We start from the raw sequence: 127717 nt of genomic DNA, 5'->3' as shown, positions 1-127717 counted from the left end.
GGCAAGAGCTGTGGGGAAGGCAGCACTCTCGTTTCATTATTCCTTGCTAGCAGGAGAACAGAATACATTGTTTTTAATGCTCAAATCTGTCATTTGAGGAAAAAAAGCATACAAGTCCTCCTTCCTAAGCCAGCTCTCCATTACTTATTTGTGTAAGTACATGTGTTCATCTAGCAGCCCACGATGTTCTCATGGTCAAGTCCTCAGAAAATCCTGCACAGCAATTTAGGGCCTGCAGGGTATAATAAAGGGAGCCCAAGGTGATGGTTTGGAATGAGACTGTAAGGCAGCAACATCATCTGCCATTTAGCTTCCATGAAACCTCACTCTCAAGGTGCCTTTGAGTTTGATTTGGGCTCCCCAGTGGGAAGATGACCTCCATTTGGGTGTTTAAACAGGTGCCGTGGCAGGTTGCCCTAGTCTTCCTCTAGGAGCCACTTTTCTGGTCAAAAGGTAATCATTGCTTTGCTTCTATACTTAGACTGTGCTTAGGACAAATGGGAAGAATACTCCATTATCCTTGCCAGGTATCAGTTCAGGCTGGTTTGGCATCTATGACCTTTAAATATAGAATTGAATCTTGTTTGTCCTCAAAGGACAGCTCAAGAATCCCAGTCCTCCCTGCCAGTGGTCCTCATCGGTCCTTTTGTATGGACCCACGTCTCAGGCTCCTAGAAGGGATACACAGGAAATATAATTTCCATTTCACAGATGATTTAAGTTTGTATGCTCAATTACTGGGAGAGCCTAGACTTACATACAAGTCTAGTGAAGCCTGACTCTCATTATATAGTAATATCATCTGTCATAAACCAGAAATTGAGCTTATAGAGACTCCACATAGGGCAGGTAGTGAGGAAAATAAGAGGAGATATTGCAACCACTAGTTAGACTTTGGCCCTTTGGTATGCCCTGCTTTTCTTAATTTCATCTCATTTTGTAGTTTGTGGAAGTGAATGAGAGAATAGAAAAGGAGGAAGTTTATTTACTTGATCAACATGAGCAAGTAAGCAAGCAAGATGAGGCACATATTCTAGATGAGGCACTATGGCCTCTAAGGGATTAATATCTAGTGGAGGATGTTCGATACAGTCATCATAATTATGGTGCCATCCTGAAGCTGCAACTACTAAAGTATTCCAAAGATGATAATGATAGTGATGGTGGTGGTGGTGATAACAATGATGGTGATGATGTTGGTGATAGTGGTGGTGGTGATGATAGTGGTGTTGACGATGGTGATGATGATGGTTGTGTTGGTGATGGTGACAAGCGGTGGTGGTGTTCATGATGCTGATGCTGATGACCGTGATGATGGTTGTATTGGTGATGGTGGTGGTGATAGTGGTGGTGATGGTGGTGTTCATGATAATGGTGATGATGAAGATGATGATGATGATGATGATGATGATGACAGTGATGATCATGATGATGTGGGGTGGTGGTGATGATGATAATGATAGTGATGATGATGATGATGGTGACGGTGGTGGTGGTGATGATTGTGGTGTTGATATGATGATGGTGGTGATGAAAATGACGATGAGAGAGAAAAAAAGAGGGAGAGAAGTAGATGGTCAGAAAGAGAAATAGAGAATTTCCACTTGCAGAGATTTGAACATTTTCATGAAGAAAGTGGCACTGAGATCAAGCCTTAAGGATTGGTAAGTCTATGAGGGAGAAAAACTATTTTGAGGAAGAAAAAAATCTAATTTGTTGATGCTAAGGAATTCAAAGGAATTGATGTTCTTAAAGAGGAAGAATCAAAAGATCAATGTAAGGTAATACAACCAATCTACACAGGCATTAGAACATGGGGTCTTTGATGCCAGGCTGAGGAGTCTGTTGGCCTTGTAAATCCAGGAAAAGTTTTCACATCAGTGTATCTGTTTGGGGAGGTGAGTACAATGGACTGGAGGAGGGAAAGATGACTATGCGGGAGATCACACACTAGGTTCCTCTTTTAGTTGTTGACCTATCAGAGATGGATCAGTGAGTGTGAAGGAAAGTGAGCTGATGTCAGAAAGGTTTTATTAAAGATGAGGAATGTTGAATACACACCAAAAAGCAGAGAAGAGGACTGGAGAAAAGTTTATAAGCTTATCCAGAAGTGTGTCTCCTCACATTGGATATAAGGTCTCATTAATTTCTCCTACTGCTACTCCCTTCCAAATGTGTGCCAGCTGGAAGTTGTAGGGGCTGGGAATGCACAGCCACAGCCACTACAGTGTGCAGGGCCAGAGAGGGAAAAGCCTGGGGAGATAAGCCAGGAGAGGAGAAGGTGGCTAGTGTAAAAGAATTTTCTCTCATGTGGGAAAATTAACACAAAAAATCCATTATGTTTGATTCCAAAAACTGAGTATGTGCCAATAGTGAAACAAATATGGCTTTTAGGGTAACATTACCATTTGAGAGTGAAATTTCTTTTATTTACTCTTTTATATTTAAGCTTCTTATCTGAGTAATATAAACTAGATCATTATCCTTCTTCACAATTAACTAGGCATATATGACACTTCAGTCTTTTATTGATTATTTTCCACTTCTCTGATTTTCATTTTGTTGTCAAAATGAACATTATGTGGGGTACATAATTATACTGGACTGTTATTGAGGGAAATTGCCAGATCTTCTTCAAGTAATTTCAAAGCTAATAAGGTTATCATATTTTTACTTTGAAAGCAGGTGGCATGCAGTTTTGTGGAAAAGTCAAGATTCCATTAATAGATCAGGAAAAATCCTGGATTCATGCAATTCTTTTCTCTAAGGAAAAGTATTTTTCAGACTTTATGAATCCTTCTGCCATCTCAGTGAGGATTGTGTAAGCAAGGATTTTCTGTGTTTACAAATGGGGCAGTTAAGGCACTGAGTGATTAGGGTGTGACTTTACTAAAAAAATAATGAATTTCTCAGTGCAACTTGGAAATTATATTTTATTTCTCATTTATGCCAAGTCCCATAGCCTTAGAAACAGGGACAGGTGTGAAGAATGTTCACATTTAGTTGGCTACATAATTCACTAGAGGGAGTGAATTTTCCATTCCTAATGGTATGCAACAGAGACTGGGAAGCTGGTATGTACTCATTTCTGAGCCACCATCTCTCACTTCGCCTAAGCCTGCCCTGGTGTCTTCTATGTGTTTCTCTTCTGAGAATTTCTTCAAAGTTAGAGAAAGAGTTTCTTTGCCTTTCCTCTCCCCTATGTACATTCCATCTGTAAACAGAAACAAATAAGTCAAACAAAGGACATTTAACTTGTTAAATTTAGCTATTTTTTGCTGCAGGACTGCCTACTTAAAGATTTTTTTTAACCCTAGTCAATGATAAGTTGTTACTGAAATCCAAAACCCAATTGATCTAAATCTCATGAGGTTGATGCCCTAGACTACCAGGAACTCTGACAACAAAATTTGTGTTCTGTTATTGCCTTGGAGAGGACACTGTTCTGTTTGTATGTTCAGTGAGATTGAATTAATATGGGCTCCTAGGGAACCTCATCAAGCACCCAAAATATCACTGTTTGTTGCCATCCATTTGATAGCTTGCCGGCAAATTTTCAAGCCAATTCAGATAAATTGAATGAAATCTTAAAGTATTGTTTTGTGAGATTGTCACCAAAGGTGGCCAGTGGTCAAAAACAATGAGTGAGTTAATCAGAAATTTTTATTCATAAACCCCTTAAACTATTTCTCAAACTTAGACTATGGTGAAAGTGATAGTGTTGTACTTTTGTCCTCCATATTAAGTCTGTATCTTATTTGAAATGAGAATTTATTTCAATAGGTTATGTTTTTCAGAAAACGATATTTCTTATATTTTTGATGAATTAACATAATTCCTCCAATTTTGTAACATCTTATTTAAAGTTCACTTTTTTCTGTCCCTTCTATCATTCAAAACTTTAGAAATATAATTTAAAAATATCAATAATTTGGAAAGGTCTCTCCTGTACCCAAGGTGTTGTCACGTCCACTCTTTCCTATTTGCATTATATTTCCTTATTGGAGGATTTCACAGCTCCTTTCTTTATTCTTCGTTTATAATTACAATCTTAATCCTCTCTCCCTATGTAGTATGTTTAAATTTTCCTTTCTTTTTATACGATTTTGGAATTCAGTTTAGCACATGGTGACTTGCACAAAATCCTGGGTATGCCCAAGAGCAACAGCCCTTCCGTGTTCTTCCCCATCTCTAGTCCTGTCCTTAAAAATACACATATGGATGTCATCCTCCTTGTCCTACATTGGGAAAGAGAATAAATCACCTATGTTCATATATTAAATATCAACTTCACTTTATTTATCATTATCCTCCATTTGGTTAAAGTCTCTATCAGTAAACACTTATGTATCAGTTTATTCTTTTAACCTAGTGAGAATTCTTTGGTTCTCTGTAGCAAAAGGTAACTCATCCAAGACTACATAATTTCACAGGAATGATGGATGGAGACCAAATCTTAGAAATAGGTAGACCTCGTGCACCCCTATGAGCTGGGTGTCAAGATCCATAACAATACTCTTTTGCAGGAGCATCCTATTCTTGAAAGCCCTGGGTGAGCTGGAACCTGGGTGACCTGGTCCCTCTACTGGAGTTGGATTTCATGAAAAGAACTCTCTGTTGACTGACCTTGGGTCATGAACCTACTCCTCTGGCTGAGATGGTGAGCCCCTCCCATTATAGTCCTATCAAACTGAACCAATGGGGAGGAATTCTTCATTCACAGGGATGTTATTAGGAAGTGAAAATTGATATTAGGTGGTCAAAAACAACTACCACTGGACTAAGTATCTCCAAACAGAAGCCTCATTTCCATTTTGGGGAAATTTGTGAGATCTTGGATATTCAGAATTATTCTGTACAGTGTCCTTATGCCTTAGAGAAGCCCTGGGAATGTTTGTTTAAGATTTTATTTATTTACTCATCAGAGACACATAGAGAGAGGCAGAGACATAGGCAGAGGGAGAAGCAGGTTCTTCCTCTTATGGGGAGCCCGATGCAGGACTTGATCCCAGGACTCTGGAATCATGATCTGAGCCAAAGGCATACGCTCAACCACTGAGGCACCCAGGCAACCTGAAGTCCTGGGATCTAAGAAAATAATGGGGGCTTTGAGGATACATGAATGAAAAGGAGAGGCACAGGTGTCTAGTCACTGTTCTCAGTACAGATCCCTAAGGGCTTTGTGTGGGTAAAGGTGGCGTGGAGACCACTGTCTCTCACCAAGTATTGGATTCTGTACAGAGCTGGACTCAGCAATATGGTGCCATGTGTGATTCGGCAAAGTCCTAAATTCCTCGATCTTCAAGTTGGTGAGGTCAGGTGAATGCACAGAGACCGTAGTTTATTGCAGAAGTCAATCCACTAGTTGTCAATGGTATTAATTACTCAGAAGTTGTAGGATTAGAAAACAGCTTCCCATTATCAAAAGGTAGCTAGTTCATTCTGAAGGATTTGGATGCTGGATCGTTAGATTATATTGTTTTTGTTTGTTTGTTTTCACTATGAAGAAGTTACACAGTCCAAAAAGCTACTGATAAAATTTTGATTCTAAGCTATATTTTTCTCATATTTAATCTACAGTAAATAATTTATTATATAAATATTCATTAAGCAATGGCTGTGCTCATTTTACAAACACTTTTGCTTTTAAAAGTTAGCTTGTATAAACATAATTGAAGCATATGAAAAAAAACAGAAAGAGGGATTCAGACAAAAGAAAGTGTATCTGCAGCTGTATTTTTTTTCTTATGTTGGACCTGATGCTCAGAGGAAGCAACTTTAACTGTCTGGGCGGTTCTTCTTCTACTACTACTACTACTACTTCTTCTACTTCTTCTTCTTCTTCTTCTTCTTTCTTCTTTTTCTAAAGATTTTATTTATTTACTTATTTTTTTGAGAGAGAGAAAGGGGGAGCAGGACTGGAGGAAGAAACAATCTCCAGCAGATTCAGCGCTGAGCACTGAGCCCCACACACATCTCCCTGTGGGGCTGGATCTCATAATTGGACTTGAGCCAATCCAAGCACCAGGCACTTAACTGACTGAGCCACCCAGAAGCCTTAGTTCTGGTTCTTCTGATCATCATTTCCACCTTTGTAATAAAATAAAAGCAGCACATTTTGCTGCTTTTTCATTCTACAATTCAGACTTCTTGTTCTGGTAAATGAGGATTTGCCTCCTTTATCATACCACCATCCTAGCTCCCCTTCCTTATTCTAACAGAGTTACACAACTAGTTTTGAGATTTTTCTCATTGATTATTGCATAACTTTGAGTAATTTAATAATTCTATTATCTCTGATTCTGTCAAATTGTTTCAGGCTCTCCTAAATTCCTCCTAGCAGTTTACTACTATTGTCCATAATATTTCCTCCAGCTCATCTCTCTTTTTTCCACTTGTAGACTTTTGACCTAATATTTTTATGTTGTCAAGTTGAAAATATCCACATTCTATAATTCACATGGAAGTTTTCCATCATTATCTAGAGATTATTCCTAATATAAATTGATATAAAGTGTTTGCATTATTTAACTATTTCAGAGTCTAGCTGAAAATGTGCTTTAATTACATTTATTATATGTAATACCTAATTTCCATTTTTAGTTCTTGTACAATTTGAATTTATCACAGCCTCCATGTTTTCAATTCTGTATTCCCAGCAGGCATTCTACTAACTCACTCTTGTTTCTTGTTCTCTCTGGAAGGTTTCACCTACCCTTTCTCTGATCTGGGCTTATTTCTCCCTGGAACAGCTGCTTGGCTTTCCCTGGTTGGTGCCAATATTTCTTGGGTTCTAAGTTTTCTTTATCTTGGTTCATTTCAGTTTTTTGCTTCAGTGCATCCTTAAGTAACTTTTTAGGAAAAAGTGTATGTAAGGTAAAATATCTGAATCCTTGCATGTCTGAAAATTTATTTTTCCCTTCCCATTGAAAAGGAAGAAGTCCCATCAGCTGGTGGCAGGCCTGGTAACAGTGAGGCTCTCTGGTAACATAAACAATTTTGCAGAACACAGACATCAAACAAAGTAACTCTGTGACCATCATGAAACAGACTGAAAACACAGGATCTAAAGGGACAAGCTATACTTGTGGTGGACATATTATAATGTAAACACTTATCAAATTACTAATATTATTACCTGAACGTAACATAACACTGTGTGTCAAGTATACCCCCCAAAATCAATAAAATAAAAATTTTAAATTAAAAAAAAAATAAAGTCACTCTGTAATCATGTCTGGGAACATAAAAAAACAAGAACATGGAGCCAGCCATACAAATGTCCAGCCTCTTCTCTCTTCTCTCCTAGCTCATATGAATGACTGTTGCTTTCATATCAAATAAGTTTTAGACCTAACTGTTCATTTCTCCTGGCTTCTAGCTGAGAATTAGTAAGGTACCTAATCATAGGACCTCCTGACAGCACCTAATCAAAGCAAATCCCACTTCTTTGCATTCTTTCCAACACCACTCACCACAAGCCTAAATCCTAAAATGAAACTGTCCTGACACCTACTTACAGAGATGTCCATGCTTCCCTGTGGGGTGAGGCTTTCCCTTCGTAAATAAGAATCAATAAACTCAATCTTATTCAATTACAGGTGAGTTCCTGATGGTTTTTTGATTGGTGGGCATTGACATTTGTTATTTATAATTTGTCCAGATATACAATTTTAGGCTTAAATTCTCCTTGTCTCCAAATTTTGGAAGTATTGCTTACTGTCTATTAGCCTCAGTCATTCTGATGAAAAGTCTGGTGCCAGTCTACTTTTTGTTCTTTTGTAAATGATGTATATTCGGTTTCTCTGAAAGCTTTAGGGGAAAATATAACATTAGGTAATACTTAGTGAGTACTCATCATGTTTCAGACATTAAACAATGCATTCTTCATGCCTTAGCTTATTTAATCCTCACAAAAGCCAAACGAGAGAGCTACTACCTGAGGTTAATATAAATGAAGCAACTGGCTCAAGGTCACACTGCTAGTTAGTGGCAGAGCTGGACCTCAGCCCAGATCTGTCCTACTCTTAATCCCTAAGGCTGCACAATTATGCTAATGATACTTCAGGATTCTCTCATGAGCATTCTGCATAAAGTGAAAAATTTGAAACTTCTGATTAAAATCAGGATTTGAGATTACATATGGCTTTTATTGGCAGGCAATTCCCAATTTACAAATGGGCTTAGCTTTAAAACTTCTTCATCTTTACTGAATGTAATACAACCTTGAGGAAAAGAAAGTCAGCACCAGGTCCAAAGAGACTAGAATAAGATGAACTTCTACACACACACACACACACACACACACACACACACACGTTGGAACAATTCTGAAACATGACATTCCTGACTAGCATAGGGGACCAGATAAGAAATTTGCATTACAAAAACCTGGAAATGTCATTTAGAAAGATTTAAGAACTTCTGTGTTTCTCTCTCTCTCTCTCTCTCTATTGGTATTTGAAATGCAAATATTTAGTTATAACAAATAAGATTGCAAAGCTATCAAAGAAATCAATGTTGATAACTTACAATTAAAATATAAGGGATCCACGTAACTGAAGGTGGAGTAGGACAATGTCTTCCAGAACTGCATCCTTGATGAAATCCTTGCATCTGAAGCTCTCATCAAGGTCTCCACACCATCTGTTAGATCATACTCAAACTGAAAAGCTATTCAGCTCTCATGAAAGTCTTAACAACCTTAGTTGTTTTCACATTCCAAGTTTCTTGTCTTGATTCTAGTTTTCTGGGTATTCATGGAAAAGGAAGAGCAAGAGATCAGGGCCAGTTTTGGTGACTCGATATTGCCACCATTTTTAGTGAGAAGAAGGTGCCCAAAGCACTCAGAGTTTGAAGATGGAATGACTTTCCAGAAGAGATGAATAGTGCTATATGGTGGCTTTCCTGTGGCCAAACAGGAAGAATATAGGTTTGGAATATGAGTCATGGCACAAAGAACATGGAACCACTCATTGGCTTAGAGCACAGCTCATCTCTTAAGAGTCATTTGTTAGAAACTGTAGAGCAATTATTCCTTCTTATCACTTCTCGTCTCTGAGGGGCTCTTTCAATGATATGATAACTCTTGTTGGTCTCCACTGTTGCAGAAGAGTGTGTGTGTGTGTGTGTGTGTGTGTGTGCACATGTGCCCGTGCATGCAGTAGAAGTGAAGGTGAGGATCAGGCATTTTTTTTTTGAGCATGGATTTGCCAAGTTCCCTAATGACTGTGGAGGCTCAGCTTCAATACTAATAAAGCTAGCTATTTCTGCTAATTCTCAACAGAGTGTACACAGTGATTAGTAAAACAAAGTTACAAACTCTGGCAACCATTAGTGGCTGGACAATTGACCTCCAATTACATAACACACACTTTAGTAAGGATACCAAGTTGCTGGAGAAGTCAAGGAAAAAGAGAGTGGAAAGCCCGAATGCCACACCATTCTCTTGTAGGCGGAAAAACAAGAATTTCCCCCTTTCCCTGACCACCCCCCGCCCCGAAGTGGGTGGAGGGAAGCATCCTTATTATCATGTCTACTAGGTCTTTTAGGTCTCTGTGTTTGCAGGTTTTCTTTTGCTCTCCTGAAGGCATCTTGTGAGGCAGAAGAGAGAAAACAGTTTCTTTGAGAGCCAAGTCTCTGGATATTCCTAATGTGATACAGCTCAATTTTAGTAGCAGTTTCTGATGCAATATGATTAGAGCTGAGTATATTTAGATCCAGTGGCCCAGTCATCCCCTCCAGCAATTTAGTGGTGCCAGAGAGAGAAAGAAATAAAGAGAAGGAATAGGAATCAGTTCTTGGGAGAGGAAAATTCTCTTTAGTTTCTGCTGACAAAAATGCTGATATGCCCAAAAGGAACAAACAAAACAAAAAAGAACAACAGGCACAAAGCTGCATATCCTACTATTGATTAAACTTCAGACTTTTTCTATTTTTATCTGCTATTATCAACATGACTTCTCTTGACTAAAATCACAACAAAAAAAGACAACAACAATAAAAAAACTGACAAAATGTGAAATATTCCATGCTCTCAAGGGATACTTAAGCCTTTTTGCAAAATCAAAAAATAATTGTTATTGCTCTGAATGAATTTATATAAGCTAAAATATCACCCCAATATTTATTTCTGTTGTTGATGCCCAACAGTCAAGGTGAAGAGACAGTTACTTCATTATGTGCTATGCATCAAGATTACTGTTAGCAAAAGATGGTTTAGTTTGGTCAATTTTTGGCTGAACTAATGGTATGTGATTTTTCACAAATTCCTGGAAAACTTTTTTGGATTTAACTGTGAGCCAAGATAAGATGCCACCAGTAATCTTCCTTCACTGTCTTTATATAATTTCCCTTTTTGATGTGGATGATTTATAACAAACTACTACTAGTAGAGTAGTAAGGTGTTCAATGTCAGGTTCAGGAAAATCAGCTGTTAACAGATCATTTCTGAGGTCAAAATCAAGCTTTGCTACAAAGTAGCTGTCTGACCACACTCTTAATTTTCATTATCTTCAAAGCAGGGATGTTAATTGTATTTGACTCATGGGGTTATTGTGGAAGTTTGGTGAGGTTATATAATGTGGTCAAATTGTGTCTGATGTGAATTAAATGCCAAACAAGGGAACTGAGGTTCACTCCCAATTGGAGTGAGTGAACTCTAGATCCAATACGCAGAACCAGTTGAGACTTCACTCTGGGCTTAAATAAATTCAGATTTTATGAACTCTCAACCTTAGTGAAACCTACAGCAGAACCTCGATGCAGCCCATATCTCTGGGTAATTAACAGTGGAGGCTCTGGAAAGCCAACCATTTCCTAAACCTGGGGTCTAAATCATGGTGTTCTGGGTGCCTGGGTGGCTCAGTTGGTTAAGTGTGTGCCTTCAGCTCAGGTCATGATCTTAGCATCCTGAGATGGAGTCCTGCATCAGGCTTCCTGCTCAGCAGGGAATCTGATTCTTCTTTTTTCTTTGCCCCTCTCCCCTCCCTCTGCTCATGCTCTCTCTCTCAAATTAATAAATACAATCTTTAAAAAAAAATTAAACATAGTGCCCTAACCTATAAAACTTTTCTTTCTGAACAGAGATTCCTATTTTACTAGGGAGATTGAAGTTTTTCCAAGGTCTTCTCATATTTAAAATGTGACTGACATTCTATTAATAACAAACACAATAGCAACAACAGTAACTCCCATATACATCCAAGGAATTGAAGAAGTCTTTGTGGGCTGTGGCTCTAGCTATGGCAGCTGGTTGCAGAATGAGCCACTGAAATACCTCAATGACTATAGACAATCTTCTTTGTGTTTGATTTTCTTCCCCAGGTTAAATCTTTTGCAGGTTTCCCAAATTCCATGTCTCTAGGTAGTGCGGGGTGACTTCAAGATGTGAAGGCCCAACACACAGTAAGTACCTATTAAATATTCGTTATAACCTTGAACTTTTGTGAATCTTTTCATGTCTTCCTACAAGAGAATTTCCAATCTCACATAACATATCACCATATCACCCTACAGAAATCCCCCTTTATGCTGTATTGAAATCTCCCTTTACTACTGTTCAATCCTTGCTATAAAATATTATTCCAGTCTGCCAGCAAATCCCTGACTGTTGTGCTTCCGCAAAACCCAGAAGGTTTAGACATGAGGACATGTAAAACTACTGGTAACATGATTTTCTACAAATCATTAGAAGTCTGAGAGGTTTTGCCTCAGTGATTAGAATTCACTGGAAGCAGACAAGATAAAAGTACATTTGCAAGTAACAAAAACTCCTAAATATTGCAGAGTGTGAAAAGCATTGTCTTTTATAGATGGGGTTGGAATCTAGGCATTGCAGTAAGAGTGCCTTCTTGCCACCGAGTGAAACCTATAAGAAAAAATTGGATTTCATTGAAGGATGAGGTGTTCCAAACACTCATTGCTTCAGTCTCACTTGAAAAACAGCTCCCTCAGTGCTCAGAGATATATTAATATCCCTCCGCTGTCAGTTCCTTAGGTTGCATCTAGGCCAAGAATGAAATTCACTGGAAGTTGTAAGTAACAGAGAATCTTTGTCATAAATGCCAGAAAATTATTATGGGGAAAAGTTACATTTCATCAGCATTTTTCAAAGGTTGTTTTTTTCATATTTTTTCCACTAACATGAAAAGAACTTCATTTCTAGACTGCAGTAAGTCATGTGCCCCGGCTGGGTGTTGAGCGAAAAAGTTTACAAAAATCTTGGAACTTTGTACCTGGAGGTAACTTCCGAATGATTTGAGATTTAGGGATGTCATATACTAACAGACTATGATTTTATGGCTTTGGGGGTTTACATTGCTTTGTCACACTTCAAGTAGTGATGCCTTTCAAAATGTGTCCAGAATTGTGATGTTTATATTTCCATGAGTAAACATCTGCAAGGGATACAGTCTGCTTCTTTTTTCCCCCCAAATTCTCAATTGCTCCTGATACTTGTGTAGCATTTTCTTGCTATCTTTAGTTGTCACATTCTACATTGTATTTGCACTAAATGCATCTGGGGGAAGAAAGTGACAGAAAGTGAGTAAGGACTTACACAATCTTTAACAATGTTAAGCTTATTGATTTAAATATGACAGAGTCAGAAAAGGCTGTGTTCTCATTGTAAAACTGACCCTGTTGTTCATGTGTTTCTACATTAAGGCAGTCAAGTTAATATTAAATTTGGTACTTTAGAAATAATGGAGGAGAATGGATTCATGACTATGATTTAGGTTATAACTTAATTCTTACAAGTCTCATTTACTCCTGAAGTGTAATGAAGAAGGCAATCATTTATAATACAGTTTTAGGAAGGCTTGTATAATTGTGTAGGAATGTGAGTGTGGGTATGCAGATGAGTACTTATTCTGGCAACACAAAGTAAGCGTAATCCAGTTGTCCTGATATGAGCTTTGTCCTTCACTTTGGGAAGGAAAGTGACCATGTCCTCCCAAAAATTTGGTTAAAATCTTTGCATATGGGATCCCTGGGTGGCGCAGCGGTTTAGCGCCTGCCTTTGGCCCAGGGCGTGATCCTGGAGACCCTGGATCGAATCCCACGTCGGGCTCCCGGTGCATGGAGCCTGCTTCTCCCTCTGCCTATGTCTCTGCCTCTCTCTCTCTCTCTCTCTCTGTGACTATCATAAATAAATAAAAAAAAAAATTAAAAAAAAATCTTTGCATATGATTTTATCAAACGGTAACAACAATTCAACAACTCAAGTTGGACTCATTAAATGTTGTATCTGAAAAGAGAGTTCTACAATATACCTAGGAAACAAAAATATTTTATTAGTAAATATTAATACTTTGTTAATCACTATTAAGACCTACTGACACCATGTGTGTTACGTAGATTAAGTTACCTACCATTTATTGTTTTTTCTTATCACTATCAGGTGACTCAGTTCTGCTTTTCCCAGCTGGAGAATTCAAGGTCACCTTACAGTTCAGTAAAACTTGTTGATTCTTTCTTCTTAAGATTTTTCTACCTAAATTCTTTTCTTCCCAGGAGCACCTGGGTGCTCAGTGGTTGAGTATCTGCCTTCGGCTCAGGGCCTAATCCCAGGGTCCTGGGATTGAGTCCCACATCAGTTTCCCCACAGGAAGCCTGCTTCTCCCTGTGCCTATGTCTCTGCCTCTCTTTTTGTCTCTCATTAATAAGTAAATAAAATCTTAAACAAATTCTTTTCTTTCCATTTCTATTATTATTATCTAGGGTTCTTTTTTAAGATTTATTTATTTATTTTGGAGAGAGAGCCCAAGCAGGAGGGGCAGAAGGAGAGGGAGAGAGAATCTTGAGTGGACTCCACACTGAACACAGAGCTTATGCCAGACTCCATCCCAGGACCCTGAGATCACAACCTGAGCTGAAACTAATAGTCCAGCACTTAACTGACTGTGCCACCCAGGTGCCACTTACTGTCTAGGTTTTTGATACCTCAATCCATGACTATTTTGTAACCTTCCATCTGATTTCCACAACTCTGGCCCTTTTTCTAATCTATTCTCTAAAATTATGTGTAGTCAAATTCATCTTCCTGAAAGGCTGCATCCATTATAATACTCTTGGCAAACAATAGATAAGAGCCAAATCTCTTCAGTGACTTCTTATGCCTGGAGGATAAAGTTCAGATTTCTCCAAAGTTCTGTCAAAATATACCCATGTTGATTTTTATACCTTATCCCTTTGGGTCATGAACTCTCTAATCAATCCAGACAGATGTGCTCACTCATTCCCCATTTTGTCTAGCATATCAAAATTTGTAGGTCTTTACCTGTTTCCTGTCCTCTGGTTTCATCAAACAATTATCAGGATGTTCTGCGGGGCTTGTTCCTAGAGGGGCCAAGGAACCATTACCGATAGCACAGAGAATAAATGAGATTTTTTTTAAAATAAAAGCATAAAGGAAGAAGGAACATCATTTCCTGTACAAAGAGGCTGAAGTTGTGGTGCACTCAGGAAGAAATGGTGACCAATCAGCTGAACGAATACAGAGACTTACCAGACAAAGAACACACAGAGCAAAGCTAGGAGCTATTAGTTTTCTAGGGCTGTCTTAAACAAGATGCCACAAACTGAGTGGCTTAAACAACAGAAATTTATTGTCTCATAGTTCTAGAAGCTAGAAGTCCAAGGTCAAGTTGTCAGCAGACTGTGTTCCTTCTGAGGCCAGTGAGGGAAGGGTCTGTCCTGGGCCTCTCCCCTTGACTTGTAAATGTTTGTTTCTCTATGTCTCTTCACATTGTCTTCTCTCTATGCATGTCTGTTTCTCTTACCAAATGTCTACTTTTCTAGGACTCCAATCATCTTAGTTTGGAGCCTATCCTAATTATCTCATCTTAACTTGATCATCTCTATAAAAACTCTCTCTCCAAATTAGGTCATATTCTGTGGTATGTGGGGGAAATATGTCATGAATTAAAACTGATAGATAGATAAAGGGTTGCCTTGCTTACCCTAAACAACTTATATGTTTTGTTTTGTTTTGTTTGTCATTTTAACCTCTTATCTTCCATGCTGATTTATGATAACAACCATTGTTGCAAATGGCAATTACTTTAGACATTTTCTGCTTCTGGAAATTTAACCAAAATAGCTTACATCACTTTGTTTTCCAGAGCAATGGAAGTAGACAAGCCCTGAATATTGGACATGGAGATGGAGATAGAGGGAGTACTTCTAGGATCCTGATGAGTGGTATTCTTGGCCTACCTTGCAGCCACAAACAGCTGCATATGTGTAATGCAGATGTATAATATGGAGGAAATGGGGCAGGAAGAGTATCCACCCATGCTTACCATGAACATCACTTTTTACTGCTTGGGGTAATATAAATATCATTCTTGCTACTGATTTTCTTTTCACAGATACACAAAGTGGAAAAAGGGAGGTCCTGAAAACATAGTGAATCAGGTTATAGGCATAACCTGACTGGATAAAACATATAATAGGATGGAATATTCCAAGGCTGTGCCAAACCTCTAGAAATTCTATAGTTTGAAAATAGTGATAATAAAATATATCACTACAAAATGGTGATAATAAAATATGTAAACACTATGTTAAGTGCTATATAATACCATCTTGAAAACAAAACTTGGCAGTGGTAGGGGAGAGAGTAGATTATTTTATTGCTTCATAACAACCACAAATTTAGTATTTTAAAATAATACCCATTTATTATTTCACATTTTCTGTAGATCAGAAAGTTTGTCACTACACTGATGGAGGTCTTCTGGTCAGAGTCTTACTAGCCTAGAAAATCAAGGTTTCCTTTGGGCTGTGTTCTCATCCAGAGATCAGGGTGCATTCTGAGGTTATGTGGGTTTTTGGCAGAATGTGATTCCTTGTGGCTGTCGGACTGAGGTTTCTGTTCTCTTGCTGGTTGTTGGCCAAGGATGGCTCTCAGTTTCTAAGAGTTGCCCTCAGGTCTTAGCCATCTGACGTTTTCAAAACACAGTAGCTTCCATCTTCAAAGCAGTAAGAGAATCTCTCTAGCCTGCTGTGACTAAGTCTTGGTATAGTGTAACATAATCGTGGGAGTGACTATCTATCATGTTCATAGGTTCTGCCCATGTTCAAGGGGAGAGAATTATCATACATATCATAACCAATGTGTACAATGGTTGGTGGAATATTGAGGGACAACTTAAAATTCTGTGTACCATAAGAGTTTATAAAAGGAAATATTGAGATGTCATTAAAAGACCAGATTAACAAAACAGCATGAGATATTGTTTTCTAAACTCCCTCCATATACCAAAATATTTTGGGGGGCCTAAATACTATAAATCCTTGAAAGCTATATGGTATTGTGAGAGGAGAGGGTTGAGAGTACCTGAAGGCAGAAGGAAAGTGAAAAATAGGTGTAATTATGGGCATAATTAAAATTCCCCTTTCTCTTCTAATTTACATTTTCTTTTTGCATCTGCCATTCAAGGGCTGGCCCTGAATTTTTCCAATAATAACATTTCTGTAGAAGTTTAATTTTAAATAGAAAAAATTGGGTGAAGTATGGAGAAATGAGACATGATATGAAGTACCCCCCTGCAGGTGCCTTCTCTAAAGACATGGCCCTAGAGCCACATCAGCAGAGCACCATTTACTCCATCCCTGGCAGTGCATACTTCTGACTGTCTTGAGATTATATTCTTTCTTTCCAAGTAAATAGCAAAGTCAGTTTCATATGAAGATAGAACAAGAAAAATCCCCCCCTCTTCCCCAGGAGTAGGTTTAGTTGTATATGTCCTGCTGATGAGGAAGATAGTCATTTTCTGGAGATGAATTCTACACTATAACTATGTTCCGTGGCATTCTGTGTAGTGGGACCACTTCTAATTCCAGTAGGGTTGTTTTTCTGAGATCTACCCTGAAAAGTCTAGATGAAGCAGCTATGTTCATCTTCAAGTGTGAAGGATTTTCCTGTTTTATTTTCTCTCCGAGTAATGACAAATGCCTAATGTCCATAGCCTCCCACCTCATTAACATCCTATTTTCATTTTCCCTTAAATTAGTTCACCTGGTGGTTACTGCCAGCTTAGGTAGGTTTTCCTCCCCCTATGCTCACACACACACACACACACACACACACACACACACACACACACACCAAACCCCGGGTATTCCTGGCCTGTCACTTTCATGTTACCTGCCCACCAAAAGGTGTCCTAACACTTCTCATCCCCCAGGGGTCACACTCCACTTTCCAAAGGCTCTAATAAATTCACCTCCAATGAAATTCAGCTTTTTAAGTTATAACAGATGAAGATACAGGCGCTGATGTCTGCCAAGAAATAAGTTCCTCCATTAAATGAGGTAATGTGTCCAGTTTTGTGGTGAAATTCATTATTATTGGGCTAAAGAGACTCTCTTTAAGTATGATTTCATTGTCTGAAAATATGAAATGATTTCTTCTTAAGAAATGCAAAAAGTTTGAGATTTACACGTATTTTCAAACCCTCAGATGTGGTATGTGGTTGACTGGCATTCCTGTTTGCTATATTAAGAGCATTTTAGCTCGAAAAGATTAGTGACGATGTAAATGTAAAATATCTTAACAGCAGTATATATTTATGTATATTGGCTTGAATTTGGTCTTTTACTGGTCTAAATACCTATTTTCTTTGTTGCTCCAGCAGTGACACTGTTTTGGTCACCTGTTCATGTGTAACAAACCATGCTACTAAAATGGAAGAAGCAACTTAAGTCACTTAAAACAATAACAATGTTTACTTTGCTGGTGAGTCTGTAATTTGGACAGGGTTTGACCGGGACAGTTTGTTTCTGTCTCTTTGGGCATCGGCAGGGATGGCTCACCGGCTGGGGGTTGGAATCATGTGAAGTTTGATTCACTTTGCATTTCAGGTACCTGGATTGGGAAGCCTCAACTCGGGGCTGGAACAGCTAGGAGTCCCCAGGCATCTGTGTGAATGTGGTCTTTCCACAGGGATTTTCTAGCATGGTTGCATCAGCGTACTGCACATCTTGTCACCTTGGGCCACTGGGTGCATGTCCAAAGGGAGAGAGAGACAGACAGAGACAGAGGAAGCTGTATGGCCATTCACCACGTAGCCTGGGCAGCCCTAAGGCATTGCTTCTGCCACATTCTCTGTTGATCCAGGTACAAGAGTGGGGGAGGGGATGGGAGGAGGCTTCACATCTCCGTGGGAGAGTGGCAAGTGTGCCTGGAAATATCATTGTGACCATTTTTGTGAAATCCGATCAGCCAGTCTCATTATTGGATTTAGGCAGGTGTGAAAATAGAAAGCTCCTGAAGGAGAGGATTAGAGGTGAGGACTGGAATGCAAGTCACAAGCTGAGAAATGGCATGGGCGTGAATTCGTGGGAAGTATGCTGAATTCAGAGTCCAAAGATCTGAGTATGAAGCGCAGTTCCATAACATACTCAATGTGAGACCATAAGTTACCAAACCTCAATGAGCCTGGGGTTTCCCATCTACGAGGTAATAAGGATTACTGCTCAGCACTGATATAGAGATAAACTCATGCACACAGGAAAGTGGCTATTAGAGTATAAAGTACTACAAAAAGGTTAGCATAATCCAAATGTCAGACATTTGATATCGCTAGTCTTCCAGAATTTGAGGGAAATGCTTGTCTGAAAATATTTGAAAAGTGTCTTAAGTTCTGTGCAGTAAAAAGCTGGCAAACCGGCTTGAGACTGCTGTCCCAGGAAAGGCCACGTATCCTGCCTGGCAGGAGTCTGGTAACTGGGGGAATGCCGAATCCTGAGGCCCTCTAGCAAAGCACTGGACCTCGGCAGTCCACCTGTGTATCCTGACAAAAGCACCTAGCCCACAGTTACTGAGAATTCAATTTGTATTTTCTGCCTGGACTGCCCTTTTGTCGATTTATTTTATTTTTTTTTATCCAAAGGAGACCCAGCTGTAAAATGGAGCTCTGTGCTCTTTTAATTATTCCTATACAGCACCCACCATCAGAAGGCAGTGGTGGAACAGACCTTTTCTAAAGGCTACAGACAATGAGGGAGGATTACTGCTGTCAAAAGTACAGAAGAAACAGAAGTAAAACCAATGAATCACCGAAGTAATAATTAGTAAAAGTGTACTGTGCACAAATCCAAAAAATAGTTTGCAAACTGGGAGAACTCAAACCAAAACATGGAATGAGGCTCGGGAGGGGTATGTTATTGTAGCACAGCCTATAAAGTAGAAAGGCAGTGACTATTTATTCTTCGCAGGGATTGGTTATAAAACAATTTTCTTAAATGACAGGGACTTGGTCAGGGTTACCTCATGTTAACCTTGGGAAACAGTCGAAATTTTGCTCCTGATTTCCAGAGGCAGAAGCAAGAAATGACCCAGGTCAAGTTAGTCTTGCAAAATAAGCTAAATTAAGCTTTGTTTGTATGACTAAACTGGTTTTGTCTGCTCAGGGAATTGTCAAGGCTGGTCTCCATTTGTTTTTGATTTTAACACTATGCACCCCAGCACACGGCTTCACATGTGCTGTCAGACATCCCAGATCTTAAGAGTCTTTCAGTCAAACGTTCTTCACAGACATTACCTTGTAGCGCCCCCAACCCCTACCCTCCAGTCCCCTAATTAGGTGTGCGGTGCGCCCTAGCTTCCCTGGGGACCACAGCGAGGGCCACACACTGGTATACCACCAACATAGCTAACCGAGACAGGTTTTCCTAAACAAAAGTTGAAGTAAGGATTTTATTATTTCTCCTACTGCACCGATTTGTGGTGTTTCTCTTAGCAGGTTTTTATGATTTACCTATTGGTATTCTAGATCTATGAATTTTTCACAATGACGTGAACTCGTAGCGGGTAATGGTTATTAATATCACCTGGTGTACATAGCCCCTGCTCTTTTCCCGCCTTTTCTTGTAACTTGCGGTCACTTCCATCACTTGAGAGAGTGTGAGAGTCAGTCCTGCTGTGAGCTGACGGGGATCTCTGAGCATTTAGATCCAGGGAGCTGGAATAGTTTGTGATGGATTTAGAGTTAGGAGACCATGTCTATAGAATCCAAGCAAAGAAAGCTATAATGAATTACACAGAGTTTCTCTTTTTCATTTGAAGAAGCCTTGAGGAGCAGGAACTTTTTTTTCTATTACCCTCTTGTTTTCCATATCAGAATTTTGACCTACCTTTGGCCAGAATTCACAATGCCTTTCTGTCCTGCATTCTGGTCTTCCTACTTTCTTTGTCTTTATTCTACTCATTTCTTGATTCTACCCCCTAGAGTGCAGAGTGAAGGCGGAACCCTTGTTTGTTGAACTCCTGTTGTATATTGGGCATTATTCCAGGCACTGTGTTTGTGTCACTTCGTTTAATGTCCAACAGCCCAAGAAAAATGGATATTATCCCCCATGTTACATAGATGGGAACCAAGATTGGGAAATTAATAAATGTGGTCATCACCATGTTTGGAGGGGGACAGAGGGATTTAAGCTTCAAGGCTTCTGGACTCTAGAGTACCTACTCTTTCCACAAATCCATGCTGAGAGGAAAGGACACAGAATAGTCTTTTTTTTTTTCTTTTAAAATTAAGTATGATTAATCAATATCGTGAGATATTCTCATCTACAAATCAGAGCAGCTCTTTTTCCTTTAAAAATGATCCTTGCACAGGTTTTCATAAGGTGTTAAATCTCCATTTGGGGTTTTATTTTCTGTGTGAGAAATTCAAGTCTCATGCATTAATGAACATTTTCCTCCACTGCACTTATGTTCAATTGGGGCAATTAACTCATCAGGACATGACTTGTTGCCTATAATGTTGGCACTGTCTCTACCATGGGTGTTACCGGTGTGCTCAGCCTTCTCACAGAAGTGCTGAATTTGGCTCAGGTATTTTTAGCCTATTTTCGGATGTTTTTCCAACTGTTTACTGTGGTAAGGTGGGAAAACAGATTCACAGTTCAGAATGAGCCTTTTGGAAATAACAAACCCGATGCTTCCCTTTGTAGTGTGTAAAAATATTCTTGGAATATGCCTCGGAGGAGGGTTGCAGAGCAGGGGAAACCATCCTGCCTTCTGCCAAAGTTCTTTCACCTGCTTTTGCCAGGCTGAGGCCTGGGTAGAAGGGAGAAGCTTAGTCTTTGAGAGAGTTCTGCTTCCTGACTCTGGAACTAGACAAATGAATTACATGAGCTGTATAAAATTATCTACTTAAGCTGGGGAAATGGTAAGACAAAGCAGTGGCTCCTGACAGATCTGGGGGGTCTGAGTCTGGCAGGGGTAGGCCAATGGTGCTAAGCAGACAGGGAGAAGGGCAGGGATGATGATGCCAGAACAGATCCTCACTCATAGGTCATATTGTCTTGTGTCTGGGTCAGCTTCCATCACTTGAAAGAGTATGAGAATCAGCCCTTCTGATTTTTATTTGTGCAAGCTGATGGGGATCTCTGAGAATTTAAATACAGGGAGTTGGAATAGTTTGTGATGGATTTGGAATTAGGAGGCCAATATTTATACCTTCTTTTATTATGCTCTTGGCAAGTCATCCAACATAGGAATCTCATCAATAAAATGGAGACCGTCTCAATGCCTACTGACACTTGACAGAGCTTTGTTATCTGTATGTGCCATGCAAGGGTTGCTGTTGTTATCACAGATGTTGTTTTTCTGCTTGACTACAGAGCTTCTGTTCCACCAAGTGGACTTTGCCTGCCCTGATTCTTTAAGGCTCTGGTAGGGAGAAGGCCTTGCGGGCATTCTGAATAAATAGCTATCACCATGAACACCCACATTGAGAATATTCCCTGGGGTCTAGACAATTTCAAGTCTGATTCTCAATTAGAGACGTGAGAACTCCATGGAGAGTTTATAAGACCATTACTAACCTCATTTAGAGGCTCCAAACATACACGTCACCAGTTCAGTACCCCATGGAGAGAGAAGTGAAACTGACAACAGATTTCAGAAAATCAATGACAGCTTCTTAAGGCAAAATTGTTTTCCTAATAAATTGGCATTGCTTAAGACCATCTGATGACAGCTATGGGAAATTCCCAGGGCTCATGAATTCGCTGATTTATGCACTGGCTTCTGAAAACAACCCAGCTCAGGTGTTTTCTAGATTTCAGAACCATTCCCTTCTAGTGTTCACTATTTGAAATAATTTGGTAGGGTGCTAAAATCAAACCACTCTTTGGCTTTCAGGTGAAACTTGATGACATTTGAGTTTAATGAACGAGAACACAGGCTTTGGGATTTAACTGACCTAGAATTCCTGGTCCCCAATTATAAATTGTAGTCCTTAAGTAGACTGACTACTTAATCTCCTGGATGAATTAAAGTCAGAGTGGCTGTTGTAACAAATACATGCTAGAGACTCACAGTAGGAGTTTATTTCTCATTTACATAAAATAAAAAAAGTTATTTTCTCACCCCTGGTGTCTTTCCCCCAAGAGGCAGTGAAGAACCCAGGCTCCTTCCATCTTGCAACTCTTTCATCTCCACCCTATACTTTTTGAGGTTGCCACGGCAGAGGAAAAGTACAGGGATGGCACATGGTGGGTTTTAGTGGGCCAAGCCTGGAAGTAGAATAATCTTCGACTCGTTCATTCCACTCGACTCAGTAACGTGGCCATACTTGGGTATAAGGGCGGCTACACATCTAGTGTCTAGTTATGTGCCCAGGAACAGAGGAGATAGGTTTAGTAATTTAGTGAAAGAGAAAGATGAAAAGGAACTGCCTCACAAGAGTTAGGGGAACTATACATGATAATGTATGAGAATGTGGTACATTGTTAATGCCCAATAAATATACGATTAGCATAATGATAATTCCAACTCAGATTTTTTAATATAAAAAACTTTAAACACTAGAGTCTAGATTGAAATCCCTCATAATTTTCTAGTTGCCATAGGTGAATATTAACATTTTGTGGGTAGTAATTCTAAAGTAATAAGAGAAGCTTGACTTTTTAGGCATACCATATGCCAGATAGTATGTTAACACTGACATGCATTTTCTCATTTAATCTTATAAGAACTTTTCGAGGTAGGCATAATATGATTATACTCTTTCATAAGAAGAAGGTTAGAGAGATTAAAAGGCTTATCCAGAGCCACTCAGGTAGGAAGTGATAGGGTTGTGCATCAGTGCTCACATTGCTAACCGCTAGACCAGACGGCCTCCCCTATGCTCAGAGGAAATGAGCTCATTTTATAACTGAGTCATCTCAAAACCAGGGATATATTAAGTCCATCATAATTTTCCACAAACATTTCTCACATGGATTCAAAGCAGAAAGCAGATATAGGCTTTAGTTTCTAGAAATCTATGAACAACAATGACATGGTCAGAAACACAGTATTGAGAATGTACTTCAAACAAATGAATCATATATATCTGGGAGAATACTTTTTTGATAAAATAATTATGTCTCTCCCTACCCTACCACCCCCCTTTACTCCTTTCTTTTGTCCTAATCCCAGCAGGTAGTTGGTTCTTCTTTTCTTTAGAGATTTTATTTATTTATTCATGAGAGAGAGAGAGAGAGAGAGAGAGAGAGAGAGAGGCAGAGACATAGGCGAGGGAGAAGCAGGCTCCATGCGTGGGACTCGATCCAGGGTCTCCGGGATCACACCCTGAGCCAAAGACAGATGCTCAACCACTGAGCCACCCAGGCGTCCCACAGACAGTTGTTTCTATTTGACTGCCTTAGCTCAGAGTTGAGGCAAGATAGAATTCAGAAATAGAATCATAGTGTGTTAGGCTCTTCTGCTTCAGAAGCAGGTAAGGTCTTAGTTAACCTAAATGAAGATAGATAAAATGTTCTTGGTGAATAATAGAAAGAGGGTAGTGTCCTACTAGGACTAGAAAAAAAAACCTGCTGGTGTTTGAAAGAGGAGATGGGAGCAGGTGATGAGGAAAGGGAGCTTGATGGTTTCCCAAGGAACGGAACCCTGGGTTCTGTTTTCTAGGTAGATTCTGGGGAGGCAATTAGAATGATAGATTGTGAGGAGGTCCAGGCAGAAAAGACCACGGAGAGCTTCACGTGGATTTCTTCTGTCCCAGGCTTGGTATAGAAATGATATACTGGAATACTTTTCTAACTCTAACATAATGATCCCCCCGAGGATCAGGTTAAAATACAGACTCTTGTTCAGTAGATTCAAAGTGGAGTCTGGGATTCTGCATTTCTACCAAGCTCCTGGGTAATACCAAAACTGCACACTTAGAATGGCAATGGCATAGAGCATTACTGGATTTGGATGGCAGGAATGAGACCCCCAGAAGTTGTGTGTGAGCTGAATCATCCTCTGCAGACTTCAAACGTCATCTGAGCAAGTACCACCCATCACCCACCTCATCCAAGAGTGCAGCAAAAATTACCTTACCCTTTTTTCACTCTTCCCTTTGTCAGCAGTCAGCACCTCAACCAGTGACATCCCACAGAGGTTAAGGCATTAGAATCCCAAGGTTTTGCTCTATTCTTACAGGATGTATCCCATATGGACACCATTAAGGCATCTTTTTCTTTTTTTTTTTTTTTTACAACCATTAAGGCATCCTATGATACTCTTAAACTCAAGCAAAGGAACACAGAGCCTTGGAAACCCAGTGAGATGGTCATGACAGAGAAGTCCTCACACTCATACTTGTGAATCCATCCCCAAACCACAGTAGTTAATATGTTCTTAATGAACAACGAGAATAAAACATTGGCTCTGGAGCTCAACAAACCACAGTTTGCATTATGGCTTTACCAACTCGCTAGGAAAATTAAAGATATTCCTTAAAAATATCTTACAGGGGACCGATTATAAGTCTTCCTTCTCCATCAGTGATTGATTAGTGACTTATTGTACTTCTGCCTTTAGGCCATTTATCTGTAAAACAAATTCATTTTTGATTTTAAATGGTTCAAAGCCAAGGCTATTTCTCTTAGTTGTTTTGATCTCAAAGGAAGTGATAACTTGATATCAAGGCTTTCTTATGATTCAGATTTAAACAAATCAGATTTAGAGAAAGACAATAAATAATGTTTCTGGAAGCTCTGGAACCAATTTCCTCTATCTTGATCCTTCTCTGTTTCTGGTCATGAAGCATTTTGTTCAGGAAATTCTGTCACATTTGTTTTAGGGAAGGTAAACCTTGCTATAGATACATAATCACTGGCATTTAAAAATATTTAATAATTCTTTGATTACATAATTAGGTTAAAAGGGTAGCTGTGGGATTAGAGCAACAACCAAGATGGCCATAGTGGAAGGAAACACCCAGTGTTTCTGAAGAAGTACTACCACGCCTCCCTTTCTAAGGGAGTAGAAGGCACTTGCAACAACAAAATTAGTGACAAGGCAAAATAAACTTTCCTATGCTGAACTAGAGATGGAAGCACTTTACATATTTTCCTTTATGACAGAAGCAGCTGTATCAACAACTAGTGCTGAGTGATGGTAATCATCACTCGAGAAAGCCAGGGGCATAGTTTTATGAAAAAGGGATGAGAAAGACATCCCTGGGAGAACAGAGAAAGGAGAATGTGTGCCCAAACTCAGAAACTGGACTTAGCATCAGAGACAATAAGCAAGTTTGCTTGACACGAATGATGCGTTCAGATGAGAATAAGTGATGAGGAAGCCCAACTGAGAATGGATGGGTTCATAGGCAGATTTCTCATCATTATTAAGAATTTGAATAAGCAAGGAATTATTGAAGTCTCCTGCAGGTGTTTAGGCAGAGAAGCAGTATCACTGCAATATATTTAAGGAAGATGGTTTCTGTGGTAGTGTGCAACATAGATTGATGAAGGTAGAGATATCAGGTTTTTGTGGTAGACCAAAAAGCAAAGTGATTACCATCTTTGCCGCCATTTTGTCTTTAAAGCTAAAATGATTATGCCTGAGATGTGTTTCAGGCATAAACCTTCCTTGGATTAGTTATTGGGTATGAAAAGCAGATAGGGCTTTCTCAGCCATCATGTAAAATCAGTACTTTATTGTTTAAGAAGTGATGGAGAGAATATACCCTTCAGTGAGGGTTATAGGAGGAATAGGAGGGGAGCCATTCGACCTGTGACGGATCACAAAACTGATGTGCTTGAGAGGTGGAATCTGGCCTATTTACAGGTTTTGTTTGCATAGCACAGTGTTGAATTAAATTCAGTGACTAAAGTCAATCCACCAGAGACCCCACTACTCTTGTCTTATGTGTAGCGATATAACAGCATCATTTTACCTACCTGGACTCAAAATGCATTTAAATTGTGACCTCTGTCAAGTATATTCTTTGAGGTCCTGTTTCTGCAGTTTTACAATGCTGTGCTTCTAAATGGCAGCAGACTTACAAAACTTGCCTTTGCCTTTCATCCTGTGGCAGCATGGTTACACAGCTCCCACACACAGATCTTGCAATTATGCAAACTTTCGGGAGTCAAAAAATAATGTTTTTCTATCAGTGTGTGGGTAACAGGAAGAACATGAGGATTCTCTTGAAATGCAAGCTAGAAAGGAAGAGGCAGAAAGTAATAAATCTTTTTTTAAAAATGATTTTGTTTATTTATTCATGAGAGACACAGAGAGAGAGAGAGGCAGAGACACAGGCAGAGGGAGAAGCAGGCCCCCTGTGGGGAGCCCAATGCGGGACTGGATCCCAGGACCCCAGGATCATGCCTTGAGCCAAAGGCAGATGTTCAACCACTGAGCCACCCAGGTCCCCCAGAAATCAATAAATCTTTGGCCATGAGGTTTTAGTCAAAAGCAATTTTTAAAGAAAATCCGTTCCAGTAAACAGAGTGACATGAGGAAAGGTAGAATCAGAGGACATGATCGGATATGGTTTTAGTGAGAAAGGGGTCACATACATGACCGGCTATGGTGTTTGGAGGTCTCTCCAGCAAACTCAGTAAGTGGCTGGAGGAGAAACCTAATGTTCAGGAGAGGGCGAAATCACAATTTTTTCTTTCGTGTTGGCTCAAATCTTTCAATTTTATGGTCCTGTCTTGCTCAATTGAAATGACGGGGAGGAAGCTGCCGAATGGCTTATAAAATCTGGAAGATATGAAGACTCTTAGCCAGATTGAGGAAAGGTACAGAGCAAACCAACATGAATGTGTAGCCGACTCAAAAAATATTTCTGGCCAATCAAAGGAACATGGCCAGCATTTTCTCTTGGAGCAAAATAAAGTTTTAAAAAGGCTTAATTTGTTAAAATACATCTTCACTGGAAGGAGTCTTGAATGGGTAGTGTGTGCATCCTTTCTTTATAATCAGTAAAAGAGTACCTTTTTTTTTTTTTTTTTTTTTTCTAAAAAAGCAAGTCTAAAAGCCACTATTTGCTTTCAGATAAAACCCTGGAACATCCTTAAGTGGATTTTGTAGAGTTTAAGCACTGCCTTCCCTTTGTACTACATTACTGGCTATTGCATGGGATTTGAATCCTTTATTTTAACCATTGCTTTTGTTATCAAGGGTACAGAGTGAAACCACATTTCATAATATCAGGCTCTATCTGCCGGGACTCTGCAGCTTCAGAAATCTGGGTTGGTACGAGGAAACCTGTGTTCAAAAGAGTATAATTATTTTGTACCAAGGCAAGAAGATGGGAGTACACAATGTAATCAAAATTCTTTCAAAGTACCCTATTTAGATGCTCAACTTTCTAATACTCTAAATGCTTAAGTATTACAGCTTCAGTATTGCCTAAGGATCAAGGAAATTTTATGGGGAGTCAAATTATAGCTTTCTTTCTAGGACAACACACGCACAATTTAGCCAAGAAGAAAGGGGGAATGCATGAGAACTTTCATTTGAAGATGATTTTAGATGATAGCATCTTAATTTGTGGATCTTGTACACTCTTATTTTGAAATAAAATCAACACATATTGAGTACCTACAATATATCCAATACCATGATTAGTGTTTTGGCTTATACAGTGTAATTATTCTCTCCATGTCCTGGAGGGTAGATATCACTGGGAGCATTCTCATTTTAAAGATGAAAAATACTGATGCAAAAGGAATTTGCTGAAGTTTACACAGTTAACAAGTGGCAGAATGGGAATTTCAACTCCAACACTGATATTTATTCTGCGACATACAGAGATACCATTGTTCAAAATGTTTGTATTTTGGGAGAATTTTGTAGCATTTTTAAATAGTTGAATAATTTCAGTGTACTAGATTTCTAACAGCTTTACTAGTTTTTCCAGTTGTGTATGCTTGTGTGTGTGTGCACCAGTATTGCAGAGTTTGGGGAATATACTGTTTTGTTTCACAAAACATTCACTATTTTTGGGAAACATTTTCTTAATTGTCATCTACCCCCGACTTAAGTGTGGGAGCTGGATAAATGAGATACCTTCTAAATTCAAGTAAGGTATCCTCTTTTATTTCCAAATGGAATGTAACCTCTGTAGTCTGCCTCATGTACTATTGCAAAAGCTTTCTGACTAGTTTATTTACATCTCTTTTTTTCCTAATGCAGTTTGAATGCTGCCATATTAATATTTATAAAGCTGTGTTGTTTGAATTTTCCTCCTTACTCAAAAATTTTAGTGACAAAAAAAAATCCCACATGAGAGTTCCAGCTTTCCTCGATTTCCGTACCTACTTAAAGAGATTTTTGTCTTTTCTTGTTTAGTTCCTTGTTCTTCATCCTCTAAGGAAAGAAATCTCAACTTGGCCTTGAGGAGAGCATCTACGTGAGATGATGAAGCCACCCTCATTGTTTTCACTAACTTCTAAATAGAAATAGAAATCATAGATATTTATACATCAAATTAGATAATTGTGTATCATATTTTAGTTGGTGCTGATATCTTAAAACATCACTTAAGCTAATCACCACTTTGTACATGGTAGCTATTAATCCTATCACTAGATCTTGTTATTTAATGTATGGATAAAAGACATATTTTACTATAATGTAGCATTAAAAAATTATTTTGCAATGTTTCAATATATTTGGTTTCCTTTGTAGTCCAATGCATTTGATTTTAGGCATTTAGAAAGACTTTGTTGAGATAAGGTCCGTTATGAGACTGCTGTGAGTTCAACTGCATAAAAACAGTTATAAGCTCCTGCTATAAAGAGAATCCAATCTTTTCTAGGGTCTCCAAGACTACATCAAACAGAATGGAGGGGGAAGCACAGGAAATGGGAAGGAGGGAGAAGAGGGGAGGAAAGTAGGAAGGTGAAGGGGATAAATAGCCAATGTGGTATGCATCGGGGTGAAGTGGAGGATGAAAGGGGGTTAATATGGAAGGTAAGAAAATAGGAGAGGGAAGGAAAGAGGATTTTTATAATTGGTTTTATTATAAATGGGATCCCTTTTAATATTCCTAGGAAAATAGAGAAAGGAAGAATTTCTTTAATTTTGGTTTGCTTATTTCTGAACTGCTCTTCTTTTCCTGACTCTATTCAAAATTGTATGATGATGGCATTGCAGTTATACCTTTAATGGAGTGCCAATGAAGTTCTTCAGAGAACATTCAAGTTGATTGACCTGAACCCCAAATTGTGCCAGCCTTCCATAATTATATTCATTCAGTTCCCACAATGGGTCCTCTGTTTGGGTCAAGCAAGCTACATCTTTTCCTCTCCCTTGACCATCCTCAAACATATTTTAAGGATGTACCTCTGATCTTTCTAGATTTTCTACCCAAATTGTCTTTTTTCATTGCTTTATACATTCTTCCCAAGGACACAGGCCCAGCTCTTCTCCCCCCATAAAAACTTCCACAGTGATTACAGACCTAGTCTTAATCTGGAAAGGACCAAATAGTGAATATTTTAGGTGCCTAAACAAGTCTCTGTAGCAACCACTCACCTCTGCCCATCTCTCACAAAAATATCCATGGAAAATATGCAAATAGATGAGTGTGGCTGTGTTCTAATAAAGTTTTATTTATAAAACCAGGTGGTGGGTGCACCAGGATGGCTCAGTGGATGAACATCTGCTTTTGGCTCAGGTCGTGATCCCAGCGTCCTGGGATGGAGCCCCACATCTGGATCCTCGTAGGGAGCCTGCTTCTCTCTCTGCCTATGTCTCTGCCTCTTTCTCCGTGTCTCTTACAAGTAAATAAATAAAATCTTTAAAAACAACAACAACAACAACAACAGGTGGTGGGCCAGGTTTGGCCTACAGGTGATAGTTTGCTGACCTTGGCTCCAGATGGTCATGATTTCTTCCTTTCTCTGAACTCTGTTAACAACTATTTTAATAACTTCCCATTTGGTTCTAGTTTACAGCCTCTTAAACTCTTAGTTATATTTCTCTACTAGAAGCTTTTCCAGAGATTAATTTGACACTGCAGATCCTATTGTTGAAGAAAGAAATTAATAACGTATTGCATGTCAGTGAGATAGAATATGTTAGATGTACATGTTTGTATAAATATTTCTAGTCCCCTGTGTCTGTCAATAATGCAGCTTCAATTACATGTAATTGCCAATTTAGGCAAAACAATCCCCTAACAAGAAACATTTTTTAAAGCTTTTAAAACATGCTGATATTATTGACTTGCACCTCAGAGAAGAGTTAACAACCTTTTTTCCTGCAATGAATTTTTTCCTGATCTTACCTGATTGAAAAACTCATTAAAGTTAAATTATTTGTTTCACTATTATGTTTTAGTGAATTTTACGGGATGGCTTATTAGAGTTGTCATAAATGCTGTTATTTTCCAGAAAGATGGAGTTTAGAATTAAAAAGCCTAAATCTGAGACCCAGCTTCATCAGTTAACTTTGCGATGTTAGGTGATCGTTTCATATTTCGGATCTGTACTTTATTTTCCATAATGACAGGACAATATATGTATTTACTATCTTAAAACAGACAATCAATGTGAAAGTGCTTTGTAATGGGTAAAATAATATAGATATCACATATTGTTGATGATACTATTATAGCATTGGGGATTCTTTCCTTCAGTGTATTTTTTTAAGAACTAGGCCTAGAATAGAGGTAAGGAAAGTGCTAGGTCCATTGGTTTGGCATTCTGGCCACACCTGGTCCAGAGCCCAAGTGAAAGGAACTTGTTGAAGATAAATGAAAAAAATCAAGGTCAAATCAAGAACCCTCCCCTTGCCCCTGAATATTTATTTTCATTTTTTAATTTTTTTATTTTTATTTTTATTTTTTGAATATTTAGATAGACTTAAGAGAGTGAGAAAACCAACCATAGTCTATGACAGTACCTAAGTGGGTCTAGATTAGGCAGGCTTGATGGGAAATATTACACTAGAAATATGGAAAAGATGTACTTGACTGTTGGGTAGAGAACTTGAACTGATTCAGGAGAACCATTCTGAGAGCAATCAGAAAACCTGAAAACAGGACTCAACTCTGGCAGGAATAAAGGATGGGGGGCCAACCATAGGTAGAAAAAAATTAATCCCAGAACCAGGCTTTTCTGGTGCATCAAATTTGTAGAGGGCAATCTTGGATGGGCAAAACCTGGTCAGAAGCCCATTATTTGATGATGTGGGAGGCTGCAGCTTGATTCTTCCATGTTTGGATAGAGATGGTATGGTTTAGAGGAGAGAGTGGAGCTCTGGAGCCAGACACTTTGTTTGAATCTCAGATTTGTCCCTTTATTATCTGTGTGATGACAATTTTTCCTAGACTTCCTGCTTTTCATCTGTAGGATACTGTGAAAAAGTACCTAATTCAGGGCCTGGCATGCAGATTGCAGGAAATAAATACTAGTTCTCTTTAAGACAATCTGCATCTGGATTTAAGATACTAAAATATTATTTCCAAGTAACTTTCTGGTTTTATGAATGTTCCTCAGATTTTTTTAGACCGGCGTGTCATTTTTGAGCAGACTTCAAGTGGCTAGCTGAGTATTATGGGTAGCTAGGAGGAATTAGATGGAATAAGAACATTTAGATTTTAGAAAGGTTTTATTTTTAAAAAAATTTTTGTCTTTAATTATAGCTTGAACAAGACTGATTTCCTGTTTTAGATAGGTACACCTACTGGAAAATGTGTTAATTTATGCATATCAACTGCAATATATCAAATTTTCTTCACACACTTCACATAATGGCTTTGCTGTGGAAGCCATTTTCTGAATTCAATGTAAATTGAAAATTTGAAAGCCCAGTGTGAGTATTCTTGTTATGCAACAATTTTCCATCTGTTAACTTAGAGTTATATACAGAAATTTCCTTTCCATTTTTCTTTTTTTTTTTGTCTCCTAGACACTGACTATAAATAGACTTATTAGGATTAACTTCTATATTCATTTCCTGAAGTTTCTGAAGTTTATTTCCTCTGTGGCATTCTCTTACATTCCTTGAGCTGAATTATTAAGTGAAAACTTATTAGGTTATTTGCTTACAAGCATCTCTGTGTGATATTTTCATGTTTTGAAGCAGATAGGTTGTTTCATCTGTAACAATGTATGTAGGTAGAAATGTTAAGTCAGTATATTATTATGTTTTGTCACTATGTATTAATCAGACTCTGAATTGTTTTAGAGGACAATAATAGTTCTTGCTAATTTGTTTTTTTCATTTTAAAAAATATTTTTATTTATATATTTGAGAAAGAGTATGAGAGAGAGAGAGTTGCGGAGAGGCAGCATGAACAGGAGAGAGAGAGAGAGTGTGGGGGAGAGGGAGAGGCAGCCTCCCCACTGAACAGGGAGCCCAGCACGAGGCTGGATCCCAGGACTACAGGGTCATGACCTGAGCCAAGGGCAAACAACCTACTGAGTCACCTAGGTGCCCCAGCTCTTGCATTTTAAACAGAATGGTAATTAATTAGAGACTATTACGAAGCTCAGAGAACCATGGAGAGATCTGGAGAAACAGGTCCTAAGGTTTCAGGAGCAATATTAGAACCTCACTTGTAATCTCGGTAGTGATTGTTGCTGCCACTGCCAACCTCAAAACAATGACACTACTCCAGAAAAACTGTTGCCTGGCTGCCTGCTTTTAGTAGCTCAGCAGGTACATCTGGTTGATGTAATATATGGCACATGTCTTCACCTTAAGTGTAAAGAAAACTAGAAAATATTTTTTCTTAAAATTTTAACTCGAGAGGGTAGGATTCAAATTATAGGAACTTATAAAAAGTATGGGGAGACAAAGTTTTTGAGAGAGCTTTGAATGACATTAGTTCACTGTACTCTGCTTGGTCTTCTCAGTGACAGTGGAGAACACTCTTTTAAAAGTTCTTTTGAGGGGCAGCCCCGGTAGCCCAGCGGTTTAGTGCCACCTTCAGCCCAGGGTGTGATCCTGGAGACCTGGGATCGAGTCTCACGTCAGGTTCCCTGTGTGGAGCCTGCTTCTCCCTCTGCCTGTGTCTCTGCCTCTCTCTCTCTCTCTCTCTCTCTCTCTCTCTGTCTCTAATGAATAAGTAAATAAAATCCTTTCTTCTTTAAAGTTCTTTTGAAAGACAAAAAACTCTTACTTCTATTATTTTATTTCCATTTTAGGACTCATGAACACTGTTTATGTAAACATGTACAGAATTGAATTTCTCATTCTTTTTTTTAAAGATTTCATTTACTTATTCATGAGAGACACACATAGAGAGGTGGAGACATAGGCAGAGGGAGAAGCAGGCTCCCTGTAGAGTGCCTGATGTGGGACTCAATCTCAAGACCCCAGGGTCATGACCTGAGTTGATGGCAGACACTCAACCACTGAGCCACCTAGGCATCCTGAATTTCTCCTTCTTGCCTGCACATCACCCAACTAGTCCCTCATCATTGCTCCTTCTGACAGTAGATGGTGTCATTACTCATTGAGCCATTCTTGCTTTCTCTTTCTCACCCTTCCATCCATCACAAAGTCTTACTGGTTCAAATTTTGAAATATGTATCAAATGTATTCACTTCTGTTCAACTGAGCTGTCACAACCCTTGCCCAATTCAACATTATCTCTTTCAGACTACTGCACTAGTTTCTTAATTATCTCCCTTCATTCCCTTATTTTATTAAGATTAACCCTTCACCAGAGAAGATGCTATATACTTCACATCCCCCATACTTTTCCATATAGTACCTTTTAAATTATATTTTTCTATACTTTTAATTTAATAATTATTTTTGTAGGTTATAAAATGTGTGTCTTTCCCACCAGATTGTAAGCTTCTTTTTTTTTAAAGATTTTATTTATTTATTTATGAGAGAGAGAGAGAGAGACAGAGAGAAAGAGGCAGAGACAGGCAGAGGGAGAAGCAGGCTCCATGCTGGGAGCCTGATGTGGGACTCGATCTGGGACTCCAGGATCATGCTCCAGGCCAAAGGCAGGCGCTAAACCACTGAGCCACCCAGGAATCCCCCAGATTGTAAGCTTCTTGAGAACAGGTGCTATGATTGTTCATTGATTGGCTTCTTAAATACCACACAGACACCTAATAAATCTGGTTTAAAATGTATGAGATTAAGATTACATACCACTTTGGAGAGATTACATCAATTTTTCTGAGTCTTCTCTCCATGTCTTGGAAAGTCTTAAAAAATCTTTATGCAATGCTGAATCATCTGAGAAGAGAACACTGTTTTTTAATTTAATTTTATTTTTTTACTTGAAAATTGTTTTTTTTTATGAATTTATTTTTTATGGGTGTTCAATTTGCCAACATACAGAATAACACCCAGTGCTCATCCCGTCAAGTGCCCACCTCAGTGCCCATCACCCAGTCACCCCCACCCCCCGCCCACCTCTCCTTCCACCACCCCTATTCATTTCCCAGAGTTAGGAGTCTTTCATGTTCTGTCTCCCTTTCTGATATTTCCACTCATTTTTTCTCCTTTCCCCTTTATTCCCTTTCACTATTTTTTATATTCCCCAAATGAATGAGCCCATATAATGTTTGTTCTATCCGACTGACTTATTTCACTCAGCATAATACCCTCCAGTTCCATCCATGTCGAAGCAAACGGTGGGTATGTGTCGTTTCTAATGGCTGAGTAATATTCCATTGTGTACATAGACCACAGCTTCTTTATCCATTCATCTTTTGATGGACACCGAGGCTCCTTCCACAGTTTGGCTATTGTGGACATTGCTGCTAGAAACATCGGGGTGCAGGGAGAACACTACTTTTTAATATAAATGTCTGTCTTTAAGCAAGTAACGAGGAAGAAAAGTTATTCATTCTAGTCAGACCAGCATATGTTTTTTGTTCATGAATGTGCCTCCATGATTACTTAAACCAGAGTTACCTACCGTTTTATTCTCTTTTTTTTTTTGTTTACACATTGAGTATTTACTATGTGTCCAAAGCTAGGGATGAATATGTAATCTCACTTTGCTCACAACCTACTGGAATACCTTTAACAACCACTTTATAGGATTATCTAATACATAATCTATTTCTAATAAAGAATAAATAAAAGACTTTATAATGGAGTAGTTAATTTTGCTGGCACAAACTAGGAAAAATGTAAAGAAAAAAGATATTTCAGACGGGGGTAATAGAAGTTGTACAAGTACGAGAACTCCATTGAGTAAATGTGGTTGTGTCTCCTAATTAATAACAGACAATTTAAAAAAAAGATACCAGATATTCCTTTAGGCCAGATGAAGAATAGTTTGAACACTCTGCATTGTAGTGTAGTCCTACAGAGAATTTTCTTCTAATAGCAATTGGTTCTGTGCTTTGGGTTAGTTTTCCATTAGTGTTGACAGTTTGATATTTCTCTGTCCATTCTTGCTGACCACATTCCCTTTATGATAGTCTATAGAAATATTAACTGGTTGGGCAAGAGGAAGATGCCATCTGCAGTCATTAAACACAAGTTGCCTTCTTTGGGCAAGACCTCTCCCCACTCCTCAGCCTCTTCAGGGACACACATTATAAGTCTCCATTTAAGACCAGAACAATATGGAGTCATTTTAATCTTGTTTCCTTTTCTTCTCAAATCAATTACTAGCACTTGTCCATAGGAAAAACACCATAGAGTTAGATTGACCCCAGTAGAAATCCTGGGTTGGCTACTTCTGACTAATAATGTTACTTATTTCTCTCAGATGATTTCCTCAACCAGAGAGTGAAATGGGATTACTTCCTTACACAGTTGGCATCATGATCCTAGGAAACTGCACAAACAAAAAGTGGCAGTTGGTGCACAATTTTTATGTTCGCATTTCCCTTTACTTTTATAGTAATGCATTTGTAATTGAAGCAATCCATGTGATAAACTAACCCTATCCTAAAGCTATTGCTACTACCCATTAGATTAAGACATTCTTGGTGGCCCTTTAACACTTACCACAACTTCAGTAATCTTATGTTAATTTGACCTCTGAAATCCAGGGGGTAGTGACCTGACAACCATAGTCTTAGGTCCCTGCGGACACCCGATTTTTCAATCAGGAACATGAACTCTAAATCAAGAGATTAAGTCAACTTTATGTTCCTCCACCGGGCTGCAGACATGTGGCTTATGTGAAATAGATGCTGAATTCCTGTTAAAAAATAACTTTTATATACCCATCTTCCTTCTCCAACCCTAAGCAGGTGACAGCCTGTGGCTGGGAATTGCTATAAGGCACCAACTCTCTCCAATACAATGAACGTGTGAAAAAAAATGAAGGAAGGTTGTGTTTATTCTCATCAGCACTTATGCCAGCAGATTACTCTCTCCTTTCTTCCCTACACTGTGTCTCTCCCCATCTTCCCTTCTGTATTTAAGAGGAATGAAAGCAAGACTCTGCCGATTTCTTTTGAGTTTGATTATTCTGACTGCTAGGCACCTGCTTTCTGCTTCTCCTTTTGGGTAGAAAGCATTAAGCCTCTCTTCCATTTGCTTTAAGATGCTTTAACAGTCATGTCAGTAGGATGTAATTAAAAAAGACAAGAACAGCAGGGAAAATGCCAGACAATTACTGGGAGACAGTGGGTAAAAACAAGGTAGAGACAAACTAGTTTGTATCAAAAGGAATTCTGATTACCGCCATAGTTATTATTGGTATTTAACATTTACTGAGCACCAACATGGCGTTACACACTGTACAGAACATAGAATTAGACCCTTTTCTAGCCAGAAAGTATATTTAAAGAGCTGTGAGCTACTTCCAAAGCTGCTAGTCACAGACGATATTCTCTTGTGAGGAGGATTGGAGATTTGAGTTTTTAAAAGGAAATAAATGAGATAATAGAGTAAAAAATGCTTTTAGTGAGCACCCAATACAGATTAGTTATACTAAGGGGGAAGGGAGGCCAATAATTCACAACAGCATTGGGTCTCCAAGTGGAGGTGCTGGCCTCCTTCTTATATAAAAAGCTGAATTCTTCAAAATGTGCCTTCCTTTCATGAAAATGCCCTGCAAAATACTGTGCTAGTTTTTCCTGAGAAAATGTTGAATCCTCTTTCAAAGCGCTCAAACAATGTTACCAAATGTAAATATTTAACCCTAGATAGGCCAGATAATTTTGGAAGTCTCTTGACTTGGCAAAAGTGTATCTTTTTTTCTCTCTGTGGATCCTATACCTGGAAGAGTATCTGGAAAATAATAGGTGGTGATAGAATGAGTTAGGAATAAATAAATGAAAATATTTTTAAATAATCGAACTAATCAAAAACTTGTGTTCTAAATGTTCCACACGGAAAGCTATTTAAAACACATACACATTTTAGCCAGCCATACCAAGCCTCGATAGTGCCATGAAATGTGATACATGCATGTGGGAGTGATATGACATGTGAGAGCCAAGAAATCTTCTTTCTGTTATGTTTGCTATTAACCCCACTCTTGTTTAAATCTGGTTAGTTTGCATTTATCTGGTTACTTTGAGACATGAACTCATTCTTATAAGTGTATTTTCAGACAAATAAAACTCTCTAAAGTCTTGAAACTATTTTGGATGGCTATCTTTCCAAAATATGTATATATTGCCTTTCTTTCAGAGGCACAGCATATTCTGTTCAGTTTTGATCTGCACATTCTTGGAGAAATGTTGGAAAATTGGAGCAGATTTAGAAAATAACTTTCCACAAGCTTCACAGCCCAGGCCACAGATCCTGAGCTTGTTACCTTCCCAGCCTGCAACTCTGAGACACTGAAAATTCAAAATTCCAATCTGGTATTCCAGGTGGTTTATAGGATGTTTGTCTAGGTAAGAAGATAGAATGTATTTTATTTAATGAGGGTTTTTTTTAAAAGAAAACTTGATTTATATATTTTAAATAATTTTGGCTCTGTCAATATTCTTGTCCTAGAATCTGCAAAAGATAGGCTAGGCCTGTACTTGTCAACATGAGCTATCCTCAAAACAACAGAGAAGAAAAGAGTGTGATTATAAACTCCGTCATTACAAGTGACCTTCTTTCTCTCCATTTCCTTTAGTAAGTCAACAGTGACTGAAAAAACTGGAGATTAACCTAGCACAGATGTTATTCTTTATACTGGACATACTCGTACTTAAACGGAACTCACGAATACTACAATGTCTGATTCTCTGGAGTATTTTCTGTTGGCTATGATAGCATAACTTTTGGACAATAATCATTAAGAAAGGCAAGTCTTAGAAAAAACAATTTGTCAGGGTGAAATCTGTATTACTGTAAATCATGAAGATTTCTGAGAATATTTGCCAGTTATTTTTTAAGTTAAACTTGGATATCTATGATTGCTATTCCCTTAAAAACAGGATAAATTGACTAGTTTCTTTCTCTGCTCGTCCATAAATATGAAGAGGTAGTTGGGGCACTAAGGTGGCTCAGTTTGTTAAGTGTCCAACTCTTGATTTTGGCTCAGATCATGATCTCAGGGTCGTGGGATAGAGCCTCTCATCAGGCTCTGCACTGAGCTGGAGCCTGCTTAAGATTCTCTCCTTCTCCCTCTCCCTCTGAGCCTCCCTGCTCCTCTCTCTCAATCTCTGTCTCTCACTAAAAATAAAAATAAAATAAAAAATTAAGAGATAGCTCTGATTTTGTAAGCTAATTAAGTAGATAGAAGTGAATGCCTAGAGTGGTTTTTATGTCATATTTTTCCCGGAGTTCCACCCTGCATTTGCTTCCCACACTCACTGAAGCACTCACTGTTAGTCAAATATAAACATAGATTATGGAAAGAAAAACTGCATCTTTCTCCCATTCAATGGCTCAGCTGAATGATATGTGCTCTTTAAAGAGTCCTCAAACTTAAATTCAGGCCCCACAATCCACTACTTTAATCAGAAGTCCCTCTCAAAATGGAGGGCCGACTTTCCCAATTGGTTTTCTGAAGCTGAGTCATAGGTGAGGTTCCTCTTTTGCAAATTGGAAACTTTCAAAACCAAGTGTTGTTCCCAAGTGACTCCCGTTACTTTTCAACAACACCTTCTTGGATTATTATTTGCCAATGATGTAATATTATGGGACAGAAAATATACTGCTTTGAATACAGTTTGGTGGAGATTAAACATTTTCTAATGAACTGTAAAGTAAACACTTAGGACGGGAATTGGAAGAACAATTTTCACAGAAAATGAAAATGTGTGAAAATTATTTTTACTGCATTAGTTCCCACTCCTCCAGTATTTTGAATATTTGCCAAACTGTGTGAATAATTAGTCTGGTTTTAAAAGCCAAATATGTTCATTCGGTTGTGTGTGAGAAATAAATTTATTTTGCATTGCTTATTTCTTCTTATATTCTTACACAAAGTAAACATTGCCCAACTGGCTGGAATACTGTTATGTGATCTACCATGAGGTGGTCCTAGACTCATAGGATCATAGATTATGCTTAGCTTTTCAATCCCTAACAAAGCTGAGAATCACAGGTGGTAGATTTAAAAAAAAAAAAAGCCAATTTAAAAGAAACTCTGCATTTGATACAAGTGGGGGCACACAGGGATTTTTTTTCCCTTGCTTTGACAAACATGGAAGTACTATTGGTTTTAGACTCACACCTACGATTATTACAAAGGTCATTTGGAAGTCCCAGGCATTACTATTGACTGTCCCATTATCATATTGTGCTCACTTGTGAACTGTTTAGTATTCTTTCAGTTAGATTACAAAACTGAGCACTCCTATAGGGCAGCTATAAGGTATACTTGTCCATGATTGATTCTCAAAGAAGCCTGTTCAACATAGCAAAAAAACCCAAAAGAGCAAAAATCCTGAGTGCTCCCATGGTCCACGTTCTGAGCATGCACACTTTCCATTTACTTGCCCATAGTTTTCATTCAGCCATGAAAATGAGCTTTGAAATAAGGAATTCTTTTACAGGGTCAGCCACGTAATTTTAATCAAGAGACTTCAGAGGCAAGAATGACCTTACACTCCTTTTTTTTTTTTTTTTCCTTCAGATAATTCTATGTTGGAAATAAATTTTAGGAAAACATAAAGCAAATGTAGTACAAGGATGGAACTTGAAAGGTGAAAAGGATGATTGTGTTATCATCGAAAGTAATATGCTCTGATTTAGAGATTGATGTGAGATTCAAAGATCAGTGCTATGTTTTGGATATAATGGTGTTAGAACAGGCCAGACCTGTGCTTATAACTGGTTCTGTGCTTGAACCCTAGTGTCTTCAGTATGCACAATAATATGTATGTAATAACACTAACCAGGCAGATTTACTCCCAGGATTAAATGAAATAAGGTCCAGTACCCAGGATAAACTAGTTGCTCAGCAAGCAAATGTTTTTTTTTTTTTTTCATTTATATTGAAAGTAGTGATAAAGAAAACAAACCCATTTTCTTTATCAAAAAGAAAAATTGGAATTGGAATTTATTCCAAAATTGGAATAAATCTCTTCCCCCTAAATCTAAGAAGGCTGTTTATACTGATTCAGAATAAATAGAAAATATCTATTATATCTCTGATGAGACCATCATATTTCCATGTTTAGACCATTACAGGTAGTCTCATGGGAGGGCAATCCACTTTGAGATTCAGTTTAGTTACAAGTTATTTCTGTGGATATTTTAATCTTTTACGTTGTTAATCATCTCTGTAGACTGAGAGCCTGTTGGAAATTTATTATCATAATGGATGTGCTTTGCTTATTCTGGCATTCTGGGGCAGTTTTAGTGAACAATGAAATTTTGGAAATCATGAAAATTATAAAATATAGATAAACTGGAGCTGCAGTGAGTAAACTTTAATAACAATCTGAGCAACAGCCTGCAAACCAAGCTTGAAATCCTGTCATAGAGCAAAGGACATGAACTCTAGCTCTCATTTTCTTTGTAACTCAGCCAAAAGCATTATTTGTGATTCTCATGTGAGTAAGTGCATCACTGTGACCTTTACTAGCTTCGCATTTGACAACATCTTTCATGTTTATCTTTTTTTTCCTTCGATATTGGTGTATCTTCCATATATCTTCCCCTTCAGAGTCTTCCCTATCCATGAATAGCCTTAATTTTCCTTTCTGCATCTAGCTCCACCAACTCTTCTCTTCCATTGTCATCTATGAAAGCCCATTTCACTGTGTGATCAGCAAGTCCTTGAAGTCGGGGGTTGAGATTTTAGATTCCATGGTAAATATCCTGTTTCATCCAGCAATAGTCTATTACATTGAACTCTAGAAGGGAAAAGATTGACTAATATTCACATCCTAACTCTCTATAGGATTATTTACTGGTGGTTATCTCAATATCTTTTAAATACACAGAGAGGACTGGATGACATAATCAAAGCTATCTTGCCATTATCCTCTCAAGGAGTTGATGATGGAGGGCCTAGAAGAATAAAAGCACTACTCTAGCAAATCACAAAATATCTGCCCGACATTTATTTTCATGCAACATGTTCATAAATATATTTCTAGAAAAGGCAAAGCTCTAGGCCTTTTCGCACCTCTAGATGCTTTTCTGGTCTTGGTGAATACTCAACTTCTCTAAATTTTGGTTGATTGTTAGAATTATTAGCATGAGAAGCACAAACTTGCTAATGACTTCCCTGTGATCACACAGAACAAGGCAGAAGGTGTTAGGAATAGAACTGAGGACTCTTGATGTTTCGTTTCTTGCACTAATTATTAAGCACATCTCCTTCCTCTCTATTAGCTGTACAAAAGGTGTCGCTGGTAAACCATATGTTTATCAGGCAGAAAATGTGCAGCATGGTCTCTCTCCTCACTGTCAGTGAGCACAGCATTTAAAAAGCACAGTTTTGGAACAGTAGAGATTCAGAATGCCATGAGGCTGTTGCAGCTACACCAGGCTCAGAGCCCCGGAGGTGGAAGAGAGGCAACTGCTATGGTTATGTGAGCTTCCTAACCAGCACAAGCCAATACTTCACCACCTGTCTGGTGGTGAATCCTACAGAAATAAGGATTGACCTGGACATGCAGATAATTTAAAAATATGTATATTTTCATGATTGATTTTATAAAGCTGTCACCCATTTCCCATTCATCTCATCCCTTTAAGCTAAAATAAAATACTTGTGGCAGCAAGGCTGTGAAAAGCCAGTGATTATAGGCTACTTTAACAATAATGCCCCAGTTAGAGTCTGGTGGTTTGTTAGAACAGGGAACACCCTCAGCTTTGCTTTGAGCTATTAATTAACCAACCGGTCATTAACTGCAGCTAACAATTGATTTAGAAGGAATTATTGCTTAAATAACAGGAGGTATTTAAGAGGAAAATAAATTAAAACAAAGAACTGCTGGATCCTGAGAAAAAAATAGGAGTTCTTGAAATATAGAGAATAGTTGCAAGGGCTCTGTAATTATCAAGTGATAAACAGTCATTGAGAAGCACATTCCTTTATGTTTTTCCAGAAATAGTGACACTGTCTTATAATCAAGGACCCCACTGTCTTTACTAATTGAATGATCCAAAATGAACGATGCTATGAAAAGCATAACTGAAGTAGTAAATTGTCATTTTAGTGGATACCAAAACACTTACATGAATCACAACCACACTGTCTTGGTGATGTATTATGAAAGTTTAGTTTAGACACAAAATTTTGAAGTAAACAAAACAGCAGCGTATCTATCGCCCATTAGCTGAATCACATGGTGCCATTCCTGTATGACTTCAAGGACATTGTTTCCACCCTCTATCTGTCCTTTGCCTAGTTTATTTTAAAGGCAATAGTGTCTCTTGATAATTCTCCTGTTCCTATTACCTTGAGAATCAGGTTTACAAGGGTTATTAGTTTTGATACAAAGCAGCAATGAGAAAACTAAGAGGAACCAAAGAAACTACAGAAATTTTGCAATTTTGAGTGAATGATTTCCCCTTTCACTAAAGTCAGCTTTAAGAATTACTGTAACCAATAATGTGGTTTGCATGGCACCATGTTAATTGAAACCTGTGCATACTGGAACCGAGGCCCCACTCCACGCAATTCTGGAATGCAGTATCGGTTAACATAGTATGGTGTAGAGCAAGGGCTACCTATAGTGAAAGAGACTTGAGAACTTGAGATTCCTTAACAGACTGACTTAGAATTAGCATTATTAAATGCATAAAAGAATAAAATATAGAAATATAACAAAATTTCATTAATAGAGTCTATTTTAAAAATTGTTTTTCTTCCATCACAAACTCTTCGAATATTGAAGTCAATGATAAGAAATATGAAAGTAAATAAAAATAACTTATTTATTTATTATTAGGATGCTTCTTGATTTGACTATGACTTTTCTTTTCTTTTCTTTTTTTGTCAGAGAGAGAGAGCATAAGGAAAGGGCAGAGGGAAAAGGAGAGAATCCCAAGCAGGCTTCATGCTGAACAAGAAGCCTGCCACAGGCCTTGATCTCATGACCCTGAGACCATGACAGGAGCTGAAATCAAGAGTCAGATGATTAACTGACTGAGCCACCAAGGTACCCCTTGACCATGACTTACTATGTTACTCTTTGTTTTTTCCATTTCATCAATTTCTCATTGTTTGTTGGAGGATATGGCTTCCACGGTTGTGATGGTTAATTTTATGTGTCAACTTGGGCACTGATTTTAAATGAGATTAATGTTAAAAGGGTGAACTTGGGTACCTGAGTAGGACAGTGGTTGAATGTCTGCCTTTGGCTCAGGTTGTGATTCCAGAGTCCTGGGTTGGAGTCCAGCATCAGGCTCCTGGTAGGGAGCTTGCTTCTCCCTCTGCCTATGTCTCTGCCTGCCTCTCTGTGTCTCTCATGAATAAATAAATAAAATCTTAAAAAAATAAAAATAAAATGGTGAACTTTCGGTAAAGCAGATTGCCATCCACAATGTGGGTGGGCCTCATATAGTCAGTTGAAGGCCTGAATAAAACAAAAGACCAACCTCCCTGAGCAAGAGGGACTTCTTCAGCAGACTGTCTTCAAACTTACCCTGTACCATTGACTCTCCTGGGTCTCTAGCCTGCCAGTCTACATCCCTCTGTCTCATATATATATCAGTTTTAGCACATTTATAGATTCCATGTGGCCATCAGCACATGTGGCCTATTCTTATAAAGAATAGGTTTGGTACTCCAAAAAACTACCTCAGCCTGCTCCTTTGCGGTTACACTCCAAGCTCTTTTCCATTCCAAACCCCTGACAATGAGCGATCTGTTCTCTAGTAAGGTCAATATTGTTTTTGGCTTTTTAAGTATGTTACATTAATGAAATCACACAGTATATAACCTTTTGATACTGGCTCCCTTACTTAGGATAATGCCTTACAATTTCAACTAAGTTGCTGCATATACATCAATAGTTTGTTCCTTTTTATTGTTGAGTAGTATTCCTAAGTCTGCCTATGGTCTTTTTATATACAAGAAATGTATTTGTCTACATGTTTATTGATATGTATTGAGATTTTAAAATAGATACATTTTCTGTGATGCTTTTTAAAAAATATCCATAACATGTTATGAAAAGCATATTATTTTGACATAAGAGTTATAAGTATGGCCCAGCTTATTTATTAAAAAAATCATATTTTGAATTTTCTCTTTTACACAGTCTATAATTTATTTATCTTATCTTGTTATTACTATCTAGTTAAGGTTATCAAATTAACAAATCTGTTCTCTTTATGTTTTACCACTGTTTTTATTCTAGTAGCCTCTTTATCTCTACACACATTTTCTTTTTCTTCTTTTTTTAAAAAGATTTTATTTATTCATGAGAGACACACAGAGAGAGGCAGAGACAAAGGGAAAGGGAGAAGCAGACTCCCTGGAGGGAGCCTGATGTGGGACTCGATCCCAGGACCCCAGGATCATGACCTGAGCCAAAGGAAGAGGGTTAACCACTGAGCCACCCAGGTGCCCCTACACATATTTCCATATACTTGTTTTGTATTATGTAGGTGTCTGGTGTACATGTCTGTACCCTTATTTGTTGAAACACATGTTATTTAATTATAATAACACTGAAATATATTTTATCTTGTAGACCATTTTCCTTTTATTTCTCCTTAGCTGTGATATTGTTTAGGATTTTTAAGTGTGTGTATTATTGAGTCATGATGTTTGGAATAAAATGTGAGAGGTTTATAGACTAAGACTAGCAGGTACACTCATGTATAGTCGACACACTAATATTACATTAGTTGCAAGTGTATAACCTAATGATTCAAAATCTCTATACATTATTCTGTGCTTACTACAAGTGTAGCTACCATCTGTCACAATACAATGCTATTCTAACATCACTGACTATATTTCCTATGCTGTGTCTATTATTCCTGTGACTTACTCATTCCATAACTGGAAGTCTGTATCTCCCACTCCTTTTCTACCATTTTGCCCAGGCCCCTACTTCCTTCCCTCTGGAAACCATCAGTTTGTTCTTTGTGTATAGGTCTGATTCTGCTTTTTGTTTCATTCATACGTGGAATCTAAAAAAACAAATAAATGAATAAACAAACAAAAGGCAGAATCAGACCTATAAATAGATAACATACAAATTTTATTTCGATGTATGAAAGAAGTAATTTTTTTAAAATATAGGACATTAATTCAGATAGTTTTACTTTAAACTTTATGCCTGTAGCTACTTAAATACCACTTGCTTTGCCTTCTCAAGACATTACAGCCTCTTGGTTTGACTAGATAATTTCTAACTTCCCTTCATATTCAGAGAATTTAGAATATCCAATTATGCACATGAATTTTCTTTTCATCCATGTTCTATTAGTCAGTTTAGGGTACATTATGTTGCAGTAATAGCCCCTAAGTCTTAGTGACTTTTAATGATAGGATTATTTCTTGTTCATGTTACATGACCATTATGAGTCAGTTTGATGCCTTCAAACTGTCTTCATTTGGAGACTGAGGATGAAAGAGAAACATCAACCTAGGATATGAAGGTCTTGCCATACAGAAAAAAGAACAATGTTGGACCAAATGATGTTTCTTAAACCATTTTTTGAAAGTGTTTCATGTTAGTTCCACTCACATTTCATTAATTAAAATAACTGTGTATTTAAGTATGAAGTTTGATCCTCATAAGAGGAAGGGTCAGCAAATATATTTGAGTAATGATACATTTTACCATATATGGCTCACACGTATTATTTCATTTTTATTATTTTGTTATTTTAACGATGAACGTATATGGAGGTTATATTTTATGACCATATATTGACTGATTATGTGTTAGGCACTGTTTTAAGTATTTCATATCATGTTTATCTTCTTTAACTGAACCATCAAAACAACCATAAGAGATAGCTAACATTTACAACGGTTAAGAATTTGCAATAAAATCAATTTCATCTTAACAAATTTTATATAATCCTAGCCCACAGACTATCAGTAAACTTCTGATGTAGCTATTTTTCACAGTTTACTTTTTAATTGCTTTTTTTCTTAGGGAGAGAGAGCATGCATGAATCTGGGGTTCAGGTGAGGGGAAGAGGGAGAAGGAGAGAGAAAAAATCCCGAGCAGTCTCCATGCCCAACACAGAGCCCCAAGTGGGACTTGATCTCAGGAACCTGAGTTCATGACCTGAGCTGAAATCAAGAGTTGATTAACTGATTGAGCCATGTAGGCACCTGTAGTCAAAGGTTTACTTTTTAATTGTAAGCTTGTGAAAGTGCCTAGGCAACTTATCAAATACACTGCAGAGAAACGTCACATGCAATTAGTTACTTCATAGAGTTTTTTTTTTTCTTTTTAATTTCTCTACAGTGCTAAGAGTGTCTTAAAGAGAGAAATCATCTTTGAATGTCTATTGTAGCTGGTCCTATCCTTCCTGTCGATATCTTCTCTGCATGCCTATCTGAGCATCTCCAACAGCCAATAGTGCTGGCTGTTTCTCTGGTGACCAGAGTCTGCCAGTCTACATGCTAGATAGGCTAACAAGTGCCCAGAAGGTAGCACCTCCCAGGAACAGTGACCTTGCCCCTTTGTTGGAGTGACTCCGAGAAATGCTGGCTCTCAGAGTTCCTTGTGGGATTGGGCTCTGATGCTCAGAACAGTATTCTGCACAATAACCCTTTTTATTGGCTTCCTTTCTTCCCTATTTCACTTTCCCATGCCCTTAGTGATGCTTTCTGGAATCACTCAAATGAACTCAAAGTATTTACACTCATATCCTTATCTCAGGATCCACTTTTGGGGGGAACTCAATCTAAGATGCTTATCATGTGGATTAAGGCCTGGAAAGTATTATGTCCTTAGTGAATGTCGATAATAACAGTCAAAAGAAGCAGAAAAGAAATTATCTTCGTGAAAAATATTGCCCAATGGAAACATGTAAAGTCAGTTTTTAAATTTAATATTTCTTTCAGTGTTTCTAACCAAATAATCTTCTTATAATTTAACATATAAAAATGTTAGCATCTCTTATATTTTCATATTTCTGATAGCTTCTCACACCTGCTATCCTTAGTCTATCAACCTCTCACATTTTATTCCAAATTTTAAAGTCCTACAAAGGAACATTCCATGAAAATTAAAAATAATAACAACAGTAGTCAATATTTATGGTTTGCTCTGTGCTGTCTTAAGTGCTTCACATGTATTAATTCATTTAAGCACCATAACAAATCCAGGGGTATGGTATTATTATTTATCCATCAGTTGGTTGATTAGGAAACACACAAAGAAAACAAAATTATTATATTTGGATGATAAACTTGAATATTTAGAAACCTAAAAGAACACTCTTCAAAACTAATAGAATTAATAAAGTAGTTTAATAACAGAGTCAGAAAAATACTTCAGGAGACAAGAGGATCAGACAAGATTTATCACTTCCCCGCCTCATAGGTTCTTTTATAACCTATCCAAGGACAACCCCTACCTATGACTACAAACAACTGGGCCAGGAAGCACATAGTCTGATGTCAAATAGGAAGGCCTTCTTTGAGAATTTAAGCCAAGAGACATGGAGAGTGGTTCAATTTGTGGCTGGAATGAGGATCATGTCAAGCCAAAGCTGGAACCTTATCAAACCAAATCCAACCACAAGCTAGACATTATCATGATGAGCAGAAACTATGAGGAAGCAGAGAAAGCCAACTAACTAGTAAAGAGGAGAGACATTTGAGTTGAGCAGACACTTGGCCTGAGATCCAACTAAAAGGACATATCTGTACCAAGAACTTAGGGCCAAAAATTCCAGGAGGGATGACATCAAGTACAAAGATGCAGAGGCTGAGCAAACTTAGTAAAGATGAGGCATAGAAAAAAGGGTAGAGGGTAGGATCTGTGTGAGCTTAGGGAGGGTGATCCCAGATAAGGGCAGTGGGGTAGCAGCCAAGCGGAGTGGGGGCTGGAGGGCTGTGGTGAGAGATTTGAATTCCTTTATTGGGAAGCCCAGCCCAGCTCTGTTCTGCCTCCCTTTGAAGCTGTTCCCATTGGCCTCGTTGAATGGAATCTCACCTTCTTAAGAACATTCACAGGCATACACCTCTAGCAATTGGCATATAAAACCCTGAATTGCAGATTTTCCTTTTACATGGTTTATCTTCCCAAAGATGTTTAGTCTTAGAAATCAGGAGCCATGAATCTTTATATGGTTTAGAGACAGTAGTGAGCTGGGATGGACGTCAGTGTACCATATATATTTGTTGACTCAACGAAAGGGACACTAATGACATATTCCCTACCAGTGGCCAGAGTTTCTTACTAGGTTTTCTCCATAGAAGTTCTATGGCACAGTATGTGGCATGAAACTGTTCACTAAGGCTCTCCTTGTCAAATTGGTTTATCAGTAAAACTGATGATCAGGAGCCAATAACATCTTTTTTGTTAGGGTTTTGTATATTTGAGTAGCTGGGAAATGAGGAGTATCATTTTATAAATCTAGGAAAAATTACACAGCCTTTTAAGTAACATTTACTGAACCCCTACCACAGGGAAGTATTGTGTTTATTGTTTTACAAGCATTTCTTGGTTAATCTTCAAGCACCCTATGAAAGCACATCTAGTATGTGGCAAAATCAGTCAACCGGGAGGGTCAGTTAAATCTGAGTTCATAATTTAACCAGCAGACTAAAGTTGTTCTAGGTTGCTAGGTTGCCTGGATGGAAGAGAGAGAGATTTCCCTTTTACTTTTGTTCTTAAATTAATTATACATCTAGCACATTCTCCCTGTTGTAGGATTACCTTATATATGGGTAGGATTTTGACTTTTCTCTAATGTTCATGAGGCCAAAGGATTCAAACGTGTAGAAATGAATTCATCCAGCAGTCTTGCTCTTCCTATGGTACCTTCCCAATCTTCAATTTTTTTTTTCTAGCAGTGATTAGTTTTTACAAGTGGAGTATACTTTTAGCAAAAGAAACTTTTCTGTTAAACCTGTATTTATAAGAAAGTACATGGAAAATATGTCACATTTTTCTATTGAAGAAGAAAAATTATCCATTAAGAAGTCTTCTGAAACCTTTGACAATAAGCATTTTTGCCCATATTTAAGGTTTATATCAAATATTTGAAAATTTGAAAAACATTGGATTAACGATAATTAAAATTTTATCTGAATGGGTGGCATCATAATGTGTCAACTTCTTTTTTGTCTTTGAAAACTATTAACTGGTAAACAGGATTTACAGGAACACTGCAGGTTTAACAGTTGTGATTATATGAATAATAAAAACAATATCAACTAAGAATAATTTCTTTGGAACTTTTTCCAAGTTAGAACCAGCTCCATCAAATTGCAATTATTCTTAGCTACATTCTATCATAAAGACCTGTGATTTCAAATAGAACCTTTTTTTCAGCCTTAAACCTTCAGGATGTGATATAATTGGAGAAGGACTCAGCTGTGTGGCTGTAGTTGGCTGTGGATGGTGCTCAGAAAGCTTTAAGTCTGTTTTTCAAGGACCATCACCCACAACATGCTAGAAACCTCAGTTTTATCCAGCAGAAAATTAAATAAAATAATTAAATTAAATAAAAGAATACTTCTTTATGTTAAAACAAACATCGATATATGATGGAATAGAAAGTGAAAGTGACACTCATTAAAAAAATTGAACACAGGACTTCAAAATATGTTAGGTTGAAATGACGGGATTCAGATTTCAATTCTTTCTGTCATTTGAAAAATAATCGACCTCATTTAAGACCCAGTGTTAACCAGTCTGATATGATTTGAATCTCGGTTTTGCTATTTCCTGACTGTGTGCCTTGGGCAAATTATTTAACCTCTCTGAATCTCAGTTGCCTCTTCTATAAAATGGGGATGATACTGCCTCAGAGGTTCGCATGAGTAAATATTTGTAAATTGCTAAGAACTGTCCCTGGCACTAGTGAGTGCTAGATAAGTGTCTGATAATTGAATTACAAGAAATTAAGTCGGAAACACAGCAGTAAGTTTTGAGAAAATTTAACTGCTATCAACATGAGGAGGATTGGCTCTGAGAATAACTGGATAATACACCCAAGACCCATTTCTGCTGCTCCCATGTTGCTTTCCTTTCTCTTCCTCAACTGGGAAATTATCTGTGACTATAGTCACCCTCACCGAGCATGTGAGGGCATCTTTTGATTTTAAATCCTTTGTTCTTTCAATTGTCCCACATATTCCCAAGGATATAGACATGTCTCAGAGCATTCTTAAATTTCTATGTGTCTATAAATCACCTGAAGATATTGCTAAAATACAGATTCTGATTCAGGAAAACTATGCTAGGGTTTTTGATTCTGCAATTTCCGATAAGCTCCTAGGTAACGCCTCTGGTGCTAGTTTTAGGATCACACTCTGAGTGGCAATGTCCAGCAGTGTCCTGGTATATTTTACCATCTACAAAAAAAAATATCCAGCATAATTTAAAATATGTGCTTCTACTTTGGGTCCCAGACCCATATAAAGTGTCTCATATAGTATTGTGGCCAAGAGATCTCTTCTGCTCTTAAATATCTCATGACTATGAGGAAAATGACCGGAATACAACAATGACATTTTAAATGATTGCCCATCTGCTCCTTTTCTGGTGCTGGGAGGTGAGCAGAGAATTTTAAAAACCTCCCCCACCCAATTTGATTTCCTCCATGAACATTTGACAATGGAATTTTCAGAGAAGGTGTGTTCCATAGTTCTAGGCAGAGACTCTTCCCTGGATCCAGCAACATATGGCAGGCCTGTGGGTGGCACTGTAAGCAGGTAGGGAAAACTGTGATTTTCTGGCAGCGAGGCACAGGCTTTTGACAATCTGAGTTAGGCCCTCAGTAGTAGCAGCAGGAGAAGGGATGGGGTCAGGAGGAGAGATGGAACAGGAACCCCTTTCCATGGGCTATGCCAGCATTTTGGGGCTCAAATTAACAGCACAGTTCCAGGGGAAATATTCACAAATATTCTTACCTGTGGGAGACTCACAGAAGGCTCCTTCCATCCTCTCCACTCCTCCCAGAATTCTGTGAAAACATATCAACAATGTTATGAGGGTAACGAACTCATAAAACAATCATTGGTTTTTCAACTTTTAAGGTTCCACTCAGTAACTGGCTCATTGGATGTTTGTCAGGTAATCAACTGCCTAAAAATTCTTCCCAGGGAAAAGTTTCCATTTTTCCTTTTTTTTGAAAATATCTTTTTTAGAGCAGTTTTAGGTTTATAATAAAATTGGGAGGAAGGTACAGAGATTTTCTATATACCCCCTGCCCCCCAACCACACATAGCCTCCCCTCCTATCAGCATCACTCACTAGAGTGATGCATTTTTTTTTAAAATCAAGGATGAACCTACATTGATGCATTGGAGCCACTCAAAGTTCATAGGTTACCTGGGGGCTCACTCTTGGTGTTGTACGTTCTATAGGTTTGACATAGATACATCAGGTATAATGATGTGGATACTTCATGCACTGCCCTAAAAGTACCCCCCTACCAATCCCTCACAACCACTGATCTTTTATTGTGTCTGTAGTTTTGCCTTTTCCAGAATGTCATACAGTTGGAATTATACAGTATGTTGCTTTTTCAGATTGCCTTCTTTCATTTCATAAGATGTACTTAAGTTTCTTCCATGTCCTTTCATCATCTGATCTCTTATTTCCTACTAAACAGTATAGGAAACATTTTCTTCTAGGAAAAAATTCACCTTGAAAATGCTAGTTTACTTCAAATGCTTAAATATTTGAGGACTATAAGGAAATATTTTTAGAAAAAGTGGAGGTACAAAAATAAAATACAGATTCAGAAAACATGTATCAGGGAATTAGAACCTTCTATGCACCAGAAAAACTGTACTGCACCTAACATAATATTTTTTCCTGATTTTGAGGCTTTTGGGGCCTTCCCAGAGTGGCTGCATCCCAGGAGGAATAATGAACATGCTGCTCTGCTTTATATGTAGGTATCCCAGGCTACCAAGCATCTACGTCCAGCAAGTGCCATCTGCTGCTCCTGGCAGTAACCAAGGCCACAGGTGGAACAGGTGGAAGTCCTCCTTCAACTCCTCAGCTCCCGGGGCTCACCCAGCTGGGTGTTTGCACAGGTGGCTCTGTCACAGCCTGCTGTCCTGTACCCTGGATTCGGGACAAGTCCTGGGAAAATTTGCTTCATACCTTACCATCTTTGACCACTTGCTCTGATTACTGTCATGGCTTTGAAATGATCTAACATGTCATCCAAAGTGCAAAAGCCCATTCTTAAACAAGATCAGAGAACTCACAACCCCAAATCCTTTGTTACTTTATATCAATCTGGGTGTCAGGACTTTCTCATTCTTGGATTAGTTTCTTGGAACCATACAATTTCCCCTTTAATTCTTTTCGTTCTCCTTTCTTCCACCTTTCCCATCTGCACTCCTCTACTCTGAGACCCACTTCACCATTAAATCATTTGCCAGGGGAATAATTTCTCATGTACCTCTCAAGGCTTCAGACTTGGTGTTCATAAAATGAGGATAATAATTATCCTGAGGGACAATGTCACTGAAATCACTTTGAAAATGGTTAAATGTTCAATTATCAATTTTTACTGTTAAATAAGGAAATAGCAAACAAAATCTAAGAACCCCAGTAATTCCACAACCTTCTAAGAGAAGTTGGACTCTAAAATTGCTAGAGCTACATGTACCCTTTCATTGATGATGAACATTCTGGAACAATTATATTTTCTTTGATTTGCTCTTTACCTACCTTCTTGCTTTTCTGTTTATCCTTCTCTTTCCTCTCCCTTTTCCCATTTTTCCTAACCATCTCTCTTTCCAATTTCTTGCTTTTCTTTCTTCTCAGAATAAGCATGGAGAGGATTGTGATTGGCTTGAAGCAAGATTTCTGTGACTGAATGTGTTAAGGGTAGATTAAAGTGGTCCAAGACAATCGTATCTTATGCCTCTATAATGGCAGTCCTTAGCACAGCTTGCCAAGTATTTCAGGTTCTTCGTGTTTTGAAAACACAGTAAGATTATATTTCCTAGACAGCTTGTAATTGAGTGGGACCATGTGACTAGTTCTGGCCAATGAGGTATGAGCAGACAACATATATGTCATTTCCAGGCTGGCACAGCCAGTTGTTGATATAAAACTCTCCAGAACTGTATCTTTCTGGTACAGCAACTGAAAATGTTGGAGATGATACCTATGTTATCAGCCTGAGCCCATGAATGATTACAAGTAACAGCTCTTAAGAGACCTGTGGTGAATGTATAATCACGAGGAAGAAAGAAACCTTACTTTTTAAGACAGATTTTGAAGATTTTTTAGTAAAGTAGGAATTAGACTTTCCTGATGTCTAAAAGGAAACTTCCACTGAATAGTAAACTTCTCCAGAGAAGAGAAGAAAGGAAAGAAGGGAACTGTTTTTACTTTGAGGTTATTGTGTGCCCCTGCTAGGTGCTTTCATAACAACACATTACATTATTATTAAACTGACCCAAAGAATTCAAATTATAGCTACTTCAGTATTTTAAAGAATTGTAATACTACATATCCATGAGCATCTTTTAACACAATAATTTTTAAGCCATAGGTAACTAAGATAATAAATAACTTCAGTGGAAAACCTAGATTTTAACAAAGGTTAAAATGGCCATAATGTGAATCTCAAGAGAGAATGTGAAAGTAAATGGTTATCATTTATTCATTCAAACATCTGCTTATTTGATCAAATATTTATTAAGCACCTACTTGATTAGGTATCGTGTTAGATGCTAACAAACAGTAACCACCTTAGATAAATCCTTTACAGTAACTGGAGCCACTTTCCATTTATTATCTCACTAACCTCATAAAAGCAAAATGTTCATTCAATTTTGAAGATGAAGATGAAGATGAGAAACAGGAATCAACTTGATCAAGCTCACTCAGGTAGGTAGTAATAGAACCAAGATTTAACCCCTATTTTCACACAAAGTCAATCTTAAATATTTGATAGTTATAGAAAAAGACTATTGGGGAAAAGTTCAAAATGGAAATGTACTTATAAAATGTATCATTATCTGTATGCTGAAGAAAGGAATTTTTACCCTAAGCAATGGATGCCTTAGCTCGTAGACCTCTGAAATTGTAGACAACCCTTAGAAGATCCTGAAAGTAGTCAATGACCTAAAAAACATTCAGAAAAATCCCTCTACAATTATATTCTTCTTAGACTAGCTAAGAGACGATAGAAATCCATTTTCAACATTTTATTTTCCATTAATTTCAGCATTATTGAGGAAATAGTCATTATATTTACTTTCTTCTTTTTGTATTTGTAAAATAAAAAGATAGAAAAATATAAAGCAAGTCAAAACTTATTTGGAATTTTTTTCTGTATTTTACTAATGACAAAACTGGAGGGGCACTCTTGCTTCAATATTCTGGTTTGTAGAAATATGGAATAGCAGAGATGGAAGAGAAAATAAGAAGTCATCTGAACCTCCACTTTGTTTAGAGATGTATAAACTGACTCTCAGTCAAGGACCAATGGCTTCGCTGTGGGACTGGGACCAGAACTCAAACCTGCAGTCCCCCACCATTGATCAGTCACACTGGAATCCATTTGAAGAAAAATGAATTCACTCTCCCTTCAATTTTGATTCAAATGGTATATCACTACATTTCAAAACATCTTACTAGACATATCAGTAGATTAGAATGTGATAATTTAGGCGCTTGAGTCATTTAAAAAGTGTTCTATTCACAGCAGGAAAATTAGAATGTTGAGATGTAACATTAGCACAACAGAAGTTACCACAGCGAAAACAAAACCTTCTGCCCTGTGTCATGAGCTACCATCTAGCTGAGGTAAAATATGTGTCAAAATTCTTCTCAGTACATATTGATAAACACAAAATTAATTTACACATATAATTGGCATTGGGATTTACTTTACATATTTTATTTTCCTCTCTTTTCTACAAACTAATGACATTGAAACTGATACAGTACCCTGAAAGGAACTGAGAGCCAAAGCACATATCAAGAGCCCTGAAGTGTAGGTCTACCTCAGCTCATTGAGTTGTTGGTTATGACCTCTTGGGCCACTTCTCTGAATCTTGGTTCCCTTGTTTTTAAAATGGAGATATTGGACTCCATTCTCCAGGATGCCTTCAAGCTCTAGCATTCTTCAAAGGCTTATTGGTCAAGCTACTGGCAGGGTTCAAAATTGGTCACCAGTTAGTTCAAGAAGAGGCTGCTGTAAGTGGCTTACTTTCAGATTTTGGGCAAACAAAGGATGAGGGGGTACCCAGGCATTAGCAATAGTGGAAAGCTTTTACCAGCCTTATGTTTGAAGGAAGGAGGTAAAGAAATAGATACCAGAGCTTAAGGAGCCCTTGGACTCTGGATGAAGGGCTACTAGCACCAGGCTCTGGTTGATGTGTTTTGAGAAGGATATGCTGCCAGAAACACAGCCTCAAAACAAGGAGGAGTCAGGGAAGAATTAATCTGATGACCTTTCTTTCCTCCAGCTTTCTAGTATCCTATCCCTCAATGGCCAAAGCCAATTAGAAGCAAGAAGCTTGGTGAAGCTGGGGTCAGCCTGGCTGACCTCTGACCCCAAAGGTCAGCCAACCAGGGCAAGCCCAGGGACGTGAAGGATGAAGAAGGATGTCGGTAGTGGGGGGAGTGGAACTACACAAATTCTGATATCAAATAAGCTTTTATCATCAATTTCTTCTCTTTACTTGAAATTCAGATAAATCTTAATGAAATGTTTTCTTGGATCTCTTTTTGTGTTGACCATTGCATTCCTTCAAAAACACCTCAATAAGAACAAAAAGTAAGTACTCACGAAGGCATAATTCAACTCTTTTTATTTCATTTCTTTTTTACTAGCGTTACTTCATTTTGTTCCTTCTGTTATCTAGCTCACTAGTGAAGTCTTTTCCCTCCTGATATAGTTCACAAAGCCTTGGTTTTTACATACCTTTTATTTTATAGTTTTTTATTTTTTAAAAGATTTTATTTATTTATTTGTTAGAGATACACACATGGAGAGAAAGAGACATAGGCAGAGGGAGAAGCAGGCTCCCTATGGGGAGCCGGGTGCAGGACTCAATCCCTGGACCCCAGGATCATACCCTGAGCTGAAGGCAGATGCTCAACCCCTGAGCCACCCAGGCATCCCTATATGCCTTTTAAATTCCACTCTGCTCATAATCCAGGCACCTTTTCTAAAATCCTCTGTAAAACCAATATGTTAAAAAAAAAATCACGTCCCCTATTAGGGGGAGGAATAAATGACATTCTTAAATTTAAATAGTTGTATAAACAGCAAAGATGGATGCAGTTCACTCTGATCAGATAATAAGTTTGTCAGGTTGCACATGTATTCTGGAACTGGGATGATGTGTCAAATCTCACACCATGCATTTTGTGTGCACCAGTAGGTGGCATGCATAAATACCGTGCAGCACAGCACCCATCTGCGTGGGATCCCTTCTACTGAAAGTCCCTGCAGGGAGCAACCCTGGCTCCCATAAAGTCAGGTTTTGCAAAGAATTGCATTTATCTTTTACTTTGATTCAACTCCCTGCAAAAGTTTCTCTAGGATACAGTGTCACTCTTACCAGGTCAAATAAGCCAGGTGGGGTGCCATTGAAGAAAATCTAGCTTTGAATGTGAGCCAAAAAAAATCAAAGTGGAAACATAAATGTCAGAGGACTAGAGAGCAAATGCCAGGTGTCCCCCTAGTTATCACTAACATCAATATTTCAAGTGCAGTGGTTTTATCCAAGCTCACACAAGATAGAGAAGCCATTGTCAATAACCTAAATACTAATACAGAGCAAATGTCATCTTGTCCCTAGATCAGCTCCAGAGAGGTATAGACAACAGGAATAACTTTTTTGTTGTACAGTTTTGGAGGGGGAATAGGGACTATCATCAATGAGTTGTGGAGACAAATGGAATTTGTACTCTCAGAAAGTGAAGGGTGGAGATCTACTTTTAATAAATCTTAACTGAGGTTGGCTTTTGGAATTATGCAATTGATGCATAATTCTGGTTTCCCCCAGTGATGAGAGACAGCCAGCTTATTGTACATGAAACTCATGATTTCCTCATGCTCTATGAGATACAGGCTTGGAACCTGTGACTCAGGAAAGTGGTGGTATTTGTGGCCTCCATAGTTAGTATGCTACATACACTTGCTCTTTTTCTCACACAGGATGCCCATTGTCCTTTGAGTAATATTAGAAGAATGATTCCTTTGGGTATTTTTTAAAACAGCTTCTGCATTTTAAAAATTCTCTTTTGGAATGCCTGAGTGGCTCAGTTGGTTAAATGTCTGCCTTTGGCTCAGGTCATGATCTCAGGTTCTGGGATTGAGCCTCACATCAGGCTCTCTGCTCAGTGGCGACTCTGTTTCTCCCTCTTCCTCTCCCTCTGTGGTCTTTCTCGCTCTCACTCTCTCTCAAATAGATAAATTAACTAAAATTTTTGAAAATTCTCTTTTGAAATGGAAACTGAGCTATTTAGATATTCTTTTTGTCCTCTATCTGCTTGTCTAAGCAATTGTCAATAGCACACTGTCCTGGAGGTGGGCCATTCAATCAAAGAACAATTGGGGAGAAAGAAGTCAATCTGTAGTTTTAAATAAGGATATTCTAATTCCAACTCTGAGATGAATAAGCAGGCAATCATGGAGTGTGATATCCCTCCAGCTGAAAGAGTGCAGTCTTATACTGTAGAAGGTACTCTCTATTTCTGTTGGTTAAGCCTCCTTCTTCCATCTCCCTGTTTTTGCAAGAACAAATAGGGGAATAGATTTCTCCTCTAGATCCTGTGTGTGTGTGTGTGTGTGTGTGGTGTGTGTGTGTGTGTGTGTGTGTGTGTGTAGTAAGGGTGTGGGGAGGAAAGAGAGAGACATTGGAGATTGAAGGACTGGTATTTGGATGAGGTTAATGACAGTGGTCAGAAAGGAAAGAGTTAAACTTTTGAAAATCCTCCATCAGTAGAAAGGATAAAAAAATCAATGGAATAAAACTATTTTTTTTTTTTTTATAAAAGAAAGAAGGTCAAGTTGTGGAAAAAACAAAATGGAGGCATTTTTACTAAATATTAGATTTTTGAGTTTTGAAACAATCTAGTAAACAAAACAATGGAAAGAAATAAGAAAATGGAATATAAAAAAGTAAATTTTTGACAGCCTTTTCTAGTCAAAATTTTATAACAACAGAAGTTCTATAAGCTCCCTGAGGACACAGAGAGATAGCCTGGATATTTTTAGGATTGGATTATTTATGTCTATTTATTAAAAATACATTATGGCATTTAAATTTAATGAATACAAAACAGTAGTCATAAATACCAGAGGAAAGAGTTAGGTTAATTTGGGGACCTAAAGGGATAATTTTATTTGGGTCATAAAACCCAAATGGTAGGTCCTAGTGGTGTTTCTAAGAGGGTATTTAAGAAAATCACAGACTCTACAGAGGCTATCTTTTCTCTGACCCTGAGAGTACTTTCATTTAAATGACAAAATGTCTTATTGTGGAACGTGACTGTTAAGATCAATTACGTGACCCATATAAGAAAAAAATATATTTTCCTGTATGTGAACCAGTTTTCTAGCTAAGTATATTTTCATGTCTACATAATCATATCTGTGTGTGTCAAGCTACACAATTTTCCCTTGGCAGCTTGAAACCGTTTGGAATATTTTGGAAATTATATAACTAATTGTTCATAATTTGATATCTAGGTTGTTGAGTGTTTCTAGGCTGAAGGGTAACCTTTCAGATCCAAAGAGAAAAATATCTGGTCAGATATGTTTACTTTAATAAGATAAACAGGCTTGCCATTAGCCTCTGTGGTACCATTTGTTAATTAAGAAAAGACTCCCTGTCCCCTCACCCCCCCGGTTTAGGTGTAGCTGCAAGCCACAGCTTGGCTCCTGAGCATGGGTGGATTTCAGCCCCCACTCACCCCTGCAGCCTGGCACTGTATTACAATACACAAACTTTGCAACAGTATGTCAGAGCTCTGAATATTAAGATGTTAAATGGCTGGCACTGGAATAAGGCTACAAGAGATTTTGCATGCATTTTTATCTCGCAACCAGTATTCTTGGTAAATTGATAATCAGTCTCAGATACCTGAATCACCCTACAGATGAGTAAGAGAAGAGGGAAGGTGTTCTCAGTCTTTTCTACAAAGTGGAATCTCCTCTATTGTTCTTCACTCATAAGGCTTTGTTTTGAGATAATCAGTTCAACAAAGTAATTGAACTCCTTAAGTAACTATTTGTTTGCATATTTTGATCTTTGAGTCAAGCTAATGTAACGACCAACAGAGCTTCTGATTAGCATATGACGAGTATTGTCATATTGGGTCGGTATGATTTTTAGTTTAGAAAAAATAAACATCCTTTTATTTAATCCATGTGTCTATTCCCCACATAAATGCATGATTTTCACATGACTTTTGCTTTTTATATTTATTTGTGTACTCTGAGGGTTTGAAACTCTAAATTAGGAATAACTACTCCAAACTATGTCATGAGCTATCTGTTCTTAAATTTATTCTGTTCTCATTATTGATAGTCCTGAGCTATAATGTAGGAAGAATTCAAAGGGCAAAATTATGGGTATAGAATAGTTAAGAAGTGAGAATCTCTCTAACTCTTTTATTGATTTTCCAATGTCTGAAGATATGAGAGATTCTGGCTAAAACTTTCCATTTTGCTTTAATTTTTCTGACATGAAGCATTTTAAGTATATGCCAAAAAGTAGATAGATATTAAGTAAGCCTTGCCTTTCCTTGCCTGACAAAGGAAAAAAAAAACTGTTCATCGTCTTTGGTTAGGTTTTATAAATTGGAAGGTATGAATAATTAGAGTTCCAGTGCATTATACTAAAGTCATCAGGACCTTGAATGAGTTGACTAGATTTAAAGGAAGGGAAATGAATCCCTAAGGAAAATTTGGGAAGGAGGGTATGAAATAAACTGACTGTGAATAGGAATAATGTTTCATTTATGCAAACTCCTTTTAAAAATCATATATAAACCTAGAAGAAAATATTTTAGAAATATGTGCATGTGTTGTAGGAAAAAATATGTATATGGTGGTATTGGGCCTTTGTCTTAAATAGAAAACAAACGTCAATATGTTTTAAGGTTTTTTTTTCCTAAGGAAAGACCTGGATAATATATGTCAGTGATTTTTTTTTTAATATATGTCAGTGATTAATCATATTTTCGTCTTTTTTATTTAGGACAGATAATGCAAAAATGTTTGAGCAGATGCTGTTGGTACTCAGCAGATCTCCTTAGATCTGTCTGACTCTTTCTATGTGCCCATTCCCTGGCTTCAGTGTGTTGGCCCCTGGAAGCTTAGACCTCAATTCTCTTTGGAGGACTGCCCTTGGGCTATTGGTGCCATGGTGACTGCATGCACAACCAGCCAGCATCCCTCCCTAAAGGTTCACAGGTCCCCGATGATGATGCTCATTAAGGACAGACAGACACAGGTTTTGAAGGCTCGGCAAACTTGCCTTATGTTGGGGTAAATATGGGGGTAGAATTTAGATTCCAGAGCTCTACAGGATGAGACTGGTTTGGGGTTTTGCCTGAAGTCGCGCCCTCACTTGTCTTCTGTCTTGCCCTCCTCATCTCCTTTCTTCACAGGTTTCTCTCAGGAGCCCTTCTGTATTGAATTCTCACGTCATTGTCTTCTTCTGGTGAAGCTGACCCATGACAATATTCAAATATTATTGAGGTAAAAAAATGTTCACATGCATGTGAAGGTTTAATACATCTTGGATGCCATGATAATTTCAAGATAAGATAAAATAATGATGGTGTTTCCTCACCATCCTTCAGCAAGGACTGGGAATCATGACCAATGTCTGGAAAAGCATAAACAAAGCTAACTTTTCCCCAACTAGAACCACAGGAAATGGTGGTAGTTTTTGATTATAAAAATACCAATGTATCGGTGGCTATATTAATCTATAGAGGCATCAATGATCAATATGGTGAAATTGAGTAATTATAGAAATGGAAGATCAAAAGAACCAGTCAGGGACCTTATGTTTCCTAAAAGAGAATGTAATACTACTGGTAGTGGATGCATAGTGAGGCTGAGTATTTATTTATGTCTGAAAGTGACTGAACTGGAGGTGACATTGGTTCCTGTCCTGGCTTAGCATCTTACTTTAAATTTTTGAAGAAATCATTATGTTCCTTCTCTAGACCTCAGTTTATTCATCGTGCACTAACTTTGGTGGTTTCAACTGAGCATTTTATTTGATTTCATTTTCTCTCCTTTCTTAGTATATCTGTTATATTTCTTTTCTTTTCTTTTTTCACTTTTTAAGTAATTGCCATAGAGTTTGCAATATACATTTACAGCTAATCCAAGTTCCCTTTCAAATAGCCCTATGCGACTTCACTGGTAGTGTTTCATTTAATAGCAAAATCATTCTAATTTCTCTCACCCATTCTTTGTATATATATATTTTTAAGATTTTATTTACTTATTCATGAAAGGCACACACAGAGAGGCAGAGACATAGGCAGAGGGAGAAGCAGGCTCCCCGAGGGGAGCCTGATGTGGGACTCAATTCCAGGACCCCGGAACCACAACCTGAGCCAAAGGCAGATGCTCAACCACTGAACCGCCCAGGCACCCCACCGTGTATCATTGCTGTCATTTTAGCTTATATGTAAGCAGACAGAAGCATATGTGATATATACATAAGCATACATAATCTAACTGTTGATGCTATTATTTTGCACAAACTGCTACGTGCTAGATCAATTAAGAATAAGAAAAAGTTCTTATCTTACCTTCACTTCCTCCTTCGTTAATGCTCTTCATTACTTTTTATAAATCCAAATATCTGACTTATTTTCTTTCAAAAGAATTTAACATTTCTTAGAAGGCAGGGCTACTGGCAACAAATTCCCTCAATTTTTGTCCGAGAAAGTCCTAGTTTCTCCATCACTTTTGAATGATAATTTTTCAGGGTGTAGAGTTCCAGGTTAAGGTGTATTTTTTTTTCTCATTCTGTCAACACTTCAAACATTTTACTTCACTCTCTTCTTGCTTGTCTGGTTTCTGAGGGGAAGTCAGATGGAATTCTTATCTTTCTTCCTCTATAGGAAAGATTTCCTCTGACTTCTTTCAGTATTTTTTTCTTTATGTTTTATTTTTCTGGAGTTGGGAAATGATATGCCTAGGTGTAATTTGTTTCCCCCATTTATCCTGCTTGGTATTCTTTGAGCTTCTTTAATCTATGATTTGGTGTCTGACATTAATTTGTGAACATTTTCAGTCATTATTGTTTCAAATATTTATTTCCGTTTCTCTGTTGATTATTTTTCTGGCATTCTCATTACATATATGTTACACCTTTTGTAGCAGTGCCACTATTATTGGATATTCTTTTCTGTTTTTTTTTCAGTCTTTTTTTCATGTTGCTTTTTGGTTTTAAGGAATTCTACTGATACATCCTGTAGCTCAGAGATTCTTTCTTCAGCCATGTCCAATTTAGCTACTAAACTTTTCCAAGCATTCTTTATTTCCTTTACAGTGAGTGTGTGTATATTTTATTTCTAGCCTTTATTTTTGGTTCTTTTTTAGGATTTCTATCTCTCTGTTTACATTGCCCATCTATTTTTGTAAGCTTTCCACTTATTCCTTAAATTATTAATCTAATCACTTTAAATGAACAATTTGATATGATACCAACATCCTTGCTAAGTCTGGATCTGATGCTTATTCTCTCTTCAAGTTGTGCTCTTCTCATTTTGGTATGCCTTGTAATTTTTTTCTTGATACGTAGACATGGCATACCTGACACTGGTTCCTGTGATATTTTTCAGTGGTCAGTCTCTGAGATAGTAAGCTATGCTTTCCTGTAGTCGTCTGTTTGTCTCTCTATTCTTGGAGATAGCAGTTTGCCCTGTGGCCTCCCCTTTCTTATGGATCCAAAAAGAGTTGTTCTGTTCAGCTTTTTACTTGTTGTTAGGATGGAGGAGTGACTTCTTCTAAGCTTCTTACATGCAAAACTGGCCTCTCCTTGCACTGAATGATTAAGTTCCTTCTAATTTTAGTTTTGTGATTGATACTGTTTGCATGGTCATAAACAGCCCCCTAACAAAAAGTCATATGTGAAGCTTCAGAATCTGGATATCTTAAATCTCAGTCAGTTACTAGTTAGTTATATATACTTCTCTGTATATCAGAGTGCAGAGGGACACTTGCTAGAACATCAGTGAATGAACTTCCAAAATGAAGGAAGTTGGTGGAGTATTGACTAGCTGGGAAAAAAGACACCTGATATCTTACCTGTGAAATCCAGCAGAATTTCATGGGTTGGTCTTATTTTTCCCGGGAAAAATTTCTGTTGCAGACTGCCTCTGTTGCAGATTAGATCCTTGGAAGATTAGCATGGACACAATAGAAGGGGAAAACATTACTCTCAAAGAAAAGAGAAAGAAACAAGAAAGAAAATACTAATACTAATATTGTTTCATTTGGGAGGAAACACATTCTCAAGCCTTAGGAGTCCTGTTTTTCCCAGTCTGTGATCACCATGGGAAAGTCGAGGGAATTCAAGTTCCCTGAAGTTCAGTTTATAAGAGAAGTATACCCTATTGTGGCCCTTAAAGATTAATTTTGATATTATGCATCAATTCCACGAATGCTCACATATATCATACAAGTGGGCTGGAGCCATTAAAATATTGAATATATCTTCAAAGTGCCAATGACCGTGCTGACCTGAGTCACCTTGGGTGTTAAGCTAATGGTTTGTGGGATCCTTAAAACACCATCATCCAGGATGCCTGGGTGGCTTGACAGTTGGGCGTCTCCTTTCAGCTGAGGGTGTGATCCCAGAGTCCTAGGATCGAGTCCCACACTGGGCTCCCTGCATTGAGTCTGCTTCTTTCTCTGCCCATGTCTCTGCCTCTCTCTCTCTCTGTCTCTCATGAGTGAATGAATGAATGAATAAATAAATAAATGTTTAAAAAACAAAAAACAAAACACCCTCATCCTTGTTCTTTTACCTCATTCTTCTTCCTTTTAGAACAGGAGTATGGTCAGGTAAAGTCATCCTGAAAAACAGACTTTCAGAAAGATTATGAGAAATTCTCTTTATATTATTAAAGTGTTTACAGTCAGAAATACTTTACCAAAACTACAAATCATTAATACTTCCCAAGGATATAAAATAACTCCTAATATTAGGATTTCAGGGATAGGGGCACCTGGGTGGTTCAGTCAGTTAAGTGTCTAACTCAATTTCAGCTCAGGTCATGATCTCGGGGTCATGAGATTGAGCCTCACATCTGGCTCCAATCTCAGCACAGAGTCTGCTTGAGATTCTCTTTCTTCCTCTCTCTCTCTCTCTGCCCCTCTCCCTGCTATAAATAAATAAATAAATAAATAAATAAATAAATAAATAAATAAAATCTTTTAATAAAAGGATTTCAGAAGTATTTGGAAATTCAGTCCTATTTTTGTACCAATTTTTTATTTAATTTTTAAAATAAGTGTTTATATGGTATAAAATTTTTGAAATATAAAATGAAATTTTCTCTTCTGCTCCTGTTCACCCAAAATATCTTTGTGAAGATAACTCATCTTACAAATTTCTTGTTATTTTTCAGAGCTATTTTATATAAGCAAAGATTTGTTTGTGTGTTTTGCGTACTGTTAGATACTTTTCTTTTTTCATTTAATAATGTAAATTAGAGAGTATTCCATATTACTGCTGAAGATCTTTTTTTTTATTTTAGATATAGTTCAATACCCCATGCTCTCTATCCCTCTTCCTTTAAAAAAATAGAACTAATTATCATCTTTGTTTATTGTTTATGATACCAAACTAGAATGTTAACTATATGACTAAATATTTTCAATGATTTTATTTACTGCACACATCTCCAATGCCTAGTACAATGCCTGGCACATAGGAGACATACTATAAATATTTAAATTTGTTTGATGAATGAATATATTAGATTTTACAGCATAATCTACTATATTGTATGTATTTAACAAAGTTTATTTAGTCAGTCTCTTATTAATAGGCATTTAAGTTATGTCCAACTTTTGCATTATAAGCGCTATTGCCACAAAAATTCTGTTAGTACATCAGTTAAGCCATGAGCCAGTGTATCTATAGGAAAATTCCTAAAAGCAAAGTTGCAGCTCAAAGGATGTAGGAATTTTAAATTTTGATTGATAGTGCCAAATTATTCTCTGCAAGTATGATGATATATACATCTATCACTAATATATGTATGTATAAGTAAAATTGTGCTAGTTTATTTAAAGGAAAATAAAATTTATATTGATTGACATTTAAGTGAATGCATGGTGCTTTCCTCCACTAGGAAAGTAAGCTGGACACTTAGCTTTATATAAAATTAAATATCTTTTCTTTGGTTTCAAAGAATAGTAACTATACAGAAGTCTAAAACAAATGTTAATTTGTTGTCGTTTAAGATTTCACATCTTCAATTCCTAAATTAAAAATTATGATTTAAAAATAAATGGGGCAGCCCGAGTGGCTCAACGGTTTAGCACTGCCTTGGGCCCAGGGCCTAATTCTGGAGACTGGGGATCAAGTCACACGTCAGGCTCCCTGCATGGAGCCTCCTTCTCCCTCTGCCTGTGTCTTTGCCACCGCCCCCCCCCCCCGTGTCTCTCATGAATAAATAAATAAAATATTTAAAAAAATAAATGCATTGTGTGCCTTTCAACAGTAAAATAATATTTAAAAAGTTGAGCCAAAGAAAATTAACTATTTTGGTTATTAATTATAATCATTAATAAAAAATGTAAAAACTCAAACTTTCTTCTGCATTTCACTATTCTTTATGAAACACTTCAGAGTTCAGTGTACTCTATATTAAACTGGGAATATATTTTTTACCTCATCTCTATTCATCATCCTGAAAATGAAGTTTAATGTTAGAGCTATTAAACCATAACAAGAGGGGAGATTCAAATCTTATAAGCAGTGATGCAAAGGGAGAAGACAAGATATGTTATGTGCAAAGGCATATCTTTTACCAAAGCAGTTTGTTTAGTTTGAATTAAGTAGATTAAAATATTTAATGAAGTTTCAAAGAGGAAATAAGATTACAAATCTTCATTAAGATATTATTACTCAAAGAAGAAATTTGATGATAATATTCTGTTTCCTTTTTCCTATATCCCCCAAAAGGAAATAAACCTGTTTTTACCTTGGATACAGGGAGCAAATATATTTTTCTCTTTATAAGTCATGTTGGAAATGTATAGATGGAAAACCAAGCATAGGTGCTCATAATGCTCCAAATAGCGATATTTCCTTTCAAACAGCATACCATCAGGCTGCCTAAAAAAAGAAAGCAATTTTTGCTTGGGATACAAGCAATGAACATGGGAAATGGTTACAAAGAGAACTCAGAACTGGTTTGAAGCCTACTGATTCAACATATGAAAACAAGTGTTTAGCGTGAAGACTTGTTGCATAAGGAAATGCCAGTATTTATTTTTGGAAATGTCAGGGAATTTAAAAGAAACTTCAGTCTCATTTTTTTTAAAGATTTTATTTATTTATTCATGAGAGACACAGAGAGAAAGGCAGAAACACAGGCAGAGGGAGAAGCAGGCTCCCCACAAGGGAGCCTGATGTGGGACTCGACCCCGGATTTGGGATCATGCCCTGAGCCAAAGGCTGGCACTCAACTGCTGAGCCACCGAGGTGTTCCTCAATCTCAATTTTTAAAAAGAGTTTAATAAACTTCAATAAAGGAAAACTTCTCCTATTGGTTGATTGAGTTCTTGAAGATTTTAAGTTAGTATAATGTGTCTTCTTTAGAGATAGGATTTCCCAAATATGGGCCAAAAGCAAGAATTGTGGTAGGACTAGCTGTACCCTAAAAGTCCAGGATCTGATAAGCCAAGAGATTTTTCAAGGGTCAAAAAGCAAATATAAAATATAAATTTTGGTACATATTCAAATAGGTGAGCCAATGGATGATTAGTATCAGAGGTGGTGGATCTAGAATGACATGTCGAGGTCCACAAAGCTATTGGACATGAGAGAGATGTAGTAGTTTTAGAGGAAACTGGTCTCAGATGTTAACTAAGGTGGAGAGGCAAGGTCACTGATCAGAACAAGGCAAGGCTTCATTTGAAGCGAAATGGCATGACAGGCAAAGATTTTTAGAAGGACAGTGCAGCACATCAAATATGAATAAAAGGTAACTTTAGCAAAACTATTTCCCATCCCGCACAGGTGTTTTATTTCTATTGTTGTTGTCCCTCCTATAGGCCACATTTCCCCCTTCTCTTGTTCTACCCTCTTGCATCACTAGAAAGGGCCATGATGTCTGTTTGGGTATCAGACCCAACTTTGCCACAGGTTACCTATCTTGTGATTCCATTCAAGGCCTACCCAGGCTAAATGGTGATTCTTTGAATACTGGAGTCTAACTGAACCCTGGACTTGGCACTGGATTATCTTCTTTTGACTCACTCTTGTCTATTGGCTGTTGGTGTAGACAGCTCATGACATCTCATTTTGGGGGGACTCTATACACTCATAATTTCTCTCATGGGCTCACTCCCTGAACTCCCCCCCCCCCCATATACCCCCTCTCCCAAATCTGGAGAGTACCTTTCCATTGACATACCCACAGATAAAAATTTACAATCATTCAGATTCTGGGGAAATAGGAGCAGGACTCAATTTTGTATAGTCCAACATTGGTAAATGTCGATGATAATAGCAGTGGCTCAGAAACTAGGTGCTGGGTGCTTTTCACAGCTTTTCTAATTTATTTCTCACAAATGCTCCAGTGTATTAAATATATAACTCCAACTTTAAGGAACAGGAAAATGAGATAACTTGCCCAAAGCCAATAGGTAGCAATCCAGATTGCAAACCAGGCAGTCCGTCTCCAGGGTTCACAATTTTTAACAGGCACTGGATCACAGCTATAGCAAGAAAACACTGAATTTCACACTGATAACTTACTTAGTAACCTAGATTTCTAAAATTAATTTTAGAGGAAACAGGATTGGTTTCAGAATTCTGGATATGCTAAACCTTCAGCTACAGCTAGATAGAGTTAACCTTAGACTTAGCCCAGCTAAGCCTCCAGATTTTTGCTGACTAGGAACAATAAGAAGGCCTCCAGTCAATTTACCAGAAGCTTTTACTGTATGTAGCAGTGAGCAGAAAAAAAAATCTTACTGGTTTCATCAGAAGATAGTATGTCAGAGGATGGCTAGATACTCACCGATCCTACCTACTCTTCTTGGACACATAGAAAGGTCACATTTTACAGCCTCTTTGGTGGTTAGGTTGGGGCTATATGACTGGGTTCTGGACAATTCAATGAGAATGAAAGTGATGTAGTATGCCTACAAGTGTGGCCTCTCAAACAACTTGCATGATCTTTATGCATGCTTTGTCTTCTTTTTTTTTTAATTTTTATTTATTTATGATAGTCACAGAGAGAGAGAGAGAGGCAGAGACACAGGCAGAGGGAGAAGCAGGCTCCATGCACCGGGAGCCCGACGTGGGATTCGATCCAGGGTCTCCAGGATCACGCCCTGGGCCAAAGGCAGGCGCCAAACTGCTGCGCCACCCAGGGATCCCTTTGTCTTCTTTTATATGACTAGAAAAGAAGAACTCTAAAATGACCCAAAGACACAATGGAATAATGCTATTTTCTGAATCATTCTCTCAAGCTTTTTAGGAGAGGGCTGGACCTATGTGGAACTGTGTCAAGAACAAATAATAAACTTTTAAAAAATTTATTTTGCAAATGTTAAGCCACTGAGATTAGGGTTATTCGTTATAATAGCTAATGTTAATTTGCCCTAACTAAAGATCTCAGGCACTTCCTTGATGCAAAGAAGCAGTGTAACTCCTTGTAGAAACCAGCCCCCATCTGGCCACTTTCTTTTTGGTTCTTGGGTACACTGGTGCTTAACAGCTTGAGAGGCACTGGGAGGACAGGAAAGCCACTGTGTTAAAACCCAAACAATTAAGCAGAGAATCCCCTTTCTGCTTTGTTCTCACCAGACCCATCTCCCAGGAATTGGACCTTCTTCCTATTCTGTCCTGCATTATTTCTGAACAGAATTATGAAAATAACCATGCTCAGCACATTACTGAACATGTCATCTTACTGCACGCAAAGCTATGGCATGATCAGATCTTGGATCAAAACTCCCCTTCCTCCCTGCATCTTGGTTAGAGTACTTATATCTCTTATTGATCATGCTTGAAGACCCAATTGATCCAGGATATCCAGTGGCAGAAGAGCTGAATAAGAATACTTGTGGCGAGCACTTTACACCCCAAGGTATTATGGGCATTATGTTGTATGTCAGTGTACCTAAAAAAACAAACTCAGCAACCAGTGGTTAGGTCATAATGTCTTATGGATTGAGACATAAACTCCGAGTCTGAGGCTGGGGGGTACCAATAACTTCTCTTACATCCATGGAATACCCTGGGAAATAATATGCAGCTGGCAGGAAGTTTAGCAATTAGATGGGATGAACATAAAACTGTTAAGGGAAAAAGAAGAAAACCAACTGTCCAGCCTAATGAAGCAAATCTATCCTCAGGTCTTCAGAGTATTGCAAGTGTCACATTTAGATTGTTCCCACATCTGAAGGTGTCAAGAGTTTAGCAAAGCTACTCATGGTATTGCTTCCTCAGTATCCATTTTGTTTGATCAAATAGCCTGTGGGGGCTTTACCCCGACACTAGCCCCTCATGCGTGTGCATGCCCTAGATTAGAGCCTGCAGAGTCACAAGCAAATGTAAGTTCCTGACATGACTCCCCCAACTGCCCTTGTGCGCAACAGTTTCCCCAGCCTTCCAGTACCTTACATAAGACCCTGCAGGGTTGACCCAAACCCCATTCCTTTGGTTTAAATTGAGCAATTTCTCCCTAGCCTGGGATATCCAAAGCATTCCACCAGTGGACTCCAGTACAGGCTTGTGCCTCAGGATCTGCATCTCCCTGTACCCTGCCTTGATCTCTCTGTGTGGTGTACAGTGTACTTTCTCTAGGACCTATGAGTAACAAACTTTTCTACTTCAATTATTTCAATTTCTCTTATGGTCTGTTGCTGAACCCTGGCTTGCCATCTGGCACCCTGTGCTCCACTTAACAAATGTTAATTTAACAAAGCCATAACAGAAGGTCAGCTGTACTAAGATAAGAGAGAGAGGTAGAGAGAAGGAGTGAGAGAGAGATTAAAATAAGCCACGAAGTGCCCTGTAAAAAAAAATTTAGTTTCTGTTCTTTAGTATATTTTTAAGATGATTTATTCCCAATGGAAAGAAAACAAGCTATTTTCTTTTAGTCACAAAGGATAAAAGGTTATCTATGTCTAAATTTAGGAATGAATCCGAGTCAGTTGTGTGATGTAAGTCCTCTCCCAGGCAAAGAAGCGGCTATAAGTGGAATAAAGAGTGTATTTCCTTATTCTAATATTAGAATTGACAATAGGGTCAACAGAGTCTTGTAGGGCAGGAACTCAGTAAACAGGAGATGTGTTGTCTATGCTTAATCGTATTAAGAAAGAGACATTTTGTGGCATAAAGAACATAGTAAGTTGGAACTTTAAGAAACAATGAAGTCAAGGTTTAAAGAAGGCAACGCAAGGACTAAACTCTTTAATTAGCCATCATGCTTTAAGCTGGAGCATTTATACTAGAGATCCAGAAGTGCAGACCTGACGTTTGCTTTGTTCTTTGTGACATGTTGACAGGTGTCCTTGGAAGGGCACATTTGAAATATCACAAATGCAGATGTGATCAGCAAGTTTGAGGGTTTTATTGATTTACTATTAATATCTTGTTTTTTACTATCTCAGTTTTAGCTACCAAGGAACAGATTTACTTACTCTTTATGACTATTAATGTTTACATGCACATTGAGCATATAGAAATACCATCTACATCATTCTATGAATATATTACATCTATCAATCATGGTAGACATTTAAATTGTCTTAAGACATTTACTATTACAATCTCATAATGGACATTGCGACGCATATTTCTTTGTGCACATGTATACAGTTAATTTTAGTATTTAGTATTTAATTTAGTATTTACTAGAATTAATTTTAGTATGCAGTATAATAATCTAATTTTACTTATTTATATTTTTCATATGGACAATCAGTTGTCCTAGCACCCTTTATAAAGTAGCTTATCCAGCCCCTATTAATTTCATAGCTTATTTTACACATACTACATTTCCCTATTCACTTGTGTTTATTTTTGGGTTTTCTATAGTATTTTATCAGTTTTCTTTGTTTACCACTATGCCAAGATCACGTTATCTTAAGTGCTATAGTCAGTGAGGAAGCTTCTAAAGTGCTCCTTTGTCAAAGATCAGTTGACCATATTTGTGTGGCTCTGCTCTAGGCCCCCTATTTTGTTCTATTGATCTATTTGTCTATTCTCTTACCAATATCACACTGTCTTGATTAGTAGCTTTATAGGAAGACTTGAAGTCATTTAGTGTTAGCATTCTAACTTTGTTAGAAAATACTAACTTTTCATTTAATATTGTGTCAGTTATCCTGAATATTTTGCTTCTCCATATAAACATTAGTCAGTTTGTCAATATATATAAAATAACTTGTGGGGATTTTGGTTAGAATTGCATTGCATTTAAAGATTAAGTTAGGAAGAACTAAGATCTTGAAAATATTGAGTCCTTCTTTCCATGAACATGGAATATGTTTCTACTTATTTAGTTCTCTGATTTCTTTTATCAGGGTTCTGTAGTTTCCCTCATATAGATCTTGTATATATTTTGTTAAATTTATACCTGGTTATTTTATTTTTTGAGTGCTAATGTAAGTGTTTTTGTGTTTTTAATTTCAAATTGCTGGCATATATGGGAAGGCAATTAATTTTTATAGATTAATCTTATGTCCCGGAACCTTGCTGTATCCATGTGTTCATTTCAGGTGGGTTTTTTGTTTTGTTTTGTTTTGGTTTGGTTTGGTTTTTGGTTTTTGTTTTGAGATTTTCCCCATAAGTGGGAACAAAGGTGGTTTTATTTCTTCCTTCCTAATCAGTATACTTTAAATTTCCTTCCCCGTTTTATTGTATTAGCAAGGACATCCAGTATGCAGTTGAAGAGGAGTGGTGAGAGGAGACATCCTTGCCTTGTACTTAAAGTGAAAGAAAAGCTTCTAGTTTCTCAATAGTAAATATGATGTTAGGTGCAGGATATTTTTAAGCTTTTCTTTATCAAATTGAGGAGGTCTTCCTCTATTCCTAGTTTATTGAAATTCTTTTATCCTGAGTGGGCATTGGATTTTGTCAAATGCTTTTCTACATGTATTGAAACGATCATGGGATTTTTATTTTTTAGTTTAGTGTTGATGTGCTGCATTACAGTCATTGATTTTCAGGTGTTGAACTATATTCTAATTGTTGCATACTTGAAATAAATCTCATTTGTACATTGTGTAATAATTCTTTTTATATACTGGTAGACATTTTGATAACATTTTGTTGAGGAATTTTTGCATCTATGTTCATGAGTAATAATGATGTAGGTTTCTTTCTTCACAACATCTTTGTCTGGTTTTGGTATTAGGGTCATGCTGGCCTCCTAGGAATTAGGAAGCATTCTCTCCTCTGTATTTTTGAAGAGATTACAGAGAATTGGTATAATTTCTTTCTTAAATGTTTATTAAAATTCCCAACTATACAGTTTAGGTTTTTCTACCATATCACTGGTTCTGTTGTGGGTTGATACTCATGGGTACCAATAAGTTGTCATTCTCAGTATATATATTTGTCTCTTCAATTTTGGGATCAATGGTTTGCCCTGGACTTCATTTTTTGATGGATTTAAGAAGAGTTATTGATTTTCAGTTTGTTCACTTTTGTTATTAGGATGATGTGATGACTTGCAAGCTCTTTATGTGCTGGACTACAAACTAGAAGTTCTTAATGCTATTTTTAACATTAAATATTGGATATTTTTATAGCAAGTGAAATAGATTTTACAGTGTCCTTACAGTTTATTTTTTCCAGTTAGTAGTTAATTAAGCTTACTAATCTATTTTTAAATTTTCATGGACAGCATTCTTTCTTGTATATCATGATTTCCCCCTGGGTTGAACCTTTATTTTTGCTTAAGTACCTCCCTTAATTAACTTTTTAACAAGGGACTGTGGGTGGTGAAATGTCTTGATTTATTTTAATACCTAAAAATATCTTTATTTCTTTGATTTTTGTTTTGTTTTGTTTTGGCATAGCTCTAAAAAATACTTAGGGCTGCAGGTGTGTTTGAAGTGTTGATGATCAGTGTGTCCTATAATTCACATTAATTCCCACAGCTAGCCATGTTCTTTATCTGCCCATGAGCTGAGTGATCAATTGCTGAGTCATATTGCCTTGATTTTTAAACCACAGTATAACTCGGCTTATAATTTTAGGTGAATAGTTATTTTCCTCCCAAAAGTAGAAAGTATTTCTCCATTTGTTCTGGCTATTTTTTGCATATTAGGGATCTTTCCAATCTACTTATGAATAGAATAAATGGCTTATTTTTTTTTTTTACTGGTCTTGGCTTCAAGCAGTAAATCTAGATCTGGTTCTCATCTGACTTAGAGCACCTTTAATTTGAAGGCCCATAGACCAATGGCTTTAGCCATGTTCTGCATTTTTTCTATTTTAATTCACAAAATTTTGCATATGCTTTTAAAATCCAACATTTCTTTTTGGTTTTGTTTGTCTTCTCTTTTGTATCATTCCCCCATACTTGAATTAGAAGTTTGTCTCATATTACGCAGATTTTGGATCATATTTCTAAAAAGTACATGACCATGTTATAACTCTGCTTAAAATATGTTTTTAGTTTTCCTTGAGATTCATGATGATAACTTTTAATATGGCACATGAAATTTGCCAAACTCTGACCCCTGATTAAGCTTACAGTCTTATCTCATGCCATCCCTTTGTAACCATGATCTATTCTAGAATACTAAGTTTCCTCCTAGTTTCAAAATATACATTATGTCAAGCACCTGAACCTTGGCACATGTTGACATTTCTGTCTAGAATGGCTCTCTTTTGTCCTTCTGGCCATCTTCTACTTAATCTTCTTTGCATTCCTCTAATTTCCCCAAGCAAAGTTATATATCATGACATTATGTACTCCCTACAGAAGACTGTCATCAAAATATTATTACTTGCAAATAAAATTTATTATTTAGAGCCTATACTATCTAATAAAACTTTCTATGATGATGTTAGTGTTCTATATCTGCGTTGTTCAAAAGAACTTTGTGGGACGATAAAACTATTTTACATATGCAGTGTTCAACATAGTAGCCAGTAGCTACATATGTCTACTGAATACTTCAAATAGTTTTAATGACTGAATAACTAGTCTTTAAAAAAATGATTTAATTTAAATAGTGACATATGGCTAGTGACTACTATATAGGAAATGCAGTTCAAGATTTTGAATTCTTTTTTTTTTTAAGTTTTTATTTATTTATTCATGAGAGACATGGAGAGGGAGGCAGAGACATAGGCAGAGGGAGAAGCAGGCTCCAGCAGGGAGCCTGATGCAGGACTTGATCCCGAGATGCCAGGATCACGACCTGAGCTAAAGGTAGATGCTCAACCACTGAGCCATCCAGGTGCCCCTTGAATTGTTTCAAAAGTCCAACAACTTGCCCGTAGTGGACAGTACTTAGTGATTATTAAATGAAGGAATGAGCAAAATCTAGAAGATTGAAGAGATAATGTTTTTGCAGAAGAGCTGAACAAATCAAGGGAACACTTTATAACCTCAGCGGAAATAAGCTCTTAGTCTTTTCTGTTTGTTCTAAATTATATTTCGCTGGTTCAGTTTTTCCAGGATTCTGAGGGGGAGAATAAAAGTACGGGGATCAAGGACCAGGGTGGCTTGGAAAATCCATAGAAATGTAGTTCTGATAAGTGAGAGATTATTTTTACATTGATGTTTCTCTTATGGTTTTAGAAAAGGTCAATACCAAATATAAGTATAAACTGATGTGAAGTTCTCTTTACTTGGAAACCTGCTCCCTGGCGAGAAAAGAGTGACTGTTTTATATCCTCATACATAACATCAATTGTCCCTTCTTTTGTCTATAATTGAAGAAGTCCATTTACCTCTACTGTATTCAATAGAGAAATATGAACACCTATTTGGGACCAGAGGACCAAAACAATTTTTTTTTTCAATTTAGTCTTTTTATTAAGGTCCAGAAAGCAAATGAGGAGAACTCCTTTCAGGAAAAGGAGTAACAACATTAAGTTTATCAAGTTCATGAAATGACTTAGGCTGTAGAAACTTTTCATCCTATGAGAGTAGTAAGAAAAATATGAAATGCTGTGGTGAGGCTGGTGTACAGGAAGAAATGCTACTGAGTAGATGAGCTAAGGCAGTAGATAATTACTAATGCTGCTGTATTTTTGTGCCTGTAACAGTTTCAGATCTTTCAGGGCAACCATGAACTGAGGTCCTCTGGCTTGATCATAATTGTGCTGAGTGGACATTCTCAGTGTATCCACCTTTCCTTCATTGAGACGGCTGAGATTTTTAAATAAGGCAAAGCACTAGGGAATCCCATTAATGGGATGCCTGGGTGGCTCAGCAGCCTTTGGCTCAGGGCATGATCCTGGAGTCCCAGGATTGAGTCCCACACTGGGTTCCTGCATAGAACCTGCTTCTCCCTCTGCCTGTGTCTCTGCCTCTCTCTCACTCTGTGTCCCTCATGAATGAATAAATAATTTCTTTAAAAAGATATAAAAGAGAGAATCCCATTAAAGTTAGTTTCCGGAGCGATGAATCATCTTAACAATCTTGTAAATTGTCTTATACTTTTAAGTTTTTGGTTGCATAGTTCGGTGTATCATTCAGCATGAGCTAAGTTACACCACCATAACAACCCACAGATCTCAGAGGCAGAAAACCCAATGAAGGGTGATTTCTAACTCGCTTTTCATCTCTTATAGGTAGCACTCTCTTGACCCAGGCTGAGCCACGCTGCACCTTGACACATACATTTAGTTTCTCTTTGCAAGGAATGTGACAAATTGCACACTGGCCCTTAAAGAGCTCCCCAGAAGTGACACAGGTGATGATTGCTACATTTATTTGCATGATCACAGATGATTTGATGATATTAAACTTTCAATGATGTAAAGAAGTGCAGATCTACCATGGCTTGGAAAGAGGGGAGAAGCAAATAATTGTAAGCATCCCAGGGGCCACCAGAATGTGTGCCCAGATATAATGGTTCAACAGGATATTAAAAAGCATTTTGAGAGGAAAGGTCCAATAAATTTGGAAAATTTGGATCAAAGTGCATACATTTCTTCATTTGGGGATAGTATTTAATACTGTAAAATGAATTATGAATATCTAAGAAAGGCTTAATAGGAGGTATTTTCCAAATTCATTAAACTGTAGAAAAACCCTGTCCAGTGGTCTTTTCAAGATGATCTATATGGTATACTTTCTGAGTCCATCCCCAATTTATCTAATTTCTCTTTATTTATGGATTGCTTATCTGATACTCATCTTAAAAATAATAAAAAATAATATTTTATATAAAGAAGTAATAAACAATTTTTCCAAATGAGGATAATGGATGCCTACCTGGAGCTCTTTTTTCCCCCAGAAAAGTTATAAACTAGAATGGTGTTGATGAATGTTAAAGTCCAGAGTAGAAGATAAACTATAAGATGTACTTTAGATTTTCCTGAAGCACTGAGGATTGCCCCCAGCTTTACACAAATCATCTGAATATGATACTTCTAAGTTAACAGTTATAGTTTTTAAAAGCTTATCAGATATCAAGATATGACTTACACATGAATGCAATACGTTAAAAAATTAGTAAATAATGTTCTGTATGCTATCTATTTAAGATCATTAACTATTGCTCAGAATAATACATTCTGCTAATCTGGAGAAAAATGTAACATTTGTATCATAGCATACTGCAGCAGAATTGGAAGGCTTGGGGAAGATAATAGATTTTCAAATATTTTTAATATCATAAGAACTTTTTTAAAAGTTGACACTTTATTTCAAATGTGAAGAATTACCACATATGAACATAAAAGTAACGTTAAATAGTGGAGGAAGTCTTAAACATAATAAGTCATTAATGAGTCACCTCTCCAGAATTCTTTTTTGGTATTCTTACCTGTGCAACAGGAAGCAAGTTACAAAAATTCATCTGAGTCACAAAAATCCCTAAAATAACATTTATGGATCCTTTAGTCACAAAGTTACTTCCAAATTACTTTTATTTTGCAAACAACTCTAACTAGAGTAGTCATTTGGTTTCTAATTACAGAAACTAAAAGCAAAACATGAAAGAGTAAAAAATGTCAAAGAGGAATATATACTTTCAGCAGTGAAAAGTGAATGGATGGTTCAGACAAGTGACTGAATATTCCAATGAGTGAAATACTCAGAGGGTACAATGGTCTGGGATGATTTTGCCTAAGGCCAAAGAAGCTAGCTCAATAATTCATACAGATGATGATTCTTCTTAGTCATCAAAAATTGTTAATTATTTTTGGTGCAGTAGCTGAGAAGTCAGGGACTTATATAGTGTCTTTGAAAAACTTTTCCATCCAAAATTAGAAAAAAAAAAGGAAAAAGGTGAGTAAAAGCATGCATCCCTAAAAGGCTGTCAAACTCAACTATCCAGAATGATCCATCCTCCAAGGGTTTTTAGTTCTTCCACATTGTGCTCTTGAGAAACAAACCAAAAAATCATTTAGACCTATAGGTGGCAATATTAGTAGTATTCAAGTCTAGCACAAAAAGATGGGGTGAATAAGAAAACAATTTAGTGGCTCAACAAAGAAAATGACTGAATCTGAAATCCATCTTTGATGAACATATAGTAACTTGAAAAAAGAAGTAAATGTGCCAAACTTTATGAAACAGTCCTTACTTTTAAAATACTCCTATTGAGTTATAAATTTGATTTTAAAAACTGCAATTACTTGTTCTGAATAATGAATCCTTCCATTATTGTATGTTGAATGTATTTTGCTCACTCATAGTGGTTTGTTAAGTTATGAATAGGACCAGGTTTTGACAACTATATTCGTAACATTTTTGTTTTCATTTAAGAATATTAAGGTAGGGGTGCCTGGGTGGCTCAGTCAGATAAGCGGCTGCCTTTGGCTCAGGTCATGATCTCAGAGTCCTAGGATCAAGCCCCGTGTTGGACTCCCTGCTTCACGGGGAGCCTGCTTCTTCCTCTCCTCTCCCTTTGCTGCTCCCCCTGCTTGTGATCTCTCTCTCTCTCTCTCTCAAATATATAGATAAAATCCTTTTTTAAAAAGAATATTAAGGTATAGTCCAAATTATATGGTTCCATATACACAGTTCTTGTGTCAGCAATTCTGTGGAGAACCCAGAACCACCAGCTCTTTGTCCTTGTAACACTCCGTGAATTTCCAATGTCTGTTGAGATAATGGTTACCTGCACACTGGCTTGTGTGGTGAAAAGACCCTTCAGCACTTTAGTACCAACGTATTTTAACTGTTCTTCAGTAAAGGTTGTATTTCTTAAAGTTTGTAAACCCGTGTACCAATTAGTTCAACACAAAAATGTCATAGCCTGTTTCCTAACCCCTTCCTAGATTCTGATATTCCCCTTTGTGAACAGGTATACATTTCTGTTGAGAACCATTTGTGTACCCCAAACTCCTCCATTTTATTTTCATATAATTTGGATACACTTTTTGTTCCTTTTCTTATTACAAATTCTAATGTTTATTATGCAGCTGTTTTCTCTTCCTCACTCCAGAAATTCTGACATGTTTCATCTCTCCAAGTTGATCATCACAGCCCTGAGGAAAATCAGTTTAAGTTGATGAACATTACACCGAACAGAAAACAGGGTAGGGTGTGTGAATGAGACAGAGAGTGAGAGAGGGCGAGAGAGAGAGAGAGAGAGGGAGAGACAGAGAGAGTTACAATGATGTGGCATAAGAAAAACATTGACAACATTTGGAAATCTTTAAGTAATAAAAACAAGCAGTCTGCAAGATGTCTTACCTTCCAGACAGACCTGCACTTAAGCCACATTTGCAGTGTTGAATATCTACATGTAGAACTCTATTGGCTGGTGCAGATAGAGAATATTTTCATCATCACAGAAAGTACTCTATTTTGTAAGTTCTTTGGGTGATGACCCTCTTATCTTTGCATTTTGCTCAGTGTCTAATAAAACTTTGTATGTAAGAGGCATTCAGAGAATATTTACTGATTAAAAATAGAAAAGAGAAATTTCAGAAACTTGTAAAAACCTTCAAAGGTTGATTTGTTTACTTGTTCTATTACAGAGAATTTGCAATATCACATATGTTATGTATGTATTGTACGATTAAATGCAGTCCTCTTCAGTGCTGCTTCCTCTCCTATCTCTAGCTTTCTTTTCCTCTGTTTTACAAAACCACTGTGGCAAAGTCCATTGTCCAAATGGATGTGCTGCAAAGGGTCAACTTTTCCCCAACAATAGCTTAGCAAGTGCACTCCAAAGATTGACCTGGCATCCGTTCCATGCTGTACTCTTTAATTAACATTAATTAATTCACTCCTTTTTGGATTTTCAATTTGCCTAGATGAGGCATTATAAATTAGAAAATGTTACATACTCAGGTTATAATTTAAAGGGCTCTCAGCTGATAGCTAATTAGCTTGATTCAGGAAGGATAAACCAAAAGAATGAATTTTTAATGCTAATTTAAAGGACATTAGTTGCTATGGGCAGAATGATTAAAATGCCACTGTTTGAAGCAGAAAAATTAGAATGCAGCAGCAGTGGTAACTGTAGATGATCAGTGGTTTTTGGATTGTGCCAAGATTATCTGACACTCCATCACCTGCCTGTAAAAAGTTTGGTGAGGGATCCCTGGATGGCTTAGCGGTTTAGTGTCTGCTTTTGGCCCAGGGTATGATCCTGGAGTCCCCGGATCGAGTCCCACATCAGGCTCCCTACGTGGAGCCTATTGCTCCCTCTGCCTGTGTCTCTGCCTCTCTCTGTGTGTCTTTCGTGAATAAATAAATAAAATCTTAAAAAAAAAAAAGTTTGGTGAGTTCTGAAGAGTTATTTTGGCTTGATCACGACACATAGTGGGTAAATTGTGAATACTCTTATCTTTTAACATAGTTCCATTCTTTTCTCTTCAGGAGTGCAATAGAGTAACATGTTAGCATGAGCTGCAGCTACCTGGCTTGATGCATTCATGACAAGTAATGAGGGGTTGATATCAGACTGTGCTTCCATTTGTGTTAATAACCATCCTGTATTATGCCTACCTCCATTTTTTTTTTGACAGAAAATTGAGGCATAGAGTTTAATTTGCTTGAGTTCATACAGGTGGTAGGTGGCAGATCCCAGATGTGAACAAAGGCAATCTGACTTTAGTGACTTTCATCTGAAAATAATTCCAATATAGTAGATTATTAGCAGTGAAAGATGGGCTTGGTATTAGCTTCAAATGTATACTGTTATCACCATCCAAAGTTTATCATCAAAGATGCCATCACTGCTGAGATGCTCTAGAACAGTCATAATGAAATGTAAGAAGATGAAAACCACTTGTTCTGTATTTAAACATTCTCAAGAGGATCAGCAAGATGTCTCTAATGCAGCCAAATAATTAGAGGAAAAGCAAAGTCATAAAGCTTAAAACAAGATTGTTCCTCTTTCATTCAATTATTCCAACATTTCAAAAAAAAACCTTACAACCAGCTAGGCTCTAGTGTGAGCTCTAGCCATGCGTGGATGAAACAGACCCTGCCCCCAGCTCCGCAGGAGCTTCCAGTCAGTTGAGGAAAAGGATAGAAGCCCAAAGGCAATTTGCTACAGCATGGAAACGCTGGAGAAAGAACACATACCCAGGACTAGAAGGAAAAAGCTTGGGAGAGTTCACACCCGACCCATCTACTGAGAAGTACGGGGCAGGGCAGTTTCCAGAGGAGGTGAGATTTGAACTGAGACTTGAAGAATGGGGACAAGTGAGAGTGGAGATCTCCCAATCTTGGCGACATTAAGGGTTTGCCCTGTGCCATCCAGGCCGGTGGGGACTGGCCCGAGCGCTGTTAAGATCTTGATCAGTGTGCCTGGCCCCCACCCAGGTAGCTCCTTTCCTCAGGTTAGGCCAATTACAGGAGATCTTGAGACATTTCCAAATATCACCTGGGGAGCAAACTTATCCCAAGTGAACAAGGGTTGAGCTTGGAGGAAATAGTGGTGGGAACCGACTGGGGAGAGGGACGTTCTGGGAACAAAGGCAAGCAAGTAAGGTAGCTGGACGTGGCAAGCGTGAGGCGCTACATGGCTGCTAGTGGTTTTGATGATGACAGAGGAGGAAAAAATGCATGGTGACCTGGAGCGAGCCTGTAGCAAACACAAACAGGCCAGAGACCTAACTGGAGGATACTGTGAATCATAAGTTCGAGCCACACCGCCCCGGCTGACTGCGGGGAGCCGATGCCAGGGTACACACCAATTAGGCGGGTTGCAAGTAGACTTGATGACTCATTCTGAGCAAAGGAGCCTCGTTCTCTTGGAAGGCAGGCTGGAGGCTTCCTAACAATCAGACAGCTGTTTTCTAGAGGAAGTCAGACGCAGGCCAGCGTGGGGACAGAAGGACTGTGGAGTTCCCCTGCTTCTGGAAGCTGTGCGGGTGGAGAGCGTCAGAGTAGGCTGTGGGTTATCTTCGACTCTCACAGCCCTAGGTGCATCCAGCAGGCTCCACTGAGAACGGAGGTCACGGCTGGATGAGCTTCCCCATTTCAGTGGATTCTCCATCAACTTCATGACAAGCCTGTTTAGGGCTGCAGTCCACCTGTTAAAAAAAAAAAAAATTATATATATATATATATATATATATATATATATATATATATATGTATGTATGTATTACGTTGCATTACATTCTTAGCCTAGAAGAAACCTAATTCGATTTCTCCTTGATGACTTAAGGCAGGGGCCGGGGGTCATTGTGATCATCAGGGCTGTGTCTCTAAAAGATGGTCTAATGTAATTCAAATCCTTTGGCCGGTTAAATGAACCAACGACTGCAATAGTGTTTTTGTTTTTGTTTTTGTTTTTTACGATTTTACTCATTTATTTGACGGGGGTGGGGGGAGAGAGAGAGAGTGGGAGCACAAGCAGGAGCAGTAGCAGAGGGAGAAGGAGAAGCAGACTCCCAGCTGAGCAGGGAGCCCCACCGGGGATCCATCCCAGGGCCCTGAGCTCAGGATTCAAGCTGGAGGCAGACGCTTAACTAACTGAGCCACGCAGTCGCCCCTGCAATTGTGTTTTCGTAAATTTTCTGTCGCATTATTATAGCTACGTGTCAGATGCAGATTTTCATGACATTCTCATTCTGTTGTTCTCTTTTGCCATCATTCGGGAATGCCGTCAGTAACCTTTTTCTTTTTCTCAAAGAAACATAACTCAGCTTGCTAGATATATAATGTTCATATAATGTAAGAACAGCTAATAAGTTACATATAATGTACATTATATTACATATAATGTAAGAACATTAATTACATATTACATACATTACATATAATGTAAGAACAGCTAATAAGTTCTGATGATCATCACAAACACTTATGTAGTATTTAATATATGCCAGGCAGTGTTCCAAGTTCTCAAACTTTTCTAGGTGAAAAGTATTTGGATTTTAGTGCGTGGAGTTTTCGCAAATACGTTAGTTAGTGGTCTTTTTCTCTGTTTCCACGTTGAAGTCCAGTTCTACGTTCTGAAGGGTTAAGTTGCTGGAAGTTTGACATTCCACTAAACGAGATTCTACATATGTGATGTAACCCTTGCAGTAATTGTTAAACTCAAAGCAGATTATACTTTCAGCAATTGTAAACTCGTTTCAACAAAACAGAAAGAAGCAAAGTGAAGTTTTTCAGAACAGAACAAAACCAAAGCATTAGACCCAAGACTTGGGCACACGTTCCATTTAAGACTTACATCTTTTTAACCTCTTTCAGACAGAAAGCCACTTATGCTCCCTTATCAAATGGCTAAAGCATGCCTGTACACAAACACACAGCCTTTGAGAACAGGCCAGTCAAGAAATTCAGAGATTTGGAGAAAAGTAGGAATATTTCAAGCCAGATGTGTTCAAAAGGCCTGGAAATAAATACTGGGAGGGTTGCGCTCTCTTCCTATGAAACATCACAACTTCTGGTGGGAAATCAAGAAAGGAAACTGGGCAATGATGACGGTTAGTCACAAGGAAGGGGACAACAAGCATTCTGAAGCCAACAGCTGCAGAACAATGGGAAACGTGCGACGCTATTTTTGTTTGGTTTCAGCAATTAATTGAACCTGCTGGAAACTGACAGTGTACTCAGCCTTCTCACACTCTTCTCTTACTAAAAGTGGAAAGTTTCCATGCCAAAAAATAGTTATCTTTTTTCCTGCTTCAGAATGATAAAAATGCCACACTGCTCTTTCATCTTCATGTGTTTATCTCAGAATGCGCTTATTATGAATATAAAAAATATTCAAACATACAAAAATGACATGTCTCTTCTTGTGTTTCCATCGCTACTGTTTTGCTGCTATTGAAAAGACTGGGATTTGGAACCCTGGAGCTGGGATTGGAATGTCTTGGGGACCTCCCTTGGCAGTAGGTATGGAAAGGAGTAGCCCAAAGTCTTCATGAGCAGATGGCTTTCGTAGCGGCCCGCATGGTCTTTTGTTGTTTTGTTTTTGTTTCTCTTAATTCCACATGGCGCCATAGCAAAAATGAAAATCCACCTAATAAAGATTTGATTAACCCCGACATTTTTTCTAGTGCTTTCCAAACTGCCCCCAAAGTGAAGGCAGGTGGAAGTTTTACAATTTCAAATCAGAAAATGAAACTTTGTACAGAATTGTGAAACTTATGAGAAAAATAAAAAGAGACAAATACTGTGGCCAGCTTCCTGGCATGGGGACAAATGGTTTCTGGGTTTGGCAAGCATCTTCCTAACCACCAGTGGTTGTTTGGAACAGACCTGACTTGAGGAGATTAAACATATTTTCATAAGCTGAGAACAACCCTTTGAGCTGAAAGTCTAAAAGCTCCAAGGCACGGGAGCTTTAGCTAAGTGGGCATGGGGACTAGAGAGGGGCATCTGAGAAGATTTTGATAGACATCTTTACTGATCCAATTAGTGCTGGGGGAAAGATGGGAAACTTCAGGCACTTCTTCTGAAAGGGTCTGTCTCAGAATTCCAGGAAGCTGGAAACAACTGGAAAACTGTATGTCCCTGGGCAGGAGCCATGCATGCCCATGCCATAGAGGAGGAGAAAGGTATGAACAAGCAGGAGTGGATGGGAATACAGAATAAGTTCCATGAGATGATGCAGTTGGGAAAGAGATGATGGTGACCAGTAGGTGGAGATGGGCAGGAAGACCTCCCATAACCCACTCTGATTCTTGTGCCTTCTTCAAGCCTTCTCTCTCTACTTCTTAGCTTCCTAGCATCTCTGAGATCTGAATGAATTATTCTGGAAGTCCCTTTCTTCCAACCCACCAGCAGGGCACAAAGATCATGACATTTTCAGTAGACATTTGCTGCTTTTATCCCTTAGCATGTATTTTACCTCTTCCTGATTAATTTTCTTCCATTCGGGCCTATTATATTTTATCGACTAGATATGGTCTGGTGAGATAGCATGTAATCTGTACAGTTTTTTGGAAGTTTTACTTTTGAGCAGAGCATCAAAAATACTTCAAAAAGTTAGCTCATTTCCCTCTAGGGAAGCATCTGGAAAAACTGTTCTTTGGGTCATGCTACCTAAACACTCCAGAGCTGATTTCTGAACTTCTGTAGTCCGGTTCTTTACTTTTCTTGTGATTCTTTCAGCCATTCCGATACATTCCATTTTCGTTTGTCAATTTTTGCTGCTATCATCACCTAGAAGATTTCATTATCTTCCTAGACAACCATAGACAGGTTAAGTGAAATTTTACTTTAAATATCCTTTTTTTTTTAGTCAAAATACATTCTTTTGTGTGGGTTTAAAGTATTTTTTTTTACTTATTTTCTATTTATTATTATTTAATTCCAGTATAGTTAACATACAGTATACTATTCATTTCAGGTGTATAATATAGTGATTCAATGCTTGAATACAACACCTGGTGCTCATCACAAGTGCTCTCCTTAATCCCCAACACCTATTTAACCTTCCCGCTCCCACCTCCCCTCCCTGGGAACCATCTATTTGTGTGGTCCCTTTGGTTAAGAGCCTGTTTCTTGATTTGTCTCTGTCTCTGTCTCTCTCTTTTTTTCCTTCACTCATTTGTGTGGTTTCTTAAATTCCACATATGAGTGAAATCATATGGTATTTTTCTCTGACTGACTTATTTCACTTAGCACTATACTCTTTAGCTCCATCCATGTCATTGCAAATGGCAAAAACATTCTTTTTTTAGGGATGAATAATATTTTATTGTATATACATACCACATCTTCTTTATCCACTCATCTACTAATGGATACTTGGGCTGCTTCCATAATTTGGCTACTGCAAATAATGCTACTATAAACAGGGGAGCACATATCCTTTTGAATTAGTGTTTTTATATTTTGGGGGTAAAATACCTAGTAGTGCAATTAATGGATCGTAGGATAGTTCTATTTCTATCTTTTTGAGGAACCCCCATACTGTTTTTCACAGGACCGCACCAGATTGCATTCCCACCAACAGTGCACAAGGGTTCCTTTCTCTCCACATCCTCCCCAACACTTGTTTGTTTGAAGCATTCTGACTTCAGTCTGATTGACAATGTCAGTCTTCAGTAATTTGTGTAGAAATGAGAGAGAGATGGTGTGATGGAGAGAGAGAGAGAGAGAGAGAGAGAGAGAGATTGATGAGAGAAAGAGAGCACATAGGGGAAGAAATATGATTAGGAAGCCAGTTATTCCAGGACCAACAGGCCTAAATTAGATTAATTGATATACTACACTATTTCTGATATGTAAACTGTCCTCATTTTATTACTTCTTCTCTTCAGTACTTACCTACAGATTAAACTCCGCAGATAAGCCTTACAGAACCAATAGAGTTTAGCTAGGTAGACAATCAGTCAAATGCTTAATATTTATATGCTTTGAGGATTTTAAATTATTTTATATTTTTTAATTTAAATGATTTTAATTTTTCAATATTTCAGGTAAAGCAATGGTGCACTTAGTCTACTTATATCTTTTAAACCCCTTTTATTCTCATTTTTATACTATTTATACTTTCTCAGACTACTTTTCATGTTATTTTTTATTGAAGTTCAGTTGACATATCAAATCATATTAGTTCCAGGTAAGCAATATGATAATTATGTATATTACAAAATGCTCACCATGATAAACGTAGTCACCATCCATCATCATACAAAGCTATTATAATATTATTAACTGTATTCCCTATGTTGTACTTTTCATTTCCATGACTTATTTTATCACTGAAAGTTTGTACCTCTTAATCTCCTTCATCTATTTCACCCCTTCCATCAAACCCTCTCCTTTCTGACAACCACCAGTTTGTTCTCCATATTTATGACTCTATTTCTGTTTTTTGTTTGTTTTATTTATTTATTTTTTAGATTCCACATATGAGTGAAATTATATTTGTCTTTTCTCTCTGACTTATTTCACTTAGCAAAGTACCTTCTAGGTTCATCCATGTTGTAAATGGCAAGGTTTCATTCTTTTTAATGGTCAATATTTATGTGTCACATCTTCTTTATCCATACATCTATTGATGGACACTTGGGTTTCTTCCATATCTTGGCTCATGTAAATAATGCTGCAATAAGCATAGGTGTGATGTATCTTTTCAAATTAGTGTTTTTATTTTCTTCAAGAAAAAAACCCAGAAGTGGAATTACTGGGTCCTATGATGGATTGCACTAATTTACATTCCTACCAACAATGCATGAGAGTTCCTTTTTCTCCACATCCTTACCAACACTTGTTATTTCTTTCTCTTTCTTTCTTTCTTTCTTTCTTTCTTTCTTTCTTTCTTTCTTTCTTTCTTTCTTTCTTTCTTCTAACCATTCTGTTGGATGGTGAGGTGTTATCTTGTTGAGGTCTTGATTTGCATTTACCTGATGATGAGTGATGTTGAGCATCTTTTCATGTGTCGGTTGATCATTTGGATGTCTTCTTTGGAGAAATCTTTATGCAGGTCTACTGCCTATTTTTAATTAGATTATTTGTTTATTTGGTTTTAAGTTGTATGAGTTTTTTAATGTATTTTAGATATTAACTCCTTTTCAGATATATCTTTTGCAAATATTTTCTTGCATTCAGTAAGCTGTCTTTTTGTTTTGTTGATGGTTTCCTTTGAGGTGCAAAAACTTTTCAGTTTGATGTAGTCCTAATAGCTTATTTTTGCTTTTGTTTTCCTTGCCTGAAGAGACAGATCCAGGAAAATATTGCCAATGTCCAAGAGATTACTGTTGATATTTTATTTTAGGAGTTTTATTGTTTCAGGTCTTACATTTAGGTCTTTAATCTATTTTGAGCTCATTCTTGTGATGATGTATACATTACATTTTCTTTTCACTTTATCACTTTAACTGTTTGCTTTTATCTTAGCTGTGTCTTAAGTATATTAACGTATTTTTTAAAAAGGTAGTCTGAAACATGATTGTGGATAGAAGTGGCACCCAAATTAAATGTTTTACAACCACTGAATCATGTAGACCATGAGTCATTTTTATCAAATCTTGAAAACTCACCTAATAGCCATGTGGTTCCTGCATTTTCTGTACTGCAGGTCTTCATTTGTTGAGGTATCTTCAGTACCAGCTCAAACAATCACTTGTTGCTGAGAACAAGTGACCCCAATACAGAATCTATTATACGTGGTGAGCAAGCACTGCTCTCATTTACTCTGGATTAATACTGTGCTTCTGCTACCATCCACATTCCCAATAAAACCACATACAGAACACATGCAATTTTCTAACACTTGAATTGTTTGAATTCAACTGTTAATTCAATTGTTTTCCATTTTTAATATCTCATATACTCACACATATACCTGGATCAAAATATATAGCATTTTATGAGACTTGAACAGTTTTCACCAGTAATTATACATGTGGGGTATTTTTCCTCACCCCTGTTTTATTGATGGTCCTGCCTTGTTTCTATGGCAATGCTTTGAGTTATTACAGCTTCAAGCTTTCTGAAAAAATTTATCTGTTCACACCAGAGAAGTGCAGAAGAGAAATGACTGCTATAAATTTTAGCTATTCTTAGGCTCCTGAGTTACCAACAGATAAACCCAGCCACACATGGTTATCAAGGATCATTCAGCCAGTAAGCTTGTATTCTTGTCCTGACTGTCATAGCAGGAAGATGTCTAAATGACAGACATCTTTACAACAGCCTCGGATTGTGGGGAAACAGATCATGGAACAAATTTCACATCAATTTCAGGGTGGTTAATGGTATCAACAATCTCTTGGTTCTATTTGATAAATTGGATCCAAGTGTTTTAATCCATTTAACTATACTGAAAATCTCTAATCTGGAGCTTGTAACCAACTGAGTTTATATATCATCAATCCATAGGTATGAGAAGCCTGAGCCTCCTAGACAGAAGAAATAAACAAAAAAGGTATTTACATCATGCATGAGACAAGGACTACAGAGGGACCACTGCAGGTGTCCTAGTAGGTCTTGTCCCAAATTTGGTCATGTTGTTTGTTCTTCAGACAAGTTGATAGTCAAGTAATCCTCCTCAATTTTGGCATAAAATAAAAGCTCAATAATTCAGACACCACTGATTTGGACTTATAAAATGATTTATTTAGGATTTGAACCATGGTCTATTTTTTCATATTGTGAGAGATAAATGAAGAAAATATGACAACATAGTTCAGAGATGTTTCAAAAAAACTGTAGAACAATTTTAGAAATAATTAATGCATAAACTGCAATCTCCCATTATCTTTAGTAGAGGAGGTCTGGCATTCCTCCACAGCCAGGTGCATCTTGTGTCCTTTTCCAGATCCATAGTTTTGACATTTTTCATCAAAACTTGGCTTCTTCCCTTCAATCTATTGTTACTGTTTGTCACCTCTATTTACTGTTTTACTATTTTGTTCTCAGACAAGTCTACTGAAAGCCAAGTTTTCCCTCACCATCTTCACTCTCCACCCATTCCTACAATGCAGCCTCACCTACTTTTTCTTAGCAAAGTCACAAACAATGCTGTCATGACCAAAACTAATCTGCACTTAAGACTATATTATTGGACCTCTCTACTGTATCTATATGACTAACCAGTCCATCTCTCCTTAAACTTTTGACTTTCGTGAGCTGTCATTCTTCTGCTTCAGTCCTTCATTCAGCTTTCATTATCTTTATAGAAAAGTCCAAGGTTACTAGTCTTCCTATTACAACTCTTGATTATCTCTTCAATCTCATATTTCACCACTTTAACATCTGGGTCTCAATATTCTATGTAACCACTGAACTGGGGCCTTATTGACACTTTTTTGATTCTGTGAACTTACTTGTGTTCTCTGGACCATTTTCCCTTCCTAGAACAGTTTTTGACCCACATTAACTCATATTTCTTTACCTCTCAGCTTAGTCCTCGTTTCCTGCAGTCTTCTCTGATGTCTACATCCTCATTAGTGGCCCTGTCCATGTACTTCTAACCATATGTTTCCCTCACCATAGCCTTCATCACAATGTACTGTAATTCCTTCCTCTGGATTCTTAGCAAGTTTTGGTATAGAATCAAAGAAGAATATCAACAGTTATCTTAAAAGGCTATTTAAATAATTCTCCCTTCTCTCCCTATGTATACATGTATGAGACCATTATTTCTGCATATGTTCCAAACAAACAAAATCGATCACATTAGATGAAATGTAAAACCTACTATCTTAGATATAGGAGAATTAAACCAGATCAATTTTATTTTTAAGTCAGATCAATTTGCAAGAAATGTAAAATAGTGCCACTCTTCTAATAGTTTTATTTTGAATTGGAAAGTGTAGTTTTAAAAAATAAACCATTTTTATGATGTTGTAATGGATTTGCTGTTATTTTTAAATAAATTCTGAAATTACTATAATATTTTTTTCAGTTTTAATTTATAATATTGTAAATAGTGACATATATAACTCACAAAAAATAAAGTCCTTTGAGATTCTCAATAACAGTTAAGTTGTTTTAGAGTTCTAAAACAAAAAAGCTTGAAAACTGCTGTTATAGCTCTGTTTACAAAAACTGAACAGTACCAGACCTTCTACTCAAGGAATACGATATCTACTTATCTAGGTATTTTTAAAGTTCCTTCAGCAGTATTTCATAGTTTTTAGTGCAATTATATATGTATATATATATGTATTAGATTTAATATTTATTTATTTATTTATTTATTTATTTATTTATTTATTTGAGAGAGACAGAGAAAGTATCAGAAGGAGTAGGAATAGAGAGAGATGGAGAAGCAGACTCCCCATTGAGCCCAGAGCCAGACATGGGCTTGATCCCAGGACCCTGGGATCATGTCCTGAGCAAAAGACAGATGCTTGACAGAGCCACCAGGCATCCCAGGTTTTGGTGCGATTATAAGATAATTTTTTTCTTTTTTCTTTTCCATTGTTTCTTATTAGAATATAGAATTAAAGTTGAATTTTGTGTCAATTTTGTATTCTGTAACCTTGCTACCTTCACTGAGTAGTTCTAGTCATTGTTTTGAGCATTCTTTAAGATTCTAAATGGAAACAATCACATCACCTATGAATAAGAAAGTTTCATTCCTTCCTTTCCAGGTTCCATGCCTTTTCTTTTGTTCACTTGCTTTGCTGCTACAGCTATATCTGCTATAAAAGCTTGGAACTGAAGTGTTGAGAACAGATATCTGTTTCTTTTTCCTCATCTTAAGTGGGAAGTTTTTGGTCTTTGATCATTTGGTATGTAGAATTTATTTGTTTCTTTTGTGGCTTTTTTTCTTTGCAAATGCCTTTTACTGCATTGAAGAAGTCACCTCCTATTCATAGTTGAATAGGAGCTTTTATCACGAATGGGTGTTGAATTTTGCCAAATGCTTTGTTTATATCTTTAACTCATGTATATCTAGATCTACATGAGTTAACTACACCGTTCACTTATTCAATTCAGTTAATATAGATAATTATATAATTGATTTTTTGAATGTTCAATATTTGCATTCCTGATATAGAAATTATTTGGTCATAAAATACTTGCCTTTTTATGTATTGCTGGATTAAGTATGCTAATATTTTATTAAGGATTTTTTGTAATCTATGCTAATTTCTATTGTTAACTAATTTTAGTTACTTTAAATTCCTCATCTATTTATTCCAACATGTCAAGGTCAGTTTTTACTGACCATTTTTTCTTTTACTACCTGGCAGAGGTTGGTTTTGGAATACAAATATCCCAGGTGTTTATTCACTTCTTTCTTTTTCCTTCCTTCTTTTCTTTCTTTCTTTCTTTCTTTCTTTCTTTCTTTCTTTCTTTCTTTCTTTCTTTATCTTTCTTTCTTTTTGAGAGAGTGTGTGTGCTCACTTAAGCAGGGGTGGCATAGAGGGAGAGAACAAGAAGGAGAGAATCTTAAGCAAACTCCCCACTGAGTGCAGAGCCTGATGCAGGGTTTGATCTTTTGACCTTGAGATCATGACCTAAGCCGAAATCAAGAGTCAAGAAGAGTTGAACACTTAACTGAGTGAGCCATCCAGGCGCCCCAGGTCTTTATTCATTTCCTATGGCCTTCTGCTCCTTATTGCGATCTCCTCTCCCTGTCTCCCCTGCATGTCCCACTCAACCTCCTCATCTGTTCATCTCACTTTAGTCTAACTTCAAACCACATAAACAATGGGAAAGGCAGTGATATGACCTCCAAATGAGACAAAACAATACCAAATCAAAATCCTATTAGTTATCTCTCCCATTATAAAATGGTACTTGCTATATTCTTTTAACTTGTTCCGTTTTCCTTTTTTTCTTCTTGAGCACATATTCAGGCTGAAAAGATAATGCTTAAGATATTTTCATACGCAGATGCCTTTTTTTCCTGCATCACAACATTGGTTTGGTTTCTAGAAAAACATGAGCAAAATCTCCATGGCTTCCAAGGACATGAATTATTTAATGTTTTATGTTAGTTTATCTCATTTACTGGAGTGTCCCTGGGACATATTCATTTACACAGGAAAGACGTCAGGGAGAACATTTAAAAACTATAATAATAACAATAATGGCCAAATAGAAGTCTGAAATCATTGTAAACTACTTTCTACTCTCCGATTGCATTAAAGTGCATGGCATGTTTACAAAATTTTCATGAGGCTTTTAACTTGGCAGAGCTCATTCAAGATGTCCAAATTACTTATTTGCATCCTGCTCTGAATAAACTGACTAGATTCAATTACCTGATACCTCACTCTAAATCACTGTAATCCAGGTCCCTTGTTAATATACTCCTTCTGTTGTTTGATTATCCCATTCTTCAAGAGTGAAATTATAAAATCAAGCCCTGAAATGCATAAATCAACTCTCCTCATATGTGCCATAATATTGAGTTAGGGAAATTTACTTGAAGTATATTGAAGTTAATTAGGAACTTCCCACCCGCCTCTCATTTATCCTTCCTTCTTAATACCAGTGTGTGCTCTGACCATGCAAAGTGCTGTCATTTTCAGTTATACCAGGAGAGTTAATTTCCCGTATGTGCCCTTCTCATCACCACTCCAGGAATGGTGGATTGAAATTCTAGTCAGTTTGGTCTGTCATGGTAGATGATTTCCAAACCATCTGCTATCTCAAGAAACAATCCATCTTGACAATGCCCCTAGCCAAGTCACAATTCTGATATTGTTTCTTGCAGTCAACATGAAGATGGCTAACCTGCCATGGCTAACTGTCATGTGTTTTGACTGAACAGAAATAGATGCTGTGAGATAACACTCCCGTGTTAATTCCACATTAGGATAGGAAATGCCTGGAGAAGTTATTAATAATGCCTGAGGCATCCCATCTAAAGGGGACTATTAAATGGGAATTGCCCTTTATGTCTCATCCTAGAGAATCTTGTCAGGCTTTCATTAAGTCATCCATTAACCTTCACAAATGGACTGACTATATATTTACTTGGAGATAACTGGCTGGTCATGTTCAGTGAGAAAGAGTTTTTAAAAAATTTTTTTTCATCTTTAATGGGATGGAACAGAGAATAAGCCCTCATGTTGTCCTATTCCTGAGTACTATATGATTTTTTATTGAGGCATAATTGAAATATAGCATTGTATTCATTTCAAATGTACAACATAATAATTCAATGTTTGTATACATTGCAAAACTGATCACCACAATAAGTCTAGTTAACATCTGTCACCATGGATCGTACCGGATTTTTTTTTCTTGTGATGAGAACTTCTAAGATCTACTCTCTTAGCAACTTTCAGGTATGCAATACAGTATTATTCACTCTAGTCACCATGCTGCACATTCCATTTCCAGGGCTTATTTCTTTTATAACTGGAAGTTTATATTTCTTCACTCCCTTCAACCAATTTCCCCACCTCCAGCCTCTGGCAACCACCAGTCTGTTCTCTGTTCTATAAGCTTCATTTTTGTTTTATTTTGTTTGTTTTTAGATTCCACATACAAGTGATGTTACACGGCACTGGGCATTTTCTGTCTGACTTATTTCATTTAGCATAAGGCTCTCAGGGTCCATCTGTATTGTTGCAATTGGCAAGGTTCCATTCCTTTGTATGGCCAAAAATATTCTATTACATACACATACATATATATATAATACACAAATATATATTATATACCATATGTTAATATATACTTTATATATATTAATATATAATTTATTATTTATTTATATTTTATAATATATTTTATAATACATATAATACATACTATAATATATATTATTTAATTATAAATATAATAATGAAAATCTGATGTATACATATGTAAATATACATATTTCATTATTTTTTAAAGATTTTATATATTGGGTCACCTGGGTGGCTCAGTGGTTGAGCACCCACCTTTGGCTCAGGTCAAGATCCCAGGGTCCTAGGGTAGAGTCCTGTATCAGGCTCCCTGTGGGGAGCCTGCTTCTCCCTCTGCCTATGTCTCTGCCTCTCTCTCTGTGTCTCTCATGAATAAATAAGTACAATCTTTAAAAAAAAGATTTTATATATTTATTTTAGAGAGAAGGGGAGAGAGAGAGTACAAGCACAGCAGGAGGAGGAAGGAAGGGAGAGGGAGAGAGAGAATCTCCAGCAGACTCTGTGCTGAGCACAGATGACCCTGACGTCATGATCTGAGCTGAAACCAAGAGCTGGACACTGAGCTGACTGAGCCACCCAGGTACCCCTATATTAGATATTCTTTATTCATTCATCAATGGCCATTTAGGTTGTTTCCATATCTTGGCGACTATAAATAATACTGCAGTATACATGGAAGTGCATATATTATTTCAAGTTAGTATTTTTTCTTTCAGATAAATGCCCAGAAGTGGAATTACTGGATTATGTAGTATTTCTATTTTTGAGGAAATTTTTGAGGAAATTTTTGAGGAAATTTTTGAGGAAATTCCATAGTGTTTTCCATAGATACTGTACCAATTTACTTTCCCATCAACAGCATGCACATGTTTACTTTTCTCCACATTTTTGCCACCATTTGTTATCTCTTTTTGATACTAACCATTCTAACAAATGTGAAGTGATATCTCACTGTGGTTTTAATTTGCATTTCCTTAATGATTAGTGATGTTGAGTTACTTTTCATGTGCCTATTGGCTATCTGTATGTGCTCTTTTGAAAAATGTCTATTCAGATCTATCCATTTTTTACTTGGAATTAAAAAATTTTTGCTATTGAGTTGTATGAGTTCTTATATATTTTGGATATTAGCTCCTTATCAGATATATGATTTGCCAGTATTTTTTCTCATAGATTATACTCTTATTTGGATGATGGTTTCTTTTGCCTGCAGAAGCCTTTTAGTTTGATTTCATCCCACTTGTTTATTTTTGCTTTTGTTGCTTTTTCTTCTGGCATCAAATCCAAAAACTCATTGCCAAGACTGATGTCCAGCACTTTACCATCTATGTTTTCTTATAGAAGTTTTATGGTTTCAGATCTTGCATTCAAGTCTTTAATTCATTTTGAGTTAATTTTTGTGTATGGTGTGGCATAGTGGTGCAGTTTCATTCTTTTTACATGTGGCTGTACAGTTTTCCCAGTCCCTTTTTGATGTTAAAGTACTTCATTGTTTCCAGTTACCATATCCTTTTAACTCAATATGAAGTATTCTCTCTAATTGGGTCACTCTCTTCATCTCTCAGGCCCTTTGTATCTTCTTTCTGACCTACTGGAATAAACTTTTTACTTTTTCCTTCCTCATTGGACTCTCCTTACACCAGTCCACCTTTCATATTCCAGATCCATGTTATTTTTTTTTCTTAAAATCTATGCTGCCAAATTACTGCTGAAAAATCTCTATTAACTCTTGGGGCACCTGGGTAGCTCAGTCATTTAAACATCTGGCTCTTGATTTCTCTGAGATCATGATCTTAGAGTCATGAGATTCAGCTCCACATCAGGCTCCATGCTCAGTGGAGAATCTGCAGAAGATTCTCTCTCACCCTCTGTTCCTCTCTGCCTCTAAAATAAGTCAATATTTTTTTAAATCTCTAATTCTCCATTTCCTAAATTATGAAGCTATAAACCTTTCTAAGGTTTCTAAGAACCTTGATAAGAACATTGATAATCTGAAGCAAAAATGACTTTGCAGCCTTTCTTCCTTGATGTCCAGTCACCATGGGGTGTAGCCATGCCAAACTCCTGTTACCTAGTACTCCCTGGTTTTTCTTCTCTCTGTGCTATCTACATACTTTCCTCCTGCAACACTCTTCAAGATTTGTTCCACGTGGCACAATCTTTTTCATTCTTCAGAGCTCAATTTATAAGCTTCTTTGGGAAATCTTTCTCACAACTTCAGTCAGAATCAGCACTCCTTTTTCTAAACACTCATAGTACTTTCATCATAATTCCATAATAGTGTTTATCAATTTTTTATTGCAATAATCTATTTACATGTTTTTGTCTTAGCAGACTGTAACATCTTTGAGGCAAAGGACAGGGTTCTATAGGTCTTGATATAATTAGGACTTAACAAAACAGCTTCGGCAATATTGGGTGCCCAATAATTATTGCTTAATGGGTTGATTCAACTGACTGATCCTTCAAAGAGAGATATTCTGTCTCCATTGTCTTGGTGAGTGGCTTAATTGAATGGTTATCTATAAACATAAATGATGAGGGGATTAACAAGCCAATTAATGTATTTATTTTCTTTTCTTTAAAAAGTATTTACTGAATATTTTTCTATATTTCTGACACACCATTTTGATACAGACTACCAACACATAGGCAATTTGAAGTATGTCAGAGAAATAAAACAGAAGAAAGAGAGAAGATAAAATGTGAGAACTGAAATAGACCTTAGGGAGTTATGTAGATCAGCTATTGTCAAATTCTTCTTAGTTGATTGACCTCTTCTTCAAAAAATCTTATACAAAAACTTAACAAATAAAAAAGATAAAGGGATATCTGCCCAATTTGAAATAAAAGGTGAAAAAGGAGATCTGCTTCTTTGGTCACATCTTTTTAGAAAATCTAAAAGTATCCCTGGGTGAATCCTAAAGTCTAAATTATAGGATTGCAACTTCTCTAGACCAATTCCCTTGTTTTGCTTATGAGAGAACTAAGTAAAATCAGGAGAAGCAGAGTGACTTGGTAAAGTGACAGTGTTAGAGAACAACATTGTTAGATTCATTGACTTCCAGTTTTTGTCTGTTTTTATTTATGTAAACCAAACTTGGAGGATCAAAAGGAAAACTGACATATAAGACTGAACAGTTGCAAACTATTCTCACAAACTACTCAAGGTGCCAGTAGTTCGCAAATAAAGGACAATTGTTGTGGAGGCAATAAAAAATGCTTATGTTAGAAGCTGAGTCTTAAGATAATAATGAAAATGGTTTGGACAAGAGGAGGTGGGAAGAAATACCTGGATTAAGATTAAAAGATACCTGGTCAGGAGAGTTTCTGGGCCAGAATAATGTTAATTTCAGCTAAAGGTAAGGTTAATACATTATAATAATCCATTATAATCCATTAATAGCCCTGCATTGTCTTAAGGATAAATATCAAATTCCTTAGCAGGGTGTACAAGTTATATTTCTTCCACTTTTTCAACAAAAGCTCTTTTAAATTTTCCGTTTTCATTCCACACTATGGCTGTGGCCACTGTTTGTCCATTTCTGCTTTCCCACAATTCTGAAGCTTCACAGTTGCTGTTTCCTGTCTGCAGTGCCCTCACCAGGTAGTTTTACAATAATGCCCTGGGCATCTACTCTTGAAACATATCAACCTGTATGATAAACATCTGCTGTTCTCTGTGCTAATTAGGGATTGTGTCATATGCTATTAAATTGTCTCCATTTATCATAATACCTTACATCAGTAAGTATTTTTGGATGGATGGATGGATGGATGGATGGATGGATGGATGAATAAATATATTGATAGAATTTCAATTTTATTTTGATTCCAGTTGATTGGAATAATATGATTTCAGGGATGCCAAAAATCCTATTCTTTTCTACATCTCTTCTAATGTGCCTGCCTGGGGATCCCTGGGTGGCGCAGCGGTTTGGCACCTGCCTTTGGCCCAGGGCGCGATCCTGGAGACCCGGGATCGAATCCCACATCGGGCTCCCGGTGCATGGAGCCTGCTTCTCCCTCTGCCTGTGTCTCTGCCTCTCTCTCTCTCTCTCTGTGACTATCATAAATAAATTTAAAAAAAAATTAAAAAAAAAAAAAACTAATGTGCCTGCCTGAAATTCCTGTCTTCTTTTTCTTGTTTTTCTTTTGCAGCATTCATAACTTTCTGAAGGTTTTATCAGGTGCATACATTATATTAAAGTATCACCAAAGAAATTATTCAGAGGCAGTGAGTTCTTTAGGTTAAATTTTAATCCTATAAATCTTATTTTTTAAGGCAAATTAATTATTTGCTAGAAGAAGAATGACAATTCCCAAATGTCCAGTGTCATCTAAATGGGAGAGCAAGGACTGGACTACTGGACCAGTAATTTTTTAAAAGATTTATTTATTTATTTATTTATTTATTTATTTATTTATTTATTCATGAGAGACACAGAGAGAGATGTAGAGACATAGGCAAAGGGAGAAGCAGACTCTCCACAGGGAGCCTGATGCAGGACTCGATTCTGGGACTGTGGGATCACAGGATCATGCCCTAAGCCAAAAGCAGTTGCTCAACCACTCAGCCATCCAGGCATCCCTGGTCCAGTAAATTTTAATAAAAATGCAAATGGATCAGCCATCATTGTGAGAAATTGTGGGAAGCCTCGGAGCAGCATAATGACTGGAGAAAGTAAAGAGAGTTGATTGGTGTGTCTAGAAGGCAAGAGAAAAGCAAAAAGAAAAGATATTAAAAGATACTGAATTCAAATATCAACTTGTTTTTCACAAAATTTACAGAGTAAGCTTTCTGATTATATAATATTTATTTTAGTGAATGATACATAGTCTAGTAGGAATACTCCATGAAAATAAAAAACCACAATGAGATGTCATCTCACACTTGTCAGAATGGCTAGAATAAAAAAGACAAGAAATAACATGTTTTGGTGAGTATGTGGAGAAAAGGGATCCCTTATGCATTGTTGGTAGGAATGTACTCCCATGTTCACTGCAGCATTATTTAGAATCATCAAGATATGGAAACAATATGTCTATCAACAGGGAAATGTATAAGAAAATAACACACAGAGAGAGAAATACTATGCAGCCATAAAAAATGAAATCCTCCCATATGGGACAACATGGATGGATCTTGAAGGCATTATACCAGTGAAATTATACCAGTGAAATAAATCAGAAGAGGTAAACACTGTATGATCTCATTTCTACATGGAATCTAAAAAATCAAACTGACAGAAACAGATCAGATTAGCAGCAGTTTCCATAAGCAGAAGCACTGGAGAAATTGAGCAGAGGTAGGCAAAAGGTACAGACTTCTAGTTATAAGATAAACTCTGGGACTGTCATGTACAGCGTGATGACTATAGTTAACAATATTGTATTCTATATTTGAAAGTAGCTTAGAGAGTACATCTTTAAAGTTCTCATCACAAGATAAGTTGTAACTATGTGAGGTGATGGATGTCCATTAAACTTTTTGTCATAATTATTTCACAGTTTATACACATCAAATCATCATGTTGTATACCTTAAACTTATACAATATTATGTATCAATCATATTTAAATAAAACTGGAAAAATTATTTCCAGTAGATTAACAAAACAAAATTGAATTCTGTGCTGTGTACAAGAGCCAGTTAAAAGATATATAAAGGTTAAAAATAAAATGATAAAAGTTTATCTAGTAAATTCAAACAGAAAAAAAGCAAGAATTACAACCACAACCTTAACACCAAACAAGGTAGAATTCAGGCCAAAAAGCATTGGCTGAAACAAGAATGTCCAGAAGTAAATTTTAAGAAAAGGTAGCAGTTTTAGGTATCAGCTACCAACTGATAACATAGTAAAATATTTCATAAAACAAATTTCAGGATACATTAGAAAAATAGAAAATACAACTTGAATTCACTTCTCTGAGTCCAAAACATATCAAGTGGATATAATTTGGGTAATCATCCCTGAGGATGGTTCTAATATGCATACAATTTAATAACTATGGTTCAGAACAGCAGTCCTCAACAATATACTTCCCATGTCTTACCATGGTATATTAACTCTGAGTAATTATGCAAAGTAAAAATTTTGCTATATCCCTTTATTCCATAAATTGCTATGTAAATATCAGATACACATCACAATCAGTGATCAATTATATCACTTCTTTCAAAGTCTGGTGGTGACTGGCTACTGAGCATCTGTTATTCTGTTCATTTATAGACAGTAAAGTGTATAAATATGTTGCTTCTTTGTCTCTCAGTGATAAACCCACAGAATATTTTACAAAAATAGTTAATGAAAGGAGAGAATTGGCCAACAAATATGAAAGTGCAGGCAAGAGAAGGAAAGTGATAACTCTCAAAGTGAAATTTGAATTGATGTCAATGGAGTCATAGAAGACATGGCTGACAATGGAATGTTGGTACTGTTGTTTGAGAGATTCTCTATGTACTTCCAGAGGAACTCAAGGAAGGCAAATATCAACACACATGAGAAAAGTGACTGTGATGAAAAGCATGAAAATGTCCCAGAAGAAGTGATGTCAGTGAAATACTTCACATTAAAGAAACTTTCAGAGACGTTTTACAACACTGAAAGTGTAAAGGATTAAATGTTGGAAGCTGATCCAAACTTAGGAAGGATTACTACAATGTGCCAAGGCATAGACCACATGCTTGCTCTATACAGTAATTCATATAATGAGACTATCAAATGGCTCATATCACTTTTTTACAAAGTTATAAAATACTTTCTCAATGTTTATAATATGTTAAACACTAAATAGATATCAATGTATTATAATTCTTATACATCTTTTGTCTTAAAATTCTCATCTCTTTGTAAATTTATAACTGATAAAAAGAGAGGTTTTAACATTTTGACAAAAAATTTCTAAAATCATAGGCCAGTACATAATCTTTCCAATTGGTCATTAAAAATTCTTTGCCCAATTTCAGTTTGCGTTGTTATTTTTACAGACCCACACTACTGTATAATGCAAGCATTTCTCATGAAAGAAAAGATTCAGAAAACCTAAATGACATAACTATGAAGGTAAACCTGATGAACACCTATCAGACTCAATACCCTAATAACAGAGAACATTTGTTTTCATGTGAATATGGAACTATCACAAAAATCGTATTTGGGGGCCTCAAAAAATAGCTTCAGTTAATTCAAAAAAAAAAAAAAACTACAGACACAATTCTTGGAACATCATGGAATAAGAAATCAGTTACAACATCTGAAAAATAGACTGTCCTTCTGGAATTATAAAATGTCTATTTTAACAAGTCTCACTCCAAAAGAAAATACAAAGCAAAAACAGAAGCTACAGGACACCATACAAGACTTGCTCAAAGTAAAGCTTATAGCTGTGAATTTTGATCAGTAAAAATTAAACTAAGCATTTGGCTCCAAAATTTAGAAAAATAAAAGTGAAAGAATGAAAGCAGAAAAACAGAATATAAAAACAAATTTTAATGTATTAGAAAATTTAAAAAATACATGAGCAAGCTGATTTATCAAATAGTAGTAAGTAAACTAGTATCATCACAAAAGAAAAATGGACAAATATATAGGGTAAGACATAACAAGGAGTAATAACCACAGAAATTAAGGGAAAAAATATGAGTTAAAAAATAACATGTGAACTTGGATAAAAGGGATAATTTTCTAGGAAAATATAACTTACAAATTGACTCAGAAGATGAAGCTACAGGGATGCCTGGGTGGCTCAGCGGTTGTTGGGGGCCTGCCTTTGGCTCAGGTTGGAATCTGGGATTGAGTTCTGCATCGGGCTCCCTACGAGGAGCCAGCTTCTCCCTCTGCCTATGTCTCTGTCTCTCTCTCTGTCTGTGTCTCTCACGAATACATAAATAAATCTTAAAAAAAAAAAAAAAAGGAAGATGAAACTACAATAGAAACACATGGGATCCCTGAGTGGCGCAGCGGTTTGGCGCCTGCCTTTGGCCCAGGGCGCGATCCTGGAGACCCGGGATCGAATCCCACGTCGGGCTCCCGGTGCATGGAGCCTGCTTCTCCCTCCTCCTGTGTCTCTGCCTCTCTCTCTCTCTCACTCTCTGTGTGACTATCATAAATAAATAAAATTTAAAAAAAAAAAAAAAAAAAAACAATAGAAACACATTTTCAGGCAGCCTTGGTGGCTCAGTGGTTTAGCACTGCCTTCAGCCCGGGGTGTGATCCTGGAGACCTGGGATCGAGTCTGCATTGGGATCTCTGCATGGAGCCTGCTTCTCCCTCTGCCTCTCTCTCCCTCTCTCTCTCATGAATAAATAAATAAAAATCTTTAAAAAAAAAAGTTAAAAAAAGAAACACATTTTCAGAAAGAAATATAATTGTCAAAAAGGTAATCTTCCAAGAATATTACAGCCAGTGTTATTAAGAAATTCTACTAACCATTAGTGAATTAATTCCAATATTGTTGAATTTTTCCAGTACAAAAAAAATGTAGAAACCCTTCTAATATTTTATGAAGTGAATATAATATCGGCACAAAACTGGGAAAAAATAAGAAAACTATAGACAAATATTTCTTACGCATATCAATAAAAACAATTCAAAATAAAGTATCAGAGAATAGAAGTCAGCAGTTCACAAAAGAAGTAACATAACTTTTTTTTTTTTTTAAAGATTTTATTTATTTATTCATGATAGTCACACAGAGAGAGACAGAGAGGCAGAGACACAGGCAGAGGGAGAAGCAGGCTCCATGCAGGGAGCCCGACGTGGGATTCGATCCCGGGTCTCCAGGATTGCGCCCCGGGCCAAAGGCAGGCGCCAAACCGCTGCGCCACCCAGGGATCCCAAGAAGTAACATAACTTGAACAAGGACAAGGTTTTTTTCCAGAAGAACAAGGATGTTTCAATATTAAGAAACCCATTAATGCAATATATTATATGATCATCTTTGTAGATGCTACAATAATGTTTGACAAAACTTAATCCATTTTTAATTGTATGAACTATCACTTACTAAATAGGAGTTGAAGGATACATATTTAACAGTTTCAAGTATGTCAGTGTATAATTAGCCTTAAAGCCAGTGTCTTACTTAACGAAAGAATTCCTACTATGCTAGGAAAGCATAAGGATATTAGCTAAAACTAATTATTGTAACCAATGTTATGGTACTATTAACATTGTACTGGAGTTATAAGTCAATGAAATTAGGTAATAAAAAGGTATTAGAACTAAAGAAATTGAGAAAGATGAAATTATTACTATTTTTTAAAAATAACTAACAAGAAATGCAAGATAATTAACCAAAAATGAGAGAATTCAATAAGGTGGGAATGTTAAAATTAATATTGAGAAATATATAGCTAGCCACCAAATACAAAATATGGTGAATCAGAAAACTACATACATGATATTAACAAAAAATGCCTAGTAATTAATTTGATCATAAATATGTAAAACCTACATGAGAAAATATTTAAAACATCCCTAGAATACATAAGAACTCTCTTAAATTAAAAAAAAAAAAAGCACAAATTACTTTCCCAGTTAAGGTTCAACATCTTGCCTTCCACTCTATATACCTTGTCTGTCTATACCTTTCCCAATTGAGTCCTTCCAACAAAGGTCAGTTTGCTGCTAAGAAAAATAAGATTTTAAGCATGTGGTTATTTAACCATTATCCTCATTGGCCAGAACCCCCTGCTTCCCTGATCACCACCTGCTCATCCTCAGACTCACCAATTACTTCCCGTCAGGCTGTCTGCTTTCTGCACTCATTCACATTAACCATAAACTTATAAAGCCTCAGAAAACAACTACCATTTTCTGTCTTCCTCTGAACTGTACTTCTTTTCAAATATATTTTTAGATGGTGTATGTGCCCATGTAGCCAGGAAGGTACACCAATTTGATTGAAAGAAGAACTTTCCTTTCAGCTGCAGGGAGAGCAGTCAACTGATAGCCTCCAGCTGTTCCTGTCTTGGCATTCAAGCAGAAGCCATACTCTTCTCAGGAAGTCCCCAGCTGCACTGGACAGACTACCAGGACCTAGCCATTTTGGCCCAACATGGGACTCCTTTAATGGGTGTTATGTGCTCCAGAGCTCCCCGTTGGGTTGTCCAAGACTTTGTCAGACCTGCACCGTGCTCTGAGGCCTTCCTTAACCTACTTTCTTCCTTCCTCCTCTCCATTCCCAGGAGTTATCCCCACGTAAACCTCTTGCTCTCTTAACTCCATCTCAGTCAGGTTCTTGATGGGCCCAATGGAACTGCTCTGGCCAATCCAGGGTACCCTGGAAATCTTTTTTTAAGTAAACCCAAAGACAAAATCTGTAAGCTACCGTATCCAGAGAGAAATTAAACCACTCTCAATCTTCCCAAAGTTGACTGAACATGAATGATTGCAAAGCAATAAGCTTAGAGCAGTAAGAGCTAGAGACTAATTTAGTTAACAGTCAAAAAATAAATTTCAACTGAAAACAGAGAAATTAAAGAGGACCAAAAGCTCAATAATGTGGAATCTGTTAACGGAGGGGCAAATCCTGAAATGCTCATGCACTGGTTTATGCCTAAAGACTAACTTTAGGGGATTAAGGCACAAAACAACGTATGTTTGCACTGATGACACCGAATCATCAAGAAAATTTCAATTAATTGAATTCTTCTTTATGGATACAAAAAAGCATGAGGTATGTTTTGGAAGTTTTTTTTCTCTAAAATGTTCAAGATTTTACAAGCTGTGATAGTTGCAGGACCACATGCCACCAACAGAATTTGAACTAGTGTAGACACATTGACCACGAATCCTTGATAAGTGAGATGTTGTACCACATCTTTTAAATTGTGTCTTAAAATGTATATCCTCTAGGCTATAGTGGAATAACTGACTTAAAAATCTAAAAACAATAAGGCAGGCGAGAATCCCTTGGTGGCTTACATGAAATAAAATCTGTGATTAAAAATTACTTTTGGCATTTATTTTTATGGCAGCAAAATAAGTTTTCTGAGATAAGTCTAAGAAAGTGTGGGTAAAAATAAACTGAGAATGCCTTCCTGACATTTGAGCAAGTCAGAGGGCCTAGAAAAGCAAACCAGAGCATTAAGTATTAGGTTCTTATTACAGATCTACTTAGTGAGCCATTAAGTCTGTTTTTAATATGCTTCCCTGATGGTAGTTCCTGAGTGAAAGAAATGAAACCATTAAGTTTCTTGAATGCTGAGGGTACAGTTTTGTGAATACTCAGTAACTAAATAATATAGTTTCTATATTTTCAAATACTTTTATGGAAATTGCATATATAAAATCTCTAGTTTAACAAAACCTCTAAACTTGGCACCTATAGCAAACATATTTGTGTGTGTGTATCTGTGTGTGTGTGTGTGTGCAATGATCTGGGTTAAGGTTATGCTTTCACTGCGTATGCCGTGATGTACTGAAGCAACCAACAGAGGCTTAATAGTTTTAATTCAATTCATATAAGCCAACATCTAATTTCTTCTGCTAAGCTCAGTGGCAGAAATTTGGGATACAGGGAAAATTAAAATACCTTGCTGTTCTCAAGCAATCTATAATAGAAGAGATAAATGTGTAAATAAATAAATAATATATGGTATAAAATATGGAACAATATAAATGGAGTCAAGATACAGAGACAGTTTCTTTGCTGAGGTGTGAGAGGAGGATAAAGGGAATGTGGCTGGGAAAACCTAACAAAGGAGGGATGTTGGGGATGACTCTTGGAAAGTGAACAGGGATTTGCCAAGTAAACAAGGGTGGAACACATTCTAGGCTGGGAACTCCAAATATAGACATGAAAAGACATGGTACATTTGGGGAACTGCAAATTCCAGTCTGGCTGGACAATAACATAGAAAGGAGGTGGCTGTGAAAAAATCTGAAACAATGGGCAGGGGCTGCATCATGGAGGAATTTGTATGACCTACACAAGGCACACACGAAGAACTGAACTTTTAAAACATAATTATTCTAATTGCAAAGATACCTGCCGGAGGGTCTGGGTGACAAAGTCAGTTAAATTGATGGATTCCTGATTTCACCTCAGGTCGTGATCTCAGGGTCATGAGACTGAGCCCTGCATCTGGCTCTGCGCTCAGCTAGAAGTCTGCTTGAGACTCTCTCTCCCTCCCCCTCTGTCCCTCCTCACCCCTCCTCTCTCTCTCAAATAAATTTTAAAAAATAATGATAGTTTCTCATATTTTGTCCATTAGAAAGTATGATTAATACTTTATACTATTTAAAAAAACTCTGCTAATTTGACAGGTAATGTTTTATTTTTAATTTTTCTAATTAGAAATGCTCTTGAACTTTTGTTTTTATATGTATTTTTTTACTTAGAGAAGTGTCTCTTCATACTGTTTGGTCATTTTATGTCCACGTTTAGTGATTTTCTTGTTATTTCTATGGATACTTTACATATTAATGATTTAACACCAAGTGTCTGAGAATATGTTGATTTTTCATTTCACCTTTATTTTTTATGCAGAAAATATTAAAGATTTGTGTAGTGAAATTTATTGTCCTTTCTATTTTTTCAATGATACCTGCTCTGATCTTCCCTCACATTTCTCATTTTCTCCCTATACATTCCTAATGATGAAGTAATTAACTCCCCAATTCAAACTCTGCCCAAATTTTTATATCTCAAACATTTCATCCCCCAGGCTTGATCAATTTTGCAACACTCAGCAGGGTTTTCCTAGCCTCATACAAGTATCAGGTGCTTTGGACACAGTGTGACTTTAGTTCATTTTCTCCCACATAAGCATATATGTTGGCAAATGACTGAAGTGTCACTTGCTTTGAACAGGTAACAACATTCAGGTGTCTCCTGACATTAGCTATGTATTTAACAAAGCCTCAGGGGAATGCCTACGGGACACCGCCATCTGTTATTTTGAAGGGGTCTGGGTTATTGCCTATGTTCCTGAAGACACATTCAGCCAGGCAGTTAGGAAACAAGTGTTGATTGAGTGCCCACAGGGTGCAATGTTCTAGGAGCTTGTCAGTTGCTTTTTTAGCTGGGTAAAGTCTCTGGAAATGGAGAAGTTCTTCAGAGTTGATAAGAATTGATGGGAGAAACAAAAGTTAAAAATACACATCAGCATGACACAGTTAAAACTAACAAACCTAAAAACTAAATGTATAGCAGAAGGGAAGCATGCATCTTGTCTGCTAATCATTGTTTCAGTCTGCAGCTCTACCATCTTTGCTAAAGTTTATCACTGAAACCTAAAGGGAAAGAATTGGCAAGAATTCACAAAAAAAATAAAATTATTTGAAGTTGACTCCTTTTTTAACCAAGCAACCCATTTTCCAGTTTACCCATATTTCTCAAAAAATTCTTTTTCACCAACCAGTAAGTCCTCTCAATTCTGCTATATCCGACCTGACTCCAGTGCTAGATTCTACACTTAACCAATCTCCAAGAGTCACCTCTACTCACTTCCCCAGCTTCTTCTTGCCAGTTGCCTTTCCTCTGGTTTCCAGAAGCCACAAATATGTTGCTTATAACTGTGAATCTATTCATCTTCACACTATTTGTTATAGGCTTTCCTACAAATGCTTTCTACAAATTTTACAGATACTTTTCCATCAGGCAAATCTATTGCTTACGAATTTAAAATAATCCTCTATAGCTTTTCAAGTCATGTATTGTGGTGTTGGTGAAAAACTGTCAAAGGTCTAAGAAAGTCCTCTAGGTTCCAAGTCATTATGCCTATCCCTCAGGAGGCTGCTGAGGGTAGTGCAAGTATCATAGCCTGTGTTACACAGCCTGTGTTACCGCAAGCATAAACACACATGAAAATAACATGAATGTAACTATTCGACATGCCCATGTTCATGCATAGATTTACTTTGACAAATAAATACATATCTAAACAATAAGGTACCCAAATGAGATATTTTGAATAGTGTAGTTCTTTATTTAAATTTTGAAGGGGCAAAGTAAATAAAGTAGTTGTCAATCTATTCTGAGAATGAATGTATTAGGACTAAAAGACATAATAGATTGAAAATAACATTTACTGGTCAGTAAGAACCGACCAGAGACATGTTTGATTTCTTACTATAATTGTTATAATACAGTGCACAAGCTTGGATTGCAAATAGAGACACAGATTTAATATTTTGTTTAATTAATTATTTGAATGTCACACACCATAAAGGCAGGAAGTCCAGCTTCCTCTTCCTAAGGCCTCTCTTTCCATCCTAGTTGTCTGGCCCTTAGCAACTTACACTCCAAATATTTAATCTTCTTTCACTAGCCCTTTAGAAATATAATTGGAATTTCAGTCCACCAATTTCGTGCTTCTTTTCACCGCATTACTTTTGAAATGATGTTGCAGATTTACAAGACAATGCTTGTGAATTGCGCCTGGGAAGACTTCTATGGACTCAGGTGACAATGACATTTTGTATTATGTGATTCAACTCTTCTTAAGTTTTCCTGTTCAACCATTGTAGTCAAGCCTAATCACTACCAGAGTGACTGCACCCAAAGTATCTTCTATCAAATGCATTCCTATATTCATTCCTCCAACAAATGTTTATCAAATGCCTATTTTGTATGTGATGTGTTTTGCTATATTATTTAACAATATTATATTCTGCTAAAGAAAGTAAGACAGATCACAAGGAGGATAGAAAAAACTAAATAAAGAAGCAGCTTTTGTGAATTGTTAGACATAGGTAAAGAAGAGCATATATGTACTGATAATTCATAAAAAGGATGTAAAACCAAGCAGCCCACCAAATAGATATATTTGAACCACCCAATGCTCTTAAACAATCAAATATTCATACATAATTAGGTTACCTGCACATTGCTGGCATCCATTTTTTGCTCTTTTTTCTACACTTGACATATGCAGATAAAATCCATTGCTGCTTATCAGGTCATCAGATGATTTACAGCTGTGTTCAGGCCCATGGATTTATTTTTCTGATAAAGCAAACTCCAGGTATCTCCCATCTGCTTTCATTTCCCTCAACTCTAGTTTTCATAACCACACCATCAGACTGATGCAGCACAGATAGGGACACATAAGACATATGCAGTTAATGACACTCGAGATCATTTGTCTTGTCGTGTACTTGAAGGTTACCATCAGATCGAGGTAATTCCTCACATCAACAATACACAAGGCACTCCTCAGGTGCCGTAGGGGCAGCAGTTAACAAAACCAACAGACATCTCTGGCTGAGTGGAGCTTGCATGCTAGTGGTGATAGAATTAGCACTTGTGCGTGACCATGAGCCATCAGCTGTCATCATGAGTGGAATATCCTCTCTAAGTTTTTTTTTTTTTTTTTTTACCTGAAGGAATTTTTATTTTTGACATTCTCTTCCACTAGGGCTTGTTGGGACCATTCTGATTCATTCTAATTGTTCTCACTAATTTTTATTCTCAAGGGACTGGGTTAGTGCTTGTTCCTCCTATGCGTCATTCTGAGATAAATCAATTCACCAACTCCCTGATTTAGATTTGGGGAGTTAGAGATTTTGGTTAATCCCTAGTCTATTATATCCTTACTTCCAGTTTAGACAATAAATGACCCTCACTTTACGATTATATAAGGAGGGAGGGTATTCAAATAACTATTCTCTAAACAAGGAAGACTTGTCCCAAGGTTACCAGTGAACTCACTGGGAGGCAGAGAGGAGGCATGATGACTTTTAACTGCTTCACTTCCTCTGTGCTGTCTTACTTTATCTGTGTCTGAATAGGGATCCTGTTCCATTAATATTATTTTCCATTTAAGTAACTGAAAGCAACTAAACAATTTGTAATTAACCTCACATCCCTTTTGACTAGCTATTACAATAAATAAGAGAAAATTGCCCCACCTCAGTCTACTAAAATAAAAGCCTCAAGCCATATTGATCACTTAGGAGCCAGGTGATTTCTGTTGAACAGAAGGCACAGTGTGGGAGCTCTGTTGCAGAGAGGCAGAAACTACTGGAATATGGGCTCACTTTGCTTAGATGATGCCATGAGACCCAACTCAACCTGCCTTGACTATAGCATAAAAACAACCCAATAAACAGAAGGAGGTTCAACACAGCCAGATTTGTGTCCAAGAAGAATTGTTAATATCATCCCATTGTCACAGCTACTCCAAGGAAACATGTTCCGCTGTGATGTGCAGCCTGGGCTGGACTACTCTTGGATGGCAATGATCAGCACCATTTGTTATCCCTCTCATTAATATTTTCTACAGCACTCTAATAAATAAGCATCTTTCTCATTTATTGTGAAACTTGTGAGTGGGCAGAAAAATGTGCAAAAGGCTACCATAAATTATTCAATATGGTGCAAAAGCCATTTAGCAGAAATACTCTAGAATACTAAAAGGATTTTTAAAAAATGCTTCTTCGAGTACTAATTAATGACCTTCTCATTAACGTCTTTTAGATTTTGGAGTTTTTAACTAATTACTCTTTTAAAAAAAAACCTTTCTCGCTCCATTGAAAGGCCTCTGTCCCTTTTCATAGCTTATTTATTAGTTTATATTAAGCTTCTACTTAAAATTCCAGGGGTAATTACATCCTCAACCCTGCCCTGCTGCTTATTTCTAGAACTGTGCAAGGCAAGGAGGGCCACTCTCACTACCTCTATCCAACATTGTACTGAAGGTCTTGGCCATTGTACTGAGGCAAGAAAAAAAAATTAATAGTTGTAACAGAAGAATTAACCGTGTCATGGTTGTATACATAGAATATAGCACCGGAACTAAAAAATGAATTTAGCAAGATTTCAAGATACATTGGAATACAGAAAAATCAATAGCATTTTAATATATTTTCACAAACACAAAATTTAAAGATTATATTAAAAAGGAGTAAAACCAAAACATTTAGGGGTAAATTTAACACAACATATGTCAAACATCTACACTAAAATCTATGTGACATTGCTGAAGGATATGGAGAGATAGAATATGTTCATAAATGGAAAGACCCAATGTGGTTAATATGTCGCTTTTTCCCAGTTCGATGTACAGATTCAACCTAATTTCTATCAGAATCCGACAAAATCTACTATCATATCTTGACTATGCTAAAAAGAAAAACAAAGTAATACCCTCTTATTTGCTTGCCAAATTTCTAACTCAGTCTTCATTCTAAGCCTAAGGTCTAAATTCAAGTTTATTTCTGCCTAAGTTCTATTAATAAATTTATATGATCTATCTTCTCTAGGCAAAAAGATTGATTTTAGAGCTTTAGAATCTGCCTTTGGGTTTCAGCCTCCATACCTGTGCTCAGTCTGTGTCATCTGCCATAAGTGACCCCTTTTCCCAGACGGAGTGCTCACCCAATCCAACTTAATGAATCTCTAGAGGTCCAGCTTCCACTTCATCCCTTCCAATGCTTTCCTGCACACACATGCTGGACAAGAAGTCTTTTCCACAGAAGAATTATTTGGTAAGCAACAATCAGGTTATTTAAATAGTATCATCTATGAACTAGTACCATTTTATTTTTAATTTGAAACAGTTTCTCTAGCTAGATGGAATACTCCTTGAGTTAACAGACTGAATATTCATGCAAATTTTGATTTAAATCTCAACTCTTATCATCTATGAATTTTATAACTTCACGTAACCTTTTAACTTCTGAATTTTTGCAAACTTTAATTTCCTCTTCTCTAAAATGGGGGTAACAATACTGTCCATCAATCGATTATCAATTCTAGACTCCTCCATTCAATATTTAGCAAATATGTTACTGCCATACATAGTGCTAGTTGTTGTGTATAAAGGAGAAAACAGAATGGAAACGGCCCCTGCCCTTGTGGAGCTTTCAGAAAGACAAATAAAATAAAACTTAAAAGAGCACTCAACACATTTTAGTACCTTCCGTCCCTAGAAGTAATAAGAATAAAAGCAAAATATGCCACTTATGTAAAACACTATTATAAATGTTTTACCTTTGTCAACCAATCTGCAAGGAAGTTATGATTATCAATTCCATTTTTTTAGATTAGGAAACAGAGGCCAAAAATGTTTAGTGTTTCACCCAAGATCATATACTCATAGATGATGGTGCCAAGAGTAAGCCCAGAAATAGGACTCCATAGCTCATGAATCTAACTACCGAGCTCTTCTCCTTTCTAGTCACAGAAAATCTCTCAATGTCATTGTCACACAGGATGCTTATTGTTTATGGCTAGTTTCTGTTATAAATTAGTGCACTTCTATCTAATAAAAATGTAATAATATAAGCCACCTATGTAATTTAGCATTGTGAGCTCAGACATAGTTTAAAATTTTCTAGTAGTCATGTTAAAAAAAGTAAAAAGAGGGGCGCCTGGGTGGCTCAGTCAGCTAAGCATCTGACTCGTGATTTCAGTTTAGGTTGTACGTTCAGGATCTTAAGATCAAGCCCCATGCTAGGCTTGTGCTGAGCATGGAGCTGGCTTAAGATTCTCTCTCTCTAAAAAAAAAAAAAAAGAAAGAAAAGAAAAAGGAAAAATAAACAGGTAGATTACTAATAAATTATTAACAATGCATTTTACTTAACACAATATAGCCGATATATTCTCATTTCAACATGCAATTAATATATAAATTATTAACATGATATTTTGCTTTCTCGTCCTTAAAATTTTTTGACTAGGTCTTCAAAATCCTGTGTATATTTTACAGTTACAATGCCTCTCAATCCTGACTAGCCATACTTTAAGCACTTGATAGCCATGTGTGGCTGGTGGCTACTATACTGGACAGAGTAGAATTAATATTATTGTTGATTAATAAGCTTACCGGTCAAGGAAGCATAATTCTTATTAAACTGGAGCCATAGGGTTCAATCTTGGAGCATAGCTATGATTAAAGAAATAGTCCTGGAAATTGAAATGAATTTTAAAACTTTCCAACTTCTTGCTATTATTTCATGGAGTCCATGCAGGGTGTCTAAATACATAGGTTATAGCACCTATGTATTCTTTTTCATCATCTTGTTACTTCCATTATATGCTGCAGCATTCACAATACCTCCCTTCAAACCCTTACTTCTCAAATACTTTCCTGTCCCTCCTTACTGCATGTGGCTTTTCTCTCCTCATTTTTCCAGGATTCTTTCACCATTTGATCATATAAAAAACAATTTAGCAACTTTAGCTAATTCCTTCTCCTTTTCCTATTCACTACTTTTGTGATTCCCTCACTCCTCTGTAGCATCACAGAAGCTCAAAGACACCATCAGACCGGAACTCACCTAGGGAAGTAGGGGAAATGTGGAGAACAGGAATAGGAAAAAGCTGATTTTCCCTTAGACTGATCATTTCTGGGAGTGGAAGCTTATTCACCTAGCAGCCAATAGCTCCTGTTCCATGGTTTCTTCTCTTTTGCCCCACTAAAGTGCAGATGAAGTTAGAGTGAAGTTGAGAGGCACAATTGCCATCAGGAAAGGAGGACTCATGTTCTTCATTCCTGATACATTGAAAGAATAAAGAACAGCGCAGCCCTTTGGAGATGGCCAAACTTCAGCCTGGGCAATGGGCAAATGTGACTTGTTATTGTGCCTCTGACAGAAAATGCCTCAGGGTTTTCCCCATTATCTAATATACACTGAGGACGGAGGGCAGAGTTTTGTAGAAGAATCAAAATACAGTCCCTCACTCCTCTTTTTTCATTATTAAGCAGTCATTAAGTATCTATTTTTCATGATCCTTAAAAAAAATCACACTCTTATCGAAGTGAGGCTCCTGGCTAAATTTCTGATGACATATACTGAAGTAGAAGAGCATGTGTGTGATGCTTACGTGATTATTCCCTGAATATTTAGTTACCCACTTGCATGCTATGGTCCCTAAAGGAGGCCGGCTTCTGTTTTCCTCTTCCACTTTTCTTCCTCTCTTCCTGTCTCTCTGGCAAATGTACTTACCTTCCAAACTCAACCTAGGAAACTTCTAGGTAAAGTTTTTGGATCCCAAGTCCTAAGCCAGAATTGAGACCTCCCGCCTCTGTGCTCTGACTATACTGACTGTACTGCAGCAACAAGTGTTAACACCACTGTAGCTCATGTTATTTTCATGGTTTTCTGTGTCTAGTTCCTTTTTCTAACTCTGGCACCTGCTGCAGTATGTGACACACTGTAAACCCGAGATGCAAGTTCATGAATGAATACACGGATCTCTCCCTTTATACCCCGATACCTTTATCTCTGATCAGTTGGTCAAACTTTCAGAAGTCAGCACTGCTGAACAATTCTTTAGTCTCTATTCCCCCTGGTTCTTCCTAGTATCTAAGAGTAAGGATGTGGTCCTGACAGAGATGGATAGGGATTTAGATTTTAATTATTAAAAATATTCAGAAGTTTGAAAGTTTGGATTCTAGAATGTTTTCACTAAATACAGAAAATCACGACTTTTGGAAAAAAGAAAAAAAATCGTATTTTCCTTTTATATCTAAGAAAGCAAGTATCAAAAGAGAGGAGGGGTAACATTCTCTACTTTAAGCATTACACAACCTGTAGAGCTGGAGACGGGCATCTTGATGCCGAAATAATCAATGTACTGTAGACGCTATGCTTGTTTTCTCTTCAGAGGGAATTTAATGTCTGAGAGAAGAAAAAGTCTTCTGAAATGTGTGAAAGACTTAGGATGGGCATGACAGAGTTTAACAAAGAATAAGAGAAAATTATTTTTGTGGCAATTGATAAAAGAGAAAGTTATACTATTCGAGAAACTTTCCTTTATATATATTTGCGTGAATTCTCCCTCAATAGTTGTGGAAGCATTGTTGTCCATGAGGTTCTAATAACATATGATGAAAAACAAGCATATTGCAAGGAGCTGTCCCCAGAGGCTTGAGTAGGTGACCTAATGGCAACTATCAGTTTCCTTCTCCTGGTTCTCTCCCATGAAAATAAATCAGCTTTGTTCTTGGAAGATGTTCAAGATGGATATTAGTGTCAAAGTTGATTTCAACTTTTCTACTTTATAAATGCTTCCAGAAGGATGCATAGGCACAGATAGGCCTTGGTGAAAGGCTCCCAGAGAGTGTTTATAGTGATGCAGTGAAGCATATGATAAAGCCCCTCATTTGCAAGTATAACAGTTATTTTCCTCTACTGCCGGTAACAACCTGCGTCTCCTGATAAGGTTCCTGTATCAAGTAATCGTCCTCATCTATAATTTTTGTGACTCCCTAAAATGAATTGCTGACATTTTGTCCTTGATCTATCAGAAAAGAACAAATTGACAGCATCACTGTTGGTTTACATGTTGCATATTTTCTCGGAGCCATCATTCAATTTGTGTAAGGTCACTAAGCCCGTCAACAAAGAGAGGTTCCATTTCACAGCAGATTTTGTAGCAGAAATTTTTCCGTGTTAAGTTTATTTCATCTTTGGAGTTTCTGAAAATATAGATGGAGGCATCGAGTAGTGGCAAGATGTGATTGATACAGAATGAGACTGTACCTTGTTAGAATAGTAGGCTAGCCTGGAGCAGTAAAGTGAGGAAGTGCATGAGTGCAGAGGCTGTCTCATCTGACGTTCTGGTCACAGCAAAAATTTGTTTCTGCAGAAATAGTTAATCTTGAACAGAACGGAAAAGGCACTCAGGATAAATTATACCTGAGTATTAGGCTGTCATAAAATGTACACTTGTTACCCAGATGCCAGCTAACTTAATCTTAACCCTGCCCCTTAATATCCAAGTAAGGTTGTTTGGAACCTCCATTTCACAGATTGCGGAAAATTCATTCCCTTGGTTTCTTTGAGTTGTTTTTGTGGTTTTTCTGGCTCTGGCCCTGAGCTTTTTCACCCACTGAAGCAGTTCAGTTGTAGGAACAGTTTTCTCTACTATTCCAGTTGTCCTTCTATCAAACGGTGTCAACCTTAAAGCCAAAAACAAAACAAAACAAAACAAAAACAAAAAACAAAACACAAAAACAAACCCTATTTCTTTAGATCCCACAAAATGTGACCCAGGCAACATTTGCACATATGAAAGACTTTACTGAAGGGGCAAAAAGAGAAATTTACTGTGAGAAAGTGAACTGAGAACTCATTGCTTGGCACTTCTCTTCCTAAAAATGTGTCTATTGGCCCACCTCGGTGGGCCCTTCTTTCCTCTCTAGTTTCTAATCTCTTTGTTTTTCTCTAACTTTTTCTGCACCCCAAAATTCCATGAGCATATTTTAGCAATCAGTATGGTGATAGAAGCCAACAAGTGAAAACTCTGGACATTGACAAAATATTTATTTATTTCTGTACCTAGAGAATACAAGGCACTTAAATATTTAGTGAATGGAACACATGAGAGATATCTGATGGGAACTCTAACCGGTAGAGGAATGGTAATTGAATTTTAGTACCTCTTTCCATAAGATGGAATATTATTTAGCTGTTAAAAACCCATATATAGGGCAGCGCCGGTGGCTCAGCACTTTAGTGCCGCCTTCAGCCCGGGGTGTGATCCTGGACACCCGGGATCGAGTCCCATGTTGCGCCTCCTGCGTGGAGCCTGCTTCTCCCTCTGTGTGTCTCTGCCATTCTCTCTCTCTCTCTCTGTCTCTCTGTCTCTATGAATAAATAAATAAAATCTTTAAAGAAAAAAAACAAGATATAGGGAAAACATTGGTGGAAATATGAACTAGTAGAGAAATTCTGAAGAGAAATCTATCAGTGTATAATTAACTTAGGTATTCATTTAACCTATTACTCAGCAAATTCATGCCTATGAATACCACAAATTTTCAAGGAACAGAGGAGTGAATGTAGATTGGAAGCAATATAGGGGCCCATCTGTAAGGAATAAAATATATATGCTTTGAAATAAATGGCACTTCTACAGATTCATGCACTAATGGTAATAGAGCTCAGGGGAGAAATAGGATTGAGACAGTCCACTCCAAAGCTTAGCAATTGTATTAAAAAGAACTCTAACATAGATAACAATACTCCCAATAAAAATACTGGCACCTCTTTAAAAAGACATATTAAATTTCTAACACGTTTTTAAAAATACTATTGTAAAATATAGATTCTTATCTTGAAATAAGAAAAGTGGTTTAAGAAGTATGAAGAAGGGGAGAAGCTAAGTTAAGTAATCAAGGACAAAAAGACATCTTCACAAATTGTAAATAGACATTTCAGGTTTTGAACATAATGTAGAAACACCAAAGAAACAGTCCTCTCTTTGTCTTGTGTTTGCTTCTTTTCTGCAAAGGTGAAGCAGAATCACACAAAAAGCACTTTCAAGACAGTGCTTGTTACCAATGGGTCAAAAGGAAAAATGTGTAAATGAAGATGATGAACAATAATGTATTCCTGTATAGCTTGCTACATTCAACTACATTAGTATACTTTGTGTTTGTTGTTATTTACTGATGCAATATATAAACACGTGTTCACCTACTGTATATATATAATATAATATGTATATATATATATATATATACACATTTATACTACTTATAATAAATTTGACATGCATCCTTGGAAATGTATATAATTTTATACAAAATATAATTTTGGCTTCCAGGTACTTTTGTATACCTATTTGTAGGTGTATATATTATATTAAATTATATTTATTATATTATGTAATTTAATATATATTATATATTGACTTAAATATATAACATATAATGTAATACATAATTTTATATAATATAGTATAATATTTATATACCTACAAATGGGTATATAAATATTCCTATAAACCAACATTAGATGTTTTATAGAGACACATACATAATCTAAAGATATATGTCAAATTTATTATAAGTAGTATATATGTAAGAGGAGTGGACAGGGCCAGGGATTGAGAGTGAAGTTAAAATATAAGAAACAAAAGTGGATTTTGCATTCATCAATGATGGCTGAGTGCTTTAAATGAAGGTGTATTACTACAACTCTACCTTTGTGGTAAAAAATCAACCAAACACTACCCCCCAATAGATCCTGTGTATCTATATTTATTGATATGGAAATGTTAACACAGATACTGGTGAGTGAAAAAAGTTACAAAGGAAGATCAAAACTTATTTGAAGACCTCTGAAATATCTGGAAGCACGTTCTTAAAATGTTAATTGTGGTGTTCTTTCAATGTGATCTTTCAAGTATTTTTTTTTTCTTTTCTGCATTTGTAAAATATTTTAAAAGGACTATGTAACCTTCTAAAATCAAGCCAAGGGCAGCCCGGATGGCTCAGCGGTTTAGCATGGCCTTCAGCCCAGGGCGTGATCCTGGAGACCCGGGATTGAGTCCCATGTGGGGCTGCTTGGAGCCTGCTTTTCCCTCTGCCTGTGTCTCTGCCTCTCTCTCTCTCTCTGTGTATCTCATGAATAAATAAATAAAATCTTAAATAAAATAAAATAAAATGAAACCAGAAAAAGTAATTTTCATGTCTTAAGTAGTCAAGAAAAAATGTTAAATATCCTATAAGAAGATGCTGCAAGTCAGCTGTTTTTGTTTGCATAAAATATATTAGAAAACAATAGGAAACATCAGTGTGAGAAAAATCAGTTATCACTGCACCAAAAAAAAACGAGAAAGACTTAACTACTCTAATAAAGATGAAAGAGTGTTTCCTTTTAGAAAATATTAATAATATACCATAATCCATGAGGGAATATTACATGGTAATGCATTTTTCTATCTTTATAACTTTCTTAAGATTTCTTGAAAAATTTTACAATATGATTTATGATTATTTATAAAATTGCTATACAGAGACCCATTAACACAGGGCAGATACCTCACTGGAACACTAAACACTAACTAAATAATTAGCTACTCCAGTAAGAGTCACTCCTAGAAAGTCAGATTTAAAATTAAAATTACTTTCATCCCTGACAGTGTGGAAGACTATTTGCATGCCCACAGCTGCACCGTCTCAGAACAGATCAGAGAAAGAACCTGCAGTCTTCAGGTCCTTGACTAAACATAGGGCAAATCCTGTAAAATCTCTGAGCTATGACATCAGCCTCCAAGCCACAGATACATATTCAATAGTAAAGGGTAAAAGTATAACTGTTTAAGAGGGCTTAAGTACAACCTGTGATCAATAGGTGGCTTAAACTGACCCAAGCATGATCCCTAGGTAGCCATAGTAAAAGGTTAAAATAATGGGGAAAAAAAAATCCAAGCAAGGACATTAAATAGCATTCACTGTGGGCAAAAAAGACTTCTCAGAATCAGTTGAGCCAAGTCATTAAACAAATAAACAAACCATCAAGCCAGCAGTAATACTGCCCAAGTTGAGAAGAATCAGTGCCTAGATTTGCTACAATATATTTTCTAAAATATATACACTTTTTGATAAAAATTTTATGAGACAGGCAAAACAACCTTAGGAAAGTATGGCCCATGTACAAGAAAAATAAAATAATAAAGCAATAGAAAATGCATTTTAGGGACCTAGATGTTCACCTTAGCAGCCAAAGACTTTAAAGCATCTATTATAATTATGTCCAAAGAACCAAAGAAACCACGCTTAAAGAATTAAAGGAAGATTTAATTATGGTGTTTCACCAAATAGAAAATACTAATAAAGAGGTAAAATTTATCAAAAAGAACCAAATGAAATTTCTGAAGTTGAAAACTACAATAGCTCCTAGAAGGCCTCAAAAATAAATTCGAACTGATAGCATTAAAATTCAGTGACCTTGAAGACAGATCAATAGAGATCACACAATCTGAAAAACAGGAAAAAAAATAGAGAATGAAAAAAAAATTAACTCAAATTGAGAGACATATGGGACACTATTAAGTGTACCAACATATGTACAATTGGAGTTTCAGAAGGAGAGAAGGGGACAAAAAAAATTTTTAAATTATACCAATAACTAACCAAATTTTGTGGCAAATATTAACCTGTACATCCCAGAAGCTCAACAAGTGCCAAATAGAATAAACTCAAAGAAATCCACAGTCAGATATATCCTAGTAAAAATACTGAAGGCCAAAAATAAAGAGAAAATCTTGAAAATAGTAAGAGAAAAATGACTCATCACATAAAGGAAACCCCAGTAAGATTAATAGCTGCCTTCTCATCAGAAACAATGAAGGCCAGACAGCAGTAGTATGATATATTCAAAGTGCTGAATGTAAACTGTCAACCAAGAATCTTTTATTCAGCAAAACTATCTTTCAAAAAAGGTGACAAAATAGACATTATCAGATAAACAAAAATGGAGAGAATTTGTTGTCAGCAGACCTACCTTAAGAAATACTAAAGGAAATGTTTCAGACAGAAAGATAGTGATACCAGAGAGTAATTCCAATTTATATGAAAACACAAAGAGAACCAGCAAATGTCATTAGATGTATACATACAAAAAGCAGTATAATTTTATATTTCTTCTTGTTTCTCTTACTTGAGAAGGATTAATTGCTGTGAGAATTGCCTTCTTGCTATAAACAACTAGAATAATCAACAAAAGTTATAAAACACAAGTTTTCAGTCGATGGATGACAGGCTGCCCAGATCATGATTCAGAAGGGAGACGAAGTCAAGTAGGTGATTTCTGTGATTACACAAGCTTACTTCCTGGAGCCAGCATCCAGCCCAGAAGCAAAGAGGGAGATGTGAAATAGAGACTAGAGGTCTCAATGAATTGAAGAAACAGAGATTAGTGTTTGTAGAAACCAGAATGGACAGAGTTTGTGGGGAAGAGTATCAAAAAGGAGGGAGCTGCTAACAGAGAGAGTTCCCAGCATCTACAGAGGAGTCCCATTGAGGCTTTATACTGATCTGAATACATGTAGGGTAAAAGTCCCCTAGGCCTAAGGGAAAGCACACCTGAAAGCAGTAAGAGCAGTAAGTAGAATAATCTTTTTTTGTATTTGTTTTTGTTTTTTAAGTAGGCTCTGTGCCCAGAGTGGAGCCCACCTTGGGTCTTGAATTCACGACCCTGAGATCAAGACCTAAGCTGAGATGAAGACTTGGATGGTTAACCAATTGAGCCACCCAGGTGCTCCAGTAAGTAGAACAATCTTGAGTTTACACTGGGAGTAGTTTGTGTTCCCACCAACAAGAATAGAGAGACCTCGTAATACATAATAGATTATATATCATCCACAAAAGGGTCACATTTTTATTGATGAGTCTAAATTATGCCCAGAATAAAAGGCTCTCCTGGATTCATTGGAACAAAGCTTATAAAATAAGTCTGAAAATGATCTAACTGATTCTCAGGCAAAATACCATTTGCCAGAACAAAATCCAATACTCTCTAAAGATTGGAGGTGGGAATGCCTGACAAAACCCAGTACTCAACAATATAAGATTCACAATGTCTGGAACCCAAGAAAAAACTACCAGCCATGTGAAGAAGGAGGGAAGTATAACCTATCACCAGAAGAAAAATATACCAATAAGCTAGAACACAAATGGCAGAAGTGATATCAGAGCAGACAAAGATCTTAAAAGAACTGGTATAAATCATATAAATACAATCAAGGATATAAACAAAACAAAATAAAACAAAACATAAACCACCCATGAAGATAGTATGTAGCTGGTCCTCAAACACTCTGTGAGAAAGATGGTAACTGGAAGCAAGTTTGCACAGGCTGGGATTTGACTTGTCGGCCCTACAAAGTACAGGGCTTTGAGTCCATGTTCTTGAGTTTTGTTAATTCTAACTTACTTATTTACTTTTTTTTTTTTTTTAAACTGGGAAAAATATTTCACTTCCCTCCATCTCCCAACATTTGGAGAAGGTTTTTACAAAAGAAGAGCTTGGATCAGGATGCTCTGAAATCTGTTTTTGAGGAGGAAATTCTCCCTAATCATGAATGGCTAACCAATTTGGCATCCCACGTAATCTCTTTCATTTATTTTTTTCCCCATACATCACCGACCCTCAGCTACCGGGTACTGTTCGAACCCTGAATTGCTTATGGGGGCGTTGAACAATTTCTTCCCTAACCTCACATTACAGTTGAATTTTGCATAATATATAATTTTTAGTGAAAGCTTTTCATAAAACTGAACACTCTACAGGTATCCCGCCTACACAGCCATCTAATTTCATACCCCTGATGGATTTCCCTACAATGTTGCTAGGAGACCAAGACATTTTTTTCTTAAACAAAGGATACAGCAGGCATCAACCATGTGGATTTCTGCTCCCCCAAGTCCATTCGCTTGTTGCAAATGTGGCTTCCTTAAAATGTGTGTGTGTGTTTTTTTATGGCAATACAAGTAACACTGGCTAATTTGCGGAGCACACTGACATAGGGGTGCTTTAGTGTTCCGAGCAATATCACCATCTTGCTCTTTTTCCTACTCCATGAACACAGAAGTAGAGAAGGATATGGAGTTTTATCTCTTCATGGGAAAAAGACTTGCATTTTGCTGCTGTTCTACTCTATTTTAGAATTGAAGGTAAGAGGGAAAAAGGAGAACCTAAGAGTCAGGGATTGTTGAGAAATAGATTTCTCTCAACATTTTCTGAAATTCATCCTTGGTTTCCTCATTTTAGTATCCTTTTTCAGTACATTATGTCAGCCATGGTAGGCCAAGTTTCTCTACTGACATTGTAGTTTAACTTTAAAGTGGCAATCTAATTAGTAAAAGTCATAATAACAGATTTTAAGTGTTAAAAATAATAGTAGTTTTTAGTGATAGGTTTTATTTATCATCCAGTGAAACTGTGGGGAAGGTCAGTGAGGTACCAGTGCAGAAATCCTTCTGTAGTCAGGTACAGAAAGAAGCTGCCTAGGGCACCTGGTTGGCTCAGTCAGTTAAGTGGCAGACTCTTGATTTCTGCTCAGGTCAGGATTTCAGGGTCTTGAGATGGAGCTCTGCGCCCAGCATGGAGCCTGCCTGGGATGCTGTCTCTCCTGCCCCTACCATCCCCCCCAAAACTTGTGTGCAGCATGTGCATTTTTTTTTGCATGTGCATTTTCTATCTCTCTAAAAGAAAAAGAAAGAAAGAAGAAGAAAGAGAAAGAAAGAAAGAGAAAGAAAGAAAGAAGAAAGAAAGAAAGAAAGAAAGAAAGAAGAAAGAAAGAAAGAAAGAAAGAAAGAAAGAAAGAAAGAAAGAAAGAAAGAAAGAAAGAAAGAAAGAAAGAAAGAAAGAAAAGAGCTACCTCCATGGCTATAAACCTGAAAGAACTAAGAACCTGAAAGTCCAGGATTGAACAGCCCATGTTCCAGAAGTACTTGATCCAGAAAAAGTGATTGACTATTCCTGAGGCACCCCAGTTTTTTACCTTTTGACATTGATCTTTTTGATCATGTTCCCTCTCTACTCAGCAGTCCCCTTTGCCTAGAACACTTTCCACTTGTTTAATTTCCATTGGAACTTTACATCTCAACTCATTTGTCCTTTTTCAAGGAAGCTTTCTGCGACCCTTTCTGCTTCATCCCAGGTGAGGCACTTACCATAAACTGTCACTGTAGGGCAGCCCCGGTGGCCCAGGGGATTAACGCCACTTTCAGCCCAGGACATGATCCTGGAGACCTGGGATGGAGTCCCACATCCGGCTCCCCGCATGGAGCCTGTTTTTCCCTCTGCCTGTGTCTCTGCCTCTCTCTCTCTCTCTCTCTGTTTCTAATAAACAAACAAACAAGTAATCGATCTTTTAAAAAAAAAAATCACTGTAGCTAGTATTTTTTTTTTTAAAGAACTTACAACTGGAGGTGTGATTATTAGATGAACTCAGTCTTCTCACCCTCTTACTTTTTTTTTTTTTTAATGATTTTATTTATTTATTCATGAGAGACACACACAGAGAGAGAAGCAGGCTCCATTCAGGGAGCCCAGTGTGGGACTCGATCCTGGGCGCCAGGATCAGGCCCCAGGCTGAAGGCGGCACTAAACCCCTTAGCCCCCCGGGCTGCCCTCTCCCTCCTACTTTGAAGGCAGAGGCCATGTCTAGACTTGTTCACTACAAGAGTCACAGCAGCTGCCATGAATTGAGAGTTTATAAATTGTCAACGCCTATTTGTTGAATAAATAACTGAGCAAAGGGCAGCCCAGGTGGCTCAGCGGTTTAGCGCCTGCCTTCATCCCAGGGCGTGACCCTGAGACCCCGGATCGAGTCCCACGTCGGGCTCCCTGCATGGAGCCTGCTTCTCCCTCCGCCTATGCCTCTGCCTCTCTCTCTGTCTCCTCTCTGTGTATTCTCATGAATAAATAATAAAATTAAAAAAAAAAAGATAGGTACTATTTTCAACCCCTTAAAAAACAAAAAACAAAACAAACAAACAAAAAACTGCGCACATAATAATGGATTCTCCACCAATCTAACTCGCTGGTTCTCCTACCTTTCCTGACCTGCCCTCCAAACTTTCCATCCACTGTTTTAAGTAACTTCTAGGATTTTAGTTTTGGTTTCATTTCTTCCTCCCATATTCCTAAATCCTTAGTAATCACCTTCTTCTAAAACTCATCTAATCTTGATGATCTCCAAATTCAACACTTTAGGCTTCACTTCTCATTCTAACTCATCTTTGGTTCTGTGTTGTATTTAAGATATGGCCACTTAAAGGTTCAGCTGTCATTTCAAATTCCCCTTAGGTGAAAGATAAAAGAGCAGAGCCTTTGTTTTTAGAAGTTATAAATATTTCATGATATGCAACTTGGGCAAAATTACTTTACCTCTCTAAATCTCCATTTATTTACATATAAAATTGAAATATTAATACTAGTCTCGCAATATTATTTTAAGTATTAAGTGAGTGTAATACACACCCATGTGTGTTTGCATATACGTATGTGATTCCTACATTCCTTAGTATCATTGCTTAAGACAATGGACAGTCATTAATAAGCTATTATTACTTTACATACTTATTGGAATAAATCATCTTCCCAACATTTTACCCTTCCTCATGTTACTTATATTTAAAACATTAAAACCCCATTTTTCTTAATACACTTAGGCTCAATATCTTAGAACCATTTTTTACACCACCAAATCAGAAATCAAATCCTATTATGTACATCTTCCTTCAAAATGTGTCTCTTATTCAATGGACTGAATTCAAAATATTGTTCTCATTTTCACTGTCCTGACCCTGGCCCTCACACTTGACTGTGAACCATTTAGCTGGACTCCTCATCAATTACTCTGCTCCAGTCTCTTAAGCTGTGGTTTTACTCACAGGTTCTCAAGGAAAAGCCAAATAGCAACCCTGGTGGAATTAAGTCCAGATTTCTCTTCCCATTTTCTTCTGTCTTACTATCCAACCTAACCTCCTCTTGGATCCCTTGAACCTAGATCCAATTCATCCTTTTTCCTCTCTGGACTCCACATATTTCATACTTCATGATGGTTCCAACTGTCTGCTTATTATCATGCCATTCCTCCTGTCTTGAACAACTATGTAGTCCTTTCCCACCAATCTCTCTTCCCAAAGCTCACACCCAGGCACTTAACCAAATTTCTGTAGCCTCTTCCATCTACAACTCTATGATGATATAATAATTATTTGTGTGTGGATGCCTGAGTGGCTCAGCAGTTGAGCATCTGCCTTTGGCTCAGGGCATGATCCTGGAGTCCTGGGATCGAGTCCCGCATCAGGCTCCATGCAGGGAGCCTGCTTCTTTCTCTGCCTGTGTCTCTGCCTTTCTTTTGGTGTCTCTCATGAATAAATAAATAAAATATTTTAAAAATAATTATTATTATTTGTGTGTTACTTTGACCCTGTTTGTTTCATGCCTGACTTTATTCTAGGTTCTTTGAATACAGTGACTGTGTCTTCTGTTTTCCCCAGCCTTTGCTGGGTCCTAAATGGGCTGGTGAAGAAAATATTAGAGGTGTTAATCAACTTCAGATCCATATTTGTTCCTGCAAGAAGAATTTTTATAATGTACAATGGAGTTAGTAACATTCATACTAGGATATATCTAGCATCAGGTCCCAACTTTGCCACGAGTTTGGGTAACCTCAACCAACTCATTTAAATTTTCTGTCTTTGGTTCTTCATCTATAAAAAAGAGATTGATAAAATAAGTACCTCCTTCTCAGAGTTGAGATGAAGATTGAATGAATTAATCTAAATAAAGCCTTAAGAACAGTACTGGCACATAATAATGAATGTCAATTGCTTTTATTACTTCTAATTTTAATGAAGGAAGAGTCCCTGATCTCCTACAGATGCAACCCAATACCATCAAACATAATAGTATCTCTGATTATGTTATGGGATAACGACATAGTTATTCTTACTGACTTTTTTGTGTGTTTGAAATTTGAGGCTTCTCAAAACCAGCAAACATAAGTAAATAAACAGTCTCTTTCTATAAAGTAATTGATCATAATATCCTATCATGTCTCTCTATTCTCCTATGTGGATATTTGTTCAAAGAAGCAGGAATAAATGAGACTTCTGTTACTCACTTATTTTTAGAAATACCCCCACGCCTTCTGCAATGGATCATTTGTCCTTCATATCTCTCCCATTTCCTGCAAAAACAAATGTATAGCTCAGAAAACAAATTAACCAAGCAAATCCAATTCTTCTTGGACTATAAAATAAAAATAAATTAAAACCTTAATACTGAGCAGTGGTATGGATCATCATGAATTAAGAATTTGTCTGGTTGAAAGGATTTAGCATCATGCTTCAAAACACATTGAAATTGCAATACTTTTATGACAACAGTGTATTTATTTAGGGTTATTCTTGAATGACTCAATGTACTTATGGCTTTAAAAAATTGCTATGTCTAAGCCATTTTTTAAATACCTGATTAGGTTGACATCACTTCTGTGGATTCATCTATTTATTAATTTGACAAATATTTACGAAAGGATTACTTTAGGCTAAGCACATAGTAATCTGCAGTTTACCCAAGTTAGGGCTGCCTCTCATCTCTGAGTAAGACTACTTTGATTCTCTTGTATTGCAATCTGTCAAAAAACTATATAGTATATAAGGATAGATGTGGCCAAAGGGCTCATGGTCTTTTTATGTCTAATTTTAAATGGTATCACTATAATTGTTATTGCCAACTTCACGTCTGTGGTGTACTTTAACTGGAAGGGTAGTCTGACTTCTAGAGCTGGTTTCCCGACCTGGCAACCGGGGAGAAGATGGTGGGGCAGCCACCATCTTCATTAAATCATTAAATGAAGATCATTAAATTATTATGAGTCCAACTGAGTGACTATTTCTGGGGAGTGTCCTGCCTCTTTTTTTCTCCTGTCATCTTGGCAGAAATGAATGTGTTCATGGTGATCTTCATTCACAAT

At 37.1% G+C, this 127717-nt stretch overlaps 1 long non-coding RNA gene across 2 annotated transcripts; it reads left to right on the top strand.

Moving 5' to 3' along the window:
* The first annotated feature begins 23950 nt into the window (after positions 1-23950).
* LOC140623590 (uncharacterized) lies at positions 23951-77087 on the top strand. 2 transcript variants are annotated; one of them, XR_012023153.1, is made up of 7 exons: positions 23951-24031; positions 28598-30033; positions 37832-38040; positions 38144-38269; positions 43546-43704; positions 61306-61396; positions 76680-77087. It is a non-coding gene; the product is annotated as an uncharacterized lncRNA (long non-coding RNA). The 2 variants fall into 2 exon arrangements; XR_012023154.1 differs by lacking the exons at positions 61306-61396; positions 76680-77087 and adding an exon at positions 50026-50162.
* Positions 77088-127717: the final 50630 nt, after the last annotated feature.

The sequence above is a fragment of the Canis lupus genome, chromosome 33 (genome assembly GCF_048164855.1).
Source record: "Canis lupus baileyi chromosome 33, mCanLup2.hap1, whole genome shotgun sequence".
In the NCBI taxonomy this organism is placed as follows: domain Eukaryota; kingdom Metazoa; phylum Chordata; class Mammalia; order Carnivora; family Canidae; genus Canis; species Canis lupus.
The sequence above is the reverse complement of the archived record's forward strand: the minus strand, read 5'-3'. Positions and strand labels throughout refer to the sequence as shown.